We start from the raw sequence: 143,576 nt of genomic DNA, 5'->3' as shown, positions 1-143,576 counted from the left end.
GAAATGACATTCAACCTATCATAGTACAGATTGTCGTGTGTGACAATTTCCACAATTCTGCTTGCATGGAGAGAAGGGTGTGAAAATTTTTTCAGAAGGCTTTGGTTTTATCTCTCTCTGCTTCTCCCTGCTTCTTGGAAGAACTATATGCAGGGATAAAATACAATACAAGATCTCAAAGTAGCTGTCTTATTACAAAAGAATTTCAGAAATAGACTGGAAAGAGAAGTTGCTGAATTGCAACTTATTACCAAACTTAATAGGGACGCGGGTGGCGCTTTGGGTTAAACCACTGAGCCTAGGGCTTGCTGATCAGAAGGTCGGCGGTTCGAATCCTCGTGACAGGGTGAGCTCCTGTTGCTCGGTCCCAGCTCCTGCCAACCTAGCAGTTCGAAAGCATGTTAAAGTGCAAGTAGATAATTAGGTACTGCTCTGGTGGGAAGGTAAACAGCGTTTCCATGTGCTGCTCTGGTTCGCCAGAAGTGGCTTAGTCATGCTGGCCACATGACCTGGAAGCTGTACGCTGGCTCCCTCGGCCAATAAAGCGAGATGAGCACCGCAGCCCCAGAGTCGGTCACGACTGGACCTAATGGTCAGGGGTCCCTTTACCTTTACCAAACTTAAAACCATGGAGAGACCTTGTCTGAATAGAGACATTGGATTCTTATCTCATTATACATGATAAAGCTCTTTTTAGCCATCTCACCCCTTGCTTATTCCTGTAAGACCAATTGCAGTCGTTAACAGTCGTCAACAGGTTTACCACACATATCAGCCAATCACCCATTCCCACCACCCTTCTGAGTAATACCCCTCCCCACCAACTCACTATATATAAGGGTCTGGTGACTTCTGTTTCAGTGTATCTGAAGAAGTGTGCATACCAATGACAAACTTAGTTGGTCTCTAAGGTGCTACTGGAATGATTTTTTTTTTTATTTTGTGTCATATACGCAGGGAGTTTGATATTGTGAAGCCATCTTTCTCAAACTTTTAAAACCTGTTCTGCCTTCTCCCCACCTCCTGCTCATTCAGCACCAACTATTTAGTCCACAACAGAGCAGACAGAAATTATTGTATACAGTCATGTGTATATAAGTTGCTGTATTAATGTGAATTGAGGCACTAACTCAACAGAGGCATTAGAAAGACCTAGTAGATGCAGTAGAAAAAACTAGTACAGTGGTACCTTGGTTTACGAATTTAATCCATTCCGGAAGTCTGTTCTTAAACCAAAGCGTTCTTAAACCAAGGCGTGCTTTCCCATAGCAGCAGGGGACTCAATTTACAAATGGAACGCACTCAAGAGGAAGCAAAACATGTTCTTATTCCAAGGCAAAGTTCACAAACCAAAACACCTACTTCCAGGTTTGCAGCGTTCTTAATCCAAGTTGTTCATAAACTAAGCTGTTCTTAAACCAAGGTACCGCTGTAATACAGTATTTAGAGTTTATGACTTGGATCAGCGAGGCCTGAATTCAAATCCCCACTCAGCTGTGAAACTCACTTGGGCTGGCCACTGTTTTTCACCTTGAATTTGCTGTGAAAGGGAGCACGATGTATGTAGCATTGAGCTATCCTGAGGAAAGGCAAGATTTTAAACATAGATAAATACCTGACCTATTTAAACCACACTCTAGAAAGCATTACTAGAACACAGCAGTATGGATGGGATGATAAAATAAACTGTACATATTCAATGCTAAAGGACTTTCAACCCATTTCTGTCTTGGCCGGTAAATATTTTTCTAATGTGGGAAGTGACACAATACACTATGGAGTGAAAATTCAGTGTTCACAGAATCAGTTATCTGGCATGAAATAGTAAAATGCATCTGACGTGAGGCAGATTATTTTCCTGTCAGTCCCATAAAGATTTAAAAAAAAAAAACCACACACACACCAGCCTGCAGTGTGGGGCTCATTTATGCTGCAGCGAGCTGTTTGCAAAGCAAATATCCTCGAGATGGCTCAAGAGAACATGCTTAGCAATTTTCTGCAGTTAGGCCAACACACTCACCCTTCCCTCAAAGTCACTTGTCATAAAATTGTAGAATTGTAGAGTTGGAAGGAACCCCAAGGGTCATCTAGTCCAACCCTTGCAATGTAGGAATCTCATCTAGGCTGTATTCACGCTATATCTTGAAGGCACGTTTGAATCACATGCTTTCCCTAAAATAATTCTGGGAACCGTAGTTTGTTAAGATTTGCTAGGAATTTTAACTCTGTAAAAGATAAACTAGAGTGCCCAGAATTCATTGAGGGAATTCTTCATTTGATGAGTCAGCCCCTGGGCATGAACCAAGCCCCTCCAGTAGGTCTTCTTGGATGGATTTTTTTCATACTTTTGCAGTCTGTGAAATTGTAACAGTGTGAATTGTCCTTTGCCACCTTGCAGGTGTGTGGTCAGTAGGTTTTCATTGTTGTTTATGTGTTAAAATGTATCCCAATAAACATTTAGCCATTGCAAATTCAAAATGAGAAAGCAACGTATGTTCTTTAAAATTTCCCAATAATATTTTGATTAGAAGGGCAATAGTAGATCTGATGTACAGAGCAATCATTTAAGACAACACCATTAACAAAGGGGTTGCCTATGGAGGGCTACCTAGCAGTTCGAAAGCACGTCAAAATGCAAGTAGATAAATAGGAACCGCTACAGCAGGAAGGTAAATGGCGTTTCCATGTGCTGCTCTGGTTTACCAGAAGCGGCTTTGTCATGCTAGCCACATGACCTGGAAGCGATACGCTGGCTCCCTCGGCCAATAATGCGAGATGAGCGCGCAACCCCAGAGTCGGTCATGACTGGACCTAATGGTCAGGGGTCCCTTTACCTTTACCTTTTATGTAGGGCTACTATCCCCCCACCCCACATTTTATTCCTATCTGGCATGAAATAGTAAAATGCATCTGACGTGAGGCAGATTATTTTCCTGTCAGTCCCATAAAGATTTTTTTAAAAAAAATAAAAAACCACACACACACCAGCCTGCAGTGTGGGGCTCATTTATGCTGCAGCGAGCTGTTTGCAAAGCAAATATCCTCGAGATGGCTCAAGAGAACATGCTTAGCAATTTTCTGCAGTTAGGCCAACACACTCACCCTTCCCTCAAAGTCACTTGTCATAAAATTGTAGAATTGTAGAGTTGGAAGGAACCCCAAGGGTCATCTAGTCCAACCCTTGCAATGTAGGAATCTCATCTAGGCTGTATTCACGCTATATCTTGAAGGCACGTTTGAATCACATGCTTTCCCTAAAATAATTCTGGGAACCGTAGTTTGTTAAGATTTGCTAGGAATTTTAACTCTGTAAAAGATAAACTAGAGTGCCCAGAATTCATTGAGGGAATTCTTCATTTGATGAGTCAGCCCCTGGGCATGAACCAAGCCCCTCCAGTAGGTCTTCTTGGATGGATTTTTTTCATACTTTTGCAGTCTGTGAAATTGTAACAGTGTGAATTGTCCTTTGCCACCTTGCAGGTGTGTGGTCAATAGGTTTTCATTGTTGTTTATGTGTTAAAATGTATCCCAATAAACATTTAGCCATTGCAAATTCAAAATGAGAAAGCAACGTATGTTCTTTAAAATTTCCCAATAATATTTTGATTAGAAGGGCAATAGTAGATCTGATGTACAGAGCAATCATTTAAGACAACACCATTAACAAAGGGGTTGCCTATGGAGGGCTACCTAGCAGTTCGAAAGCACGTCAAAATGCAAGTAGATAAATAGGAACCGCTACAGCAGGAAGGTAAATGGCGTTTCCATGTGCTGCTCTGGTTTACCAGAAGCGGCTTTGTCATGCTAGCCACATGACCTGGAAGCGATACGCTGGCTCCCTCGGCCAATAATGCGAGATGAGCGCGCAACCCCAGAGTCGGTCATGACTGGACCTAATGGTCAGGGGTCCCTTTACCTTTACCTTTTATGTAGGGCTACTATCCCCCCACCCCACATTTTATTCCTCTCTCCTCTCCCCCCCCCACTTCTCTCTCCCCCCAACCTCACCACCATGCATATGACAACAATGTCTCACATCAAATGTTACTGACACATAGAAAGGACTCTATGAACTGAAAACAGAGACGTTATATTTACCTTTCTTATCCATGAAAATCTTTTAATAGCAACACTTTTTTAAAAAAGTGTTGTCCATGTGGTTTGATGTTTTCATGCCATCACATTATAAGCTGGTAATGTGCATGTAATAATGTGCAGAACTCTGGAACCAATGGCGCACTAGATGATTACGTTAAAAGCAACAACAATCACAAAAACCCCAACTGTGATTATAGGACAAAAATAATGTGTGTTTTGTAAGGAGTCATATAAGCTTTTATATTCAGCTTGATCTAGGCTGGTACACACACCATACATTTAAAGTGCATTTTCCCTCCCAAAGAATCATGGGAACTATAGTTTGTTAAGAGTGCTGGGAATTGTAGCTCTGTCAGGGGTAAACAACAGTTCTTGGGATTCTCAGGAGGGATGTGTGAATCCTGCGTGCTTTAATGTGCTTTAAATGTGCCCCCTAATCCTGTAAGAGGTGGGGCATCCTCAGCATCTTGCAAAATTGAGCATTTAAGTGGAATAAAAAAAAAATAGTTCACATCCCCAACATACATTTAAAGGACATTTAAAGGTCATGACTTCCCCCCAATAATCCTGGGAATGGCAAAGTTGTTTGGAACTGTAGCTTGGTGAGGGGTAAACAACAGTTCCTAATATTCTTTTGGGGGAGCTATGTGCCTTAATTGTATGGTGTGGGTGTTAGAGAGACAGGAGGGGAGGAATTGATTGAATAGTGACTTTTGCAGCATACTAATTTACACAATGTTATGACACAAAACTATAATAGGACATTATGACACCAGATTCAAGAAAGGCGAAGGAGCCTCTCTGAACAGCTATTGTGTTTAGTTCCAGCCCTTTGCTACCTGGGGAGATATTGACAAATCAGAGAGCTCAAAGTCTGGACAACGCTGCTGAAATGCTGATGTGAGTGATTTATAGCAAAAGATTGAATTAGTTTATTCAGCCTATCTGTGTCTAAATGATGACTGAAAGGGAAGGAAAAGAGAGTTTCTGGAAGGTGTAAATCTTTAAAGCGGCTAGGAGAATTTATTACGAGTGAGCAACATATACCATAGTTCATGGAGTATATAACAAAGAAACCAAACAAAAGAAAGAAAGAAACCAGTGGCTGAATTTCAGAATAACGACAGCGTGAGTTGGGAAATCAGATATCCCAAGGAAAACAGCAAGGCAGAACAAAGGAGCAAAAACTCATTTTTACAGTAAAAAAAGGATTGATTTTGCAGCCTTCAAAGCACTTTTTAAAGATCCAATTGATTATTTTTAAAGCAGGGGTAAATTACTAGTCCTCGCACTGCAGAGAACTGTTTGAAAGTGATTTGCTGATATTCACTAATATTTTATTCTATGAAAGCCTCTATTTACATTTTTGCATCTGATAATATCTTACGTGATATTAGCTCTACTTCCCAGGTTTCGTTCCCCACAGAACAGGTACCAAACACTAGTACAGTGGTACGTCGGGTTACAGGCGCTTCAGGTTACAGACGCTTCAGGTTACAGACTCCGCTAACCCAGAAATAGTACCATGGGTTAAGAACTTTGCTTCAGGATGAGAACAGAAATCGTGCTCCGATTATAGAGCGTACAGTATTCTTGTTCAATCTGTGCATCACTTTGACAGTATTAAACAAAGTCATTTTAAAAAACACTTTTCCTCCCTTCTCTCAGATTTTGCACACTCTCGCACAATTAACAATGTAAAAATAATAAAAAGCACATATTTAGCATTATTTTTGGGTTTTTTTTAAAAAAAATAAGGTGCTCTTCCCATGGGGAAAGCAATTTCTTATTGGGGGTGTAACTGCCTTGCCTGGTTTCAGGGTGCGAAGGTTCTGAACATCAGCTTTTTCTACTGTGAGATGGGTATCTTGTAGTGCCCACAACAACTTTCCAAATGTGCTCCTAGGCTCAAAAAGGTTGGACAGAGAGGAAAGGTGCTTCCAGACAACCTGTTTATTGAGCATTCATCCTGGTTTGTTTGCAGAGAGATAAGATGACATTAGCTATTTGCTGAGCATTCATTTTTCGCAATACGTCTAATCTTTTGGGGAAGCTGGTTTGTTGCACAAGAGTTGCCAATCAACTATAATTGTGCCCCCTGAAATTGTTGGTATGTGATTGAATCCCACCCCAAAATAGCTATAGTCTGGACGCACTGCAGTCAGAGAATGAGAAGAAAGAAAGAAAATCCAAGAAAGAAACTTTTCCCCCTTTCCTTTGATGAGATTCTTATCTCATTTTTAAAGTGGTAACAGTTCATCACAAGATTGTATAATTGATCAATACAGCTGCCTGCAGTTTTGTACTGTCATGGCGATTGTCACGATAATAGAATTGGAGAGTTGGATGGGACTCCAAGGGTCATCTAGTCCAACCCCCTGCAGTGCAGGAACAATGAGCTCCTGCACTTCAAATTTCACCACTGCACCACTAATGCCAATGCAGGAATAATGTACATTACCAGAACTCTTGCATTACATTGTATGGGGTTCCTGTTTTGGAAGAAAAGTGGAATATAAATTTAAAAGTAAATAAAATATTTATTTGTTTTATTTAAAATATGTTAACCTGCCCTACCATGCAAGGCAAAATAAAAACTAACAGAACGCAAACAGAAAGCATAAATGAGAGCAGATGGAATTGACATGAGTCAACAGTGTGATGCAGCAGCTAAAAAAGCCAATGCAATTCTGGGCTGCATCAATAGGAGTACAGCATCTATATCAAGGGAAGTAATAGTACCACTGTATTCTGCTCTGGTCAGACCTCACCTGGAGTACTATGTCCAGTTCTGGGCACCACAGTTCAAGAAGGATACTGACAAGCTGGAACGTGTCCAGAGGAGGGCAACCAAAATGGTCAAAGGCCTGGAAACGATGCCTTATGAGGAACGGCTTAGGGAGCTGGGTATGTTTAGCCTGGAGAAGAGAAGGTTAAGGGGTGATATGATAGCCATGCTCAAATATATAAAAGGATATCATATAGAGGAGGGAGAAAGGTTGTTTTCTGCTGCTTCAGAGAAGTGGACACGGAGCAATGGATTCAAACTACAAGAAAGAAGATTCCACCTAAACATTAGGAAAAACTTCCTGACAGTAAGAGCTGTTCGACGGTGGAATTTGCTGCCAAGGACTCCTTCTTTGGAGGTCTTTAAGCAGAGGCTTGACAGGAATGCTTTGATGGTGTTTCCTGCTTGGCAGGGGGTTGGACTGGATGGCCCTTGTGGTCTCTTCCAGCTCTATGATTCTATGATTCTATGACACAGAATCAGTAACAAAACAAGATGGCAACAGCGACAATGGCACAGCAGTGAAAGCGTTTCCTTGCTCAAGTGGAATCTTACCCTCTCCTTTTTCTTTGACTCTAAGCTTTGGCAAAATCCTTGCAGCATGTGAGAGGCAAGAACTATTGCTGGGAATTGTCAGGGGTTCAAAGTCAAATCAAAGTGCTTCCCCTCTGAATTGCTCCAGCTGTTTTGCCCTCCTACCTGCCCATAAAAGCTGAGAGTGCTCAGCAGGATCACAGCTCTGCATGGGGTAGGCCACTTCTTTTCCCCCTTTGCCTTTCCTGTGCTATCAGCAGCTCCATCCAAAAGTGCTGTGGAAACCTGGGAACACACTCCTTTCACATCTCCCACTGTTCAAAGGGCGGGGCATGAATTTATCAGATGGGTTCCAAAACAATACAGATTGTTCTGTTTGCTAGACCAATAGCCTATTTTGCTGGACCAAGCTGATGAAATTACCTTGCTTCCCTAAAAATACCTATGCTATTGGGATAGTTTAGGTGGTAGAGCAGGAGACTCTTAATCTCAGGGTCGTGGGTTCAAGCCATCAAGCCCCTTCCTGCATTACAGAAAGCTGGACCCTCGTGGTCCTTCCAACTCTGCAAGTCTGTGATTCTGTTTTGTTTTTTTTAATTTATTGAACCAATTTAAAATAATACATTATCTTTCACATTGTCAATAACATTGTCCCCCCCTTTCCCCCTCCCCTCCCTCCCCCCCCTTTCCAAGACTTCCCTCAGCTTCCCCCCTGTTTTATTCCCACATTCTTTTCTCTGCATGTTATCAAATTGTACATATCTTCACCTTATCTACCTTATGTTCTACTAACAAATTGTGGATGTTTATTCAAAACCTGCCAAGGAGTCCAGTTCATTTTGTTGTCTCTTCAAGTAATTTGTGAAAAGTTCCCATTCTTCTTTAAATTCACGATTGTCCTTCTCTCGCAGTTTATATGTTAACTTTGCCAGTTCCGCATAGCTCATCACTTTCTCTTGCCATTGTTCTTTCGTAGGGATTTCCTCAGTCTTCCATACCTGTGCCAACAAGACTCTCGTCGCTGTTGTAGCATACATAAATAAGTTCCTTTTTGGTCATCTGCCTGCCTTTGTGTCTTTTTTCCTAGCTGACCTGTCCCTTTCTAGGGACGGTAAGTCTGTAATTCTGTAAAGAAGTCGTGTATATCACTGCATTCAAAACAATCTACTGAGAAGACAGAGAAATCTTGAAAAACAGGTCCACTAGTTGAAAGACAGGGATACTTTTGTGTTTTCTAGGGACAAAAGAACCAAAGCATAATGCATCTGCCCTGCCCTATCTCTTCACAGAATCATAGCATGTAGAATTCAAGGGACTCTGAGGGGCATCTAGCCCAACCCCCTGCAATGCAGGAACTCACCAATCTTCTGGTTAACAGCCAGGCGCACAGACCCATTGCTCAACAAGACGTGCAGCACTAACTGGAGATCCAGAGTGGTCTATTGAGATGGGACAGCTTGATGAGGACTGGGAAGACCTAAGTTGAAATCACCACTCAGCCATTAAGCTTGTTGGTGGTTGACCTTGCGTTCGACACTCTCAACCTAATCTACCTCCCAGGTTGTTGGGATGATAAAATGAGCATATACTTTGCTTTGAGCTTCTTTGAGGAAAAAGGTAGGATATAAATGAGCAGGGACACTGAATAGGTGAAGAACAATAAATGCATTTTTTAGCATTTCGTTCCAGACAATTCATTTCATTGCAATAAACACACAGTTCTTGTCCATTTAACTTGCAAGCAATTAAAATGCCTTCTGAAATGTGCTTCTTCTGCAGCGATATTGCATTATTTAAGTACTCAAGCTAGTGTTTTGTCGGTGTAAAAATGAGGTTTTTCTCCACAGGTAGTGGATCCATTGCTGCCGCAATTTCTCTGTACAGCTTGACTGCTAGTTTTGTTAGCTATTGTCTAAGAGGCGTCCTTTGTGTTATTGTCTACATATAGACAGCCACATAACTCCTACCCACCGTACTCCTACACACATCCATTCTATTTGTCACTCAATTTGAAAATATATATATATTCACCAATTTTAGTGCTTGTGTTTTCCTCAGAGTGCTATAATGTACTTTTCTACATGGTGGCAGCACCACATAGAGAAGAAAAATAGCAACTATGCTGTGTGAAAGAGACATATGATATCATCCAAACCGTGAGCTTATGCAGCCATGTTCTGGTACTGTGAAGTTATGAAAAAAAATCCTTTTGTCATTTATTTCTTTGCATATTGAGCTAGTCTTCTGAATGCTCCAGTACGCTATCCAAGATTACCTCTCGACAAAGTTCCCAATTTTTGGCAGATGGAGGCAAATCAGAATCTAGCATTCACGAGGCTTATTCAACATGACAAAAACCAACAGGAAATCCAACTCATATCAACTTCCTGCGCAAAAAACACTTGCCCTTTCTGTTAACTACATAGAGAGCACTCTTGGAATAGAGTCAACTGACTTGGTTAAGTTCTGTCCCCCTGACACTGTGGGAAGGTAACAGCCCTGCAAACAGAACGCAAGCCATTGTGATGTAGCAAACTCTTCCGCAAACTGACACCCTCCCATCATCCCTGACCTCTGGATCTGCTGGCTGGGGTTGATGGGCTCTGGAGTCCAACAACAAAATATGAAGGGTAACCAGGGCAATGAGTCCCAGACTGGGGAGACTTGGGTTTCCCAAATGCCAGATTCATTGAGCTCTTTTGGGATAAAATTCAGGGATTGGCAAGGCTTCAGACCTGCAAGATCTACTTTATGGTTTCTTTCCCCCTAAACCCTGATACTCACCCTGCAACCCAGGTGCAGAAAGCATGTATTTAAATGTAAAGAATTCTGAGCGCGGAATTTAGTTTTGAGTACAAGAACTGAACTGTCATTCCAGATGTATATCTGCTCTTGCCTCCCCACACCCCCCACATCCCACCAGTGGCAGAGGATCCCTCTCTGGCACCCGGGGCGGCGCAGTCCGTATGGACTGCGCATGTGTGGCATCACGCGCATGCGCACTCCGTATGGAATGCCACACATGCACATTCCGTACAGAATGCCACACATGCGCACTCTGTACGGGCTGCCACTCGTGCACAGCGGCTGTACGGGCTGCCCCACTTGCACGGTGGCCGTACGGACTGTGCACGCCCAGCAGTCAATCCAGTCGCCATGCGAGAGGCAGCCCGTACAGGCGCCATAGCTGCCAAGTTATCCCTTTTTTAAAGGGATTTTCCCTTATGCTGAATAGGCTTCCTCGCGAGAAAAGGGAAAACTTGGCAGCTATGACAGGCGCCCATATGGATGGCACGCGAGAGCAGCGGCCCCCATACGGACTGTGTGCGCCCTTGGCCACTCTACACCTGGGGGGAGTCAGGGGCCATCTTGTCAACCCTCCCAGAGTGGAACCCGGGGCAGACCACCACCCCGCTCCCCCCTTCCTACACCCCTGCCCACCACTCGTGCAAGGGAGGGGAGACATTTTGTTGTTGCCGTTGTTTCAGCAGTTATGACTTAGAAATCCTTGTTGATCTGTTTCAAATCATCCAGTGGATCAAAATTATTATTCAAATGGATATGGTTAATTTGACTCAACAACCCCTCTCATGCACAAACAAAACCAATCGAATTCAGCCAACCATGCTTGGGCTCCCCAATCTCTCTCACTTCCGACGAAAACTAATAGATGAAGAACCTAGCCACATGATGCTGACACAAAACCCCGCCACATACACTATGAAAAAAGGAAGGACCACTACTCCCTTCTTTCTCCTACCTCTCTTTTCCCATCTCTCTCCCCCACCCGCACCCAACCTCGCAATACCTCTGATAGCAATGTTTCACACCAAATGTAACTTACCTACAGATAGGACTCTATGAACTGAAAACAGAGACGTTATATATACCTTTGTTATCCATTGAAATATTTCAATAAAAACAATTTTCAGATTTACTATTATTATTATTATTATTATTATTATTATTATATTATACTATTATGTATTTATTCATACTTTCTTCCCTGATGAAACTCAAGGCAGCTTACAGATAAAAACGAGTATGCCCCCGCACCCTGTTAACTTCTGCAGCCACCCCAGACAGGCCCCCCATTATACCTACCTTATGCTCTCTCATTTGTTTAATATATAACCCCCATTCACACCACCTTTGAGCTTCTTACAGCATAAGTAGAATCAGCCCAAGGAACAGTATCATAATGTCTTTATTAGGGGCAACTCCAGATATTTTGGGGTTACAACTCCCATCATCTTAAGCCTAAACCATTGGCTACGCTGCCTGGAGCTGATGGAAGCTGGAGCCCAAAAACAGCTAGATGGGTCAGTGTATCTGGCTGTTAACCAGAAGGTTGGCGGTTCGACGACACCACCCAGAGATGGCTGTGGGCAGGATTCCACCACTGAAGGGAGTTGGACAAGACAACCCTGGGGTTGCCTTCCAGCTCTGCAATTCTATGGCTGCAGGTTCCTTACCCCTGCTTTAGAGTAGTATTTCCCAAACATGGGTCTCCAGCTGTTTTTGGACTACAACTCCCATCATCCCTAGCTAGCAAGACCAGCGGTCAGGGATGATGGGAACTGTAGTCCAAAAGCAGCGGGAGACCCAAGTTTGGGAAACACTGCTTTTAAAGCTTCATGACTACTCTTCCTCAGACATGATCCTAAAACAGAAAAGGGTGGGGGGAATGAAAAAAAGATGCTGCTTTTGAATGGCCTTTTAGAGCTGCAAAATGTTATGCTCCTGTTGGTGATTCAGGAAGCAGTGTAGCTTGTGCCCAGTGCAAAAAATCTCAGGTTGCACAAAAGCATACTGGATCAAAAGAAGCAATGGCCACTCTCCCTTTGAATATGTAAACCCCAGCAGTTTATTTACATATACATTAGTACATATATATAGGCCACTTTTATGCCCTAAAGCTCACCAATATATTTTAAAAAATTATCCAAGTAGCTGAGTCCGCCTCTGACACTAATCAGAACTCAATAAAAAAATCCTTCCAGCAGCACCTTAGAGACCAACTAAGTTTGTCATTGGTATGAGCTTTCGTGTGCATGCACACTTCTTCAGATACAGAACTCAGAACTCAGGCATCCCTTGTAACATGTTTAATGTATAAAACAATAAATTTAAAAAATAATTCCTATTTTACGTTCTACATTTTTTAAAAATGTAATGATACGTAAGTTGGTTGATGTGAACGTTTTGCTGGTCTGACCAGTAAACAAAGCGAAAGAGATAAAAGTTCCACTGATGCTCTCATTGCGAGAAGAAGATCGGATGCCTTATGGTGTGTCCTTTGGTGACGGAGGTGGGCAAGCAGGGGGAAGGGTGTTGTGTTGTAAAATTATGTAAACATTTCAGTACTGTGCCGGCTCCAAGGGTCTAGGACACCAGTTCTTGGGGGGGGGAGCTGAAAGAGAGGCTCAGAAAATGCGCTTGTCCTTTGTTCTTGGATTTGGATGTGTCAGGAGGGGCCATGGAAATTTTTGGAACTTAGACACTAAATGGAGCTCACAGCAGGTGCTTCATCTGGCATGAAGAGGACAAAAGGACTGGTGGGGAAGTGTTTGGAGTGGACAATTGCAGCTCAGCATGTCCCGAGTGTGTCAAATCCCTCAACTTCCATGGAGCTGGTGCCTCATCCAGAGTGGTCCAGTTTTTTCACATCCAGGCTGTGCATATCAAAGGGGCCTGATCTCCCAAAGGGATGAGGGAGTACAAAAGAGTTGGGTCAGAATGGCAGCTCAGATGGGAGGTGCTACAATTGCAGGAGGTGATAAGGACAAGGCAGGCCGCAACTCAAAATATGCCTTCAAATGGTCACAGAAAATCACGCACTGAGTTACCCCAGAGCTGTTATTGTACAATATGCACGTAGTAATACAAGGTAGAGACATGCGTGAAGGGTTGCCTGTGCATGTGAGAAATTCCTCCCAATATATACAGACCAGTTAACTCCACCTACTCACCAACTGATTGCCACTTTAACACGTTTGTTATGTGGTTATTGTATCCTCACAGAACCTTGTTGGTTCCTGAAGTGGACCTATATTGGGTTGGTGGTTGAAGACCAATTATATTTTTGTCAGTCTCCCCAGCATTTTGGGGTAGCCCTGGGCTCATGTTTCACATAAAATCCATAATTCTGTTGTTTTCCTCTGCTGTGTTTCAAGCCACATTTGCACATGGCTGTACACACCAGAGACGGGGTGGGGATGTTTTCACCCGATGCACATTATCAGTTTAGTTTCCCTGCCCCTCCAAACCACCACCCTCCAATTCATTTTCCTGAAGCGGTCATCTGCACAACGGCTGCCTCAAATGTACACGCCTCTGTTTAGCTGCAAAGGGAATGTGGATTAAAGGCTCACCCATACTTCCCGTGATTTCCAAGCACAGGTTCAATAGATTTTTCAACCCAGCAGGGATAGCAGCGGGACAAATGAAAAACCTCTCAGACCTGTGCCTGCAAATCATAGGGCAAACGGAAGTGTAAATGAGTCTCAAAAAACCACAATATAGTTTAGTGTATAGTGTGAAACGTTCTGTGTATGCGGATTCAAAGGACATCGGTGGGAACGCCCTGGAGCCAGAGTAGATGGCAATGTGCACACAGCCATTGATTGGGAAATGAAATCACAACGGAACAAGACTGTGAGGGTGGGCCCACCTTTCTCCTGAAGTTTCCGCTAACTTATCTGTGCAAAAAGAAGCGGGGGTGGGGGTGGGGGTTATGTAGTTGCCGCCGGCTCCCTTGGCTGGGAAAGAAAGGCAACTCGCTGTTTATTGCTGGGATCTTATTATCAACCCAACCCCCATTGGTATCGTCCATTGTTTTTTGTACTGTACTTAAAACTATTTTTCGCTCTTTTATGGCATGTCTGTAAATCAACTTTTGTTGCTTGCCAGTGTAACGAGGGCCTAAAATATTACTGCCCAAAAAAAACACCATTCCCAGCGACAAAGCTGCTTTTCAGAGTCCACAAGCATGCATACGACAAAATTTAACAAATATATAGTGCTGTTAAATGGGAGCCTGGCTCAGCTTGGATAATTTATTTCTAGATACTGTACTAGAAATGTGTGACCAGAGTAGAACAGTATGCTGAGCTGTGACTTGCTCTGCAGTATTTTTGCTCTCTTTCAATGTTCCACTTCCCACATACTGAGTAAACTGGGAACAACAGCAAACATTTTTGCTTCAAAGGCAGCATTTTTCTCCTTGTGAAATGTGGCTTATCTAATGGGTTCAAGTGTGAAATACCTTAGGCTGCTGTTATCAAGCACAAATCTCACTCCCACTTCAAAGTGAGAGGACCAAAGTCTCCCCTGTGCAGCTTCTAAAACCCACAACTGGATTTTGCTGTGGGTTTTAGATGCTGCAGTACACAGCTAGAAGTGTACTCCATCTAATTAAAACTTTTACTAACGTGCCTTCAGGGCTTAATTTCAGCCAAAGCCCCTACGGAAAAGCTCCATTACCTCTTTTAGATTTTAGAGGTCAGCTGTAAATAGGTAGAGGCCTCTGCGCATGTACAAAGTGAATTATCCTCATCACAGATCTGGAATTAGGGAAAAGGGCTTTCAGGTCAGATAGTACACTTTCCAAGCAGCCTAGAGAAATTGAATATGCATTTGTCAATTGACTAAATGCATGTCAATTTGGTAGAAATGCCAAAACCAATAAAATATCTGGCATTTCTGAGGAATTGCAAGCAAGGGCGTCCACAGGAATTTTTACAGGGTGCAGGAGGGGATAAGCACTCCAAATAAATAAGGGGGGTTAACTAGAGTTAGAAATATCATACTCCTGTCTTTGTTTTTACCTTTTGTATTTGGGGGCATACTAATGCCTAATCACAGCTGCACTAAAATCCGGGATATCTGATTGTTTTCTCTGGGGCAGCAATTATTTATCTGCTAGGGAAAAGCAAACTGAAATACAAATGAACCAATAAGTTCTTTATCCAGACAATGGGTGTGCCATTCCAACTCCTCTTTGTCTAACTTCTCATCTCCTTTCCTAAATGTCAATCATTGCTACGACTTCATTCATTGGCCAAAAAAACTGAAGTGAAGCAGGCCAGGTTTTTTTAAAAAAACAAATGAACAGAATAGTACCTGCATATGTGGACCTCATCATCTGGCTTCTACAAGGGCTAGATATTTGCATTTTATTCATTTATTTGTAATAAAAGGGAGGTAGAACCCATGGATTAGGGTCCATCAAGGCAGAGGGCCTTCCCCCTTGTAGGTGAAAATTACTGGAAGCTGTAATGACAAAATGAAATATGTATAACGAAGCAGCACTTTTATATGTCCTTCGGTGTTTTAGAGAAACAGAGTCCAAAGGTATTCACACCAGCAAACTGCTTTGCATCAGTGACTAATGGGATCAAGAAATGCTATGAAAGAGATTGGGGTTGCGATAAAAAGCTAACTTTAAGAATATTAAGAACATAGGAACAGCCTGCTAGATAAGTCTAGTGCAGTATCTTGTTCTTACAATGGCCAAATAGACACCTGTGGGAAACCTGCAAGCAGGAGGACCCAGGCACAAGTGCCTTCTGCCCTCCTGTGGTCTCCAGCAACTAGTATTCAGACACTACTGCCTCTGACTGTTGAGGCACAGCCATCATGGCCATTGATAGCCTTTCCCATGAATTTGTTCATTCCTCTTTTAGGCCATCTTAAGTTTGTGGCCATCACTGCCTCCTGCAGAGTTCCATAGTTTAATTATGCACTATGCAAGGAAGCAATATATTTCATCTGCCCTGAAACTTAAAACAGGATGTCCTGTAGCACTAATTAAAACTAGAACACAGAAAACTATCTCATACCAAGATACTACTGAGCCGCTCAGTTCAGTATTGTTGACACCGATTGGCACTCTCTTCTGCTGTAGGAGAGTTGCAATAAAATGCTGGTTTATGTTTATCCCCTAACATTTAACTACAAGTAAGAACGCTCTCTGCGCCCAAAGGATGCATGCTGATAACAACTCCTTGCGTTTGAAGAAAAGAGAACCCTTCCATTTCGATAAAATAAAAGGAAAGGAAAGGAAAACAACACACATTTCATTCCGGGCTTGTATCCTAGATTTTGAATGTTCTGCTGTCTGTGTACATTTAGGACGGTGGAAGGCGCTCTACTTTTTCTCTCTCCCAACAGGCAGCCAAGCAAGAATGCCACACGGGGCTCCCTTTTCCTGTTCCCAATGTCAGTTCGTGGAATCTTCCATGTGCGGAGCAAGAGCGGCGAGAGCACATTGCAATCAATGTAAATAAAGTTCATATAAATCAGCACTAGCTCTCCGTGTACATATTTATACGTGCATACTTGGATAATAAAAAACAGTGTTAGAGACTTCTTTCCGTTGCAGTGCTTTGAAATAAACACGCTTTTCTATGCTGTATATAAAAAAGGGAATTCTGTTGCTGACGGAAGATACTCCGTCACTGGCTTGAAGGTCTGGGATGGGGGGGGCACTTGGGTTGCTTGCTCTTGCAGTTTTTAAAAGTTATTTTAGCAGTCGGTGAGGGCAAAAAGGGAGATGAAGTTTAAAGGAAGAATCTAGTGAAAGTTTTTAAGCAGCGAAAGTTCGTTTTGGAAACTCGGCAATCCTATCTCTTCCTAATCCACATCATAAGGCTGTTCTATGTACTTCCACCACTTCTGCCCCGCACATGGAGAATCCTAAAAACGTGCAACCGTCCGGGAACCGGACGTATAGCTTCAATTCTGCAGCGAGGTCTCCCTCTAGCCTCCGCTACCTGTTTCGTTTCTAATGAAACCATCAGCAGAGACCGCGGTAAACAGGCTTTGCCGTAGAGATAGGGAAAAAAACATGCGCGCCTACACACAGGAACCTGTTTGACTTGTTGCTCGCTTGCGCTCTCTCTCTCGCTCTCTTGGGTTGAGGAGGAGCCATATTTTGAGCTCCTCCCATGTCTCCAGCCACGCTCCGCCTTCCCGTTTTCCGAGCCGCTCTAGCCACTCTGGCCCCACCTCTATCTCACTGAGGGGGACCGATGCTCCGTCTTGGTTTTAGCGACCTTTGTCGCTGCTGTCGGCGGGTCGCGCGCGCGCGCAGTCATGAATAGTCAAGAAGGGTAATGAATATTCATCAGGTCTTCGACCCCCGGCGCCGGGCCAGAGCATAGCGGAGCACGCGGGTGGGTGGGTGCTCGGACGTGGCTGGCCGGGACTTTGCCCCTGGGGAGACACTCCTGGTCCGGGCGCAGCTCGCTCATGGCTCCCAGGGCAGCAGCGTCGGGAAGCGCCCGGTGAGCGCGGCTTCGGGTTGCGCGGGGCGGGGCGCGGTGAGGGTTTGGGGTGCTGGACGGAGGTGTGAGGGGATCGTGACCCCCATTTACAGTATTAGGAATCAGGCTGCAGAAAAGGAGCGGAGGCTGCAGAGGGGCGGAAAAAAACCCCATAAACTGCAGGGTCCTCACGCCCAGGTACTCTGGCTTTGTTTGTTTTTGTTTGCTGTACAGTGCCACCAAAATATTTTTGGGGTGTGTGTGTGTATATATATATATACGTACAGTATAATATGCGCATGCATATATGTGTGTGCGCGTGTGTATTTTTTTTGGCCAGCAGCTACACTTCGGAACTCCCTGCCTATTGACATCAGGCAGATGCTTTTACTGCTATTTTTGGGGTCTGCTTAAAACATTTTTTTAATGTTGGATGTAGGGCGTTGGATGTGTGTTTTAGTTCATTTTAATTTAGTTTTGAAAGTTGTAAATTGTTGCTTTTAACTGTTTTTACCAACAATTTTATTGTTTAGTTCTTTTTCGTAAATGCTTTGAGAGCTCTTTTTTTCTTTTGCAGTTTAGCAGTGTTTAGATTTTTTGATGCAAAGAAATAAATAGTGCACAATAAACAAAATCGTTAAAAGAATCCACACCAAGTTATGTAAACAGGATAATTAAAAACACCATAAAGGTGACGCAACCCGTTTTTAAGTAAGAGCCCAGGAAAAGAGCTGGGTTTTCATCTGGTGTCTGAAATAATGCAAAGGGCAGTTGCAGGCTGTCCCCCTTTTGGGGTGGGATTGAGTCGCATACCAGTAAATTCAGGTTGCACAATTGTAACTGATTGGGGGGTCTTGCAGACCAAATCCGCTTCCTCAGAAGACTTTTTGTGATAAAGACAGTAAATGAGGAAAATAGACTAGGAAGTTCGAGATACTGTAACTTGCTTTAATGCTACGCCCAGGTACGTTCTTTTTTTGTAATGTTTAAAACAGCCCTGTAAGGTAGGTCAGTGCTATTATCTCAATGTTGTTGCATATGGAGCTGCAGAGGCTGAGAGTTTATTGCATAGTAAATTTGTGACCGATGTCTACTGAGACTTCCTGGTTCATAGCTCAGTCTGTTAGCTGCCACACTACATTGCACTGCACCTGTCAGTATGCATTGAAAAATGTGATATGGTACCAACATGTTTGAGATTACCAAAGGGTAGCATGAGGGTGTTAAGGGGTGCATTAAGTGTTTTCAAATCTAGGTGAGGAATTATGGGGCACCTCTGGGATGAAGGGCATCCAGGAGGTTCAAATAGTATAATGGTAAATGCTAATAATGCACACGGTACCCAAGACAGCTTAATGTAGAATATTTGCCCATTAAGCATGCTTTATAACCACTCAGGTGTGCTCATAATTAAGTATAAAAGAAGTAAGTAGTAGCTTTCACTGGAGTCTTTCTTACAGGTGAAATAGATATTCTGTTTGTGAGCACTGAACTGTGAATGATGGTGGTAATCATTCCAGATAAATATATAGGACAGGCATCCCCAAACTTCGGCCCTCCAGATGTTTTGGACTACAATTCCCATCATCCCTGACCACTGATCCTGTTAGCTAGGGATCATGGGAGTTGTAGGCCAAAACATCTGGAGGGCCGCAGTTTGGAGATGCCTGATATAGGACCTGATTCAATTACCAGCAGGAGCCAACACAACAAGGCCCATTAGTGCAATCGGACCTCTCCCTCTCCCCCCTCCCAAATTGACTCTGCAGGGCCAGAAGAACCCCCAGAACAGCAGCAGACAGCAGGAGAGGAAACATGGTTCTGCCTGACAAGCTGAAATGTTTTCCCAGACAGAATGATTGCAATAGTGCAATGTTGAATTGTACCCACAGACTCCAAGGATATCATCGGCCTCATTCAAATTCAATACCTGCTCTTTACCAGCAGGTCCCAGCATGTCTTACAGCAATTTAAAATTCAGAATTAAACAGCTAAAATAGGGTGGGACCTGAAAATACACATCTCAGATGTCAAAGACCAAGGCAAAGAGGATACATCTTCAGCATTTGCCGAAAGCTGTATAGTGAAGAAGCAGGAAGAGGATACAAGAGTTAGGGGGGGAAAGATGGAAAGAAAATCAGGAAAGAGATAAGCTTTGGGGTTGGGGGGGGGTAATGTGAGTTCTGGGGCTATTGTATGACTGCTATGAAACCTAATCATGCCAGGGTTTAGAAGACTTGTAGATGAGATGCCCAATGGAACATCAGACTAATGCAAGTCGAGAATGAGATCCCTCAGTAAGGCCATAGGGCAACCACTGAAAATAACGAAACAGAAACAAGAACTCTGGAAACAATGGTGGTATTCACAGGACAGTCACTTCCATGTGCTTAGGAAAGAGGAGCTGAAAATAATATTTAAAAAGCAAAGGAATCAAGCTTAGGTATTCATCCTTTGATTTCTCCCATGAAGAGTTTTACATCTCTCAGCAAAACCCTCCCAGTGAACTATCAGAAAGTAACAATGGCATTTTAACTTACAGCTCAAGCACAGTTTGGCCTATCTATTTATTTCAGCTACTTGAAAGAAAGCTGAAGTTCTTCCCGTTTCAGTAGTGTAAGTAGAATAAAACTGGTAAAGGGGGCAAATCTGTTCGGAACATTTCCTTAGATGCTGATGCTGCAGGTTTCTTGCAGTCGGAAGTAGGAAAAGAGTGTGATGCAGGGAGGGAGTTGCAGCAAAGAAGTTTAATTTATGGAAAGCTTAATTTAAGCTTCAACAAATCAGTTGAAATATCAAGTCACGCAACAGGTTATATTCTCCCAAGGAGAAACAAATAATCCCCCCGTTGATCCCCGCATTTGCTTAGGAAGACGGCTGTGTGGGGCTCTCTTTGTTACTGTGCAGAATTATAGCTTTTTCACATATTTTATTTTTCATTTATTTATTGCATTTTTATCCCACCTTTTTATTCATGGGGTTCCAGGTGGCATACACGGTTTTCCTCGTCATCATTTGTTCCCCACAGCAACACTGTGAGAGGTAGTGACTGGCCCAAGGTCACCCAGTGAGAGCTTCATGACTGAGTGAGGATTCGAACCCTGCTCTCCCAAGTCCTAGTCCAACACTCTAACCACTACACCACACTGTCTCTTCCCAACATACTATGCACTAAGCTCCTGAAGGAAGGGTAGCATACATATCAGATGGTTAAAATTCCACATGGCTCTTCCTTGTCTGAATCTACCCTTAGATTCCTTCCTGATATGGAATCAGGACTCACACAATGAGCTCTGGATTTCTTTTCTAGAGCACTTTAGTACATTTCCAACTGAAGATACACCTCTGGTCTTCAAAGAAAAGATCCATGCTAACAGAGAGGATTCTTCATTATTGCCGTAGGGTAGGTTACTATTGGAGTATCAGGGTGAAATCGCTCCCATTCCTGTTTTCAGAGGGAGATTCCAGAATTTCATTTGGTTACAGCCAGTCTGAACTGAGCAGACCATTGTGTATGGCTTGCATGCTAGCTCGATAACCTGGCTGTTCTTGAATCTGTTCCTTCCAGGCCTCGGCCCCAGCTGGACCGGCAGTTTCTCCAGCGTTTTCTGAAGATCCAAGAAATTTTATTTCCTGCATGCTGCTCCAAGAATGTACTGATGTTCCTAACCTTGCTCATGGTTGCTCTGTTGGGTAAGTGAGTCGATGGCTAAGAAGAATGATATCAAGCAAGTCCTTTCCAGGACTCTTGTCAATGTATACGGGAGCACCCTTGGAGTTCATCCTTTTTCTCTTCCCCGCCCTTTACCTCCCCTAGAGCAGCTGGTCATTTACCAGGTGGGATTGATTCCCAGCCAGTATTACGGAGTTCTGGGGAACAAAGACTTCCATGGATTCCAGCAAGTCACGGCAGTTGCACTGATTCTTATTCTACTGAACTCTATGGTACGTGAAACCTCTTCTTCTACAAGGAGACGAGAGCACATGTAATGCAATTTGTCATGGATGCTTTAGTGGAGATTCCTGCATTGTACAGGGTTGGACTAGATGACCCTTGAGGTCCCTCCCATCTCTACAATTGTGTGACTCTGTGATACTGCCTTGCTCTGCACATGTGTATCCTGAGGGCCAAACAACATGTTAAAAAGGTAAAGGGACCCCTGACCATTAGGTCCAGTCGTGACCGACTCTGGGGTTGCGCGCTCATCTCGCATTATTGGCCGAGGGAGCCGGCGTACAGCTTCCTGGTCATGTGGCCAGCATGACAAAGCCGCTTCTGGTGAACCAGAGCAGCACACGGAAACGCCGTTTACCTTCCCGCTGTAGCGGTTCCTATTTATCTACTTGCATTTTTGACGTGCTTTCGAACTGCTAGGTTGGCAGGAGCTGGGACCGAGCAATGGGAGCTCACCCTGCCACAGGGATTCAAACAACATGTTAGCTAGTGACTAATCACACTTTTTAAAGGCACGCTTAATGCTGTCACTTTTATTTTGTTCATTTATTATATTTCAACTGTTAAAGGTCTTCATTTTACAAGTAACACTGTTTGTAATGTTTCCATTGTGTGATACTTTCGGCTACTTTATTACCTCACAAAAGTGGCTATCCCCAGGGATGGTGCAGTTAAGCCAGGACAATTCCAGCCACAGCAATTCAAAAGTTTCTAAGGCACATCTTCATCTTGCAAACTGCCCTAAGATCTTGTGATAAAGGGTGACATAAAAAAAAAAAAACAACCAACAAGAGTAACTTTCTAACTCTTCCCTCGCAGTTTCTAAACTGCAATGGAAAAAGCTAATCTGGATTGGGCCGCTCAGCACTGCTTTCCGACCACGCTCTGTTCTGGAAGGTGCTGTTTACTGTAAACCCGTCTGGACTGTTAGCTCTTGTGGGGAAAAGACTTTTTATGTCAGCAGTCGGACAAGGGGGGGTGCATCTAATGCTTTAAATCATTTGCTTTGAGCAGAGGATGCCTTCAGCTCAGAAGACTTTATTCGGGTCAATGTGTTCATGCAATCCATGGCTGGGGAATCGCTGGGCTGTGAGCTAGATTAGCCCCACCAATTTTGCATGCCCAGAACTGTGTTTCCATTGGTTAGCGGTGGGGCTTATATCTTACGCTGTTTAAATTTGGTGCAAGCCTGCTGCGATTGTCTCTGCTCAGGAATGCGGGAACATATCCACGTGATGTCATATGACATTGTAAGTGCAGTTGTTGGACCACAAGAGTAGCCATAAATGCTTTTCTTGCCTTATTCTCATCTTCTCTCCCCATTGTTCTCTCTCTTCTCAGCTGAAGAGCTTTGACCAGTTCATCCGCAACCTGATGTATGTGAGCTGGAGGAAGACTCTCACAGAATACCTCCATGGCTACTACTTTCAGGGCCAGGTGTATTATACCTTGAATATTCTGCATGAGGAAATCGATAATCCGTAAGTGGCTGGACATGATTCAGGCTCCTCCTGGCACTTTCTGGCATGTTTTGCATGCCCCTCTGCCTTGATGAGGACTGATTTTGTTGTTCCCCTTATATGTTGACCTGCTTTGTTTTTCTCTCCCTAGGGCAGAGCTTTCCAAACTGTGTTGTGACACGTTAGTGTGTCTGCTGCAGTGTGTAGGTGTGTCACGCGAATGCTCTCCATGCTCCTCCCAGGGCTTGAAAGGGGTTAGTTTAACCTCCCGTTTGCTAGTAAAATTGAATTACTGAGTCGCAAAATGATACATGTCTAAAAAGTGTGTCACCAACACGAAAAGTTTGGAAAACTCTGTTCTAGGGAGCCATGGGCTTTTCCTAAGACACACAGGGAAGTTATTTGAATAACCAGCCAGATGGGCAGGGCATAAATAATAAAATAATTAAAATTATTATTATGATTATTGCCTTTTGAACATATGCTCTGTGCTCCAGGCACTGGGTTTTAGCCAGTGTTAGTCCTGCTAAGGGAATGCGGGTGGCACTGTGGTCTAAACCACAGAGCCCTAGGGCTTGCCGATCAGAAGCTCAGCGGTTTGAATCCCCGCGATGGGGTGAGCTCCCGGTTGCTCGCTCCCAGCTCCTGCCCACCTAGCAGTTCGAAAGCATGTCAAAGTGCAAGTAGATAAATAGGGACTGCTCCGGCGGGAAGGTAAACAGCGTTTCCATGCACTGCTCTGGTTCGCCAGAAGCGGCTTAGTCATGCTGGCCACATGACCCGGAAGCTGTCTGCGGACAAACATCAGCTCCCTTGGCCTATAGAGCGAGATGGGCACGCAACCCCAGAGTCGTCCACGAGTGGACCTAACGGTCAGGGGTACTTTTACCTTTAGTCCTGCTCAGAGTAGACCAACTGAAATTCATGGGCGGGACTAACAATGGCCCATTAATTGTAAAGGGTCTTCTCTAAGTAGGGCTTGTTGTTGTTGTTTAGTCGTTTAGTCGTGTCCGACTCTTCGTGACCCCATGGACCATAGCACGCCAGGCCCTCCTGTCTTCCACTGCCTCCCGCAGTTTGGTCAAACTCATGTTGGTAGCTTCAAGAACACTGTCCAACCATCTTGTCCTCTGTCGTCCCTTTCTCCTTGTGCCCTCCATCTTTCCCAACATCAGGGTCTTTTCCAGGGAGTCGAGTCTTCTCATGAGGTGGCCAAAGTATTGGAGCCTCAGCTTCAAGATCTGTCATTCCGGTGAGCACTCAGGGCTGATTTCCTTCAGAATGGATAGGTTTGATCTTCTTTAGTTGGCTGCAACCCTCTAGGCAGGACTCGAAGCAATAGTTGTGTTAGCAGAAGCCAGTGCAGTGTATCCCACTCGTGCTACAGGGCTCCTCCCTCTGAATATCCCAACCATTGGCTTGAGTGGGGGGGGGGGAGAATCAGTCTGGCAAGTGGAAATGCTGAATTCCACCCACTATATTTAAAACTAAAATGCAAACTGCAACAAACAAATGTGGGGTGGTGTTTTTTTGTCCATATCTAATTGGAGATGTGTAAAGAGGCTAACAATAGCAAGATGTGAAAGGGCTCCAGTTATTTAAACAATTTAAATTTAAACTGCTTTAGAGGACAGTTTCCCTGTATTGCTTTAGTTTGCTGTTTTTGGAACACTAGAATCACATTAGGATGCTAATCCCTCGAGATTCTAGTGCCCTTGAGAAGTTTTGGACTACATCTCCCATCAGGCCAGGCCAATGTTGATGATGGGATTTGTGACTCTGCAACAACTGGACAGCACAAGGTATGGGGAAGCTGTTGTTTTATAAGACAAAATGGACCTGCTTGTGAGAAGAAAATTGAAGAATATTGGTAACTGGATTGAAGTACAATCTGATTAAAGTGCAGGCTATTTGATATTGTGGTGTGATCCTTGGGTTGCAGCACAATTAGCATTTACTTTGTTCATAGTGTGGAACAACTATAGATGCAATTGTAAGAGATGGTTAAGGTTGGAGTTGCAAAGGGGAAGCTACAAACATAACGATGACTTTATTTGACTTAAAGTTGTGCAACTGGAATTCTATTTTTTTTTCCCCAAAAAAATTTATTCATTTTAACCAAAACACAACAAAGCAACAAAATAACAACACAACAATACAATACAATACACAAAAATGAAGAAAAATAAAAAAAGATAAAAATAAAAATACACCGAACTTTCTAAAGCCTTGTTCTAGTCTTTTTACTTCGACTTCCTCTGCTCTCTGCTCGCTGCGATTCACTGTCAATCACAGATAGCAATTCTACCTCATTATCCATTTCCAAAATTGCTACAACTCACTCCTCATTTCTGTTAATCTATAATTACATTCATCGTCTTATCTATTCACTTTACATTCATCCTACGCTGCAATTCCTAATAACATTCAAAATCCCTGTCTTTTTAATCAGTCCAAATACTATATTTCCTCAAATAGGTTTTAAAGCTTGACCATTCTTCTTCTGCCGCTTTCTCCCCCTGGTCACGGAGTCTTCCGGTCAAATCAGCCAGTTCCATATAGTCCAACATTTTCATTTGCCAATCTTCCACTGAAGGTATATCCTGGGTCTTCCACTTCTGTGCTATCAACATTCTCGCTGCTGTTGTGGCATACAAGAAAACAGTAACCTCTTTCTTTGGTATCTCCTCCCCCACAATCCCCAACAAAAAGGCCTCTGGTTTTTTAATAAACGTGTTTTTAAACACTTTCTTTAATTCATTATAAATCTTATCCCAGAAGTCTTTTACCTTGGGGCAAGTCCACCACATATGGTAAAACGTTCCTTCTATTTCTTTACATTTCCAACATTTGTTATCATGTGTGTGGTACATTTTTGCTAACTTAACTGGAGTCAGATACCATCTATACATCATCTTCAACATGTTTTCTTTTAGGGCATTGCATGCTGTAAATTTTATAGACTTTTTCCACATTTTTCCCCAGTCCTGTATCATTATATTATGCCCAACATCTTTAGCCCATTCTATCATTACCGATTTTGTTTGTTCATCCTTTGTTTGCCACTCCAGCAATAGGTTATACATCTTAGATAAATTCTTGGTTTTTGAATTTAATAACAATGTTTCCAACTTGGATTCTTCTTTTTGGAAACCTACTTTTTGGTCCATTTTAAACACTTCATTGATTTGGTGATATTGTAACCAATCGGACAATACATCTTTCAACTGGTCATATGGTTTTAATTTGTATTGATTTCCTTCCTGTACTAAAATATCCTTATATTTTGGCCATCTGGCTTCCATATTACGCCTTTTAAAGGCTTTAGCCTCCAATGGTGAGACCCACCTGGGTGTTTTACTCTCTAGCAAATCCTTATACCTCAACCATACATTTAACAATGATTTCCTAATTATATGGGTTTTGAAACCTTTATACACCTTTGCTTTATCATACCATAAATATGCATGCCATCCATAAACATTATCAAAACCTTCTAAGTCTAATACATCAGTATTTTCTAACAAGAACCATTCCTTCATCCAGCATAGAGCCGCAGCTTCAAAGTATAATTTCAAATCTGGCAGGGAGAAGCCCCCCCTTTCTTTAGTATCTGTTAAAATCTTAAACTTAATTCTGGGTTTTTTCCCCTGCCAGATAAACTTCGATAATATCTTTTGCCATTCTTTGAAGCATTTTGTCTTGTCAATTATAGGTAGGACTTGGAATAAAAATAGCATCCTTGGCAATACATTCATCTTAATAACTGATATTCTACCTAACAATGACAATTTTAAACTAGACCATGTTTCTAAATCCCTTTTTATCTCGTTCCACATCTTCTCATAATTATCTTTATACAAACTCAAATTTTTTGCTGTCATATTTACCCCCAGGTACTTCACCTTTTTTACAAACATCAAGCCTGTGGCCTCTTGTATCTTATTTCTTTCCTCTAGCGTCAAGTTTTTCTCTAAAACCTTCGTTTTGGTCTTATTCAACTTAAACCCCGCAACACGCCCAAACTCCTGAATTATTTCCAGCGCTTTAACTACGCTGGTTTCCGGGTCCTCTAAAGTTAGCACTAAGTCATCCGCGAAGGCTTTTAATTTGTATTGCTTTGACCCCACCACTACTCCTCTGATCTCTTCTTCCCTTCTAATCATGTTCAGCAAAACCTCCAAGACCGTTATAAATAGCAATGGGGAGAGCGGGCACCCTTGTCTAGTTCCTTTCTCAAGTCTAATTTCATCAGTCACCACATTGTTGACTATAATTTTCGCTTTTTGCTCATAATATAATGCATTAAGGCCATTCATAAAGTTTGAACCCGCTCCCATACTTTCCATATTTTTCTTCATAAAACCCCAAGAAATATTGTCGAAGGCCTTCTCTGCATCTATAAACATCAGGATCGCATGTGTATTCTTCTTAGCCTGTAAAAACTCTAGTATATCCACAATGTTCCGTATATTATCCTTCATATGCCTTGTTGGCAAAAAACCAGCTTGGTCATGGTGTATCAAGTCCTTGAGGATTTTTTTCAGTCTCAATGCCATAATACTTGCAAAAATTTTGTAATCCACATTTAATAAGGATATGGGGCGGTAATTCTTTACTTGAGTTCTATCTGCCCCTTCTTTCGGCAACAGTGTGATGAATGCATCTTTCCACGACTCTGGTGCCCGATCCCCTTCCAATATTTTGTTGCATACTTCCATTAATGGCTGTATTAGCCAGTCCTTTAAAGTCTTATAATATTTTGCAGTCAGTCCGTCTGGTCCTGGTGCTTTGCCCAGTGTGCAACTGGAATTCTAAAAATGCAACTTTTGGTTCCTGAAAGTAACCAGCAGTTGAATTATTCCAATTCTTGAGTAATGTAAACTCAGCAGTGATTGCAGCAAACTGATACAAAAAAGTGAGTGCTTATATAGAGCAGTGGAATCAGTGCTCTGCTGGAGGGGGTAGAACTCTAATATTTGAGGAAGGAGAAGATGGAGTGTCCCACCAAGAAGGATTATAAGATAAGGCTGGAAGGCTCCCCATTGTGGGTGTTGTAACAGCTGATTTATTGCATGCAGGAGGAGGTTGCACTGACTGACTTTGAGATCCCTTCTGACTCTGTGATTCTGTGCCAGTAACCAAGCCATTATTTTTGCCAACTGTTGTTTAGCATTGATTTGCAAGCTAATAATTAAAAAAGTAAATACTTCACCAGCCTTAAAACTGCATAACCACCCAGCTCTGATTCTGTGTAGACAAACTGTTCTGTTCCTAACATGTTAACTTTTCTTATGCTTTGCTCTTTCTGTCATAGCAGTCGACGCAAATTTAAATATCCTTTTTATTGTGCAGAGATCAAAGAATCAGCCAGGATGTGGAGAGGTTCTGCAAGCAGCTGAGCTCCATGGCCAGTAAGCTCATCATCTCTCCCTTCACGCTTGCCTACTACACCTATCAGTGCTTTTACAGGTAGGACCAGTCTTCACCTAGGGAGAGGGATAACCACATACTTAGGGGCAGCCCTAACTTTTGTCCCAAGTGGAGTACAGCATAGACGAGCCTCTAATATATTAGAAGGCAGCCTTCCACTGACAGTTTTGCTAATCTCTCTCCATTTCTCTTGCCTAGCACTGGCTGGATGGGCCCAGTGAGTATTTTTGGATATTTTATCATGGGCACAATTGTTAACAAGATTCTAATGAGCCCCATTGTATCAAAGCTGGTGCAGCAGGAGAAGCTGGAAGGTGATTTCAGGTGAGTCTATTCAGCAGGTCTCATGATCAGTTTGACCCTGAAAATAGCTATACAGTAGGCTGAAATGATGTGTGTGCCACTGTTCTTTTCTTGTTTGCTGGTTGTGATTTGTGTTAAGAGAATCCTTTATATAAGGATATGAACTTCCTGATAGCTTACAAATGGAATGCACATTGCAAACCCGATAGACTGCTGCTGCTGAGGATGTTCATACACAGAGGATGTTCATACACATAAACCTGGCTGATGTGTCATTTGCTGTCTCTTGTTATAGTAGAGTTCTGTGTCTGCCATCCAGCCTAAGTGATGTGTATCATTTGGGGAAGGGGCCATGGCTCAGCGGTAGAGCATCTGATTTATATGCAGAAGGTCCCAGGTTCAATCCCTGGCATCTCCAGGTAGAGCCAGGAAAGATCCTGTGTCTGAAACCCTGGAGAGCTGCTACCAGTCAGTGGTGATAATATTGAGCTCAGTGGACCAGTAGCCTGAGTCATTCTAAGGCAGCTTCCTATGGCAGAAATAAGAATGGGTTTTGCAGAGACGCTGATTACTCGGTCCCAAAAAATGATAATTGAAGCAAGTGTTTTCTGGATTTAACAGGTTTAAGCATATGCAGCTACGGGTGAATGCCGAATCTGCTGCTTTTTACAGGTAAGAGGACACTTCACTTTTTATTATCTCTTTTCTGTGACCCCTTTGGTTCCTGCGAGTATTGCACGGTTTGTGTTGAAATGTATCTCACAAACATCTTGGATAATTAGCATTTCTTCCCATCTCCTGTTCCCAGTTGGGCTCCACCTTGGTGGTGTTCAGGTTTGTTTGTTTTGTTTGTTTTTTAAGTGTAAGATTAGGTAAAGGTTAAGGGACCCCTGACCATTAGGTCCAGTTGTGACCGACTCTGGGGTTGCGGCATTCATCTTGCTTTATTGGCCAAGGGAGCTGGCGTACAGCTTCCAGGTCATGAGGCCAGCATGACTAAGCCACTTCTGGCAAACCAGAGCAGCACATGGAAACGCCGTTTACCTTCCCGCTGTAGCGGTTCCTATTTATCTACTTGCATTTTGACGTGCTTTCCAACTGCTAGGTTGGCAGGAGCTGGGACCAAGCAATGGGAGCTCACCCCATCATGGGGATTCAAACCGCCGACCTTCTGATCGGCAAGCCCTAGGCTCTGTGGTTTAACCCACAGCGCCACTCACTGTGTAAGATCAGTATTCATCATTACATAGTTCACTTTGATAATTTGGCTAGATAGCAGGATGTCTATCCATTCTGTTCTCTATTCTCCACCCACACACCAGTTCACCCATTGCTCACAGAACATCCCACAGTTATGAAAGCAAGAAGAGGAGGAATAACGCCAGCAGAACAGGGTGGGGTGGGAGAGAAAGGCAAGCAGGAAAAAACAGAAGGAAAACAACACACGTTATGACTGCTTTTTGCCACATGAGGTCACTGTTGTCGTTGGAAATCTCACCAGAGTTCAGAAAGTGTGGATTAGCTGTATCAGTTGGTTGTCTCATCTTCACACACTTTCCTGGGAGAAATTGTACTCACGCAGCAACCAATCGCCACCACCCGTTTGTCATCCTCTATATGTGCATACATGCATCTTACCCCAGTGAACTCTAGGTCCGTGGGAATGATCACTGTCCAGACTGACTGTGCGCTACTTTCCTGCTTTTCAGAGCTGGGGAAGTTGAGCACATGCGAACCAACCGCAGGCTGCAAACCCTCCTGCAGACTCAGAGGGAGCTGATAGGCAAGGAGCTGTGGTTGTACAGTAAGCAGAACTGGTTTCCTTCATTCCCTCCTTCACTCGTTACACAGGGAAGGAAGCTTCTAGATTTCTGCCGTGGGAAGTGACTATCGAAATGGGAACAGAGAACAAGTTGATGAACCGATGAGAGAGAAAATGGGTTCTTCTGGAAACCAGACCCAAATGGGGTCATTCCGGGGCTTCACAGGAGTGCCTGAAAAGCCGAAACAACAAGGCCTTGAGACTGAACTCTGGGAAAGAATAGTAGCAGCAAGGAAGTAGGCCAAGCAGCTCTTGGGCCTTGTGGATTTTGCTATCTCAGGCTCTATCTACCAGAGGAGCTGTCTAAACATTTTGTTATTAAGTACTGAGTGCTGAACTGAAATAGACTGACCTTCTAATTGACAGTTACTATCCTGAGTAGCACTGTTAACTGGCTTTGTTTCCAGAGCATATGTTCCTGATAAACTTTTAAAACACAACACAAAAAACTGTGTAGATGTAATAATGGAATACTGAATGGTTTAGTTTATGTAAAATATGTAGGGATTTATGATATGCAAAATGAACCATGGAAAGAGAAGGGAAGTTATTGATATTTTAAGGATGTTTAAATGAGTATTCTAAATTGTAAAACAAAAAATTTAATAAGATTTTTTCACACACACACACACACATACCGGTATATATATATATATATATGTGTGTGTGTGTGTGTGTGTGTGTGTAACAAAAACTGAGTAGATGGAAGTCCTAGATTAACTAATTTGCCAGCATTACCACTGTATTGTCTTTTTTCTGCTTAGTTGGAATCAACACTTTTGACTATCTGGGCAGTATCCTGAGTTATGTGGTGATTGCCATTCCCATTTTCAATGGAGTTTATGCTGATCTGGATCCAGCAGAATTGAGCTCTTTGGTTAGCAAGGTAAGCTTTTTGCAGCATCTTAGCTTGGTGCTAGAGCACAAAATGTTTTGCATGCAGAAGGTCCCAGGTCTGATATTCCTACACACTGACCTGTGATGTCCTGTAGGCTGTAGTAACATTTCCTCAGTGATCTTACTGGTCTAAAGGTAAAGGGACCCCTGACCATCAGATCCAGTTGCGGACGACTCTGGGGTTGCGGTGCTCATTTCACGTTATTGGTCGAGGGAGCCAGTGTACAGCTTCCAGGTCATGTGGCCAGCATGACTAAGCTGCTTCTGGCGAACCAGAGCAGCGCACGGAAACACCGTTTACCTTCCCGCTGGAGCGGTACCTATTTATCTACTTGCACTTTGAAGTGCTTTCAAACTGCTAGGTTGGTAGAAGCAGGGACCAAGCAATGGAAGCTCACACCATTGCGGGGATTCGAACCGCCAACCTTCTGATCGGCAAGCCCTGGACTCTGTGGTTTAACCCACAGCACCACCCATGTCCCTGGTCTACAGCACCACCCACATTACCTGGTCTACAGGGAAGTAATTGGTCCTTCATTTAACCTGGCCCTGAGTTGTTCAGAGCTTTAAACGTTAGTAACAAGAGCTTGAGCGTAGCCTGATAGCTGATCGGCAGCCAGTGATGTTCCCTCAGCCCAGGTGTAATATGTGGGAGCTCAAGTATTCCAGCCAGCCCTGTGTTGTTGCTGCCTTGCCTAATTGTGCAAACTGTTATGCTTTCCTGGCATGGGGCTTTTGACCACATAATAGTCTTAAACAGCTCAGGACCGCAATACCTCAAGAACCGCCTCTCCTCGTATGAAGCAACCCAGACCCTGCAATCATCATCTGAGGCCCTTCTTTGTGTGTCCAGAGGAGGGCAACCAAAATGGTCAAAGGCCTGGAAACGATGCCTTATGAGGAACGGCTTAGGGAGCTGGGTATGTTTAGCCTGGAGAAGAGAAGGTTAAGGGGTGATATGATAGCCATGTTCAAATATATGAAAGGATGTCATATGGAGGAGGGAGAAAGGTTGTTTTCTGCTGCTCCAGAGAAGCGGACACGGAGCAGTGGATTCAAACTACAAGAAAGAAGATTCCACCTAAACATTAGAAAGAACTTCCTGACAGTAAGAGCTGTTCGGCAGTGGAATTTGCTACCAAGGAGTGTGGTGGAGTCTCCTTCTTTGGAGGTCTTTAAGCAGAGGCTTGACAGGCATATGTCAAGAATGCTTTGATGGTGTTTCCTGCTCGGCAGGGGGTTGGACTGGATGGCCCTTGTGGTCTCTTCCAAATCTACGATTCTACGATTCTATGTGTGCCTTCTTTGTGAGAGGTCCGGAGGATGGCAACACAAGAACAGGCCTTTGCAATGGTGGCTCCCTACTTGTGGAATGCTCTCCCCCCCCCCCCAGGGAAGCTCACCTGGAGCCTTTGTTACATATCTTTTGGCCCCAGGCAAAACTATGGTTTTCGCTTGTTGCTGTGTTATGTATTGTTGTGTTTTTTATATTGTAAAGGGCCCTATGATCCTCGGATGAATGGCGGCATAGAAATTTAACAAATAGTAAATAATAAGTAGGAATTGGAAGCGATGAGGAGCAAGTCAGTCCAAAGGCAGCTCCAGACCACCACAAAGAGAGAACTAATGTGATGCCTCAAGCGCTACTGGTGGCAGTTTTATTGGTCTTTTTGGGAGATGGCACTGCTTTTTAGGGATGCTGTCCCTTGATATCCCAAGTAGAAGCTGGGAAGGAGATCAGCAAGAGCACGCAATTCCGCCGTAGGGTTTGTGTTGCTCCAGCATCCTAAAACACTGCACACCACCATACATAGGCATTTAGTCCACATGTTGAATTTTAAATTCACCATGCAATACAGTCATTCGCATAGATGCCTGCACCTGTGTACAGCATAATGTGTGAATAGCCTTCCTGCTGGGAGTTTGCAGCGAGCTTGTCGTGCAGAGAGTTAAGGCAGCAAATGTATTGCTTCATCTGTCGTGGCATGAGATCCTTCCCTCTGTAAACAAGATGTGGCCTAATTCAGTCCTGGGAGTGAGCCTCCCATAACATAATCCATGTAGCCCAACCAAACAGTCAGGAACTAATTGCAGAGGGATAAAAATAGTTGAGCCTGGCATTCCTCGCTGTGCAGCAAGAGGCTTCTTTAGAATAGGTCTGGCAGCCTTGTGGGTGGATGGGTGGTTGTCATTACCCCCATTGTGTGGGTGTGGATCCCAGGGCTGCTGGGAATTGCTGTGCACCTTGGCAAGATGCTGAAGCTAGATTGGAAAAGCTGTAGGCTGCTGGGTAGTGTGTATATATATACACACACACACACACACACACACTATTGCAATCCCTGGTCCTCTAACCATGTTAGGGCTTATTGCTTTGAAGCTCTTAATTGCACTGAAATATCAAAGCCAGTTTGGTCCATATATATATATATATATATATATATATATATATATATATATATATGTATATATGTATATATGTATATATATACACACACACTGTATATATATATATATATATATATACACTGTGTGTATGTATATATATATATATATATATATATATATATATATATATATATATATACTGTATATATAAATGTAGAGGGTCCAAGTTTGTTAAAATGTGGCATTCTCCCAAACCGCTTGCCCAATCGCGGTCAAATTTGGCCACAACGTCACATGGGTATAGGCAAGTGTTTCCATGCACATAGATTGACCACATGTCACACCTGTGCCATGAAAGCGAGGTAAAACCCACTGGTTTGGAACCCTAAACTCAGAGGGCCGGGGAAGGTGGGAAATAGAAGGCAGAAGAGGTTGCAACACAGCGCCCTCTAGCAGCGGCTACACTGGTACTACAGCTAGAAAACCTTGGCCCTCTATCGGAGGCTACACTGGTACTGCAGCTACCGGTACTAGGCCGAATGGAGGCTCGCCATTACAGACTAGGAAAAATGGAGGTGGGGACTCGCCTGGCTGTGGGTTGGGGGCAGGAGGGGACGGGATAGATCATGGATCGGGACAGGGTGGGGGGGGAATCACAGGGATGAGCCACAGCAACGCGTGGCATCGCCAGCTAGTAATCTATATATATTGAAGTACAGAGGCTAACGAGCCTTCTGTTTCAGAGTAGCTTTCTGTTAGGCAGCGGTACCTGTGTAAAGTGTGTCTTGCCTCCTATAATGTGCCAATAATCCAAGCACTATAGTTACCAAATAGTGTATTGGAGGAGGGATGCCTCATTTCCCCCTGCAGCCTTGAAATGTGAGGAAGGAGTGTGATAAGTCATCGGTCACTCCCTAACCCTGCGGTCTTATTCCTCGTTTCTTCAGTCTAGCCCTCTGTTTGCTTCTTCCTTGCTGACTTACTCAGCGAGCCCTTTGTAGCTGAGCTCATGCATACATACTTGCTGGTAAGTGGGCCAGATACTTTAAACTGGGGCAGCTGTGTTTCCATGTTATACATTTCCAATCAATCAATCAACCAGCCTGAGAATCTCAGTGCTTCTCTTTTTGCCTTTGCCCTCCTAACTGTGGTCAGTGTGCACTGAAAGTTTAGAAATCAGCAGGAGACTTTTGCGGGGTGTGTGAACAGATTCCTGCCATTACCCGCACCACCCACCCACCCACCCCAAGTTTTATTTTCCTTTACCAAAAATGGCAATCAGTCTGCTAAGGTTTTGCATAAATTTTGACCCACGTCATTGCTGTTGCATAATGATCAGTCCACCTCAGGGATCAGATAACGGTCAATTCTGCTACCAGCTGGGGAGACAAACCACTCCTACAGCTGATTTTGAGGCATGAAGATGTGGGAGCTGCTTCTTGTACGTTTTTGCTTCCCAGCCCCTGCTAACGCTTGGTTTGTGTGTGATTTGTCTTGCAGAATGCCTTTGTCTCTCTTTACCTCATTGGCTGCTTTAGCCAGCTCATTGACCTCTCCACCACCGTGTCTGACGTAGCTGGCTATACACACAGGTAAGTCCTCTTGCCAGCTTGAGGGACAGCTTGCCAGCCTGTGTGTGTTTAAAAAAAAGCATCTGCTTCTTATGTATCCATCAAAGGTAATAAACAATGCAGAGTGTATGGGTGCACTAAGTCGGTCTCTCTTCAGAGGCATCCTTTCAAAAGAAACAAACAAGGAATCCCTCCTTTTCGCATGAGGCATAGAATGTCAAATATATTTTGTTATAATCTTTGTGGCTGCTGCAGTGGAGAGAATCTGAATTTTTCCTCTTAGATCAATTAGCAGGCTGGTATTTCTGCCCATGTGACATTTGTGTTCAGACTATGCCCATTAGGTGACAATTACTAGCCTGCAAACAATATTCAATACTTACCAGGTTTTAGAAATATATTAATAAAGCTTTTTCTTTTCCCTTTTGGAAATTAGGTTTCTGGGTCTTGTCATTCAGGCTGGTTTGCTGCTTTGGGGCGTCACTGCTTCTTCTTGATTAGCAACTTTCTTGTGGTTTTTTTTTTTGGTTTTTTTTTGTTTTGTAGAATTGGGGAGTTGCTAGAGATGCTGCTGAAACTTTCCAGGAAGCAAAACGACTGTGACTCACCAGGCAAATGGGAATTCAACAGGTGAATATCTCTAGCTAACATCAAGCATGGGACGCCAGTTTTCCTGTTTTTGCTATGGTATTTCTTGTACCACCGAGTGGTGGACCCAAAAGGCAGCCAAACACCTTGGTGTCTGAGCTGTGATGTCTCCTTCTACTTACCTTTCCTCCTTTCTTGTGGTGGGGCACTGATGCCATCAGCGTTTCCAAAGAGGAGGTGGTCTCAAGCGACACAGCTTTCCTCCTGGAGAAAATCTCTCTCTCTGCTCCCTCTGAAAAGCTGCTCATCAAGGATCTAAACCTGAGAGTCACACAAGGGAACAATCTCCTGATCACCGGGAACACAGGGACAGGGAAGACATCTTTGCTGCGTGTCCTCGGTGGCCTCTGGGAGAGCAAGCAGGGTGAGTTCGTCAGCCTCCCTGAAACATCCCTTTGGTGAAAGGGGGCCCTTGCAGCAGATTAGAGGGTGGAACACTTTCCCCATAGATTTGTGGGGCAAATGCTGGATTTGGACTGTTCGGGAACCCAGATGTAGTCTCTTTCGTGCTTGAGTTCTTAGTGATATTGCCCTCCCCAGTGCAGACTTAATGGTGGCCTCGGCCCAGTTTACCTGAAGGAGCGTTTCCACTCCCATCGGCCAACCCGGACACTGAGGTCCACCTCCGAGGGCCTTCTGGCGGTTCCCTCACTGTGAGAAGCAAAGTTACAGGGAACCAGGCAGAGGGCCTTCTCAGTTGTGGCCCCCTCCCTGTGGAACACCCTCCCATCAGATGTCAAAGAAATAAACAAACAACTATTTGATGTTTAGAAGACATCTGAAGGCAGCCCTGTTTAGGGAAGTTTTTAATGACTGATGTTTTCATGTATTTTTAATCTTTTGTTGGAAACTGCCCAGAGTGGCTGGGGAAACCCACCCAGATGGGCGGGGTATGAATAATTAATTAATTATTCATTCATTCATTCATGGCCATTGCCATAGACGTTGCATGGCACTGCAGAACTAGGCAAACCACAGCCCCTTAGCCCCAATCTCTCTCTTCCCCTCTGCCACCCCAATATTACTAGCCTGCTGTACAAGGTTGTTGTAGTGAGATAGCGGCCTCGGCACAATCAAATTGTGGCTTATTAAGCGAGGTTGTGCATGAGTTCCATGCACCCGCCCACCACAGCTCCTTTACTCCTTCCTTCATGCAAGTGGCAATATGAGCCAGGAAGACGGCTGGACATGGGTTCATATTGCAGGCAGACTGGGAGCTACAATTAATAACTTTCAAGCGAACCAAGCTATGAAGCCATGGTTTAAAGTTAGTTTACAAATCCTACCTGGTTTGAAAGCTATTAACCATAGTTCCTGGTTTGCGTATAATGGGAGGTTCTGGTTTCCTGTTGTTTCTTGGCTTGCTTCACCACTTGCACGAAGGGAGGAGCAAAGCAACAGCAAAGGGGCTTGCATGCAGGTGCACAGAGCTGGTTTATATTCTGGTTTATTAGGCCAGGATATGATTGCGCAGACTAGATCAAATCCAAGTGTTAAGTTCAGTTTGTTACCGAAGTGTTGGATCATAGACTTATGTCTCTGTGATTCCTTCTGCTGGGTCTTTGCAGGGAACGTCCACATGCTGACTTGCTTTGGCCCCCATGGGGTGATTATCCTGCCACAGCGGCCATTCTTCACAGACGGGACCCTGCGGGAACAGGTAAGTAACCTTGGTGCCAGATTCCCAGGGGTGTGTGGTCCTTTGCTCACCCACAGACTAGTTTGGTAGCAGTGGCAATTCTAAAAAACAACATACCTGTTAAAATTGCTGCAAGCTGAGTTGCCAGAAAATGGCCTGCCTTAATTCAATACATCGGGCCAGAGGCCTATTAATGGTTATTAGAAAGCTCTTAGCAGAGATGGCATTGTGGCTGCTTCCATCTTTGTACGACTGTGGTGGAGACTCTCATTTGGGGTATGTGTCTGGTTTATTTGATTTAGGTGATTTACCCTCTGAAGGAAATCTATCCAGTTTCGGGTGAGTGGAAATGCACTGGAACTCTTACGCCCAAATGGGCTCAAATTGCTTCGGCTTATCCTGCGCTTCCGCTCTTCTCTGCAGTGTGTGTGTGTGTGTGTGTGTCCACACTGCATGAATTAGCATTGCACTTGCCTGGGTCGTCTCTCAGTAGCTTTATCTGTTTTCCTGCAAAACATAGCTGAACCAGGATATTAATCGCAGGGGAGTGTTCGGTATGTGGAGTGGTGCAAAATGTCCATTCTTGTGCATGGAGGCTGTGAAGCGAAAGGCACCATTCAGTTCGTTATGTGCGCCCGTTAGGTCTTGTCCAAACTTCAGCTTGATCCGGGCAGTTTTCTGCTTGTCCCATGCTTTCTGGGCACAGATCCCAGAGGCTTTCTATTTGCCCTGCTGTGCTTGCTTTCCCCAAGAACACACACACACACACACACACACACACACCGTTACCAGTGGCGGAGCTTCATGCTCCGGCACCAGGGGGGGCAGGGCTGGCGCGCGTCCTGGGGACAGGGCGAGCCGTCTGTGGGGCACCCAGCACGGGTGGGGGGCAGCCGCAATGGCAACCTACTGGGATCGCGCTACTGGGGGCGGTGTGCTTCCTCCGCCAGTGCTCTTTACTATTGAATCAGAGAAAACGTTTGCTCCAACTCGGTGGTAAAAATCAGGTTTTCCCAGGGGAAAGCAGCAGGACAAGCAGAAGCCTGGATGAGCCCCTAATGTAGCAGGATCAAATGAGTACTTTGCATGTGTGAAGCAGTCCTGGCGATGATCAAATGATGCCCCTGTTGTGGAGAAAGCTAACTTTGTTTAGGCTGTCTGAAAGTAAAACTAGCCTTTATTAGTGAAAATGAAGTTCTCAAACCAACTGGAGCCCCTAGGGAGACATGTCCTCTAAATAAAGCAATGCTTGATTAAAGAGGCAGCTGTTCTCTGCTTCCAGATAGTCTGGAAGATCATCTGAATATAAACCAAATTAATAATATGGTGAAGCCCGCAGCTACTTTGTAGGTTGTCAGGCCTTCTGCTTTGCTTCTGTCTCAGTGATTACTAACTCCCCGATTTGGATTAAGTTGTTCCTCCAACAGATGCATGTTTGATTTCTCTAATTTCTAAGATCATTCCTGTTCTCCCATTGCCTTCGTCTTCTGTGGATTAAGAAGGGACTACTTCTAAAGACAGGAAAGGGCCCCAGGAATCCCTGGCAGAAAACAGGTTTATCAGCTTTTCAAAGACAAGCAGGAAAGGAAGAAGATTAACAGATGCCCTTTTACCCAGATCTATTGAACCAAATGTTTCACAGCCAGGCAAGAACAAATGGCAACAAATGCCTGTTCCTTGCAACCCAGTCCGAAAAGTGCTTGAAAAGTAGAAAGCAATGGAGTCAGTAACCATCCCAGAAACCTATGTCCAAGACCAGGAATTTCATAATTCAGGCAGCAGAAGTCTATCAAGGGAGCCACAAAGCTCAGACATCCTCCCACAGCGCACATAATTATGAATACCTGATTCCCTTCAATAGATCCCTAGAAAGTTACCCCCACAGTCTTCATACTTGGGATACCTAAATTAAAGGGTTGGTGTAATAGAAATGCAATGCTATGAAATGTTTTAACCATGTTTTAGATACCAGCTTAAAGTGGAATGCTGATTAAACCTGTTTGGTTTATGTTCATGAAAAAAATTTAAGCAGATACTGAATCCCTGTCAGGGATGTTGTAGTAGAAAATTTCCTGCCTTGGCAGGGGGTTGGATTAGGTGATCTTCCTCCTCTCTGATTCTTTGGTTGTGTTGACCATAGCTGCCAAGTTTTCCCTTTTCTCGCGAGGAAGCCTATTCAGCATAAGGGAAAATCCCTTTAAAAAAGGGATAACTTGGCAGCTATGGTGTTGACACTCAATAATAATATCCATCTCAGTTTCCCTTGGAGTTTCCCTCTCCATGATGACATCTTCCTGCTCCCAGTCTCAGTTTACCTTAGGACTGCTACTCATCCCTGCCTTAGTTTCCCTCCCTCATAATTTCCCTCTTTGTAACCCAACATCTCCAAGACCACAATGTGTTCTTCCTAAGCTTCCAAACCTGCAAAATAGTCATAGTCTCTCTCCCCCCCAATATCTCCCACCTACTGCTTCCTACCCAAAAAAACTACAATATTTCTTCCCCACCTCCTTCCTTCTGTCACCTGATGTCAGGAAAAAGAAGGAGGATGAAAGGATTATTCCTAAAAGCTCTTCCCACAGGAGATAGACTTCTAGAGTAAGCTCAGAAGATGTCCACACGAGCTGAAAGTCCACCTGTTAATTAGCTTCCTTCCATTGTTATATACATTATGTGGTGCTGCACCCTATTAAAACCTTGGGATGGGCTTCCACATGATATGTTTAGGTTTGAGCTATTAGCTTTTCAGATCTTCTAACGCAGGCATCCCCAAACTTTGGCCCTCCAGATGTTTTGGACTACAATTCCCATCTTCCCCAACCACTGGTCCTGTTAGCTAGGGATCATGGGAGTTGTAGGCCAAAACATCTGGAGGGCCGCAGTTTGGGGATGCCTGTTCTAACTCATGATCAAAGCAGCCAAAACCAAGTGCAAAGAGGTCCCTGTCCCCTGATGACCCAACTTCAGAGTGACCCTTCCCCCCACAGTCCTGTCATCATGAATGTAATTCCTTGCACAATAGGGTCTTCGGATGATGAAAGGATTCTGAGATTCCTGGAACTGACTGGGTTGGTGAGTTACCGAGGGAATAAATGATGCACTTTGATTTCTGTCCCGATTTGGGGAATAGAAAATGGCTATAAAAGCTCAGCAAGGTGCACTGTAAATGTCTTTGGATCATTCCTAAAAAGGAGGGTGCTGGGATTGCCAGGAAGCCCCACTGTTTGACCATGGAAGTTTGGATCAGTTCAAAAAAGTAGTGTGGGCTCCATGAATTCTGAGATGAATGTAGCTCTGCTATCTTGTATTCCAAAGCCTGGGCAATGATATTAAAAACTGCTTCCAAAGGTGAGCTCTGGCTCAAATTAAGCCCTGGTTTATGTACATTGTATGAGCAAAAACAACAGAAGCCCTGATGACAATGATGATTATATAGAAGGCACGGGAACAAACAAACAAAATATATGACAAGATGACACTAATTACCAGCTGGCAATGGGTGGGCAGGATTAAGACAGAAAATGTCCTTATGGCTGTGTTCACCTGTTGACCAAGCCTGGAATAATTTGTTTTTCATCTTTCTTTTTAATGCAGTCTGATTTGCTAGCAAGGACAGGTGGTTTGGACCAACCAGTGGACTGGAACTGGTAAGGCTGCTTAGTGGGACAGTGGGGCTCCTGTTGTTTGCTGTGGGTAGGTCTTGAGCTGCGAGGCTGTTCTAATCACAGATTGTTTTGCCTTTGCTGCAGGTATGATATTCTGTCTCCAGGGGAGATGCAGCGGCTCTCCTTTGCCCGACTTTTCTATCTCCAGCCCCAGTATGCAGGTGAGGAAGGTGTTCCTTTCTGAGTTCCTTAATTATGGGACTCCCTGATTTGCTTGACCACAGACAATCCCTGGATAGCCAGTGTTATGAGATGGAATGTTGTGCAGAAGAAGGTAGCACAAGGGCCATTGGCCACCTGTTGGTTACTGCCTGTGATCTTACTGATGGCAGGCACCACAACTTCTAATCTAACCATCCCAATCTGCCTCTTTTTCTCAGCTTTGTAACTGGGTTATATTTTCTTGCTGGTTTAGAGGGTCAGAACTCCCCATTGTACCAGCCCAGTATGTAAAGTGTGCTCAGGTTGCCTTTTGTAATGGAAAACTGGTGAACAGCTGTTGTTGTTGTTGTTTAGTCGTGTCCAACTCTTCGTGACCCCATGGACCATAGCACACCAGGCACACCTGTCTTCCACTGCCTTCCGCAGTTTGGTCAAACTCATGTTGGTAGCTTCGAGAACACTGTCCAACCATCTCGTCCTCTGTCGTCCCCTTCTCCTAGTGCCCTCCATCTTTCCCAACATCAGGGTCTTTTCCAGGGAGTCTTCTCTTCTCATGAGGTGGCCAAAGTATTGGAGCCTCAGCTTCAGGATCTGTCCTTCCAGGGAGCACTCAGGGCTGATTTCCTTCAGAATGGATAGGTTTGATCTTCTAGCAGTCCATGGGACTCTCAAGAGTCTCCTCCAGCACCATAATTCAAAAGCATCAATTCTTCGGCGATCAGCCTTCTTTATGGTCCAGCTCTCACTTCCCTACATCACTACTGGGAAAACCATAGCTTGAACCATACGGACCTTTGTCAGCAAGGTGCTGTCTAGGTTTGCCATTGCTTTTCTCCCAAGAAGCAGGCATCTTTTAATTTCGTGGCTGCTGTCACCATCAGTTTGCAAATTTGTCCTGCTTTATTCAAGAGGAAGAGACTTGGATGGTGCCATATTGAGGGGATTTCCGTATGGGGGGTATTGTTGTTTTCTGCTTGCAGTGCTAGATGAAGCTACCAGCGCACTCACAGAGGATGCAGAGGATGAGCTGTACAGGCTCTGTGCACACCTGGGAATGACTCTGGTCAGCGTGGGACATCGCAAGAGCCTGGAAAAGGTAGGGTGGTGTGGAGTCAATCTGTCTGAGCAGAACTGCTGGGACAGGTAAGGTTTTATTTTCACGGGGCCAGTGGTGTGTGTGGATGGGAAAGTCCCTCTTAAAGCCATAGCTCTCAGTTTCTGTACTTACTCTTTAATTTCAGTTTCACAGTTGGCGTCTGAACCTGTACGGAGGAGGTAAATGGGAGCTCAGCAGAATAAAGAAAGACTGAGCCACTCCCTGACTTGTCGTGGACAACAACAAAAAAGAATGTAACCAAAGCCTCAGCTGGGTCACATACCAAAGTGCCTTGAAATGAACACACCTTTTACAGGAAGCATGGATCTGAAATATTTCGGGACTTCAAAGCCAGCAGGTGCATTAAGGCTTCTTTGACCCAAAGGTCTCCAGCTTATACTGTGAAAGAGCAGGGGGGTTTAAATTCCTCCCTGCCCCCAACTTGCCTTTCTGTATAAATGGCTACCAGTCCATTGTTCAGACTGCTGTGTCTCCCACTCAAGATCTCTCCCAGAAGGAAGGAAGGGGCCTTTGCTGCTTCCATCCTTGCAACTTGCTTAAGTGAAAACAACTTCGAACAACATTGAAGCAGGGCTGGCAGTGAATGGAGCAGGAGTCTTCTCACCTGAGACTGAGAAGGGTGTATTTGTTTCAGTATTAGAGTTTCTGCCTCGTTGCCATAGCCAGGACCCTCCATGTGAGAAGATCTCTATCTCTGCCGTGCTCAGGGGACTGCCTTGCTCTTGGTTGCCCACAAGTGCGAAAATACATGTCTCTTGTTTTGGAAGTTTTCCAGAAGCGTGTATTATACACAGATTCCCCCTTCACCCGATGAACCTATTTTTGTTTAAATAAGCGTTCATTAAGGAGCCTGAGAGTGCTGGGGATCTCAGCCCTTTATACCACAACAGTGTACTTCAGGCTTCCTCAACCTCAGCCCTCCAGATGTTTTTGGCCTACAACTCCCATGATCCCTAGCTAGCAGGACCAGTGGTCAGGGATGATGGGAATTATAGTCCCAAAACACCTGGAGGGCTGAGGTTGAGGAAGCCTGGTGTACTTCCTCCACATCTTTAGTTTCCATGGAGGGTCAGCATTTGAACCAGCAGAGCAGGCATGTAATTGACAAGGCTGCAATACATTCAGCAATATTACATGCAGTAATTAATATCTGCAGCTGAGGCAGGTGTCCAGACGGACCTCACTGAAGTGTCTCACTGAGACAGGTGGAAATGCACATGTGTAGTTTCAGCCACTGATTAAAGACCAGAGCTGCTCTGGATACAGCTGTCTAGCAGGGAATCTGTGGGCTAATGCCAACTGCAAGGGCTACTTTCTTTGGATTGATTTGGATTTTTTATTGGATTAGAATAATAAAAGGGAAGAGTGACATGAAAGACAAAGCTTGAAAACGTGTGTGTTTGTCCTATATTGTTTTGAAGTCCAGAATCTGGAATAAGTCACGGTAAGGCCCCGGATCTGCACAGAATCCAATTATTATGTATAAAGGTAAAGGGTAAAGGGGTCCCTGACCATCAGGTCCAGTCGTGTCCGACTCTGGGGTTGCGGCGGTGATCTTGCTCTATAGGCCGAGGGTGCCAACGTTTGTCCGCAGACAGCTTCCGGGTCATGTGGCTAGCATGACAAAGCTGCTTCTGGCGAACCAGAGCAGCGCACGGAAACGCCGTTTACCTTCCCGCCGGAGCGGTCCCTCTTTATCTACTTGCACTTTGATGTGCTTTCGAACTGCTAGGTTGGCAGGAGCTGGGACCGAGCAACAGGAGCTCACCCCGTTGCAGGGATTCGAACTGCCAACCTTCTGATCAGCAAGCCCTAGACTCTGTGGTTTAACTCTGCACAGAATCCAATTATTCTGTATACTTTTCTCTATTCATACATCCGTACTGCCTCCTCCCCTCTCCTTTTAACTACCTGCCCAATAAATGCTTCAAGTGGCGAAAGCCGAGAGTTTCCCCCCTCTCAGAATCTGGAGTAAAGTAGACTTGCAGGTCTGTTCCAGTGTGAATTTTCTTTATAACTTGAAGTTTATTTAGTTTGGAGATTCTTCACTGCAGACTTTCACTGCAAAAAAAGTAAATTCCCAACTTTCTTCTACAATACATAAGCCTTGGAACCCATACACAGCTGGGAGTCTGAGGGAGGGAGGGAAGAGACTTTGTATCCAGCCTTAATCAGCACAATCTTTCCCAGTCTTGGAAAATGATGTTTTTTCTGATGGCTGCTTTGGAATTATTTCATTCACAGTGGAATCGCTGCTGCTTGCAAAATATTCTCTTTCTGAGGCTTCTTGAGAGAGCATTTGAGCTACCGCCCCTGCTGTTGCTTCTGAATCTGCTTGTGTCCCTCAATGATGTCTTTCACCACCTCATGATCATCCAAGGTTGTCAGATCTCCCAGCTCATCTGCTTTGTTTTCTACAATCTTCTTCAAAACTCGCCTCATAATCTTCCCTGAGCGAGTCTTGGGCAGACGTTGAGTGACCTGAACCAGAAAACGAGGGTTAGAGCAAGGCTAGGAAGTGTAAATTGCTGACATTAACCTGAGAAAGTGAAATATACTCATATATCACACACACACACACGTACACATTGCGTCTGGAACTCTGCTGCAGCCATGCTCCTCCCACTATGAATTGTTCCTCAAGGAAATCCCTCAACCCTCATTGCCCTTAGGAAGGAATCCAGCGATTTGGCCAGCTCATAGAAGGCAGTACAGTCGTAACTTGGATCCCAACGCCCTGGAACTCGGACGTTTTGGTTCCCAAACGCTGCAAACCCGGAAGTGATTGTTCTGGTTTACATCTGATGGGGCTTCCATGGCTTCTGATTGGCTGCAGGAGCTTCCTGCAGCCAATCAGAAGCCACAGTTCGGTTTTCGAACATTTTGGAAGTCGAACGGACTTCCAGAACGGATTCTGTTTGACTTCTAAGGTACAGTGGTCCCTCAACTTACGAATTACTCGACATCTGAAGTTTTTGACTTATGAACGGGACAAATGGCCGCATGCTTACGAATTTTTCTACATCTGAACGGAAACCGTTGGCGGTTTTAAATGCGGTTTCCTCGACTTACAAATTTTTCTGAATATTTTTTTTTCCTATGGGAATCCGCTTTTCGACCTACGAATGTGCATTCGGAACGGATTAAGTTCGTAAGTCGAGGGACCACTGTACGACTATTTGGAACTGAGGCAAATTAGGCTTTTAGAAGCTATCATGCTATGTGTCAGAGTGAGCCCAGGCTAGTGCAGTGCCAGGCTTAAGACTGGAAAGATCCAGAGTCAAATCTCCACTCACCCATGAACCATCCTTGGCCAGCCACTATCTCCAAGCATAAACATAGCACAAGGTGGTTGTGAGAATTAAAGGGGATGGGGAGAGAGAATTCAATAAATATCCATGTCACCCTAAGGTCCTAAGAGGAAGGGTGTGATATAAATTCAAGTATATGTAGTAAAACGTGCTCAAGGCAGTCTACACACATGTATTTGTTCTCATAAAATGAACAAATGAAGGGAACAGATGCACCCTAAAGGCACTCTTGGAACCCACAAGATCCTTAATATGGTTATTGCTGCTGTGCTACAATGTTCTAAGGAAACCAACAGTGAGAATAGAAGGATCTGAATACTTTAGCCCATTAAAAAAATTTAGAAATATTACTGCAGTGGTTATACAGCTAGTTTGTATGCTTTTTACCTTAGATCCTGCCCCAACCTGGATTCAACTAACTCGTCCCGCTAGTGGAAGCCTGCACAACGGCTTCTGTTAGTGCAACAGGGCTCACCCCCTCCTCCCCACTGCACATGCACACCCAAATTGGCTCGGGTGGTCGGGGCAGCCCCAATAACTGCACAGGGGGCTGAGAAGTGGGGGGTTGTTCCTCCTGGGAAGCTGAAATGTGTGCGCTGATTGAATAATCACCTTAAATCCCTCCCTGAACATGCAGCACTATGTAGCACAAAGTGATGGAAATGTGCAGAAGAGGAAAATAGCTCAGATTGTTACCTGAATATATTCCGGTGCTGCATACTTTGCAATTTCTTTTGAGATGAGCCCTCGAAGCTCAGAGGCCAGGCTCTCTTGAGAGAGATTAGAGACCTCCTTCAGCACAATGAATGCATAGGCACCTGTGGAAAGAGGAAGCCAGGAGCAGGATGCACCATCAGCAAGCGTAGAGGTGCCTGCCAAAGCAGACTGCCGCTTCTACTCCTGTCATAACCCTCTGCCATCTCTTGGTGTCAGTAAAATGGAAACGAAGAGCCCCTTCGGGTGTTACTTTTTGCGGCATGGCACCTGCCAAGCAGCTGCTGCTCATGTAGTGAAGGTAATGTCATAAACTCTACACTCCAATTTCCGGGGGGAGAAGTTTCAATGTGGATTCACGTGGCCGGGAGCTTCAGCAATTACTTACATGCCAAAGTAAGAAGCATGCTGCAAGGAGGCTTCAATATGCAATCCCATGCACCCTTTTATTTGGTTTTGTGACACTTTTAATTGCTGACCCAGTCTCTTTTGTTGATTTGTCTCATGTGATTTAAAATACACACACACACACATTTATATATATATATATATATATATATATATATATATATATATATATATATGCACTGTGAGTGATGCATTTGCATTTTGTCTTGTGAACCACGCTGAGATCTTCAGATGAAGGGCAGTTTATAAAGTTAATACAGGGGAATTCCCACTTATGCAAGGTTTCTGTTCCAGGCCACTTGTGTGCATCACCAGGACGCATGCAAGCAGAGATTGCTGCCTCATTCCTACTCTGCCCCATTCCACCCCCTTTCAGTGCCGTTTTGAGCATGTATGTTAGCAGGAGCACGTGTGCTGATCGTGCACAAGAGGGCAGATGCTTGTAATAATAAAAATAAATAAATAAATACATAGATGAATAATAAAAAGAAGAGTGGGGTATAATTATCTTCCTTATTTATTTTTATTTATTATTTTGTGCTGTAAAAAAAAAGTTTAGGCTTGTGCTACAAGATCAATTTGACGGTCTTATGTGCTCCGTATAATAAAATAGACCTCTGTGGATATGCAGGTGAAAGTCTGGGAACTTTGGGCTACATTCTTTTCCTCTGTTCTCGCCATCCTTCCCTAGCCCACAGCATGTCTTTTCAACAGCTGGCCTCTGTCACTTCTCCCTGTCAAGGCTTGAATAAACTGGATCAGTGGTTCCCAAACTCCCCCCCCCATGGACCACTTGAAAATTACGTAGGGCTTTGGCAGATCACTCCCCCCCCCTTTTTCCCCCTGCCTGTTGCAGCCATTGTAACGTGCGGTGCTAGAAGCTGTGTGATTTTTAATTGCTTTTATTTATTATATGTTGTCTTGTTTTGCAACTTGAATTCCAAATAGAATTCAAGCTGCAGTACAGTAAAATACAGTATAAGAAATAAAAAAGGCCATATAAATTGCAACAAGAGCCGTATGAATTTTTAATACAATGGTGTGTAGTCGCCCATCTTCCACCACAAATCCACAGCCATGCCACGGAATGCTTGAATGTTCACAGACCACTGGTGGCCCCCTGTGCCCACAGGCTTGGAACCCCAGGAATAGATATAAGCAGGCACTCACTCCAGCTACCATTAGAAGTTCCCGTGTGGATGCTGTGAGTGAGATCCTTCTCGTTGCTCCTGTTTACCCTTCCCATTAATGCAGTAAACGTGCAAAGAAAAATCCCACTGGAGATCCACTCAAGGGGGTGCAAGCATTAGCAGCTAGACTTGAATTACTCACCTTCTCCTTTGATCTTGTGAGGAAATCCAATCACAGCTGATTCTGCCACTGCCCCGTGCTTATTCTGAAACACAGGCAGGTCTGAAGGTAAGATTCACTTAAAGGCTCCTGACAGGGTAAAAGGCTGTGATAAGCCCAGTTCCCACTTTACTATTTATCACTGTTAATACAGATAAGATACACCAGTTGTAAAAAGGGACCAAGTACCACCTCTGAATGTTTACGCTATAGGACAAAAATATAGGGTAAGTCAGAAAGAATATTAAGCTGAAGATGCTCTCAAGTAAAGAATGCTACCAGGGAATGATGTACTGGGTGAGATGACATCTTCAGAAAATAAATGTGGTCCGAGAGAAGCAATCATGGGTATACTTTGGTAACTAACAATGCTGTGGCATCTCTTCTGAAGTCTTGTAGTTCAGGACCTTTTCTTCTAATCCCATTTTAGCAGAACACTAAAGTCTCCCTGAGGTGACTTCAGTAAATTATTAGTTGAGCCATTTGAGATTCCAGCACCTGCTGAATTCTGTGAGTAGAAATCACAAATTCTGCAACTGGGATTCGCTGTTTAGTTTACCAAATAAATAAAAATGGAGACATTCATTTACATCCTTCTGGTTACCAAATTTGTTTTGCCTTCTCAATTATTGTCATCCCCTCCCTGCCTTGCTCAGAATCAGTGCTGGAGGAGTACTGGCGAAGTAAAAGGATTGGCAAGTCATCATACGACTTGCATGTGTCAGTCCTGCAGCAGCTAGTGGCAGGTGCCGGCTCATAGCACATGCCCATTTCCTTAGGCTGCTGCTAAGACATGGCAGAGACAACTGTGACAACTGCGAGACCTTGAAAACTCTATAGACGTGACACAATTTCTTACCACAACGTCTTCTATCTCAGCCGTGCCCAGCCTGTGACCACTGATGTTGATGACATCATCCAGGCGGCCTGTCAACTGGTAGTATCCCTTGCTTGTCCGATACGCTCCATCCCCAGTGAAAAAATATCCTAGGAGGATTAAAACAAGACAACATTTTCACTTCTAACGTGCTGAAGGCAATAGATTTTAAAGTAGCTTGGGGGATCCTGGGGTTCTTCCATGGGGAGAGAAGCTTCACGGAAAGACAGCTTGTTCTTCATGACAGAGCTTCTATTGCAATGTGCAGCTAGAGGTACATGTTCAGTGTGTTCTCTAATCGCTTTCACAAGGGGACAGCGAGAGGCCCTCTACCCCTGCCAGGATCCAGATCAGGCCCCAAGTACCTGCTATTCACTTCTAAAAACTTGTTCAGGCAATTGCTGTTTGGGTGAATGGTGCCGTGTCCTTAGTTTGACTAAGAAGTTGTACCCCAGCTGTCAGGGGATTGTTGCGGCTACTCTCAAGTAAGGACGCTCCAGGCTGCTCTGTCTTTAAGAGCTTTATTGTGCATATTATTTACAGTGCAGAGACATCAGAAAACATGACTGCCTAGTCTGATTCAGAACCCGGCAATGGCGCTTGTCTGCTCTTGCACCAGCATAATAGTCTGGGAACCCCAAAACGCCGCCCCCTTGCCCTACGTTTGGGTGCATGACCTTACGTGGGCGCCGGAAGGGGCTGCGTGCCTTCTCCCGTCCTTTGGCTGGAGCATTGCAGAGGCTCCAACACCTCGCTGCGCTGTCCTTCCTCCTCTGGCCAGCTGGGTTGGTGCCGAGGCTCTGACATGTCTTGGAGCCCCCTCTCCATTCCTCATTCCCTCCTCCTGACCCGCTGCTCGCGCTGTCGCTGGGCGAAGTGCTGGTCAGGATGACTGGGGGAGGGTCCCTGTAGGGAGTCCCCCTGAGACCAGCTTTCTCTGGTTCCACAAACCTCTTGAATACATATGCTCTAAATCTAATGAATCCCTTCTTTTAACCCGTGGCAATAACCCTTCACTGCTCTGCTTTCCTCTTTCCCTCTCTACAATTCTGTACCTGGGTAAGGCGTCAGGTAGGTCTCCACGAACCTCTGGTGGTCATTGAAAATGGTCCTGGCAATGCCTGGCCATGCCTGAGAAATGCAAAGAGCTCCAGAGACATCATTCTGTGTTAAGACTTTCCCCTTAAAAACAAGAAATATGGGGTTCTCTTAAAAAAATGAATTAATTAATTACAATGTGATGTATTCTGCACATCTAGCTCATGCTGTGCAACCAAGGAAGTAGCTTGTAATTCAGCATTCCAGGGGTTTTGTTTTAAAAGCAAACCTCTATGTCTGTGGACAAAACATCTAGAGACACCTCCACAAAAATATACTTCTTATAACAAGATTTGGGTTTTCTCGTTGCAGAGTGTGAATCTTCTTTGGCACTGGAGCCTAGTTATCAATTTCGCTTATTCCATGGTAATTCTCTAATATTTTAAAATTATTGGGCCTTTGCTAGTTCATTGATTCAAATTAGCCACATGTGTTTCCTCTTCAGTTCAACCCTAGCTTCTATTCAGTGGCCATGATTGTAACAAATAATACAGAAACTGCCTTGGCATAAATGATCAGAGAGTAGCCCATCCTAAATCCCCAAAAGGATGCAAGAAATCGGGAGGAGAGATTGTGCAGAGCATCTCTCAAAGGAGGAAAATCTGTAGGTAAGAAAAGCTTGACGGTAGATTCCTGATCTCAAATTCTGCGTGATCCTTCCAAAAATCTTGACCTACAAGCCACATTAGACTGAGATTCTTGCTAATGTGTGTGTGTTAGTTTTTAATATCGACTGCTGTTTACATGATTGAGAATTTATATAAAAGTGGATGATAGATAGATAGATAGATAGATAGATAGATGATAGATAGATAGATAGATAGATAGATAGATAGATAGATAGATAGACAGACAGGATTAAAATTTACTTTGTCATCCAAAAGGGAAGGTTTGATGCCAAAGAATGGTCTCATGGCCATGGCTGGAAGGATCTCATCACCTGGATTTGAAGGTCGAGGAGTAATACAGATGCCTCCTGTTTCTAAACAAAACAAAACAAAACTTCAACACCCTTGAAATCTGGTCAGCAAGAGAATGCTAACAAGAAAACATTTCTACTTTGTATGATCTCCAGTTCTTTGTATGTAAAAGGCAAATATGCTTTTCCTGTGTTAAGAATGTCAAGAAAGGCCTGAGCCACTGGTCTTCATAAGGAGCATGGAGAGAAGACAAGTTTCTTTCATTCATTTTATTTATTTATTTATTCATTCATTCATTCATTCATTCATTATGAATGAATGAATGAATGATTTTCAGGTTTATACATTTCAATAATTTTACAGTCATTTTAACATTTTGAAACTTGACTTCCTTCCCCCTCTTTCTGCAGTTCCTTAAATTTATTTTTAATATTTTCTGCATATCCAAATTAACTTAATTTGTTCATTTATTCATCTACTTTAAATATATACTCCTATGAAACTGCAGGCTATTACTGTACAACAATCCTGCCACTGTTCATATCTGTTTACAATTTGTAAATATTCAATAAACCATTTCCATCCTTTTAAAACATGTTTGCTATCTTGATTTTGTATTTTTCCAGTAAGTTTTGCTATTTCTGCATATTCCATAAGTTTTTGTATCCATTCTTCTTTTACTGGGACAAGTTTATTGATTGATTGAATGCATCCTTTTGTGCAAATAACTGAAACTGCATGGGTTCTCTTCAGATCCTACTTAACAAGTTGTGTAAAATGATAGTCTTCCTACCTGTCTGCCACCAGGTATCAACCACAGGGCACCGTCCATCTCCAACCACTTTGAAGTACCACTCCCATGCTTCTGTGTTGATAGGTTCTCCCACTGCAAGAGGAAGAAAAGAAACAAACAGCTTGTAAGAAAGAAGCGCCTGCAAGCTTTAGACCTCACAACACCCTGTCCAATGGAATAAATTAAATCTCTTGTCAGCCAGCCCTTTTTGCATTCCCTTATATATTCTCTGTGAAGCAGCAGTAGTATATAAATATATTTGGATCTGTCTGATCATTTCCACATTCCACCCAGCGGAGCTGTTGTGTAATTTTAGGCTCTGGCCTTGAAGAGTCTTGGGTGAGGAGCTCTTTTGATGGCCATGTGGATTACTGCAGGTACTTCAAAGTGTGATAAGCCAGCTCCGACGTGTTTGGGGGCCCTCCTACTCAAGTCTGCCTTGGACTTCTGCCCCAAAGTCCTGACCTGATGACACCACAGATTCCATCAATCCACCTCCTGCGAAATATTGGACCAAATTTGTAAACTCGGTTATTCTTTTATGTGGCTTTGCCATGAATAGGAGTGCAAAGATCCAGTGCAATAGCTACCTGATCCAAGGGTTTTGAGCGAAGATCTGTCATATTTCTTTACCCAATCATCCCCGTATCTAAGCAGTAGGCGAATAGCTGTAGGGGCTCCATAGAACTGATTTATCTTTAACCTCTCCACAGTTTCCCAATAACGTCCTGAAATAAAAATATGAAACCAGTTACCTCAGGAAGTCATCGTTATCCCCTGTGTTTGAATTAGCTATGCTTTGTTGTATTTTTCAAGCACATGAAGCCAAACTTGACATGAACGAGCATCATTCTAAATGGGCCAATTGGCCTCCCTTTAACTTGACAACCTCTTCTTTATTTAATCCATGATCCTTGGGCTGCATGCAGCCCCCACTATCTAGTTCTCCCTATCTAAGTCCCTCACTGTGATACCAAATGGCTTTTTTGGTCCTCCATGCCCCTCCATTAATTAAAATAAATAAATTGTTCAGTTTTTGTTTTACTGACAGCTCCAACTGTTCACTGTGACCCACCTAAAAATAATTCCTAAAAAAAATACCACAGAAGCTTTTATTCATTTAATTTAAAAATTGACCACTCCCATGGTTTGGGGACACATGGGCAAGTGAGCAGACAGGCTGTTGGGAAATTCCATTCCACCTTTAGTGCAGACATGGAACTGTTGCGTGTCACATGTCTGTTTACATACCAGCACAGATTGCTGGGAACTTCCGTTGTGTATAGCTTTTGCTTTCGTGACTCTCTCTGAGGAGACGAAGGAGAGACATGTTTTCTTTGTCCTGATTAATGCTTAATAAATCTGCTTGTTATTGTGCTTTCACAAGCTTCCTCACGCCGCTTCTGTTCGCACAGCGCACTCTGCTAATATAGTGTATTCAGATTTTTGAAGTCTGGGTCGCTGGTTTACATCGCACCAGAGATCGGGGGAATCGTCCAGCATGTTGGCTGGAAGGGCATGATCCAGCTGGGGGCTAGCCAGCTGGCCTCTTGACCCCCTTTGGATGCTGACACAGGCTACTCAGGTGAGGCAGAGGCAAGGAGGAATCTGGTGAAGAAGAGGGAACAGGAGGACAGAGATGCAGGTGGATTGCCCAGGCAAGTGGCCCAGGTGAGCCACAGAGGGCTTTTTTGGAGTGTTGTTGTAAAGGGAGCAGATTGTCCAAATGTAAAGGGTGGGGGAAGTGTTGGCAACGGGGTGAGGCTTGGCAGGGCAAGGAGGGCAAGCAAGGTTGGTGAGGGAAGGAAGCTAGGATGCAACCTTTGGTAGTATATGTATGCAGAGTGACTCATGACTCCTTTTTCTCACGAATGAAACGGAGCAAAAAAATTCACAACACCTTGATTAATGTATTTATTGCCAAGGGTAGAGCTAAGAAGTGGGGTTTTACAAAGGCAACTTCACTTTAAGGCAACAGCTGGCCATCCCTTCCATACATTAACAGCCTTGTCCATAGGCATTAATTGTGCCTACTGTTTAGTTTAGTTTTTTACCTGGATTAGGGTACACTGGAGTGCTCTCAAAAAGGACTGTAGTTCCTCCGTTGCACAAAGGGCCATATACCACATAGCTGTGCCCTGTGATCCAGCCAATGTCTGCCATGCAGCCAAAGACATCTCCATCATGGTAGTCAAACACATACTGCAGGAAAGCAAGCGATGTAAGAAATGAGAACAACTTCCTCTCCACCCAGCAAGTTTACATAACATCTATTGGGTAGAAGTTATCTATAGTTGGGTGAAATATACTCGGAGTCAAGAGTGAATTTCATGCTCTTTATTCAGCTCATAGTCATCAAGGAGGAGAAGAGAAGACGAATGGCTCTTTTCCCCAAACCATCTGCTTATATACATTATTTACACAATGGGCCTTGCGTGATTGGCTACTTCAGGGCTACACCTGTGGGCCAATTATATTATGGATTGACTTCTGCCTGCAGCCTGATTGGCTGCTCCTACAGGCCAATCAGGTAGCAGATTCACTTCTGCCAGCCGCCTGATTGGCTGCTCCAGCAGACCAATCAGGTTGCGGATTCACTTCCACCTGGAGTTGGATTGGGTAGCTCCCGCTGATTCTGAATCCTATTGTTCTAGGATTCAGCTCAGTACATAACACCCCTCCCCTCTAAGTTCCAGTCCTGCCCGGGAAGTTGCATTCGTAGTCCCCAAGGTCTGCTGGCCGCCTCCGTGTGCGTTGTGGCCTGGGGTGTTCCTTGGTCAGGGGTTCTGGTTCTGGCTCGTGTTCCGAGGCTGCTGGCTGTGCCAGGGCTGTCTGGTCTGGCGCCACTGAACCACTAGGTTGTAGCTCTGGTTCCGGTGTCCTTCCAGCCTCGGGGCGCCCCTCTGTGCCTACTGCTTCTGCTTCCCCTGCCCACCCCTCTCGCTCTACAGGCCTCACTGCCCTGCTGTCCCCTTGGGACCCCTCTGTCCCGCTCTCCTCCCGGGTTCCTCCTGGGAATCGTCGTCGTAGCTGGTCGCAGTGGCGGCGCCAACATTGCCCCCCTTCCGTTAGTACCTCGTACGACACGGGACCGGTCACCTTGGTGACTGTGGCGGGTACCCATGCTGGGCCTGCCCCAAAATTCTTTGCATACACTGGGTCCTGGGCCACAAATGTCCGGGGGTTCCTGCCTTTCCCCACCACTACCTCATCCTGAGCTCTGTCGGGGTGAAGTCGGTCCAGTCTAGTTGCAAGGCGCCGGCCCATTAGTAATTCAGCTGGGCTCCGGCCCGTCGTTGTGCTTGGGGTGCTGTGCTGTGCTAGAAGAAATGCGGCAAGGCGGTATTCCCAGTCCCCTTGTGTCATGCGGCGGAGGCTGTCCTTGGTGGTCCGCACCATGCGCTCCGCTTGGCCATTGGTGGCAGGGTGGAATGGTGCTGAGCGGATGTGGCGGATGGCGTTCTGCGCTGTGAAGGTCTGGAACTCCTCTGACGTGAATGCGGTTCCATTGTCCGAGACGAGGGTGTCAGGGAGCCCGTGGGTCGCAAACAGCTTACGTAGTACCCGGATGGCTGCCGCCGTAGAAGTGGATGGTACCAGTGCGACCTCCAGCCATTTGGTGTAGGAATCCACCACTATGAAGAATGTTTTTCCCTGGAAGGGGCCAGCGAAGTCCACGTGCAAGCGTGACCATGGATGTCGGGCGGACTCCCAGGGCTGGACTGGGGCCCTTGGGGGATCCGGGCGGGATTCTTGGCAGGTCTGGCAGTGTTGGACCCAGGCCTCTATCTCTCTGTCAATCCCCGGCCACCACACATAACTCCTGGCAAGGGCCTTCATCCTCACTACCCCTGGGTGTGTCTCGTGTAGGGCTGTGAGGACCCTTTTGCGGAGGGGCTGGGGAACAACAACCCTGCTTCCCCATAACAGGCACCCCTTGTGGGCCGACAGTTCATGTTTGCGGTTTGTGTAGCCAGCGAATTCTGGCCCGGGGCTGCTGCTGGGCCATCCTCGCCACACCCAGTCCAGGACCCGGGAGATGACCCTATCTTTTGTGGAATGGTGCGCAACTTCTTGTGCCTGAATGGGTCGGTCGGGAAGCAGCTCCAGGGTCATAACCTCTTGCGCAGGCGCTGGGTCGGGGCCTGTTTCTGGTAGTGGTAGCCTGCTGAGGGCGTCTGCGTGGCCCATCGCCTTCCCAGGGCGGTGGATTAGTGCATACTGGTAGCCGGCAAGGAAAATTGACCACCTGAGGACACGTGGAGACAACACTTGGGGGGTCTGCTTCTCAGGGGCAAACAGGCCAAGCAACGGCTTGTGGTCAGTCACTATGGTAAAGGGCCGCCCGTACAAGAAATCATGGAATTTTTTTACGCCCTTCACGATTGCCAGACCCTCCTTGTCAATCTGTGAGTAGTTTCGTTCGGCTGCAGCAAGCGTCTGGGAGAAGTATGCCACCGGCACCTCTCTTCCATCCGGGAGTTGGTGTCCCAGGACAGCGCCGATGCCATAGGGAGAGGCGTCGCATGCCAGCACCACTGGCAGCCTCTCGTCGAAGTGTGCTAAGACCGAGTTCGAGACGAGCAAGTCCTTGACTGCCTGGAATGCGGCCCTTTGTCGCTGGCCCCACGCCCAAGGGGCCCTTTTATCTAGGAGTCTGTGTAGGGGCTCCGCTACCGCTGCCTTATGGGGAAGGAAGGCATGGTAAAAGTTCAATAGTCCCAAGAATGACTGAAGTTCGGGCTTGCTCTTGGGCGCTGGGGCCTCACAGATGGCCCGTACCTTGTCACCGGTTGGATGGACCCCTTCTGCGTCCACCTTAAATCCCAGAAAGTCCACCTGCGGCACTCCCAGTAAACACTTTTCCCGCTTCACCTTGAGGCCCGCCGTCTGGAAACGGTGCAGGACGGAGCGGAGGCGGTCCTCAAATTCCTCTGGTGTGGGCCCGGCGATCAGTACATCATCGAAGAAGGGGGTGACGCCAGGAATCCCTTTAAGGAGAGAGTCCATTAGATTCTGGAATATGCCTGGTGCCACGCTAACGCCAAATTGCAGCCGCTTAACTCTGAATGCCCCTCTGTGCGTCACAATCGTCTGAGCCTCTGCTGTGGCTTCGTCCACAGGCAACTGTTGATACGCTTGGGCCAAGTCCAGTTTGCCAAAGATTTTTGACCCAGCCAGGGTGGCGAGGACATGGCTGACCACTGGCACTGGGTATGCATGGGCCGTGAGAGCCTTGTTTATGGTGCATTTGTAGTCTGCACAGATGCGGACCGAACCGTTAGGCTTGACGGGTGTGACAATTGGAGTTTCCCAGGGGGCGTTGGGCACCGGCTCCAGCACTCCTTGCTCCACGAGCCGGTCCAATTCCTCGTCTATGCGGGGTTTCAGGGCGAACGGGACCCGGCGGGCCTTGTGCCTGATGGGTCGTACAGCGGGGTCCAGCTGTAGGGCAATGGGGGGTCCTGTATATCGTCCCAATGCCCCATCGAAAACCCCTGGAAACTCTTTGCATATGGCGTCCACGTCCACTTGTAAGCTAGTGCGGTTCACCCCGGTAACGGCTAGCCCCAGAGGTCCAAACCATGCCAGTCCCAGTAAGCTAACGTAGGGGCCCTTAACTACCAGCAAGTCCAATTGTTGCTTTCGCCCTCGATATTGCACCCTGAAGGTCCCCACCCCCATAGTAGGGACCTTACGTTTCTGGAAGTCCCGGAGGGTGAATGGGGCCGGCCTTAGTTTGGGACCCCCATTAGGGCACAGTTCCCTTAATGTTCGGGCCGAGATTATGGATAGAGTTGAACCCGTGTCCAGCTCCATGCGGCATGGGGCTCCCTCTATCTGTACCTCTATATAAATTTTCTCTGTGCTGGGATGGGGCAACTGGAATACCTGGTAGTCCGTGATCTCCGTCGAGTTGCCTTGGTGCATGGTGCCGTGTGACCTGGGGCTCCTGGGTCGGTCATCTGATGCTTGTCGACGGGTGAGTCGAGCCCGACACACCCGGGCGATGTGTCCCAATTTTCTGCACTGCCTGCACTCTGCGTTGCGGAAACGACAGGTCCTCCTCTCGTGGTTCTCCCCGCAGCTTGCACAGTTCCCTCCTTCTCGTCGAGGCTGCTGTGGTGTGTGTGCTGCTTGAGTGCGCCGCTGTACTCGGTGTACTTCCTCCCTGTCAGATTCGGATTCGTCGGTGAGGTCTTCGTGGTAGACCCTCGGTTGGGATGGCGGGGCCGGTCGTGCCTCTTGCGTTGACCTCTCGGCGGCTTCGGTTGCCAGGGCTTCCTCCAGAGCAATCTGGAACGTGAGGTCTTTTTTGGCGTAGAGGCGTCGTTGCAACATCTCGTCCCTCAGGCCACCGACGAGGCGGTCACGAAGCATGTTCTCCAATTCTGAGAAGTTGCATAACCGGGCGGCTTGGCGGAGGGAGGTCACAAACCCAGTTATGGTTTCCCCCGGGGCTTGCCGCTTTGCGTAGAAGGCATTTCGGCAAGCTACCACCGAGGGCTGTGGTGAGAAGTGCTCCTTCAGCCGTTCCATTATTGTTTTGTAAGAGACGGTAGCAACATCTCTAGGTGCAAGGAGAGCCCGGGCGATTTCAAACGTCTCCTCTCCACAGACGCTGAAGAATGTCGCCCTCTTCATGGCATCGTTGGTGACTTCTTTCGCTTGCAGGAGGAAGTTGAAACGGGCGGCGTACCCTTCCCAGTCTCCTGATGCTGGTTTGAATGGCGAGAAGCTGCTGTCGGTTGCCATTCTGGGTTCCTTGGGTCCTGGAGCTGAAGCCTGGATGCACGGTGCGATGCAGCGGTGCAGCAGGTGGCGGTGCTGCGGTGCAGTGCGTGGTGGCGGTCAGCTCAGCAGAATCCCACCTTCGTCGCCAGTGAAATATACTCGGAGTCAAGAGTGAATTTCATGCTCTTTATTCAGCTCATAGTCATCAAGGAGGAGAAGAGAAGACGAATGGCTCTTTTCCCCAAACCATCTGCTTATATACATTATTTACACAATGGGCCTTGCGTGATTGGCTACTTCAGGGCTACACCTGTGGGCCAATTATATTATGGATTGACTTCTGCCTGCAGCCTGATTGGCTGCTCCTACAGGCCAATCAGGTAGCAGATTCACTTCTGCCAGCCGCCTGATTGGCTGCTCCAGCAGACCAATCAGGTTGCGGATTCACTTCCACCTGGAGTTGGATTGGGTAGCTCCCGCTGATTCTGAATCCTATTGTTCTAGGATTCAGCTCAGTACATAACACCGGGGTACTGTTTTCGTGCTGGAAAACTTGCCAACATTCATACTTCCTGTTTTTCTTCCCTTTAATATCTCTGGCCAGACATGTTTAGAGTAAAACAAACTTTTCTAATACGGTGTCAAGAGACAGATACTTCTATTTAAAAAGCATTGTGTGAACAAGTCCAATGGGAAACAATGTCATGGAACAACAAAATGGAAAGACCAAATGTTTGGGTGCAGTGGTGTTCATAGCAATGATCAATCTCAGTAGTGGTAAAAGTGGCATAGCCTGCTGGCCATGCTTGTTTTATCCAGAGTTGTAACACCCTCACTGCTTTAAAATGATCCGACCCAGTGCCGGATTTACGTATAAGCTAAACAAGCTTAGGGCCTCACTTTCTTGGGGGCTCCCCCCAAAAATAAAGAAAAAACAACTAGATGTACATTTCCAAAATATAAGATAAAAGCAAATAAAATAAAACCTACATACAGCAACAGTGTTTTGTGTTTTCTAGGTTCCTTTGATGTAAGTCATGGGCCCCGCCTGCTAGCCTGCTCCCTAAAATATCACTGGTTTGCTCATTTCTATATATAGGGTGCCTGCAGTCTAAATCAACTAACCCCTGTGTTGCAAACTGCAGACTAAAGACAACAGCGGCAACACGTAGACCGAAGAACGATAAATAATAAGGGCATAAATCTATATCTTTGTGTATATCTTTATAAGTTGCAGCAAAGCGATATTCAAGAGTACAGCCCATATAGTATCAAAATGAAATTCATCCAGTGATATAATCATTTGAATAGCTTAGCGATATCTGTCGATGCAAATCATAGCAAATAATAAGACCGTGATCTGGATAATGACACTGTTTCGACGTGGTCTTCTTCAGTGTTCAACTCAGAAATGTATACAGTCAACTTCTAAGGAGCAGTGGTCATAAAACTGTGTAACCACAGCAAACTGGCTCTATCAACAGCAGGGTTGGACAACACTGTCTTCGAGCCTAATTAGGCCTGACATAGGTCCCAAACTGGCTCATGAGGCCATTTGCATGGGGCCTCTATAAAGGTGACTGCAACCTTAACGTCACATTCCGGATTGTTCCTTGGCAAGGGAGGTTTGCTGTAACCAACAATCATCATTTCAGAGCTTGTTGCAATTTCTGTTGCTCAGTCCCCTGGCTATAAATGTGGCTGACTTTTTAATACTGCCCTGGAGCAAAATAGAGCTATAGCATATTCAGCAACAACTGGGCTGCATGGCTGATGATCCACTTGGCAAAACTTATTTTTACTGGGTCCATTTCTTGTTGTTTCACTTCCTGCCTTCTTTTAAACCAGATCATTATCAAATGCATCCTCTCTGGGTTTTTTTTTGTTTGTTTTTTGGCTGTTGTTTCTGCAGCTGTTATGCAAAACAATACCCTGTGCCCTCTCCCCTCCCCACTCTCTGAGCTTATTGTTTTGGGGTTGCTGTAGCAATGTCATCCTCCTGGTGACAGATGAGGATTCCAAAAGAGCAGATTTGAGGAGTGTGGGTCAGCATGTTTGCAATGAAAACGTGCCATTCTCTGGGTTGCTTCATTATGAAGACACCACCGAGAAAGAAGCAGAAATCCACTGCAATCCGATCTTGTGGTTTTCAAAGGCATTTGGAAGCTCTGTGACCAATATTCCACCTTTTTTTGTTTTTCCTTTCCAGGAAAATGTAGGTTTGGGCACCACACATTTGAACACTGGATGAATGCTTAATCCTTTCCCTGTGAGCCATTTTTCTGAGCAAAACTATTCCCCTCTGATTTATGAGAACCTGCCAGTGCAGAAGCAGCTGGGGAGGGGGGATTTTCTTTGCAATAAAAGGTAAAGGGACCCCTGACCATTAGGTCCAGTCGTGACCGACTCTGGGGTTGCAGCGCTCATCTCGCTTTATTGGCTGAGGGATCCGGCATACAGCTTCCGGGTCATGTGGCCAGCATGACAAAGCCGCTTCTGGCAAACAAGAGCAGCACACGGAAACACCGTTTACCTTCCCGCTGTACCTATTTATCTACTTGCACTTTGATGTGCTTTTGAACGGCTAGGTTGGCAGGAACTGGGACCGAGCAATGGGAGCTCACCCCGTGACAGGGATTCGAACTGCCAAGCTTCTGATCAGCAAGCCCTAGGCTCTGTGGTTTAACCTACAGCGCCACCCGCATCCCAACTTCTTTGCAATAGTAGCCTATGAAAAAAGGGTTAAGTATTTCTTCCCCAGCACAGCTCCTGAAATCAAATTTATAGCCGCTAATGTCTGCATTTCCTTTTAAAAATAATACATTAGGAGATGGATAAAACAAATCACAGAGTAGCCTCAAAGTGACATATTGCACAGATGCCTTCTCCTATGTCCTGTGCCAAAGAATTGCCGCTAGAAGTGGGAAAATGTAACTTCTGATGATGAATTCACTTGATTCTTAATCTGAACTGACCATATTTACTCAGAATTAAATCCCATTATCGGTTATATTAATCTGTAAACCTGGGATCAGGCTTCCAGAGAAAGGCTAGACTCCTATGCACACTTACTTTGGAATAGGCCCCACTGAATACAGTGAGAATGACTTTTGATAGAGATGTCTAGGTCTGGTCTATACTTTTGCAATTCTCTAACACTGACCTGACAGTAGGCTCCCATTGCAGTGGGATTTAGAGTGCATCTGTAATGGGGGCTTAATACTGCAAACAGGCCGTTGTTTAGAGTGTGGTGCTGATAATGCCAAGGTTGCAGGTTTGATCCCCAAATTGGACAGCTGCATATTCCTGCATTGCTGGTAGTTGGACTAGATGATCCTTGGGGTCCCTTCCAACTCTGCAATTCTATGATGCTATGATTCTAATTGCAAACAAGTCATTGGCAACCTTTATAAAAACTTACTAGATTTTCCCTAGAAAGGGTAACTCTACAATCTGGATAATTGTTCAATTGTTTGCTTTAGGTGGGGTTGTACTGCCCCTGAAAGAGCACATTTGTAGCCTGAGGATGCTCCTGACTCCATCTTTGTCCCTGGAGGCCCAGGTGACCTCAGTGGCTAGGAGTGCCTTTTACCAGCTTTCACTGGTAAAACAGATATGGCTGTTTCTGGACCATGAAATCCTGACCACTGACATTGGTAATCTCCAGGCAGGATTACTGCAATGCACTCCTTGTGGGGCTCTCCCTTGAGGTTGGTCCAGAAGCTGTAGCTGGTGGAAAATGCAAGAGCTTAACTGCTCTTTGGGCAGGATATCACCAACACGTTACCCTACTGTTGAAATAAATCAGGCGTCCCCAAACTGCGGCCCTCCAGATGTTTTGGCCTACAACTCCCACGATCCCTAGCTAACAGGACCAGTGGTTGGGGAAGGTGGGAATTGTAGTCCAAAACATCTGGAGGGCCGAAGTTTGGGGATGCCTGAAATAAATGCATTGGCTGACCGGGCTACTGTAAGCTCAAGGTGTATAAAGTCCTATACAGATACATGAAATGTTGCCTCAATCCTTATATACCTGAGTCAATCATTGTGAGGGCTGCCTATATACCAACTTCTTAGGAGGTCCACACCACACCATATAAGAACGGAGTCTTTAGTGTTATGGCACCTACCCTTTGGAAATCCATCCCCTTCAACATTAGACAGGTAATGTCTGTTGCCTTTTTGGCACCTACTGAAGACTTTCATCATCCAAGAAGCCTTTTAAGCATAGCTCTTTCCCAGCCTGCATCTGTACCGAAATTGGTTTGAGCTCTGTAAGCCAAATAAACACATCCCCCAAAGCGTCTACACAGCTTTCATTGTGGTGAGACACCAGTTTTAATTAAGGCTGCTCGCTGTGCCTGGCTTTGGGTCTGCTGTCACCTTAGTTGCTGACGAGCCTGTGACCAGCCCAGAACCTCCCTTAGTGAGGAGTAAATTATAGCCGGCAGCTCCTGCACGGCTCTCTGGTAGCAGATGCATTGAATGAAATCTGACATGGCAGGTTAGCAGGGTTTAATTGTCCTCTGTGAAGTTGCGGGATCTCTCTGCCCTGTACATTTGTGCGTACTTACCTTGTGCGTGACGGCAGCGTACAGCAAATAACCTGCCTGGGTGTGGACCAGTCCTTTGGGTTTCCCAGTACTTCCTGAAGTGTAGAGAAGGAACAGCAAATCTTCACTCTCCAAGGCAGCAGGCTCACAGGTCACGTCCTCCTTCATCATCTCCTGTCACAGGAAGCAGAGAAGCTCTCTCAGTAGGCTCTCTTCACAGCCCCCAGGCCTCCTTCACTTCCCCCTGCGCCAAGGGCCAAATTAATAAGGAAGTTTAGTGGGACTGGGCCCACCTTTTCCACACACACATCCCCACTGCCCCAAGCTTTCTGGGGTTTTTTTAAGCACATCTCAAATTCTCATGAATGAAGAAAGAAGCTTGACAGTATATTAGCTCCACAAGTATAGCCTCCATCGCTCCTACTGATATGGGTAGGAACATAGGAAGCTGCCTCATGTAGTCAGACCATTGGGCCATTGTCTACACACTAACTGGCCGGATGCTCTGCCACTAAGCTATGGCGCATCCCCATAAAAATGATGAAAATAGACCCCATGTCTTCTATATGTGTTATGTACTGAGCTGAATCATAGAACAATAGGATCCAGAATCAGCAGTCTGATTGGTCCGCAGGAGCCACCCAATCCAACTCCAGGTGGAAGTGAATCCGCAACCTGATTGGCCTGCAGGATCAGCCAATCAGGCTGCTGGCAGAAGTCAACCCACAAACTGATTGGCCCACAGGTGTAGCCCTGAAGTAGCCAATCACGCAAAGCCCATTGTGTAAATAATGTATATAAGCAGATGGTTTGGGGAAAAGGGCATTCTTCTCTTCTTCTCCTTGATGACTACGAGCTGAATAAAGAGCATGAAATTCACTCTCGACTCCGAGTATATTTCAATATGCTTTTTGAAAGCAGATGTTATTGCAACTTACATACTGTATTTAGCATCTTGTCTAGTTTGACACTACCACACAATTTCTACCTTATTGTTCTATTTCTGAAAAAACAAATGGAGCTTCTCTTGGGGGGGGCGGGGAATTTTAATCAGGTAACTGTGCAAGCAGGATTAAATACCCCTCCCCTATTGCTAAAATCTCACTCCAAAGGGTGAAGCTGCTATTGGCACCCTTTTTTAAAAAAAAGTTGATTATCCTAATGCAGATTCCTACAGATTCCTCTTCCTCTTCCTCAATAACATCTCAGTAATGGATATGAAAAGGCTTAAATAGTGGGTCCCCCCCCCAGATGTTTGACAGCAGCTTTAGAAATGTATTATATGTAGGAACCATCAGTCATGGAGCCCCTGCTCACATGTCTGCCAGTAAGATATATGAGCTCATGAGAGGCAGGGCCTTTTGTGTGCTGGTCCCATCCTCACAGAATGCTCTTCCATAGCAGGTTTACCGGGCTCCCTTCCTTACTATACTTAAATGGGCCTTAAATATTTCAGTCTGGTTTTCTATTACATATTCTACCGTTTTAGTTTTCACTGTTACTGATATCCTAATATGTATTTCATTTTAATGTTGATGTTTCAGCTAATTGAATCTTAGAAATATACCTTACTTTTTATTTTATTTTTTTGTAAACTGCTTTGAGAAGGTTGAGAATATTTTCAGGGCAGCATTAAAACATTTTAAATAAACGAATGTATGAAATTGCAGGTGAGCACTGCGAATGGCCACTCCCACCATGCTGTTATGTGCTGGCGGGAGGGAGGAGAAGAAGAAGAGAGGCATGAGAGGAGCACGTGGCCCGAGTGCTTATGTATGGCTTATGCCATGGCATACATAAACTATGGCTTATGGAGCCAACAATGTTGTTCAAATACAGCCTATGAGTGGGGTATTGGTTCTCACCTCCTCCAGCAGTAGATCCAGGCCTGACATGGGCACCTTCTTATCAGTCCTCCTTGAAACAAAAACACGCTTCACATTTGGACACAATTCGACAGCCTGGTCCACTGTCTGCTTTAGCTCAACCAACTTGCCCCCTCGCAAGCCTTGGTTGACTGTGATCACAGTTTCAGACTGAGCTGGAGAAGGTGAAAGAAAACAATACAGATGCAACATACTGTACCCTTTCCCCCTGCATGGGACACGGGTAGCGCTGTGGTATAAACCACGGAGCCTCTTGGGCTTGCCAATCAGAAGGTTGGCAGTTCGAATCCCTGCGACGGGGTGAGCTCCTGTTGCTCTGTCCCAGTTCCTGCCAATCTAGCAGTTCGAAAGCATGCCAGTGCAAGGAGATAAATAGGTACCACTGCGGCAGGAAGGTAAATGGCGTTTACATGGACTCTAGTTTCCGTCATTGCGCCAGAAGTGGTTTAACCCTGCTGGTCACATGACCCAGAATGAAAGTAAGATAAGCACCACAACCCCATAGTTGCCTTTGATTGGACTTAATTGTCCAGGGGTCCTTTACCCTTTTTTTAACCCTTTCCCCCCAGCTCAAGCACTTCATATACAGGGGGTGAATTCCTTCTTCTAGAAAATCCCTTCCTGATGCAGGTAGGGATTTCTTCACAAATGTGCTTTGTTATAAAATAATTCCACAGCCTGCCATGAGCTCTGCAGTGCTGTTGGGATCAGGCTTGGGTTGGGAGATTCCAATGCAGGAGAAGGGAGGGAAAGAGTGTCATGATTAAAATGATTATTTATTTTTTTAAGACACCCGTTACCATACTTTTTTTTCCATCAAGACTGGAGGATGCACCACTCTAATAAATAAGGACTTTTGGTAGGAGAACATTTACGGCATAAATATTTGCGTATAAATCACTATTTCTGCATGCTCAGTTGGTCCCTGAGGCTGTACATATAGTAAAAGAAAAATGAAGAAAAGGACATGTACAGTCCTCAGCGAGGGAGACTCTTACCATCATGGATCCTGTCAGCCAATGCAACGGAACTGAATCCAGCAAATACCACTGTGTGTATTGCTCCAATTCGGGCACAGGCTAACATACTTGCCACAGCCATCGGACACGGGGGCATGTAAATGGTGACTCGGTCACCTTTCTTCACACCATGTCGCTTCAAGGTGTTCCCAAGGCGGCATGTCATCTCTAGCAATTCTCTGTCCAAAGAAAACACCTGGCTGTTTAGATACCCTCTTTAAAAAAAACACAAAAACAAACCCACCAGTCTCTTCTGAATCATGTTAAGGACAATAACTATAGAGCACCCCATTGATGACCTTTAGCACTGACTCCCTTGTATCTTCCATCAAAAGTAAGAGGAATAAGAAAGATCTGGAAGGCTAATGCCATACTGGGCTAGAGGAAATTTTTTCTTCTTGGTATAAAACAGGAGTAGCCCTGCTCTGATGGCAGCTGGAGTCCAGCAACATCTGGAGGGCCACAGGTTGCCCATCTCTTTATATACTGAAATTTGAGGTCTGATATTAAGACACAGAAGGGGACGCGGGTGGCGCTGTGGGTTAAACCACAGAGCCTAGGGCTTGCTGATCTGAAGGTCGGCGGTTCGAATCCCTGTGACGGGGTGAGCTCCCGTTGCTTGGTCCCAGCTCCTGCCAACCTAGCAGTTCGAAAGCATGTCAAAATGCAAGTAGATAAATAGGAACCGCTACAGCGGGAAGGTAAACGGCGTTTCCGTGTGCTGCTCTGGTTTGCCAGAAGTGGCTTTGTCATGCTGGCCACATGACCTGGAAGCTGTACTCCGGCTCCCTCGGCCAATAATGCGAGATGAGCGCACAACCCCAGAGTCGGTCACGACTGGACCTAATGGTCAGGGGTCCCTTTACCTTTATTAAGACACAGAACAGCATTGCAACTTGCAGGCTGAGCTTAACGGTTTGGAATGGGAACTATGAACTGACTGCATTGTGGCATTTTCTCCAGGTGAATGATGTCCACACATATTAGAAAACCGAATAGTTTTTAAATGCAGCTCCACCCACCCCACCCCCCGCCTGGGTGCGCAAAAAGGCAAGCAATTACCTGTATGTAATCCGTTCCTCTTGCCCAGGCTCATCTTTCTCCCAGATCAGGGCAACTTTATTGGGGGCTTTGTGGACATGCCTATCCAAACAGTTGACTAAAAGAGAAGATGCTCATTATGGCATGCTCAGGTGCCTGCAGTTTATCCAATGTTATGGAGAAATTGGATAGTAAATAATAATAATAATAATAATAATAATAATAATAATAATAATAATAATAGTGTCATTATTGCCCCAGGCACTCTGAGTGGTTTCCTTCATACACAAAAGCATAATAAATATTATTAACACCTAAAAGTACTGGAATTATCAATATTAAGTATTCGCATAAATGTACAAGAACAGACTGGCCACCATCAGATTGCTGAGTGATAATTTTGCAGCTGATTTGTAACAATTTGTACAGTAGATTGTGCAGGTAGCACTTGCCTGCTGTCAACTACGCTGCCTAAGGTCAATTGCACAACCTATTATCAATATGCAGAAGTCAAAGCTGTACATCCCAAGTTAATTATTTGCACAGCCCAAAACACATCAGTTGCACAAGCTTTGTAGATTGTACATCCTGTAATAGATTAGCTGTACAGCTTGTATTATTTCGTTTCACAACTCATACTACATTAGTTGCTCATTTTGCCCATCTGAAATTGTAGTGGAAAGTAAGGTTCAGTGCCACCAGGCCATTACATTTCAAATATGTTTCTGTTTACTAGACACTTGGATTCATTTCTTAATCCCCAGTCTCTCTATAGCAGTTATTAAGACAATGAACACAGCTGAATAATCAGCTATTTGGTACAACGTGAGACACTTTGGCGCTCAGCAAATCATAGATAGCGTTCCACAGTTTATGTTAATCGTGGTGTGGGTCACTGCTCACCAAGTCTCCATTTCTGCCACTTTACAACCTCCTTTTTCTTAGTTATTTTAAACATATATATTCTACCCTTCAACAGAGCCAGTGTGGTATAATGTTTAGAGTGTTGGACTAGGACGTGGGAGACGATTGTCAGTCAGGATATAGAATCGCACCTGGGTACTTGATATGGGACCAGGCTAGACTCTTTTTGTAAGCTGCTTTGAGGGTTTTATTCTTTAAAAAAAACAATTAAGCGGAATATAAATTTAATGAAATAAATAAATAATAGATTGTGTGGCAACTCAAAGGAACAGAAAGATGGCGGCGGCAATATCTTGTCCCAGAAGAATTCTTAATCAAAGATGTGGCCAATGGTTGCACCCTAAATCTTTGAACGCTAAAATGGAAAATATTTGGTGTATATCAATAGGCAAAAGAAGAGGCACATACTTGAACAAATAAACAATTTTATCCATTAGTGCACTTTGGGAAGCCAGATATTTCCCACCACACATTTCGCACAGTGTGTTCCACATGTTTGCATGCTGCTTCCACTCATTATTTGATTATATTGTGGTTCTCTTCTAGTCAGTCTGAGCCCCCCTGGAGTCAAATTTGGTGTGACCGGAATGTGGAAGTTCAAACCCCAGCATGTTAAACTTGCAGGGTGCAAAAACCAGGCACACTGCAAGAAGTTTTGGACAGAACTTTTATCCCAAAGTCAGTAGATTATGATCTAATCTATAAGAAATAAAATAATTCCCAGATCTGGCACAAAGCAACAAGGCAATGAATCTCACCTTAAGGCCTGCCATTGTTTTTCTGTACATCATATTATTATTGCCACATTTATTTTTATCCTATTCTTTCCCCAAAGAGGCCAGGACAGCATGGGTAGCTTCTCCCATTTTCTTCTCACGGCAACCCTGCGGGGTAAGCCAGTCTGATAAATGGTAGCTAGTCCATGGCTACCCAACGTGAGCTTCACGGTTGAGGAGGGATTCGAACGCACATCACAGCTCCATGCAATGCCCCCGGCCCCACCAGCTTCCTTCGAGTGTTTTGCCACCTTGAACGGAATGTTTATACTGGATAATGAAAAAGGATCAAGTCTATGGAAGTTAGAATTTTCCCCCCTACAGGCAGGGGGGGGGAGAACAGCAGGTTTTCTCCTTACCTGCTACATTCAGCTGCCCTCCAAGGAACCAGGACAGGTGGCCCTGCTGCAGGTTACAGTTACTGACAGAATGAAAAGGATTGATCCACAGAAGCCGGCTTCTACCTAGTGCTCCCCAGAATGCATCTGTTTGTTCCACAGACACCTGGTACAACCCGTGGTGGTCCCTTGGTCCAGGAAAAGAGGTGGCCTCCGGCATGTATGCAGTGAGAGCCCCTTTGCTCCATGCTCTGAATTTGTAAGAGGACAATTTGCCTCCTGGGGCAATTTCTGCGAAACAATTTCTAGCAAACAGCCAGGCCATGATCCTGGGGTGCAAGAGAAACTGCCCCTGCCCCTAAGCCAAGGCAAGCTTCTTCTTCTCTAAGCATAAATCCTAGTTTGGAAAAATGTGGCGTCTTTCACCCCCTGCCACCGAGAGATGTAGGCTCATTCGCTCCTCTTCGACCACCAAACTGTAAATCCACATTGAGAAAGAGAGCTCAACAGAGTGCTCCGCTCTCTTCCTGAAAAAGAACCAACCAACCACACATCTACTGCTCCTCTTCCAAAGAAAAATATGCAAAGGAAATTCAATCTCTTTTAAGGGAGGAGTAGGGGGTGGGCTTTAGGAATGTCCAACTGGAATAACCCTCATGCTAATCTGAATCTCCAACTACGGTACTGTACTCTGCAATAGATACGGGGTCATGGGTGTGTGTGTGTGGATAATCTGCTTGTGAAATACAGCATGCACTGGGGTATGTAACATGTAGATTGCAGTGTGCCAGTTCATGATAAAAGAAAGAGGAGGCCCCTAGCCCAGTATATTCCTTACACTCCTGCACTTGCTTTTCCAGCACAAACATTAAAGACACCGGCAGATGTAGTTCCTCTGCTGCAATAGCTTTTGTGCTGTGTTCTTCCAGGAAATCCAGGGGTTTATTGGAAATTTGTCACAGTTTTCTCAGTGACAAGACCAATAACAGCAGGCATGTTTCCCTGAATGATAGTTTGCCTACAACCACCGAACATCCCCTGCAATGTGTTGGATGTTCTTTCTGGGGCAAGTGGCACAACAGTGAACAGGCCCACTGCTCCGATATGAACAATCATGTGACCTACGACAGTTCCTACGATCCCTTGTGCAGGAGATCCACAGAAGATGGGCAGGGATTCCTTGCCAGATGTAGAAAAGGGTTCCCTGGCTCTAGAAAGTATGAAAGTCACCACTCTTAACTGTTGCCATTCCAGCAGTTATATTTGTATCTTTGCTACAGGCTTCTTCTTTTTCCTCATGTACAGGCAACAACCGATTTACACTCAGGTTATGTTCCTGGACCCTGCACCCGTTCCACCTCCACCCCATTATGCCCCCTTTCCCTGCCATTTCCAGGTTGCCGTGATGCGCGCATGTGCGGTTGCGCTTAAATCAGATGTGCATACTCTTTTTTTTCTCATGTGCTTTTTTTTTTTGCCCCATTCTGCTTTCTCCATATCCTGTAGTAAACTGCTGATAATTTTAGAGTTATTCTGCAGGCATATTAGAGTTATTTTCCAGGAGGGCATACAACTTTGTGTGACATGCAACTTTGTGTGGCATGTTGTTTCGAATGGCACTTGTATAGAATGACAAATTTTGACAAGAATGAGCAATATTTGAAAGCCTCTTAAAAACAATTCTAATGATTGTTCTCTATTGTTTTTAAAGGCTTTTTATGTTGCCCTACACCTCCCTGTTAAATAAATAAATAGTGACACATATGGGCTACCCCAATATGTGGTTTTGCAAAGCGTAATCCTCCCGCAGAGGCCACCTCTTTCTGTTTTTTCCATTATTTCTGCTGCAGTCTTCTCTGCTCACTTATACAGGACAAATAAGTCCCTCTGAATTCAATAGTGCTTTCTTCTGAATAGTCACGTATAGGATTGTGCTGTACACTGATGTATTGCCTTTATTTTTAATCACATTATTTTTATTGAATTTTTGTGTTCTTGATCTGGAAGCTGCCTTGGGGGCCCTGACTCTTCACTTTCTATTCCAGTCCCTCTGTGCTTAATTTAATGTTATTCTTTTAAAACAAAAACAAGACAATAGGTTTACATTATGGTTTTCAACATTCTCATTCTCAGGATGTAAACTTAGTAGTTTCAAGCGTAAGACAAGGTGCCTTGCAGTCCCATCCCAACTCCAGCATCTGCTGCCTATTCCCAGATGGCCTTAGGCAGCTTCTTGTTTTCCTCAGCTTCAATTTGTTCTGCAAGTGCCAAGCCAGCTAAACCAGTTTCTCTCTGCTACTGTACCAGTCACATATGCTATGCAAAGTTACAGTACAACCCTTTCTTGCAGCAGGACAAATGAATAAACACTGGACAACATTGTACATCTAGTAGATGCATTTTGGCACCTGTTGTGAACCGCAAAACAGCACCCAACTCCCCACCAGGGAAGAAGGAGTGAAGATCTACATCAGGAATGGGGAGGGGGAGACATCAGGACCTGCCACCCCTATGGATCCTACCACCTGAAGCAGTCGCCTCACTTTGCCTCATGGGCGGGCCAGGCCTGAACAGATATAAAAAGCTTTGGAAAGCAGGTTCTTCACAGGACTTGAAGGACAGGAGAAATTACTTCCGTTAAACATTTCTTTGTGGGGCACTAGATTTTGGCATCACACGGGGTGCCACTGTCCTCGGGGTTCAATTTTATCCCCCATGCTGTTTGACATCCACATGAAACCACTGAATGGGGTCATTCAGAGTTTGGGAGTACATTGTCAGCAATATCCTGACGACACAGAGCTCTGCTTTTCCTTTACATCTGCAGGTGTGGCAGCGGGTATTCTGGACCGTTCTCATGCCTTGGTAATGGACTGGATGAGAGCCAATAAACTGAAGCTCAACCCAGATGAGACTGAGGCACTGTTAGTGGGTGGTTCCCTAGACTGGATGGACAGGAGGTTACCTGCTTCTGATGGGGTTACATTCCCTCTGAAGGAGTGGGGATACAGCTGGGGGGGATTTGTGGGTCCTTCGCTGTTTCTTGAGTCTCAGGTGGCCTCAGTGGCATGGAAGGCCTTCCATCAGCTTCAGCTGGTGGCCCAGCATGTTATACTTGGAGCTACCTCTGAAAATGTTTCGGACAAACTTCAACTGCTGCAGAATTCAGCAGCTGGGTTGCTCACCTGCGCAAGATAGTTTACCGGTAAGTATATAACTCCCATCTTGGCCTGACTGCACTGGCTGACAACTAGTTACCAGGCCCGATTCAAAGTGCTGGCTTTGACCTATAAAGCCTGAAACGGCTCAGGACCACAATATCTCAATCCCTCAAGGACTGCCTCTCTCCATATGAACCAACCTGCACCCTGCAATTATCATCAGAGGCCCTTCTTCATGTGCCTCGTTCACAAGAGGTCCAAGGGGCAGCAACAAGAGAACAGGCCTTTTCTATAGCTCCCTAGGGAGGCTCAACTGGCAAAAACAATTTATTACCCCAGGACTTTGGCTAATTAAACAATTTATTACCTTTTTAAACTGGGAGGGGGTATATGTGTTTGTTATTATGTAAACCTCCCTGTGATCTTTGGGTGAAGAGCAATATACAAATAATAATAATCATAATAACAAATTCTGTTCTGCTAAAAGTTATCTTAAGTGGCTACAACAAAGCAGGCAATTCCAACTTTTGCACATAAACAACCCTTTTTTCATGCCATCCATTGTAGTGTTTGGATGTAGTTACAGGTAGGTAGCCGTGTTGGTCATACCAATTACAAACTTAGTTGGTCTCTAAGGTGCTACTGGAAGGAATTTTCTTATTTTGTTTCAACTCAGACCAACACGGCTACCTACCTGTAACTGGATGGAAACCCTTTGCGAACTCATGCAAGAGAAAGTGTTGCCCTCTGGTGGATATCTGACGAAGTGTGCATGCACACGAAAGCTCATACCAAAATAAAAACTTAGTTGGTCTTTAAGGTGCTACTGAAGGAATTTTTTTATTTTGCTTCGACTCAGACCAACACGGCTACCTACCTGTAACTGGATGGAAACCCTTTGCGAACTCATGCAAGAGAAAGTGTTGCCCTCTGGTGGATATCTGACGAAGTGTGCATGCACACGAAAGCTCATACCAAAATAAAAACTTAGTTGGTCTTTAAGGTGCTACTGAAGGAATTTTTTTATTTTGCTTCGACTCAGACCAACACGGCTACCTACCTGTAACTGGATGGAAACCCTTTGCGAACTCATGCAAGAGAAAGTGTTGCCCTCTGGTGGACACATGCAAGGAAGCTTTTTTTGGTTTGGGGTTTACATTCCAAGAGGAGAAGCTGGCCTAGTGCTGCCATGAGCCCCTCTGAGGCAGCCTTCTGTCATACTGCCTCTGACAGTGGAGGTAAAACATAGCCTCATGTTGCAGTATATGTTAAAAAATGATATTGTGGCTAGCGGTTCTGATATTTTTATCACTTATTGAAAGTGCATACCGCCTTATAACCACAGGTCTGAAGGGGTTTACAACATAAAAGCACAATATAAAACCACAAAATACATAATAAAAACAAAAAACCCCTCCCCAACACATTTTCAAAGGGCATTGGATGTCAATCAGCCAGAGGCCTGGTTAAAGAGGAACATTTTTGCATGGCACCTAAGGTGTATCATGAAGGCGCCAGGTGAACCTGGTCCTTTTTTTTACATATAAATCTTATAAAAAGAAGGTGCATATTCTTCTAAATGCAAGGCAGGAGATGTTAAAAAGAACACTTGATGCCAGGTCAGAAATGTAGTTCAGATCAATAGTGAAGAGCAGAAGGTTAATTGGTGCTGTATTCATTCTTTCTTGTACTTTATTTGGCTCTTACTTACCTGCATTTGCACCTCTAACCACTCTTTGATTTATAATTATGATGTTAATTTGTTTGTCTATATGCTTGACTGTTATATGCACAGAAGTTAAAATAAGGAGCTGAAAGATGGAGGGGTTAGGATGGAGTAGTTCAGGAACCAGAAAGTCTGTTGCTCAGATTTTGTTTCTTCAATTAATCACTCAAAAAGATGCCTTTATTAAGCTACTCTCTTTCCAGCCCTTGGTATTTTTCCTTTGCAAGAGGAAAATAATCATTCAAACCCAGCTTAGAGAGATGTTACAAGGATTACTGAGATAATGTATTTGACCACTTGAGAATGTTCAAGGTGCTAAGCATTGCAGTGAGAATACTCCTGTGGGATGTCAAGTGAAGAAGCAATCTGTCCCCTTAGCCTTTGTCTGGGGGATGTATTTATAATATTTTATTTAACTGTTGCATGTATAGCCCCCACTTCTTCCCCTAGGGGTTCAGGGCAACATAATGGGCAGTCTACCTGTTGAGTGCAGTCTGAGACCAGAAAAAGCTATCAGTTTAAGTGTGAACATAGGTTGCTGTGACTTTTAGTTGCAGTTGTCTGAACATAAAGAATCCTTGGTACAGTTGATCTTTGGAGATCAGATGCAGGATTAGTAGTTATGCTGCCTGGTTTAGGGATCTAGTTGTTCCTAATATACCCTGCTTTATATATTTGTAAATAACATATATATTTTCAGCGCTTACCAACTCTCTCATTCCAAGGAAACTGGGTCATGTAATGCTGCTTCTTGATTTATCATGATTCTAGTACAGGGCACATCAATATTTTTAGGAGGAGGTATAGCAAAGTTAGGCAGGATTCATGGCTTCCCATAGTCTGCGTACTTGTCCCAATACAACACCAGGCAAAGGATACTTCAAATAATTGGGTTTAGTTGTTTGGTCTTTGTTAATTCTCTGTATCTCCACTGCCGCAGCCCAACATATCACACAAGGAATAGAACTAACATTGGTCCATAGTCTATTATGCTTAAATAGTTTACTACAAAGCTATATGAATATTGTTTATGTCTTCTACAGTGTTGATACTAATGAAAAAAGGTCACTCGGTGGCACAAAATATGTACAGGAAGTAAATGTGAAGGGTAACTATGAGTTTGACCAAACTGCGGGAGGCAGTAGAAGACAGGAGTGCCTGGCGTGCTCTGGTCCATGGGGTCCCAAAGAGTTGGACATGACTAAATGACTAAACAACAACAACAACTATGGGGTTCTGGCACAAAGTACCTTTGTGTTTTTATATTTATTATATTTCTCTGCTTGTCTTTCCAGTTTTTCCTGCCGTGTTTGCAGGCAGCCCCACATCAGAAGATCTAGTCTCTAAACAGTATGTATGCCAATACAGTAAAAGGTAAAGGACCCCTAGATGGTTAAGTCCAGTCAAAGGCGACTATGGGCTTTCAGGCTGAGGGAGCCGGCGTTTGTCCACAGACAGCTTTCCGGGTCATGTGGCCAGCATAACTAAACCACTTCTGGCACAACAGGACACCGTGATGAGTGCCACAGTGCATGAAAATGCTGTTTACCATCCCGCCACAGTGGTACCTATTTATCTACATGCACTGGCGTGCTTTCAAACTGCTAGGTTGGCAGAAGCTGGGACAGAGCAACAGGAGCTTACCCCGTCGTGGGGATTCGAACCGCCAACCTTCCAATTGGCAAGCCGAAGAGGCTCAGAGGTGTAGACCGCAGTGCCACCTGCGTCCCGCAGAACCCTCAGGACATGTGTACAACAACATTAGTTTTGCTCATCTTTAGTTCTGTTTTATTCTGATTTATATCTTTACAGAAAATGGCACAAAAAAATCACAGGTTTCAAATGACTAGTTGTTACAACTTTGTATCTTAAACACCTCAAATACCAACTTTTCTCACCATATTTACATTATTTACATACTGAGTGCTATAATCTAAGACGCCAAAGAACTGGGACATAGGCAGAATGGGGTTGTGTGGGGAGGAAAGAGCAATTATAACCAAAACAACAACTTCAGGTAAGAACAGCTCTTGCTGGAAACAAGGACAGGGAAAGGGAACGTGACATTTGCTGTCCAGGGGCCTTCACAGAAAAAAGGATAGGAGGGCAATGTTGTCATGGAATTGAGGCAATTTCTTATGGCATTGTGTACATGATTTCATCTCAGTGTCTGAGTCAATTGCCTTTGAAGGTAATGGGATATGTGAATGTTCTTTTTTTGGGGACACCAATATGTCCATTAGTGCTTTATTTCATGCTACTTACACCAGACAAATTGTTCAGCTAATATTTTCGCTGCACACGAGTAGCATTGGGGAACTGCACCCAAGCAGTCTGCCTCAGATAGGCTATTTCACACATCATTTGATGACTGCAGCATCAAGCGATGTGCATGTGTGAATGAGCAATCACCAATGAAGTCAGCTCTCACTTTCATCTGAGACCCAAGCATAGCTGCCAAGTCTCCCGTTTTCCCCGGGAAATCCCCGTTTTTGTAGCTGTTCCTAGCTGAAAAAATAGATTTTTTTGTTTTTTCCCGGTTTATTCTGGTGTGGCGGCCATTTTTGGAACTGGGCAGAGCATGCTCAGAAGCGACTTTTGATGCTGCTCTGCCCAGTTCCAAAATGGCTGCAGTGCGACTTCTGGCGCGGCGGCCATTTTGGAACTGGGCAAAGCAGCATCAAAAGTCACTTCTGAGCATGCTCCGCCCAGTTCCAAAATGGCGGCAGCGCTACTTCCGGTCTGCTATTTCCGGCCCTTATTTCTCTGACAGCAACTTGGCAGGTATGGACCCAAGCGCTGACCTAAGCACATCTCTCGGACTCTTAGTATTCTAAAACGCAGGTGAAAAACTTAATGTCCCTCCCCTATAAATTTGGCTACTGGTAGGATGGCTGTGACTCTCCATTTGTTATTGACTTCTATTGGAGAAACATGAACCAACTGTTTAGACTCCAGCCTTGACTTAAACTGAGCCAAGGTTCACAAGGGCAAAGCCCTGGCTGGTTTTAAATGCTACATGTAACTCCTAGAATATGTTATGTGACACGAGTGTATTCAAAGTGCATTTCTCTCAACATCACCTAACCCTATCAGATCTTACATCCCAAATTGGAACGAGGAGGCAAGGCTTCCACCTCAGACAATATAAAATACCCGAGCAACCATCGTACCTCTCGTTTCAGTAATTGATTGCTCCTTTTCCATTTCAGAACAAATGGGGCCTCCATTTAGGAAAGACTTTTATGGAAGAGTCAAACTACTGTAAGAATCAACTCAATGCCATATGTAATAGTTTTAATAGAATTTTCCTTGAACAATCTGAGCTAAAGCGGAAAACGGCATAGCCACCCAAGGAGAGCAGGTCAGGATTTTGGAATGTTGCGGTCTGGGTGCCATAAACAAGTCACAACAGGGGCGTATATTCTCCACAGAAAATTCACATTGCACTGGAAGGGTGCTTGGACCTCTTTCATCAACAACAATGTTGATACCGCAGTGAGAAAGAGACTTGATCTGAGGTAGGGTTGCCACCCGGCCAGTTTTAAATTTGGCCTGACTTTTGGAGAAAGGAGTGGCTGGCTTCCTTTTTTTAATAAAAAAAAAACCTTGGCCTCAATGTTAAGCAATGGGCAGTTTAAAACATGTATACATTAACATATAAAACGAAAAGGTAATTCTTCTGAAAAAGCTAACAACCTGACTTAGACAAGGAGAAAGAGACTGCCTGTAGTATACTGTAAAATGACAGAAAGACTTCTTTTTAAGATGAAGATGAGAATAGGACAACAGAGGTTGAATGAGGGGGGAAGACCCAACGTTGGTTTAATGGCTGGTGTTGAGGGGGAAAATCCTAGCTTGATTTACCTCTCCAACTAAGACGGTGCATGATTCCCACCTCCCTTTTCCTTGAGATGTGGGGACGTAGAGCGAGAGTGCGCCTGAGGACAGAGATTGCAGGGGCAATATGCTCCTGAGGGAAACCAGTCTCTATAGACACACCCGACGGAACGTGGCCTTAGCTGTGGATTCCTGGAATGTACAGAGACCAAGTGGGGCCTACCTCCATGTGTGTAGGGGCTGCAGGAGGGACCCTGTTAGTCTGAGAGGAGGTTGTAGCTCCTAGAGGAGTCAATCTTAGAGAGGAAGGCTGATTTCCTATCATCCCCTTCCTTCTAAATCAGCTGATCTTCCTCTTGTGATAAATCTGACTTTTCCATTTGCCGTTCATCCTCTGCTGTGGCTGCCTCTTCCTCTTTCTCTGGCTTCCTGATTGATGTAGGAGGATCTCCAGGGATGGTCCCCAGGACTTTGGTGCTGTGCTCCTGAGCTTTGGCCCTGAGGGCAGCAATGCTGTTCTCTCTCAGTTCCTCCTGGGAAATGGTGGTTTTGGAGTCAGGGCCCCTTTCTTCCTTGTCACTCTTGTCAAGCTTGGGCAGAGCCTGGCGTTCCACCTCTGGCTTCCTTCCTGCCTCAGCCGCTGCTTCCAGAGATTTTTTGTGCATCCCTAAAAAGAATTGTTGGTATTCGGGTTTAGAAAAGCGCCTGGGCATGGGAAAGCCATCTTGAACTGAAAACAGTAAAGATAAAGAGAGGCCAGAATTAAGGAAAAGCAGAAAGCCTTGCTTCAAACAGCAGTCACACAGAGAGCTCATTGCTCTGGGCCCTGCATGAGGGGGATCTCTGGCCAGTTCTCTGACAGAGACAAGCCAAACCTAGGTAAGAAACTGGGGCCAGTGCTGCAATGAGGCATGACTACAACTGAGTCGTAACCATAATGCCAAGTATGTTCATTTTCAATGGGATGGGGCATTGGGGCATCCTGTTTGGGACAAGTTGTCCACAAGCAGGGACAGCAGTAGAGGTGGGAAAGGAACTTGCACTTATTGAGAAATGCACAAAATGCTGTCACTACAGTAGACACATTCTAGGATGTCAAAGTGGCAGGAACTGTCCACTCCAGCCTAGTGGGTGGGCAAAGAAGAACCCAGAGATATAGGGCCACCTAACTCTATTGGACTGGGTAATTCTCCGCTAACAGAGATAAAATGGTAACAATGTGCTTCTCACAATAACTCTGTATGTGAAGAAGGCCCTGGGGGGGGGTGGCTCTGGTTATGCTATCACCTACAGGGCTGAGAAGTACCCTACTGATTTCTTCTCACACATCCTTTGCTGCCCTCCCCCCCCCTTTCCACTCTGGGTTCCATATAGTAGCCAGAAGTATGAAGCAGCATATTTGCAAGAAACCATAAGTTAACTTTATTTGTAGCATTAGTTTGAAAAAGCAGAAGAGAGGAGCCAAGCAAGGAGCAATAGTGCAAGAGGAAATTTGCTAAACTAGTCAGGGCTACTAGTTTAGATAGTTTCCAAAACATATTAGACAAATACCAAGGACATCTTCAAATGCATTTTATCTCTGAGTATCATAAACTAGGCAGCAAGAAGGGCTATTGACTTCAAGCAAACTTCCTAGAAGCAACTATTATAGGACAGAATGTTAGACTAGAAGTTTCTTTGATCTGATCCAGCAGAGCTCTTCATATCTGCATATATACAGCCCCTTTGCTCTAATTATTATGGTATGATCTGCTATAGGCAACTGCTCACTATGCTTCCTCTTTATGCATCTGATAGAACAGACTCTTGCATATGAAGGCTCATGTCACAATAAAAGTTGTGGGTTTTTGTTTAAGGAACCACAACCATTTTTGCCATCCTATCAAAAAGTCTACATCCTCAGCCAGCAGCCAGCATGAACATCTGGGAGGGGCATGAAGACTCCTGATACAACATCAGTTATACATGATAGGCTGCTCTAATTTTTACAGCATGGGCAAGGAGAACTCACCACAAAATAGCTGTTGGAGTGCGGCAAAAGCACCAGGCCTAAGAATAAGAAGAATGATGGGGTCTGAAGTCCATAAAGTATAATACTGTAGCGTAATTTCCCCTTGGAAATAATGCACTATTGGTAATTGGTAATCATACCTTAGAGCCTGGGGGTCAAATCCCTAGATGACCAAACTTTAGCCCGGAGGTTGGGGAACTTGTGGTTTCCAGATGTTGTTGGACTCTTAACTCCTATCAGCTCCAGCCAGCATGGCCAATGGTCAGGAATTATAAGAGCTGCAGTCCAGCAACATCTGGTGAGCAACAAGTTCTCCATCTCTGTATTAGACAAACTTGATACTTCTAGCAGTAATCTCTGTGTTCACCTATACACTTCCTTGGTCCAAATGCTATATTGCCTTCATCACTGACCCTACCACAAATGCTAGACAAAATAGATCCATTCCCAAGGTTAATCTCTTACCCAACAGCCAAGGAGCGCAGGATTCCATTATGCCATCCTTGGCAGATTTGAGAATGGATTCTGGCAGTGGGATGGAGTGACGTACCATTGCACCATACAGCCCATATTCTGCCATTACGCTGCTTCTGCCCCAGCATTTCTCCCTCTTCCGCCATTTGGCCCTTCGGTTCTGAAACCAAACCTGCAAAGAGGAGAATTTTTAAGTTAAAAAAGTTTCTATTATTTTCAGGTAAGTGTGTAGAGGGACTACAGTGCAATCCTAGACATGGGTACTTAGAAGACGAACTCCCAGTATGTATAGGACTGCAGCTGTAAGGCACAAACCACTCTTGGCACTGCCTATGCCAGAGTTCGGTGGAGCAGCAGAACCACTGCCACATTCACAGCCAAAAGTAGGGAGGGCAAGATTATTGGGCCATTGTGGGCCACTGATGGCTGATAAGCCCTAAGTGGGGTTTGAATTGCTCTGTTGGCCTAGTTTCAGAATACTGCAAATGCAATATAATATTTACCTTCACATACAAATATAAACACATGTTATGGTAGTGTGGGAATTTTTTTACTTCCAGATAGATAGCTCCTAGTGTGCTTCCTGACGATCGTCTTCCAAAGCAACTACTCTATTCTGAACTTAAAAATGGAAAGCGTAATGCTGGTGGTCAACAAAAGAGGTTTAAAGTCTGTCTCAAGGCAAATCTTTAAAAATGTAGTATAAACACTGACAACTGGGAAACCCTGGCCTGCGAGCGCTCCAGTTGGAGAACAGCCTTTACCAAAGGTCTCATGGGCTTTGAAGAAACTCGATCTCAGGACGCAAGGGAGAAACGTGCTAAGAGGAAGGCACGCTTGGCAAATCCACACCGTGATCAACTCCCGCCTGGAAACCAATGTCCCCACTGTGGAAGGATGTGTGGATCCAGAATTGGCCTCCACAGTCACTTACGGACCCATTGTTAAAACCGTGTATATGGAAGATAATCTTACTTGGCTACAAGCTAGAGAGTTCCAGAAAAACGTCTACTTCTGCTTCATTGACTATGCAAAAGCCTTTGACTGTGTCGACCACAGCAAACTATGGCAAGTTCTTAAAGAAATGGGAGTGCCTGATCACCTCATCTGTCTCCTGAGAAATCTCTATGTGGGACAAGAAGCTACAGTTAGAACTGGATATGGAACAACTGATTGGTTCAAAATTGGGAAAGGAGTACGACAAGGTTGTATATTGTCTCCCTGCTTATTTAACTTATATGCAGAATTCATCATGCGAAAGGCTGGACTAGATGAATCCCAAGCAGGAATTAAGATTGCCGGAAGAAATATCAACAACCTCAGATATGCAGATGACACAACCTTGATGGCAGAAAGTGAGGAGGAATTAAAGAACCTTTTAATGAGGGTGAAAGAGGAGAGCGCAAAATATGGTCTGAAGCTCAACATCAAAAAAACCAAGATCATGGCCACTGGTCCCATCACCTCCTGGCAAATAGAAGGGGAAGAAATGGAGGCAGTGAGAGATTTTATTTTCTTGGGCTCCTTGATCACTGCAGATGGTGACAGCAGTCACGAAATTAAAAGACGCCTGCTTCTTGGGAGAAAAGCAATGACAAACCTAGACAGCATCTTAAAAAGCAGAGACATCACCTTGCCGACAAAGGTCCGTATAGTTAAAGCTATGGTTTTCCCAGTAGTGATGTATGGAAGTGAGAGCTGGACCATAAAGAAGGCTGATCGCCGAAGAATTGATGCTTTTGAATTATGGTGCTGGAGGAGACTCTTGAGAGTCCCATGGACTGCTAGAAGATCAAACCTATCCATTCTTAAGGAAATCAGCCCTGAGTGCTCCCTGGAAGGACAGATCGTGAAGCTGAGGCTCCAATACTTTGGCCACCTCATGAGAAGAGAAGAATCCTTGGAAAAGACCTTGATGTTGGGAAAGATGGAGGGCACAAGGAGAAGGGGACGACAGAGGACAAGATGGTTGGACAGTGTTCTCGAAGCTACGAACATGAGTTTGACCAAACTACGGGAGGCAGTGCAAGACAGGAGTGCCTGGCGTGCTATGGTCCATGGGGTCACGAAGAGTCGGACACGACTAAACGACTAAACAACAACAACAATTAGGATATCATAGTTATCTGTTTGTTTGTTTTTGACTTATTGGATTTCCCAAAAAAGGGTAGACCCAGATTAAATGGGGAGGAGGAGGAGGAGGAGGAATGGGCTGGCATTTTGCTACCAATGACATCATGCGGGTGCTGTAAAAAAAAACTGCATGCATGAGAAACACTGATCCCACAGCTTTTTTTTGAAGCACACAAAATATTAATTAATCTTTGCTCTTCCACTGTAGCTTACAGAATTGCAATCGACTTTCCACACTACTGGAGCTCCTGCGCTTTCCCTGAATGCTCACCCCGCTATGTTCCATCTACACTAGCAGTATGATACAGAATGGGTCGAGATTCAAATCACTTGAGTTACTATTGGAGGGGAGGAGATTCCAAGTGGCCCTTTAAAAACAATAAACTAAAATTACTTAATTATTTAGCACTAAGCCCCTACTACTCCAGGCATGTCCAAATTCCGTTATGGAGGCCTAATCTGGTGGTTGGTTTAATCCGGCCCCTGTGGGAGTTTATTTCCTGGGGTAAAATCCTTTTTAAAAAAACCTCGACAACTTCAATCCTTAAAAAAAAGTCAATAACTTTGGTCAGCCCTTCGGTTGTCCCTCACAGCCCTTCACTTCATCAAATCTGGCCCTCTTTGAAAAAAGTTTGGACACCACTCTTTTAAGTGTGGGGTGTTTTTTTTAATAACTACCCATTAAATACCACAAAACAAAGCATAATGTTTACTTTGAATCAGGAGTATAGAATGGAAAAAATTAATTAGGGGGGAAAACACATTGCTAAAATGCCAGTGGCCAGAAAGCTTTTTTCTTTTTCTTTACATTACCTGTATCTTAATAGTGCTAATTCATTTACTCAGTACTTTGCAAATATTTTAGTATTGTTTTTAACAATCCAGCTAGAAAAGTGATGTAGGGGTAATTAAAAGACCAATTAAAATGTTAACTGTTTTATAAAATTGTGTCCACAACAAAGGTATGCTGAGCTGTGATAGGGTTTTACCTTCCCACACCAAGCGGGCAATTAACGCTACTCTTCCATCTTAGAAAAAGGAAAAGATAGAAGAGTAACATTAATGGTATCTATATCTTTGGAGAATGTATTGGTCTTCTGCACACAGACTTTCTGCAATAATAAAACAAATGGAAGATGCTCTGGGGGAAATGCAGGAGATTTACAAATTGAGGACGACATCACAGAGACACATCCGTGTTGTAAAATTTGAGTGAACAAGGTAAGGCAATTTTACCCTTAAAAAAAACCACCTAGTATGGAAGCAGCCCGAGTACCATATTTTTCTGTGTATAAGACTATGTTTTTACTGCTGCTTCTTTAGCCCAAAATAGGGGGTCGTATTATACAGGGTCGTATTATATCAGAGATCAAGCTAAGAGCAACCTTATACAATGTTAGGAAACCCAAGTTATTACATATAAAAGCCCTGTGTCTTAGTTACACATTTAAGCATGACCAAGCGATTGGCAGACTTGTATGAATAACTAGAGGCCTGTCTGCTTCCTCAGTCACTACTTGCTGACTTCCAATGGAAACGCAAGCAAGAGTGAAGGAGTTGCAACATACATGCCAAAGCTAAACCAAGACAGAAATCAGCTGAACTGCTGCTGGCATTGCAAGAACAGAGGTGGTGCATGTGGGTCCAACTCCTTTAACCTGCTGTTGCTCTGGCAGTAACAGGCACCTTTGCCTGCAATGCCTGTCACCCCGACCCTTAAGATCAGCTAATCTGGCTAGTGTAAAATGTCAGGTCTAAACTGGGCCATGATGAGGACAACTTTCCTATTGGTACAACTAACTAACTGTTCTCACATCAGGAACGTGTGCCAGGAAGAGGAGTCCTCATCAGTGGCAGACTTTGGGCTTTAAAGCAGCACCTTGGATTCAGTTATACAGGTGCAGGTATGATGTTTTAAGTGCGTCATTATACAAATGTGACACTAATGGTAAATTCAATATATATACCGTATATATTAAAATGTTTTTTTTAAAGCATTTTCACAACATTTTTAATATGTGTGTATATTCCACCCTTGTGGAAAATTTGGCATATACCCCTGCCTCTCACCTTCTGTTCTTTGTCATTGTTGCAGCACCCTCTCAGCTCGGCAGCCAGTGCGGGCGAACTGGTCGCACTCCCCTAAATCCACCTCTGTCCTCACCATAAGATTAACGCTGCTGGATCAAACCAACAAAGGCCTATGTAATAGAGTATCCTGCTTCCTACAGTGGCCAACCTGATGCCTCTTGATAAGTCTATAAGCAGAACTTGAGGATAGTATTCTCTTCTTAAAGGTAAAGGGACCTCTGACCATTAGGTCCAGTCGTGACTGACTCTGGGGTTGCGCGCTCATCTCGCATTATTGGCCGAGGGAGCCGGCGTATAGCTTCCAGGTCATGTGGCCAGCATGACAAAGCTGCTTCTGGCAAACCAGAGCAGCACATGGAAACGCCGTTTACCTTCCCGCTGTAGCGGTTCCTATTTATCTACTTGCATTTTGACATGCTTTCGAACTGCTACCGGTAGGTTGGCAGGAGCTGGGACCAAGCAACGGGAGCTCACCCCGTCACAGGGATTCGAACCGCTGACCTTCTGATCAGCAAGCCCTAGGCTCAGTGGTTTAACCACAGCGCCACCTGGGTCCCTAATTACTCTTCTCTTCTTACTCACTGTGAAATACATTACTAGTATTCAGAGGCATGGCATCTCTGATCCTGGAGGTAATATAGAGACATCTTTACTATTGGCCACTGATAGCCTCGTGTGGTTGTACACCATGTAGGTTTGTGCCCATTTGGCTATTAATGGATGTAACCAGCAGAAGAAGGGGGCATGGTCCCCTTTCCCCAGCCCAGAGCATGCAAGCGCACACCCAAAATAGTCCAGTTCGCACACAGGAAGCAAAGTATGAACGCATGAATGTGCAATTGCATGGAGTGAAAATTGTGGCCACTTTGTTCCCCACCGCCTGGCCATGCTGCTGCTGCGCACTACCTGAATGCTACATCATAGTTTGACTTAGCACTACTTATGAACCAGGTCTTGTAGTTGCCTTCCCCAGACAAACCATGAGCAGTAAATTAAGAAGAAACTTTAGTTACAGCTTGTGGTTTATTTGGAGTGAGTAAAACCACAGACCTGGATTTGGGCATAATCTGGTAGGACCAGAAGAGGAGTGGTTTTATCTCTGGGCAGCAGACCAATGTCTTTCCAGGGCCATTTCACAAACCCAGTGATAAGAGGTAGGGGCAAGGCTCCTTGCCTCCACTGTGTTGTTGAACATAATCACATATTTTCTGGGATAGGAGGGAATGGAAGAAAGTAAAAGTGGCACAAGGGGACATCATTTGAGTGGGGAGGTCAATGTCCCCACTACAGCAAACACTGGACTGCCCAGCCAGATGATCACAATGCACCTCTGTGACCCTGCACACAGGGATATGTGTTCTCCCTAGGAACCCCCGTTTGCTGTACTGTACTCCATGGGTCATCCTCAACCTCATACAAAGTCTCAAAACAACTGCTCCCCAAATTAGACAGGGGAACGGGCCCAGAGATACTTCTACCCACTGCTTCCCGGGATACCCTTCAGTTCAACTCATAAGCACCCATGCTGCGACATCACCTGACGTCTTTGCCATTCGCGGGCAACTACTGCCTCGTAAATTATAGTGATCACTTGATGCTACGCCGGTTGACACTTATTTGAATGGCCTCCTTTCCACACACTCACTCCCAAACATCACCCCAGGCCCAGGCAGAGATTGGGTCAAGCTGCACATCTCAACCCTTTTTCTCCTTCTGGCTGGGCCTGCGCTTTCACTTTTTCTTTGCAGCGGCAGAAACCAGTGCCTGATGGCTCAGGGGCAGGGCTATAATTGATTCCCCATTATTCTTTTTCTGTGATATTGGCTTTTCACTGTCGTGCTTGGGCTTTTCATTATTTAAGGGGCACCACGGGAAGTGTGTGTGTGTGTGTGTGTGTGTGTGTGTGTGTGTGTGTGTGTGAGAGAGAGAGAGAGAGAGAGAGAGAGAGAGAGAGAGAGAGAGAGAGAGAGAGAGAGAGAGAGAGAGAGAGAGAGAGAGAGAGAGAGAGAGAGAGAGAGAGAGCGCTCCTTTGGTCTTTTTGGTATGTCTTGTCTAAGCCAGAGCGCGCTATAGAGAGACTAATGGGCGTAGCCTGCCTTGAATTCCCAGTCCGAGGCGCACAAGCAGGCCCCGAAATTGGCAGCCGAAAGTGTCTCCTCGCAGCGGCGGCGTGACCCGTGAGGCTGGTGGCAGAAATCTATTAGCGCTTGCCTGCTTGCTCGCTTGTGTCTCCCATTTCTCATTCCTCTTCTCTTCCCCTCCTTTCCCGCCAGAGAGAGAGAGAGAGAGAGAGAGAGAAGCATCAGCTTCGAGATGAAAAATTGCTCGCGGTCTATTCAGGAGGAGGCAAAGGAAGAGTCAGCCCCAGGGGCAGCCCGGGCCTGATTGAAAAATAAGTTAATTTCAGTTTGAATCGATGGGCCTCAGGCACTGAAATATCACGGGAAATTAAAGCGGCTGCTCCCCGGGGATCGGCGCCATTGACCCGCGCTAATTAATGCCGTGGCGGTGAAGTTCCCGCTCGCTTCTCCACGGCGCAGGCGCCCCCTCCCTGCAGTGACACAGCCCCGCGCGCACTCACGCCACCAGCTTTTTCTCATTTAACTAATTAGGCTAGAAAATTGGGTGTTAATTTGTTTAGGAATCTTTCTCTCTCTCTCTTTTACTTTTTTCCCCCCTCCCCAATAGCTCTTCTTTTCTCTCTTTCCCTTGCCTCCCTCCCCTTTCCCTTTCCAGGGAAAGCAGACTCTGCCCCCGGCGGAATGGAAATGAATGGGGGGGGGGTCTCGCTGGCAGATGGATGCTCGGGGGTCACTCCGCAATCTTCTCCGACTTGATTGCTTGATTAGGTCGTTAGCACATTAGAAAAAAAATTGCTCGCCGTCTGGCGCTGGCCTGATGAGTGGGACGAGGCGGGAATCGCCTGGGTAATTTATCTTTTTATACGGCAAAGAATTTGATTTCAATCTGCAGATATATGGAGGCGCCTTTTGACACCTGTTTAACATTATAGAGCTGACAGCTTAACCCTTTGATGACTCCGCTGGGCGGACAGCAGAAGCCAGCCAGAATAGAGCAGGGGGTCTCCTCTCCACTACCATTCATATTGGGACCAATTTTATTTGTTACTATTTTTTTGTGGGGAGGGGGTGGCTCCAGAAGATCCCCTGTCAGGAAGGGGATGGTGCCAGAGGAGCTTTATAAGCTGAGAGGTGGGGAGCTGCGTGACGGCTGCTGCCAACAAATACCTCCCCCCTCCTTCATTGGTGGACCCCCTATGATTAGTTGCAGAAAAGACATTTTTCATGTACAAATTTTAACTGCATCGTAAACTGGGAATTAATAAGGCTGCAGTCCCAAGCACGTTTTGTACTTGGGAGTTAAAACCCCCATCCCATACCCAGTATTTTCTCCCCCAGGGCAGCTACATGTAATGCTTTCTCGCCCGTAGCAATGCCGTTGTGCTTTGGAGTCTGGACCTGCTTTAGGTAAATATAGGACAAGCACGATGCGATCCAGAAGTAACTGCCGCTGAATTCAATGGGACTTTCTCCCTAATACTTATGAAACCAGCCTCAGACTGCACAAGCAATCGAGGAAGAAGTCACATGGGGTACAGCTATTTAAAGGATGCCGATGGAGAGATGAACCCCAGGATACTGGGTGCAACTCTTAGATCATGCGCAGAGGCAGCTTAAACTTGGAGGTGGCCGTGGAGGAAAAACCTGTATTAATGAACCGGCAATTTGCTGCCCCTTAATAACATCCAAAAATGTGCCAGCAGAGAGGTCAACTGCCTCATTCAATCTAATGGTGAGGTGGGAAACTGACAGGGGTTTGCCGTGGTGGATCTATTTTATAAAGTGGAGCCTCTCTGGTGTGGAGGAAGATGTCAGTTATTTAAAGCTTCTCTGATATATGCCGTTGGACAGAGGGTTGGTGCTTGCTTTTAGGGATTGCTGCTGCGGAAGTTGTTTTGTTTTTTGTTTCGTCTTTGGAAAGGCGGCATATCCATTAAAGTCTAATTGAACCTTAAACTGGTTAGGCTTTCTAGGAAGGTTTAAGCAGCCATCAAAGGAAATGCTGGAGAGGATATAGGATCTCAGGCAACCGTTTTCAGAGAGTTGAAACTGGTTTGAGACATACGTCTTTTGCTCCGTTCTCACCTCTGTCAAACAGGTTTTGCAGGTTTGGGGAGCAATGCAAGACCCTCCAAAATGGGTTTGCCAGAGGCAAAAGTGAACATGCACGTTGTTGTTGTTGTTGTGGTGGTGGTGGTGGTTGTTGCAGCATCTCTCTACATTGCACTTTACAAAGAACTGGTATAACAGATCCCTACATCAAGGGGCTTACAATTTAAAGTAGGCACAGGAAAATAACAGAGGAAGCGGGAAATGGAGGCATGGGTAGAATACTGTGATTACAGTACTTTAATTACACTTACTTTGGCTTAATTATAATAGCAGTCAGAGGAATGCTGCAAAGGAGGTATACACACTTTGAGCAGGGCCCCTCTTTCAAACTGTCATGGGGGGGGGAGAGAAGGGGAGTGATCTGTCTTCAGCCCTACCTAGTCTTGTCTGCCCATTTCATTCTTCTCTTTCATGTTCAGAGAATATTTTCACTCCAAGGTACTAACACAGCAAGATTATCATTTATCAGGAGTCTGCTTATAATTTCATGGTGGTAAATCAGTTGCCTGCCAAGTGATTTTTTTTTAGAATCATATATCTGCACTAGAAAATCAAGAAAATCAGGGAACATCCACTTTTTACAGGTTGCCAAGATGTTAACAGTTGACCATCTTATCAAGGGGTTACATGCATAACTAAATTTTCATTTAGCAAATGTCATTTGCAGCCTTGTACACAGGGACGCGGGTGGCGCTGTGGTCGGCAGAAGGTCGGCAGTTCGAATCCCCGCAAAGGGGTGAGCTCCCATTGCTCGGTCCCAGCTCCTGCGCACCTAGCAGTTCGAAAGCACATCAAAGTGCAAGTAGATAAATAGGTACCGCTCCAGTGGGAAGGTAAACGGAGTTTCCATGCACCACTCTGGTTCGCCAGAAGCGGCTTAGCCATGCCAGCCACATGACCCGGAAGCTGTATGCCGGCTCCCTCAGTCAGTAAAGCAAGATGAGCACCGCGACTCCAGGGTCGTCCGCGACTGGACTTAATGGTCAAGGGTCCTTACACAGAGTTTAGGGACATACACAGTATTTTTAATGCAAGTGTCCTGTTCCAATGAGGGAAGTCTGAGTATGTAAGGAGGCTTCCATGAGCACAGCCACAGTACAGATGTTCATTTGGGGGTGCATTTGCACCCGAATTTTGATGCCTCCCACTGAATTGGCTGGATGTGTCTTTGGGGGTGCAGTTGTGAATGCCCATCCAACGCCACTACAGTAGTTGTTGCATGTGACTAGAGAGGGATTGTAGCCATGAGGCTTAAAACTCCATTAAATCTCTACAGTACAATGGGAATGTGTGGTCAAAGTTAATGTATTGTAGAGAAACATTTCTGAAAAACAGTTAGGGCAAAGATGCTTTAATGCAGGCATCCCCAAACTGCGGCCATCCAGATGTTTTGGCCTACAACTCCCATGATCCCTAGCTAACAGGACCAGTGGTCAGGGGTGATGGGAATTGTAGTCCAAAACATCTGGAGGGCCGAAGTTTGGGGATGCCTGCTTTAAAGTGTGAAAATGCCTCCTCATCCACCCTCCCTTAGCAGTCTTGCTACTTCTACTCCAGGGGTCCCCAAACTACGGCCCCCGGGCCGGATGCGGCCCAATCGGCCTTCCAATCCGGCCCGCGACGACTCCCGCCGCCCGCTGCCGCCGCCCGCTCTCACGGCGCGCGGCGCAGCGACGATCTAAAAAATCGGCAAAAAATCGCCGAAAATCCTTTGTGCGCATGCGTATGGGCCTCTCCCGACCCGGAAGAGGTCATTTCTGGTGCACTTCCGGGTCGGGGGAGGCCCATACGCATGCGCACAAGCGATTTTTGGCGATTTTTCCCCGCCCGTGTGCGTGTGCGCATGCGCACGGGCGCGCACTCCCCCGCCCTCCGGCCCGCTGCGCGCGCACTCCCCTGCCCTCCGGCCCACCGCGCGGTCGGCGCGGCGGGCACCGGCCCGCCGCGCAGAAAGTCTGGGGACCCCTGTTCTACTCATTTTATCTTGTCTTCCATGTAATTTATTTCCTTGTCCACCAGGTGGCTCTTGTGCAGTGAGATTTCACACATTATATTTCCTTCCTTCCTTTGATGTACAAATCCAAACCACTGCAGCTCTCTCTCTCTCTTTGCATACAACAAATGGTACATTGACAGAATGGGCCAGATATGCCATGATACTTAATTTTGGATAGTGTCTGCTGCCTCTATAGCACATAAGGACTACAGATTTTCAGATTCGCCGTTTGAGGCCATTTCCTATTTGAAAGTTACCATTTATCTGAGAGTGTACATTAGGCATGGTGAACATCTGGCCCTCCAGATGTTGCTGACATCTGACTCCCATCAGCCCCAGCAAGTATAACCAACGATCAGGGGAGATGGGAGTTGTAGTTCAGGAACAGCTGGAGGACCAAAGGTCGCCCACATCTGGCTTACACTGTGTGAAGGGAAATCAACCTATTTATGTACGGTATTTTTTCCCATCCCTGAGACTCTCAGAGTGTGTGAAAATAAACTGGGGGTTATTATCTGGTTTAAAATACCACCCACACATAATAGGTTGCTACAGAGCAACATGACCTAAACTACAGTTGTGCTGCAATAAAAAAGCAAGAGATAACTCACCTCCAGACTGTCAGCACATACCTGAACTTTATATTTTTGCTGTGACTCTGTCACCCTACCACAACAAATACACTTTAAAAAGCAGGGGTTTTGTGCATCTTGGAAAGCGATGGAGAAATGCACTGAAAAGAGTGGAGCGAACAAATGGCTAACAGGGAGATGTTTAAGCATTGTACAAGGATACAGTGGACCCTCGGGTTACGTTACCTTCGGGTAACGTAACTTTCAGGTTGCGAACGCGGCAAACCCAGAAGTGTATACTTCCGAGTTTGCTGTGCACGCATGCGCAGAAGCGCTTTATCACGCCGTGCACGTGCGCAGAAGCGGCACCTCATGTTGCAGACTTTTTGGGGTACGAAAGGACCCCCCAGAACAAATTAAGTTCATATCCGGAGAGTCCACTGTATTGGGATGGATGCAGGATGAACATTCTTTGTTGTATAACCTCCCTATAAACAAATCAGAGCAAATGCTCAAAAAGTCTGGATATAATCTAACCTCTGCATAAGCATTATGCAATGAAACAGGGTGGAGTGTTCAATAAATAAGTTGCGTATTCAACAGAGTTTTACTCAGAGTAGCCCCATTGAAATTATTGAGCATGGCTATGTTAGGTCGATTGATTTCAATAGGTCTGGTCTGAATAAAATTTCTGTTCAATACTACCCTGTGCCTCCTTCCCAATCCAAAATTGACTTTATATAGACACATCACTTCCCCTGACCTGTTCCTTGATTGTGACCAACAACATGATCCTGTTCACGTCTACTCAGAAGTAATACCAGTGAGTTCCATGGGACTTACTTTAGTGGTTTACAAGTAAGAAAGTTTCTGTCAAGATTATTCTGTTAGGAATTATCTGCTGAAAAGTTGTAACAAGCAACAAACTTCATATGTATGTATGCTTGCCTTTCAGCTGTAAAATGTCCACTAGAGGGCAACATGTGCACATAGTCATAGATGAAAGAGGTTGCTGCTTCATAAACAACAGCTGGAATATGCAACATCAGCTCAGTAGGGAGAAGGGAGATAACTTAGAAAACTCATCCTTTAGCACACAGCTTCCAAAAGAGGAAGAAAAATAAAACAGAATAAGAACTTCAACTCCCAGTACAATTTGTGGACTGAGCTGCTGGCTTACTAGATTCTTTAAGGGCTCCCAGAATCTCTCTCTCTCTCTCTCTCTCTCTCCCCAGAACAGGACTCTCGGGAATCTTTGCCTGCCCCACCAAAGTGCAGCCCTTTAAACCAGCTCATTTATTTTTTAAAAAATGAAGTACTGTGACTTGGTGATTAAAAACCTTTATCAAGCCCCTCTTCAGTACAACTTGAAAGTGCAAAAGCTATATATATCAAGATCTGGTCCATTTTCAAAATCCAAAAAGTCTATTCTCCTGGGGTTGCAAATTCTGCCTTTTGCAACTGGGAAACTTTGGGTTTTGTTTGTTTTTTAACAGCTCCCAGCAACCTTTCACAATTATGTTAAAAGATGCTTGGAAAAAAAGAAAAAAATCTCATCTCATCTCAAGCAACTTAAAAACTTTTGCAAGAGTGTAAAAAGGAACTACTGTAGTAAAAATCCTGGAGCGTAAAATGTGAAATCTGATTTTGTTTAAATGAATAACACTCGCTGAACAATCGGTTCATTCCACAGAGGTTTAAATGAATGGAACGGAAACACACTATAAGACAACTGCAAAACAACAACAACAACAACAACAACAACACCCCACAATTACACCTGCATTATTGCCATCAGTACTGCAAGGCAGGTAAAAACTGGTGAAGGTGAAGGCATCTTCATTAAACAAATGTTCTCACCAGCAAGAAGGAACCAACATCTGGGAACTACAGGATTGTTTGATGGGCCCTCCAGTCTGAACTGCCCCATAACACGCCCCCCCCCCTCCAATCACTGTGCAGGAACAAATAAAGACCATTAAGTGCAAACATGAAGGCAAGATTCCCCATTATGTCCTTCAGAGGGGCATCCCCAGCCTGGGTGTGGCACCAGTAGGCACCAGTGGTAGGTAAACAGGAGGACTTCCTTCTGCAGGAACTGCAGCAGTTCCTGGTGCCCCCACCGCTGCTCTAGATAGAGTCTCTATTCTTCTGGTTGTTCATCAGTGGGCGGTAGTGATAAAAGATCTCCATGGAATGTTTCCAATGCCCGTAGGAGCAACAGAAGTGCTTGAAGCAGAGCTGGCCTCTGTAGAAGAAGGGACTTGATTAAGACTGCAGACCTGACACACCCTGGTATCTTCCACGTACGGATTAGTTGGAACTTGTACTGGAAACTTGGTTGTTTTGATCTCCACAAACCCAGCACTCACTGCTTTCAGATGGCTGGTTGGTTGTTGAAGGACACAGATAGATCCAATATGGTACTTGTGCTTGCCGACCTGCCTGCACCACACCACTAAACAGGCCACTGAAGACAAGCCTTGGCATTCGACATCCCATCAATGGCTAGCATGAGGACCGTTTTGTCAAGCCTTTGGGTTGGGCTGCACATGAAATTGCTGCGTGCTAGGACCAAAGGAATCTCCTGCACTTCTTTGCAGCACATCCTGTGGCTGGACATCTTGATACAGTACTCACTCAGCCCACAGGACTCGGCACAACAATACTGGAGCAGAGCATTCACAGATGTCTCCAATTCAAACACTGGATAGGCATGGCATAGCCTTTCAGCACATTACCTTTGGGAGAGTAGCAGGGGTGCTTGTTACCTTACCAGGCCATTCCACTCTCACCAGCCAAGTGCACAGAAGGTGATGATCAGACCTTCCAAAGAGCACTTTACAAGAGTACATTGGATTCTTGTAGATTCAGGGTGGGAGCTGCTCGCTCCTCGTGCAGGATGCCTTGTTCACCTCCGCTGTCTGCTCATTGAAGCCTGGCTTCTCTTTCAGTACTGAACAGCAGGTCCTCTGTGGAGCCTAGCAGGCTCCAGGAAGGGTAAGTAGATGCTCCAGGCCTCTGCTTGGGTATGCTGGTTTTGGTGGAGGTGACTGTAGCAAGAGTAGCTTGATCTTGATCCAGGTTGGATCCTGCTCCGTTTAAGGAATCCCTGGTAATGCCATCAAGCAGGCAGGAATAGTAGAGGTGGGAAGACTTTAAATCAAACCTGAGCCAGAGCTGAATCCAGAGTCAGAGGGACTGCTGGAGCATTAATACGCGAGTGAATGTCTTCTGTCCAGGTGGGAACCCCTCAAAGGGGGTTGGAAGCATGCTCAGAATAGGCTAGGCTGCAGCATCTGAAACTTGGGTGCTCCATGATCTGCATAAGACCCTGCAAAGCCAGCCTCTAAAGATGTTTCTTTGTGAATCCTGTACTGGCTTTTTATTGTGGAACATAAATGTCAAAAATAGATTTTACACATTACAGGAAACTGTATGTGTTGAAGTTAATTTGAAGCATAAGAGGCTGCAGCAGCCTATTGCTCAACCTATCTGGAAGTAAGTTGCTTGAGATGACTCTGAGTACTTCCTTGTCCTCAATGCAAGACATGAAGAACTATTTTCTTCTGTCAGTTACGGAAAAAAATATGAGCTCAGCTTGGACTGTTGTCTTCAGAAAGGTGGTTCCTAAACCTTCCTATGAGCACACACCTGAACTGGTTTAGAAATTTCCAGTTCTAAGTTTTGTTGCAGAAAGCTGCTATGCTCTTATAAACCAGGAACTGTTTTATGGCTACCTATTCAAATGCAATGTCAAGATTATTGGCACTGTTTATGGCAGCATCACTTTCTATGACTCTATTAAAAGGGATATGAAGTTAAATGAGCACAGTAAAGGTGGCACACACCTTGCATACCTGATCACAAGATGGATAGCTGGCACTGCCCCTGCTGCCTTCCAGAAACTTGCAGAGGAATGCTACTACAAGGAAAGAGGGTTGTTCTGCAATGTATGGGGACTTTTCTTGCCAGTGACCTCACTAATTGCTAAGCGATCTGTTAACTTATTTCTGAAAATATTTATTGATACCACTGCTGTAGGCTAGATACACCTAAATCTGCCCTGTTCCACTTCTAGCTGACAAAAAGCACAAACAGAATTGATAATATCAATGTGGCACATATGTGAAGTCATTAGAATGTTTAAAAACAACCATATTCATTTCATTTTAACAATATTCATTTCAACTGGGGAAGTTGTGATAAGCCAGTATGGGGGGGGGGGGAATCTGTTATCTGTACTCAGTTCCTAGAGCAAACAGTTCTGGGAATGAGAGCTTTGAGTATGAAGGAACTTTAGGTGTGCAAATGAGAAAACTTTAGGTGTGCAAATGGGAAAACTCTGGGCAACAGTGAGGAGTAGTCTACTCAGTTAGGCAGGCTACAATGATGTTGCTACCAAATCATCCAGACAGTACTGTGAATTTCAACCACTGGGGTAGAGCATGGTGGAGACGCCAGGCCTCACTAGTATCCTGAGTTCTCAAACACCATTAGCGTGGGGAAACAGAAGCTGTTTCCTCAGTCCCTTCTCTCATATCATTGGAGGATAGTGGCAGATAGATTTCTCCACTTTCCGCTCCAAATAATTGAGGCTGCTAGCTTGACAGCATGAAAAGGAGGCTTGACCAGCTGATTATTCAGAATTCTGGGAAAGCAAGAAACTGTTCCATGACACAGTGCTGAGCTGGCCGTTCTGTGACTTCTGCTAAGATGAGACCTAGCAGGACAAGACTGCATGATCCTATCAGGGATAGCGGGCTGGGAAGAATGGGCATCACTCACAATGAGAAAGTGCCGTTTTCACAGAGCAGAATCATTTTCACTGAGCCGAGTCTATCCAAAAACATGTGCATTAATTTAATATGCCAACATTAAAAAAAAAACACCACTGCATCTTCTACACATTCAGTATGCATTATCCAATCATGTGTATCAGCTATTTAAAAACACATGATATCAAATATCAAGCACGAAATAGTACCTTTATCAAGCCGGAATCGAATGTCTGGAGACTCATGTGGCTCAAACACTACAAGTTTTAGGGGAGCTGCGAAGACTGTTTTATTTTGCCAGGTCTTGTGCCTGTTAAAAAGGTAAAGGGACCCCTGATCATTAGGTCCAGTCGTGACTAACTCTGGGGTTGCGGTGCTCATCTCGTGTTATTGGCCAAGGGAGCCAGCGTACAGCTTCCAGGTCATGTGGCCAGCATGACAAAGCTGCTTCTGGCGAACCAGAGCAGCACATGGAAATGCTGTTTACCTTCCCACTGTAGCAGTACCTATTTATCTACTTGCACTTTGACATGCTTTCAAACTGCTAGGTTGGCAGGAGCTAGGACTGAGCAATGGGAGCTCACCTCGTCGTGGGGATTTGAACTGCCAATCTTCTGATCAGCAAGCCCTAGGCTCTGTGGTTTAACCCACAGCGCCACCTGCGTCCCTCTTGTGCCTGTTAGTTTTATTTAGTTGCTTCACTGTTGTTTTGTATTTTATTGGTTTTTTAAAATGCAAACCACTTTGAAGGCCTTTTAGGTCGGAAAACAAATATTAAATATTAATAAAAAGGGGAAAAAGGAAATGCTGAAAGCAGAATGTGGGGTTTATATATTATATATTGAACTGCAAATAGCCATTGGATACCTGACAAAAGGATTCACAAGAACATATTTGCATGGAAATGGAGTGGCCATCAACTGCTTTATTTAATATATGAAGAATGCACACTATGATCACATGGAATAGGTATCATGATAAGTAGCATGAGAAGAGAGACTTTTCTGTGCTGTACAACCATATGCTAGATAACTTCTAAGAAATATGGCACTATATTTGCATTTCCTGGAATCATCCTTCCTTCTGCCACATTGGGCATCTTCCAACTTACATCCTTTACACCTATTTTATAGTTACAGGTAAGTGTGTTGGTCTGCCGTAGTCGAAACAAAATAATTTTTTAAATTTTGTTTCAACCTATTTTATAAACCTTATGTTTTCAATCATTTGTTCAGTGCCTTTACAACACAGCCAGTGTAATTCACTGAGAGAATGCAGTTCATTTAAGAACTCGCTATTGAGAGTTGCATTTCTTTCCTCTCCTAACTCTCACTTTCATTCTGTATTTCCTGCTGCAATTCTTTCCCCACTTCTCTCTATATTTTCCCCTGTTCATATCCTGAAAAACAATGAAATACTTAACATTCACAAGAAAGTACCATGATCGGATGTTAGATATCCATGTTACAATAATAGACCAGGGAAGATAACTATAATTTTGCTTGGAAATGTTTTCAAAGTGTCTCCAGCCAACATCACTTTATAGCTCTACGTTCATATTTTTGACCAGGACCATTAAAGAGGATATAACTACAGTAATGAAGACTTAATGTCTCGAGAATCTACTCTCATCCCTTCCTCTGATGTGGTCTAAGGTGAGATCTAGGGAAGCAAAATGCTTCTGACAAATAGAAGATTGCTCTGTTTTCTCCTCCTCATCGGTCAGTGATAGAGTATCACAAAGCACTGGGTTGCAAGGGATGGGGAAATGGTCAGCATCCTCTCTTGCCAATAAAGAGACTCACATTAATTGAACTGAAGCTGAAATGATGGGAAAGATGCTTGCATCTCCTTTGCCAATGTCCACCCACCCCGGTCTTCCAGAATCCTTAATTTATTCTTTTCCTCACTATAAGGAGAATTAATGAGGCTTGATTTACAATTAATTCTCTGAACTGATTCTCAATGTAAAACTTATTTGGAAGTGACATAAACTGCAGACATAAACAACTAACTACTCTCAAACTTGCCCCCTTTTTTGGTGGGGGGGGGGAATGACAGAATGCATGAAGTTGAAACAGAATCTTAAATTTGAATAGAGTACAGTATAATACATTTCACAATGCATTCCTTCTCATTGGATAAGCCTTTACCGCATTGATTGTGTCTTCTCGGTCTCTTATTCTTTGGTTCATTCCCTGGACCCCGACCATCCTATAAAAGGCACTGGGTATATTAGTTTCATGTGTGTGAATCTCGGATAATACATTCCTACCATATCTTCTGACTTTTAAAAGTTCCATAGCCACAAAGTATCTGTCCTTCACACCTCTGCAATATGAGGATACCACGTGTTGGCCCTTATTCCATGGTGGGTACCATTGTCTCCTATGCAAGGGTCATGAGATAAGTACAGTACTCAGGGTTCAGAAAGGGGGCTCCCTATTGGCCACAACACTGTAAGTTCTGGCACACGGGCACCAATACAGCTTCATTGCTTGGAGTATTCTGATGGTGCCTATTCGCATACTTTCGCTTAAGCTTGTGTGCATTTGTCTGGTCACCCAGTTAAACTGGAATCTCCTGCCCTCAATATGATACCTGCTGTTATCCTAGAACCTACCCTTCTTCTCAGATTCCTTGCTAACTCAGTGGTGTAGCATCTGCTATAGATGCACACACAAGGTCCCAAGTTCAAAACCAGGCATCTCCAGGTAGAAATGGTGAAGTCCCCACATGAAATTCTGAAGAGCTGCTCCCAGTCATTGTAGACCAAGGAAAGAGAACTTGTGGTCCCTTGTTGGGCTACCCATAGCTGCCAAGTTTTCCCTTTTCTCACGAGGAAGCCTATTCAGCATAAGGGAATTTCCCTTAAAAAAGGGAGAACTTAGCAGCTATGTGGGCTACCATTCCCATCATCTCTGACCCTTGATCATGCTGGGTGGGGCTGATGGGAGTTGGAGTCCAACTATGTCAAGCAGGATAGAAAGGCCCCATCTCTGGCACTGTGCTCGATGGACCAGTGGTCGGACTCAGTATAAGATGAATGCCTAATTCGCGCTGCCGTGCTTTTTTATGCATGAGCACATGTGGTCAAGCTTGTGTGCAAGCAGCAAAAACGTCTTTGCAAAAGAAAAGTAATAAAATTCAACTAATACTTTTTTAAAAGCTTACAAAACGGTGTGGTCAGTGGTAAGGGACGGGAGTGATGGCCAATACAGGCTAGCTGCAATTTCATGGGAGCACTAGTCAATGGGCCCTTATGATATTCCTATAACCACAGTCCCAGAAGTATATATCTGTCTATATCTCTAGCTTATTTGCTTGCTTGCTTGCTTGCTTGCTTGTTCATTTTACTATCTTAACTGACATTCCAGCCATACAACACCCAAAGCAGCTAACATCGACCATAGTACTGCAATATTTAAAAGAATGTATTACATAAAACTCATAAGTCAATTAAAATATTATCTAAAAATGGTAAAACACAAATACCCTGCACAGCATTATTTAGCATTTTCAGCTTCCAAACTGACCTAGTCTCATTAAGAAGATCTTCACCTGTCATCTCAAGCCTCATGAAAGTTGAGCTTAGACAAGTTTCGCAATGGAGGAGGGTGCCACCACCAAGAAGGCCTGACCCTGTCTCCTGGGCAGCCCATTGTCTTTTGATCAGCAAGTAGGTGTGCATGTCACCCCATGTGGATGTCAAACCAGTATACATAAGGAAGGAGTTCTGAAGAACACTGGAAGTGCTAGCTGGGGTAAAATGTGCTTTCCCCAGCAACACAATTTTCCCATTTTAAAGCTAGGAACAAGCAGTTTCTCCCCAGTAACTGTGCTAGCTTGAAGGAGCAACAAATGAATAACTGCAAGGCACTCTTAGCACTAAGTAAAACATGCAGTGGAAAGGCTCTTGGAAATGTGGGTGTTTGCAGAATTTTTCACGTGGTCTGCTGGGTCACAGTCACAGGTTAGAGACGAAAGGGGAGGGGAAACAATAGGTTTTAGAAATTTAAGCAATATCCCTGAGTAAAGGAAGTGCACAAGGCACAATGTGATCTCAGATATAAGCCAATATTAGTTGAATGTCACCTATGACCCTCAAGGACAGGAGTCTCCAGTCCCATTTAAAGCCACAAGAAGACCCAACCTGGCACACTGCAATCAAACACACTTTATGTCTTGTTACCACGAAGATTGACAAATTGGAAAGAGTTCAGCAGAGAGCAACCAAATGATTAAGGAGCTGGAGAGAAGGTGATTTATGGTGCATAATTTAAGTAAACAGTTTGAGTCGACGGGGGAGGGGGTGCTATAGGAAGGTGAAAGCCCAAGGGATGTTGGGGGGGATTAGAAGAAGAGTACAGTATGCAAATATCCGAAGCAAGGAAACCCAATGAAGTCGCAATTAATGTGACAAAATATTAAAAGATGGTAGGTAAGGGCTGATGCTGTGCTAGTATCCAAGGGCGGGTGGGGGGGGGGGTGTGACTCATGAAATAATGAGTGGTTTTCAGCAGGAACTCTCAACAGGATTCTGCCAGCTTTGGCTCAGATTATTAACCTGCACCATGTTTTATGAATGCCACATTAGTTCATAATTTCCTGATGCTGTCACCACTCATTTGCAAGTGAACAAGTGAGAGGCGGCCAAAGTTCAGTAGCGGCACACATGCATTGCACACAGGTCACGGGCTCAGTCTCTTGCATTTCCAGTTAAAAAGTAGATCGGGTAGCAAGGTAACAGGAAAAGCCCTCTACCTGAGACAGACAGATAACACTGGACTAGATGGACAAAGTGCCTGGCCTGCTATAAGGCAGTTTCCTATGTTTCGGCACTATTGATGCTTGAGACCTCTGATCTGTGGTAAGACATGAAGTGCTGTATACTGTCATCGGTACAACCGTTTCCTGTACAAAGGAAGTAGCACAAGGTGCATTCTGTTTTGCTACCTACATCGGTCGCAACCTCAACGAAAGCCCCTCCACCATATCTCAAGCATAGAGAGCAGTACACCCGTGAAAGGTGACCGAGCAAGTGAAATGCTTTTTAGCTTGCAGCAAACATTAGCTGCCCCACTCTTGCCATGTAAGAGTTGTGCATCACATGACACCTCAGGGCAAGACCACTCTGCCACACACCACACTGTACTGGCATAACACCCGGGATCAGCTGAGGCAGTCAGCAGCACAGCACAGGTCATGACTTTGCAATGAGAGGGGCTCATCATAGGATTAAGCTTTAAGGCTGCAATTTTTAGAAGGGTAGGTCCACAGTTAAGCACTAGCAGAATGCACAACTTAAAGAAATCACTACAAATCAAGCAATAGATTTGTTAGCAGAAACAAAACAAAAAACTCATGCCAAAACCCGTGGTGGGCAGTTTTCACAGTGTTACAAATTTTAGTTTCCTTAAGACTACTGCCGTTGGCAGTCACTGATAGGGACTTTTGCTAATAAACCATTATTTGGTTCAGCTTTAGGGAGCAATCCTCAGCCGTGGGGCACAATCTACACACCATTACGGTGAATAATAAAACACTTCTTGATTTTACTAGGGATTAATTTAACTCATAACGTTATTTTCCGAATAATAAATACGTGGCATGTTCAGTTCAGGTCCAGGTTTCTGTTAGATAGTAAATTTATGTTGGGCTCTACTATTTCAGATTGTTTCTTAATATACAAAACCTTCTACTTTAAAAAAGAATGTGAGGGAAAGAGTTCTACCCTAACCTTCTCCACAACCGTGCATTTTTTAAAAAAACTATGGGATTTTTAAAAAAATATTATTGTATGGAGAAGCATTCACTCACGTGAGCTTCCACTTACCAAGTTTCCAGCAATCCTTTGCTTGGGACACAATTCTGCCTGGATTCCCTTTTTTTTAACCATTTCCATCCTCACAGATAGATCCTTAGCCCTCTGTACTCATTCCACTTCAACAAGGATCCTTTTAGCCTTCTTCCTACATTACACTTCCCTTCTCAGGAATTTTCTAGCTTACATGTCTCCCTGTATAACACATCTTGCTAAAAACTTGGGAGCAAACAATGCAACCTGAGACACAAAAAGACCAAACCAATTGAGGATTATTTTCTCATGCACAGTTGATAATTAGGTTTTGAGGGTCTGGGTTGCAAGAAAACTGTTTAGCGTTGACACTCTATTTCTGTCTAAAACGATACATTGTCCTTTCTGAAGAAACTAAAGAACATGAAAAGGAAAATTAGTATCATGGTGCTTTGGGGGGTCTCATAGCAGTACAATTACCTGTATCCTGTCTTCAGGAAGTTCTGTTTTCATTGCCAGCATCTCCCTCGCATAGACATCAGGATAATGGGCCTCGTTGAATGCTTTTTCCAGCTCCTCCAGTTGATAGGATGTGAAAATTGTCCTGAAGGAAACAAAACTAGCTGATGAAAAAGTAAAAATGAAACTAAATGTTGGACTATCCTAAAAGGGCAAAGGACCAAAGGGAAAGCTTAGAGAGTGGTTAAAATATATTTGATTATTGATTTATTGCATTTACATCCCATCTTGTTCCCCCACCTAGCTCAAGGTGGCAAACATGGTTCTCCCTCTCCCACAACAACTCTGGGAGCTAAGTTAGGTGAGAGGTGGGCTGGCCCAAGGTTACCCAGTGAGCTACATGGTCAAGTCGGGACTTGAACCTTGGTTCCCCAGGTTGGGTCCCAACACTCTATCCACTACACCATGTTGCCTCCTATATGTACCTACAGATGGATAGCCAAAAGCCATAGGAAGTAAAGGTACATAGAGAGTTCACTGTGGTTATGACAAGCAAAGATAAGCACTTTGCTGTTTGAATCCTACCCACATTTTGTCTTTTGCATCCCTCTTCACTCAGTGGGGTACTCTCAAGTAAGTGTGCATAAAATGGCTAACTTCAAGTCCAATTTATTGAAATGGAAGAATTAACTATGTCTCCAAAGCCCTCTAGCTGAATTGAAAGCGGAGGCCTATCCATAAAGTATTTTAACAAATCAAAGTTGGAGACAAAAGCAAATCTCTCAACACATGGAGAATTATTCAGAAGGAGGCAACGGGTGAGGGTAGTTAAACAAAAATAAGTGTGGCACTTGATTTTTTAAAAACTTTAATAAATGGGTAGTCTTAGATTCCTGCTTCTGTTCATTGTCAAGGAAGCCATCAAAAAAAACAAACCCATTTGTAGCAGAAGCTACTCAAAAGATTTAAATTAGGGGAAAGCACTACCTCATAGAAAACCACAGGAGGGGGGGCAAGAAGTAGCATTCCCAAACACCTGTTCAGCTTCTACAGTCCCTATAATTTTATTTTTCATATCAGTATCCCCACCAAGAATTCAGAGTGGCATACATGATTATCATCTATCCCATCGCACTGTATATATACTATGGCTTTTTATTGTAAATAGAATGCTATTGCAGATAGAATCTGTCTTTGCTTCTCTGGGTTGTGAGCCTAAGCACCCTCACTAGGATGTAAGCTGATTTGCAGTCAATAGTGCTTGCTATCAAATAAATGTATTTTAGACTGGATTTAGTTTCTCACATATATATCTTAACTATAGAGTGTCCAAATATATGTACATCTCTATTGGAAATTACACATGTTAAGAATTAAACTACTTGTTGTTATGTTCTTCAGGCTATCATTTTGCCTTTCTTTTTTTAAAAAAAAGAAAAAGAAAGGTACCGTAATCTTTTGCTATATGTTAGCAAAATAACAATAAGGATGCTGGCTTGCTGATTTGGTTAGTTGTTATTACAATAACAACTAAACTGCTAAGAGTTATGGATCTTTTAAAAAATTGCTTCCATATTATTATTAGCAGTACTTCTGTGAAATGTAACACCACTGAATATATGTCACACAGCACTAAAGCAGAACCCTAACAAAATCTGGCAAATTCACTACATTCAAACCCAACAGTGTGACTCTTAATTCTGTAAGATGTAGTTTTCAGTGTCAGAAGACATGCTTTAAGTTGAAAAGACTTTGTTTTGCTTGTCAATACCTATAGGGAGTGGCTTCATGTGGAAGGTTGGACTTCATGGCAAAATGCAAGTTTTAAAGAATAAAAACCATTATTTGCTTTTCTTTCTTTCTTTCTTTCTTTCTTTCTTTCTTTCTTTCTTTCTTTCTTTCTTTCTTTCTTTCTTTGCAATGCAGCATTAATATCAGCATTTTCAGGTGCAAATATAGCAGTGCACAGGATGCTATGTTTGGCATTTAAATTGATGGGTAAACAACACAGTCATCGCCTTCTCTTTTAAAATGTTGAAAGTGACCAGCCTTTCTCACATCTGCCCGTCTTCCTTTTTTATAAAAGACCTGAGCACCAAATAGATTCCCTAACACTTTGCAACCTAAGTAAGTACCACCAGTGCAGTCAGCAATTCAGCTGTGCTGTGAACAGCATAGTAAGTATGACTTCAGCTCTTCAAAACAACGAATTTCATACAAAGGACACACTTCTCCCACGTTTATCTATTCCAAAGTCCTCCTCACAGACAGGCACACTCCCAAAACGATCGTCTGGGACTGGAAACAAACGGAAGCACAACTGGAGTTGAAGAAAGATGCCTGCAGAGCAGACAGGTTCCTTTCATGCTCCTGTTGCGCCGGAAATCTGAATGAGCATTAGGCGATCCGCACCAATTTCTGATGCATGGCAGCCCGCTGGTTCTGTGATTTATCTACCTAGGAAGCAGTCTGCATTACAATATTGTAGTTCATCTAACTGTGTGTGTGTGTGTGTACACACGAATGCAAGCAAGCCCAAATAAATATGAAATCAACACCTGCACTCCTGAAGAAATGTAGCCTCCAGAGGAGAAAGAAATCCAAGTCACTTAGTAAAAATAAAAGAAAATGTAGTGTGCGAATTTCCAATAAAGCAGCCAATATGCTCTCAAATCACCTCCAAGCATTTAAAATCTAACGCACTGTATCAGATCAGTAACAGTGTTAACAAAGGATATTAACAGTGGATATTAACAAGGGATATTAACAGTGGATATTAACAAAGGATATTAACAGTGTATTAACAGTGTTAATACAAAGGATATATTCTACGATCAAGCGTTTGTATTAGTTCTTTAACTGGTAGAGTTTGGGGTGTTTCCCCCCCCCTCCAAACGGAATAACAGCCAATGCGAATACAGCAAACTCGTTTAACCATTCGATATCCTTCTCTCGAGGCAATTTGCTGACTATTTATTCTGTATCGTCATTTGGAAAAATTGCTTGGGGGGGGGGAGGACAACACAACTCTCCCACCTCTCTCGCAGGATACTTTCCCTGTCAAAAATAAATGGCAGAATGCGTCTTTCTGAAATACATACTTAAATTTCGTTTTTTTAAAATCACCTTAGTCCACTTTGTACCAACAACCGCTCAAAAACCGTTGTTTACAAACCTCAGTAACAAGAGACATTTCTAGTGTCTCTCCATTTTGCAACTACTTGTTGGAGAAGTATCTAATTATAAGTGAATTAATTGTTTAAAAAACACACACACAAAAAACACAAATATACTGGACAAGGTAAATAATGTACACCTATTGGAAGAAGAAAAAAACCACTCCTGAAATCACTAAGAAATTCAGCACTTGATTCCAGCTCTTTTTTGGATCCGGAAAGGAAACGTGCTTCGATTTTAACCTGGATCTAAACGGCGAATCAGCCCACTCCCTTGTATCAGTCCAGTTCATCTGGGAAGTTCTTGTCACCCATCTGCTTTGACCTCATCAGTGAAACGGAAGCCTCCGCTTTGCCACGGCAATTGCACTGCTTAAGGAAATATTGAACCCTTAATTTGCCCTTTTCCTCATTCAAGCCAACCTTTCACGGGAAAGTTCTCGTAATCCACAGGCACTCTGCCGCTTAGCAAAATTGATCTAATTATTTCCCCAAACCGGGTCCGAACAGATGCATTGCTGTCCCATTGTCCTGAATTTCAGGAATAACGGGATTGCCAATGGCTCGCTTGGGAATATTTCCCTGGCCACCCCTGCAGTCCTACAGAGACGAACGCAGCTACTTTTGGAAAGAGGACCGCGTCCCCCTTTCCTGGGGGCAAAATGACAGGGCCAAGTTGCCCCTCTGAGACTGACAGATATGGGAAGGGAGGTTAGACCTCCACAGAAGACCTCTTCACTTTCCTTTCCTCTCTCCCACATCTCATGTTTGCAAACTGTCCTGTCAGCTTGCGGAACATTTCGAATACTTTATTGCTAGTCACGGAAATTGCAGCAGCATTCTTGCCGAGAGGGGAGGAATATAAATTCATCGCACAAACCACCCTTGATCTCCCGTCCCGTGGTGTTGTTGTTGTTTTCCTGAGCAGATGCCAGCCATATAATTTTATAGGATGTATTTCATAAAAACATCTCTCTCACACACACAAACAACCACCCGGAGATTCCGGTTGGGTCAAAACACTGCCTTGCTTTTTAAAGGGTCCCAACACAGGCAAAAAAAAAATTCCCTAATCTATTTCATTTTTTAAAAAGAGAGAAAGAAACAACCCAAAAGATCCCTGGAGAATGAGGAATGCAGAGAGAAGTCCCCGAGGACAGCTTCCCCACCCCACCCCGGCGCTGCATCTTTTATGACAATGGACCACTAGGCAGGGAAGCCGGATTACAACATCCCCCTGGGAAGGAGAACTGCGGCTCACGGGGAGAAGGGAGAGTGCCACCGTGCCGTGCAGCCGGTCGGATCAGCCAGGGCGAAGGTCAAGAAGAACCCCCTGGCCTCTCTTGGGTAGGAGGTTTCAAGACAAAACAGCACCCAAAGGCAGAACAAATGCATTGAGAAACGCGGCCTGTGGAGGAGACAGAGCACTCCGTTGGGATGGAGGACCCAGAGAAGGGCGCAACTCTCCTTGGCGCATCTCTGCAGCTCCCCCCTCTGTCGTCGTCGTCCCCGCCCCACACCCACCCGCGTGCACAAGGGGATGGGGGGCTCGATCCTGACTCCCTGGATCCTGAGGCCCAAATGTAGAGATTGGGAGGGCAGGCCAGGCAATTGGGGTGGGAGGTCTCTGCCTCGCGGGGCTCCAGAACAGCGTCCGCCTTACCTGTGCCGCCTCTTCTTCCTCTTCTTGCTCTGGCTTAACGAGGATTTGGACATCTTTCTGTCGCTGGACGAAACATCCTCGGAATCTGGGGACACAGAAAGGCGGCAGCGATGGGGACCAGAGCTCCTGGAGGGGGGGTGTTCGGGTGAGTCTCCCCTCCCGGCTCCCCGAGACGCTCCGGGGTGCGAGGCGAGGGAGTCTCACACTCAGACCTCGCTTCGGATTTCCCCGGATCGGGGAATCGGGGCGCTGGTCTCGTGCGATCGACTCAGGTTTCGTTCCCTGGCTGGTTCCCCTGGCAGCGCTTTGCATCCAAAGGACGCCTCGCTCTCTGTGCGCTCTTGGCTCCTGTTTCTATTTTCTCCCTTCCACACTTGGAGGCCAGTTTCGTTTCCAAGCCTTGCGCGACATTTCTCCCCCTTCGAAATGTCAAAAAATTTTTTTTAGAAAAAAAGTATTTATGAATGTAAAAGAAAGTCGATGGCGCATCGCCCCAAAGCTTGCAATTCTGGGGGTCCTAGTAAATCTTATTGCCCCTATATTTAAAGGACAGGGCCTGGAAAAAATGGACTTTGAACCAAGGGAGCTGGAACACAAGGACGAGTATTTATAGTATTAGAAACTCTAAAATAACAACTTTTGCCGTTTCTCCTAATTTTTACCCGTTTAAAATTATTCTGAATTATTATTATTCGTTTGGGAACCGGCCATTGCTTTTCATATTATTTCCTTTTATTCCCTTGGCGCTTATGGTAACAAATCGAGACCTTGAGCCCCGACCACGCTACCTTCAACAGCGCCGAGCCCCGCGTTTCGGTCTCATCCCTTCAGAAGGATGAAAACCAGCGGCCGGTCCTGTGTTCGAACGTCGCCCCCTCTTCCTGCCCCCAGAGGCCCCCGCCCCATTCTCCTTTGCCCCCGTCGATTATCTTTCGTTATGGCTTTATAATGACCGCAATCTGGGGAAGGAGCTGCTCGGCCACTTTCTCAAAAAGCCGCGGTCTGGAAGAAGCGGAGATCGTTGACAATGGGAAGGCAAGAAGAGCCTGTGCTTGCCCGAAGGTGTGGGGGGGGGCACCCCTTCAGACCTGGGAGTCTCCCTCCTGGGTCGGCTGTGTGGGGCTGCCCAGCCTGGAGGGCTGCCTCACGGGGTTGCCTGGCAAGGCAGCCGCGGCCTCCCGCTTTCCTGAGCCTGGATCTCGGTCTCTCTCTTTCTCTCCCGGTTGCCCCCTTCCTCTCCCTCCCCACGGCTCTGCCTCTACCTGAGCTGGCCGTCTGGCTGGTGTCGAGCTGCGCGGGGCCTCGGCCCAGCGGCTGTAGGTGGACGCCGGGCGGGTCGGCCAGCACCTCCAGGAACGTGGGCTGCGCGTAGAAGCCGGGCAGGCTGCCGGCGCTGAGCAAGCCCATGCCCATGCCGCCCACCCCGGCGGGGCTGAGCACGGAGCGGGCCGCCAGCAGGTGGCCGGCGGGCAACGAGTCCAGGGCCGCGCGAGGGTGCGAAGGCGGCTCCTTGTTCAAGCCCAGGATCTCCTGGATGCCGAAGCCGGTGCAGCGAGGCGCCGCGGGGCCCGAGACGGGCTTGGCCCCCGCGGCTACGGAGCCCACCGGGGCCCCTGCCGCCCCTGGGGGGCCCGATGCTGTGGGCGGCGGCTGAGGAGGAGCAGGCGCGCCGTCGGGGGCTTTGAGTTTGGCGGGCAGGCTGTGGGCGAGCGCGTCGCCCGCTTTGCCCGTCATGCTGCGGCTGGTCCCTGGTGCCCGCTCCGGGGAATGCTCGGGAGCCCCCGCCTCAGGCCCCTTTTATACGCCCAGCCTGGAGCCCGAGCGGGGTCAGAGCCGAGCAGCCAATCACAGGGACCAGCCGCGATTAGGAATTCCAAAAAGCCAAATATGGGGGGGGCGGGGAGGTGAGGAGACAGAGAGGAGGGGGGGAGACCCGTCGCGGGGGGGGGGAGAGGGAGGGCGGCCTGGGGCGCGCGGGCAGCTGCGCGCAGAGATAGAGCCTGAGCGGCAGGTAAGACGCCCGCATGGCTGCCTGAGGGCAGCAGCAGCAGCAGCAGGCGGGCCACGGAGGGCAGTTTGTTGGGTGTCGCTCTGGACTCGGGTCTAAAGGGGAAAGAGAAACCCGCCGCGGCAGCTTAAAGAAGCCCTGGATGTGACAGGTGGGTGACTCTGAGGCAAACGAGAGAGGAGCGGAAAGGGGTTTGGCTGCCTGTCCAGACCGCGAGCTGGGCCCTTGCGCGCGCGCCAAAGGTGAGAGGAGAAAGGGCGGGAAGGAGGGAGGCGGGCTGGCAGCCCCGCGTAGTGCTGACAGGAGGGCGGGCGGGCGCTGAGGGGCATTTTCCTGGAGCATGGTCAGCAGACTCTGAAGGCTGCAGCCCTCGCGTAAAAAGTGGGGTGGAGGCCGCGGGGAGCGTCGCTTCCCTGGCTGAGCGGGAGGAGGAGAAGGGAAAGGGCAGGGAGAGGAGACGAAGCATGGGAAGCGTTTCGTTGCCTTCGTTTGACCGTGCGAATAGAGGCGAGCGAGGCGCGTCTTATAGAAGTCACGGCGACAGTTCCCTCACCCAGTTCACCAATGAAATCATCCCAGTTCCTTAGAGGGTTATTCAAATCCGAATTCACACCTCTTATTCTTCTTGTTGTTGCCTTTAAAAAAAAACATGAATCGCCGCGTAGGCAGGCAGGTGGGCTGATCGGAGACTTTGCAGTTTGTTGTACAAACTTTGCAGCAAGGGGTGCCTTTTTCCAATTATCAGTTTCGCAATTTGGATCATTTGGAGAAAATAACTGGGGAAAACATATCGAAATATGGAAAGAATCTTGTGGTGTGTTTAATTATACGTCGAAGAGTGGCAGATCATAATAAATAAACACTTTGGAAATTCGTTCACAGGAATCACTGCAGCAAACTGGATTTGTGGTGGCATGTAAAATGTGCATACTTCGCGCTCTGTTTTCTGCTGCAACTATAATGTAAGGTGAAATGTTCAGGTGCCATTTTGAATGAATACGAATGAGAAGCCAATGTGGAACAGAGGGCGAAAGCAATTCAGTACTAGCGTCCATCTAAAAAATAACGGCTGCTTCTTGTCTTGCAGTAATTAGCCGTCCATAATGCAAATTTAATGCTATCCTTTTAATACTAACCTTGTTAAAGGTGGATTCTTGGAAGCAAAACGAATAACCTAAGTTGAAAAGAAATCATATGAACCAAACTAAAAGCAAACTATGCACTCCAGTTTACTCTTATCGACTATAGATCAAAGGTCTTCATTAAACTTTTGAAGTAAAAGCTTTGTACATTCAAAATTTATTGCACCCAGAAAATTTTACTAAATCATTGTTTAGCCAAAAAGTAAGGTTTTCAACTGACATGTTAAAGTTTTGTCCCCGTTTCCAAGGATGTGATATTTCGTATTGTGAAAACTAAAGTTCATTTACACTTCATCTCCTGTGCTGAATCAAATCTTATTTAGAATTGCATAGTTTTTAAAATAACTGACCTATATACTTCTTTTAAAAATACATTTATATTGATATCCATTCATTTTATATTAGTGGAGGAGGTGAAAATGTGTGTTCAAATATTCAGCCAAGTAAATTAATAATGAGATTTGATTTGGAAACAAACACATCTTGTTTGCTTCTGCCCTAAAAATAAAGTTTAGTTGAAAGTTATCCATGAGCACAGGAGATATTCATATTTGAATTGAAATTATATAGTCCTGTTAAACACCTCACCCATTCTTCAGCTATATTAAACCCCTACATATAGTAAAGGAAAGAATGCTCAGGGGACAGGGGACATTGCAGAATATAAAGGATCTTTTTTATTTTCTAGCTTCTCTGATGAAGCTCCTGATTTTCTGCTATATCCAGCTGCTGCCTTTTGTTTTATGCTTAAATTATATAAACTGCTCAGGAAATGAGGTTTTGTTTGTTTGTTTACATTTCCCAAAGTTTTCCTCAAAAAAACTTCAAGCAGCACAACATTCCTGTGTTGATAGAATCTTTGGCGATCTCATAGCCAAGTAAGATTGTCTTCCATGAACATGGTCTTATCAGTGAGTCTGTAAGTACCTAACTGTGGAGGCCAATTCTGAATCCACATGTCCTTCCCACAGTGGGGACATAGGTTTCTAGGTTGGACCTGAACATGGTGAGGGTTTGCCAAACATGCCTTCCTCTTAGCATGTTTCTCCTTTTTGTCCTGAGTTTGAGTGTCTTCAAAGTCCATCACACCTTTGGTAAAGGCTGTTCTCCAATTGGAACGCTTGCAGGGCAGTGTTTCCCAATTGTTGGTCTTTATACAACATTTTTAAAGATTTGCCCTGAGTGAGTCTTTAAACCTCTTTTGTTGACAGCTAGCATTATGCTTTCCATTTTTAAGTTTGAAATAGAGTAGTTGCTTTGGAAGATGATAATCAGGCATCTGAACAACATGACCAGTCCAACAAAGTTGATTTTGAAGAATCATTGCTTCAACACTGGTGATCTTTGCTTCTTCTTCTACTACTACTACACTAACACAAATGTGCCATAAGATAGATAGATCAATCAATCCTAGGACTTGATGTGAGAGCATGTGATACAGCCACCTGACGGAAATGAGTGCCTGCTTAGTACCTGGGTGGGAGATTGCTTAGGAATTCCATGATGTGGGAAATAAATGTTCTGAATAAATAAATTTAAGAAACCACACATGTGAGCATGAGATGAGACAAAAGAATCACTATTGGAATTCCTACATAGTTTCTGCTAGTCTAACATTTACCAGGCATCGCTCACATGTTTTCATGTTTGGATCTACAACCATGAGATCTAGATATGCATTTTTTTAAAAAAAATTATGGAAACTAAGATTCCCAGGATTATAAATAGGGTGTCACATTTTGTTAGAACACTAAATAAGAGTTTTCTAGATAGATGACAGAATCCTCTCAATAGCTTGGTATTTTCCTTGATTCATATGCTTGATCTGTTGCAAAAAAAATATTATTGTTTTGCTAACGAAAGTGTTTTGACATATAATAAGTCACAAAAGTTTGATGTGTGGCTTTCCTCATAAGAGATCTCAGATAAGACTGGAAATGGGGGGGGGGATCTCTGCCTGAGAGCTGAATCTGGAATCCTACTGTCAAACAGCAATCCAGAATAACAATAAAGTGTATCTTGGCAACTGCTTTACACATGTGCCATTTCAGGTATGTTCAGCAAGGCCACCTGTTAAAAACAATATTTAAAAAATCCTTCAGTAGCACCTTAAAGATCCACTCTAAGTTTTTATTTGGGTATGAGCTTTCGTGTGCATGCACACTTCTTCAGATACCATTGTTAAAAACAATGTTATTTATAAAAACAGATTTAAGTGACAGTGCCATCTACTGGCAGCTAAATAAATAATCACACCATGCACCCCTAAGCACTTTATTGTTGCCCAGCTAACTTTGAATGAATTCACCAAGACAGCTGGGTGTTGTTGTATTAATGCCATAGCTAGTTTATATATCACTGCTAAGAAGGGCCTTAATGAAAGTACTTTGTAAGAATTATTTTGTAGGGGTAGAATAAATACAATGGCCAGAATCTAACACAATGGGCTTTCCATGAGCTTAAGAACATTTCACTCTGTGTTGGAATGGGTTGTGAACAGTAGAATAGAAATTTTTGGTTCTTCTTATCACCCACTATATATCTAATTTAGGAAGAGAACTGTTGTTTCTTTGGAATCTAAAAAGCAAAAAGTATCGTTTCTATCTAGGAAGCCATTGCTTTCCAAGCTTTAAAAGGCATTTAAAAAACAACCATATATGATATCTAGCCATGCTTTGGATGCCTGCATTCTCAACAGAGACACATGGCCACATTGGCCACTCACTTTCTTTTGGCACTTAATAGCAACATGAATTTGTTAATTCGTTCACTCTGATTCAGATGAGAACCTGTGCATTATCCTGAGCCAGGTGACACCTAAGATTTTTTTTATAGCATTTGTTTCCACTACGAAGTACGGTATAATGGTATTCTGATGGAAGTACTGTGGGGGGAGAGTGAAAGGGAGAAGGCTCTAATATGGCACAATACAACCAACCTTCTTAACAGTAGTAAACTTTGGGCTTAAACTAGAACTCTGGTTTCTCACTGAAGGAGACAAATATTTCATAATGCTTTAGTAGTCAGACTCCAGGTAGGGAAAGTATATGGATCCTTTAATTCCTGAATGGTTATGGAGACTGGCTTATCTGTGGCATTTGTATGCTGCCCCGTGACATAAAGTTATCTGGACGGCTTATAATAAATAAGTAAGAATACAACTGAATACAAAATGAGACCTAACACCATAAAATCAGAAGCAACATAAATACAGCAGACAAAACTCACCACATCCCCAAAGTTAAATAATAGTTTTGAAAACCAAACTATGCAAGTTATTTATAAGGCCTTGGTAAACAGAAAAGTCTTAAGCTGTTATCAAAGTTACCCCAAAAATGGCGCCAGGTAAAGCTCGTTGAGAAGGCTGCTCCATAACCAGGTTGCCACTGCCTAAAAGGCCCTTTCTCTGATAGCCATCTATTTCACTTCATTTGTCAGGGACACTTAGCATGACCACTGAAGGGAATCTTAAGATTCAGTGAGTACATATGGGAGTGGGAGAAGGTAGTCTTTTAGAAATCCTGGTCTCAAGTCCTTCAGAACCTTAAAGTTAAAACAAGCACTTTAAATTGAACCTGGATACTTCATTACAACCACCCTGTCCTAAGAGGATAAGAAGAGCTTGCTGGATCAGGCGAATGGCCCTTCCTGTCCAGCATCCTGCTCTCACAGTGGCCAACCAGATGCCTGTGGGAAACCCACGAGCATGGCCCAAGCACAAGAGCACCCTCCCCTCCTGTGGTTTCCAGCAACCGGTATTCAGAAGCATTGCTGCCTCCAACTGTGGAGGCAGAGCAGAGCCATGATTGCCTGTAGCCTTCAATATTCTTTTCCTCCATGAATTTGTCTAATCCTGTTTTAAAGCCATCTAGGTTGGTGGCCCACACTGCCTCCTGTGGAAGCGAGTTCCATAGTCTTGTGCGAAGAAGTAGTACTTTCTTTTACCTTCCCTGAATCTACCAACATTGGATGTCCATGAGTTCTAGTATGGTAAGCTGGCGTGTGAAATCGGCCACATTGCAAATCTTATAATAAATTGTGTGAGATACTTGTTGGTACACTGGTGATTTGTGCTTTTGCCACCTGACTTTGTGCATACAGTATTTGTTTGTATTTCTATAAACATTTGAATTAGGTTTTTAAAATAATTTATTTCATTCATTATGGAGAATCATCCCAGATATGCTTGTTGTTTCATTTTCTTAGTTTCCATATACAAAAAACACACCCTCACACAACTCTCTTGTAGAATGTCTTCATATTCACTAGGTGGCACTGTCTCTGTGTGGTGTGGGACCCACCTGAATATTAAGGCAAAATGCTCTATGTACCTGGGGTATCAGAGGACCTCAGCCTGGAAACAGAAACTAGTTTTATAACAGGACACCTTGTAGACCAGATAACTGAAGTCTCTTCTCTGATGGTGAATTTGAGAAGCATATGTACCTGCACACATGTTTTGTTAGAAGAACTGGGCATCACCACCATTTATGTCCCTTAAACCTGTGGATATTTTAATATAATCTGTTTTCAGCTATCATTATAACAGATATAAAATGACTTGACACTGTGACTTAATTAGAATGTGCTGCAACATTGCCAGAGCAACATTCATCTAAGCCAAATATTCTGTCTCAGATGCTTGGAAGGTGAAAGAAGGTGGGGGGGGGGACCTATTACCTGCCAAGAGGAAATATCTCTTTGGGATCTCATTAGCTGCAACCCAGGCCATAATAAGAAATTAACTGAATATTTTTTAAAGTATTTCATCTCAACCAACAAGAATAGAGTTCCAGCTGCTTTCATAGTATTTGGCCAATATCAAAGTGTCAAGGAAGAACACATTCTAAAATACAGATTATTGAACAATTTATACAATCATCATATCCATGTGTAAAATTATTTTTAAAACAACCACACAGTTTTCCTGGATGTAAACACTAAGTACATGATCCAGTGAAAATTAAGCACTCCTTTGATTTCAATGGGAAAGGGATAAGTATATGGGCAACTCTTCCACTAAACTCTCTGGGAAGTAAACAGGCTTAATTCTGGCTGGATGACTAGAGGGTTGGAGGGGGGCATGACTGACCTATTGCCCTAATGCCAATGAACAGAAGCCTGCATAGATCTATGTTCTCCCCAATATAAATGTGTAAAGCAAATGGTTAGGGCATTTTCACTAGTGTCTTTAAACTCACTTAAATTATTACTCACAAATACTTCACAATATAAAAGATAATTATTCAAGTGTCTCCTTTGAGCAGCACATTCCCATGCTTGTCTAGCCATTGTTACTCTCCTGCTCAGCATATAATGAATACAGAAGTATTTATTATAATGGTAGAGGCAAAATGTAAAAATAGCCTTATCCCAAAATATGGCTCAATAGCAGTTGATAGAAGAACAGTTGTAGCACCGAATGTTTTAAAATTCTCACCTTCTGTGACCACAAAACTAATTTAGATCCTTAGTTAAATCCTAAACATGTTCCCCACCCCCACCCCCAAACACCCACTCTCCTCAATTGGATTTATTCCCAGGTAAGTGTGTTTCTGATTGCACCCTTAAACTACCACCTATTACTATGCAGCTGTAATACCCAGTGTCACATAAATGTTAATTTGGAAATCTGTTAATTTGATTAGATTATATACAGTAATTTCTATACCGCTTAATATTTTTAAAATATGTCTAAGTGGTGTACAAAAAAACTGAAGCAACAACAGGCAACTTAAAGAAAATATTACAAAAATACACAGCTACATATAAAAATGTTGCATTAATACAAAGTTACTAATACTCTGTTTCTCCGAAAATAAGACGTAGCCATAGCAGGATTTTTAAGCATTCAAGGAATATAAGCCATACCCCGAAAATAAGACATAGTGATAGGCACATCAGCAATGCCAGCCGCCGCAGCAGGAGGAAGAGGGGGGAAAAATAAGACATCCCCTGAAAATAAGCCATAGTGGGGTTTTTTAAAAGAAAAAATAAACATAAGACGGTGCCTTATTTTCGGAGAAACACGGTATATAGAGATCAACACATTTTCCTTCTGGCACACCCTCTCTCTTAGCCTCCAAGTTTTATGGACCTAAGATCATATTCTATCTACTGGTTTCCTTTGTTTCTCCGCTGCATATTAAGGCTACATATTATTTTTCAGCACCTGAAGTTCTCTGAATTTGGTTTATAGATGGAGTATCAAAGTATAATTATTTTTGTTTTAAATTGCACATTTCGTTTCTGTATAACTGTATGTGTCATCAGGCTTAATGTTGCAGAGCTAGAGGATGTCTACCACGGTCTTCAAATTCCTCAGAAATTGGTAGCTTCAGTGTTTGGGCCTATAGATGGTACTTTTAATCACCCTTTGAACTGGTGCCTGCAATAACAAATCAAATAAGTCAATGAATAACATATGACTTTGTGGAAGACACCCAAGCTTGGTACTCAGATGACACAAAGGGGTTCTGTCTCGTTTCCACAAGATCGTCCCGTTTTCTTCTGAATGATATGAAACTAACTATATCATTGGCTCCCATCATTCTTGATGAAGAGATCTGAACTTTTAAAAGGAGAATCAACCTTTCATATGGAGCAAGTACCTGCAGACTTTGCTATGGTCAATGTGGCTATGTGCATACCCTGTTTCAACGAGCTTGTGTGAGATATGTGCTTGTGTAAGTTATTTGCTTGATGGCACACAACTTGGCATTTTATTTGAGATTTCACCTCAATGGTGCTTTAAAAAATAATCTTAAGAAATTGTTAAGAAAATATTTGGAATTAGCTAATTAACAAACATTATACATAAACAAAAGGAGGAAAACGTGTCACTAGCCTTAGCAGAAATGTATTAATTGCTATAGTGATAAATGCATTAATTACCAGAAAACGTATTTTAGACAACAGCCACTGAAACATCCTATTTTTGTTACTTAACCATTTGCAGTATATCTATTTCTTTGAACATATTTGATATACTGTATATACTTACTCTCTCTTTTTGAAAATAAAAATTATTACAAAAATAAAAATAGTTTCTATTCTATTTCGTAGTGCATAATGTTTAAGTTGGAAATGAGATTGGGGGTTGTTAAGGAATCTGGTAAGAATTTCAATTGAACAAAGTATCAGGATTCATGCCATACTCACCTGTTATCTCTCCATACCCACTATATTTCCTCTCACTGAAACTGTTTATATCCAAATTCCATGCTCTTCCTCCTCCTCCTCCTCCTCCTCTTCTTTATCTTCTTCTTCTTCCTTCACTAGCCACTACCATCCCATTCCTAACTAGAAAACTCTAAAACTCTGGACTCTTATTAGGCTCTGACTAAAATGTTCTTCTAGTAAAGGCTTACATGCATGACTCAAAACAAATGCTCTCCCCACCCTAGGAACCACTGCATTTCCCTTTTTAGTACTTCAGAAGCAAACACTTCCTCCTATATGTTGTTCCATATAATGCAAGGTTTTGAAGGGCAGAAACTGCTGAAGTGCACAGCACAGTTAATAGTTATTGACTGTGCAAGGAAACAAGAACATTTCCCATCCTGCAGAAACTTGAGCTGTAACAGAGAATACTACTTATTTGTTCATTCTCAGCTCTTATCTTCGTTATGGAATTTTAGGGGCCGATCTAGCTGAATCCTTATGCTTTCCTGATGCTTTATCCAAAGGTCCATCTGGGTCATATTAATTACTATCCTTCTCCTCCCAATACTATCCATCTCAAGTAGCTTCTAAAAAGGTTCTTAAAGACAGGTTCAAACTATAAAATGTAAGTGCACCTATCTTGAATTCTGATTTCCAAACTACTTTCTGATTATATTTTTTGCTTATGTTCTCTTTAATAATGGCTAGAAACACAATGGCAATTGAAATCACACTGAAACTGTATGCTTTCAGAAGCATATCCTTCAACAATGAGATCAAATAGTATAGCAAAATGTCCAGTGACAACAATGCCTTCTTATTAGGCATCCACAATTCAGCAAAGAAACAGAAGAATTATAATCCAAAATTATACTACTCTTCTCTACAGTGCTGCTAAGGAGCTCCGGGTGTAAAGGTGATTCTTTAAAATAAATGGTTACACATCCCAAAGGGCTATTGAGCTAGAAAAGGGTTTACCTAGCAAGTAAGAGTCCAGACTGAAAAGAGCTTAGGATGGCTTGAGTAAGTGTGCTACAACAAACAACAACAACAACAACCAAGAGCAAAGTAGTACTATGTCTTCTATAGCAAAGGTTGCTAACAGAAGAACCCAAACTGCAGATACTCTCAGTTTACTGAAAAATTCGGTTCTCTACATACAGAATGCTGACACTAAAGAGATGGGAAATGGGAAATGGTTCATATTAGTCATTAACATTCCTGTTACTTTATAGGTGAGGAATTGAGATGGAGGGGTAGGGAGCATGGCTCAGCAGCAGAGTGGATGTTCTGCAAGAAAGGTCTTAGGTTCAATTCCTGCCACTTCCCTCTTGGGAAATGGGAAACACTTCTGCCTGAAATCCAGGAGGGCAACTATCACTCAGAGCAACAGGGGCTAGATCAGGGGTAGGCAACCTAAGGCCCGTGGGCCGGATGTGGCCCAAGTGCCTTCTCAATCCGGCCCACCGACGGTCTGGGAATCAGCATGTTTTTACATGAGTAGAATGTGTCCTTAGTCCTTTTATTTAAAATGCATCTCTGGGTTATTTGTGGGGCATAGGAATTTGTTCATTATCTTTTTCAAAATATAGTCCAGCCCACCACATGGTCTGAGGAATGGTGGACCGACCCATGGCTGAAAAAGGTTGCTGACCCCTGGGGCTAGATGGACAAATAAACCTGATGTGGCATAAGGTAGGCTCCCTGTTTTCCATGGTTACCCAGCTAATTCAGTGCTGAACGAGGATGGAACCTGAAGACCAGCTGTAGACTCTAGCCACAGAGGGTCATAAAAACTCAATGTACCCATTCCTTTGGATTTTCCTGGCTCCTGGATAACAAGAACTCACAAGGCAAACATGACACAGGTGAGAGAAGTAATTGGAAGGAATACATGTGAAGAGATGTCATGAGAAAAGAATGATCTTTGGGTTTGGGTTTCTCTCTTTGGCATAATATCCAATCATCACCTTTAGAAGTCTCAGTCTTAGTTGGGTTATACCACATTCGCACAAGGAGGGAACAGGAGTCCAGTGGAGTCCCATTTCAACAGTATACTTTCTTTAGGGAGATTTTAATTTGTGTAAATGAGTGTTTTTTAATTTGGCATACTATGCTTTATCTCTATTATCATCTCATTTGATTTTAAACCCAGTTTCACCCTCCTGACTGAATTCCATTTGATACATTAGGAGTAATTCTCTTCCCAAAGGGTTAGACATTTTCTCTCAACATAAAAGTCGCTTATTTTGGATAAAGAGACGATTAGATTTATCTTTAATATTTTAATGGCAGTCGGGATTATTGGGTGGGCAGCCACGGGTTCGTTTGTTGGTGAGGGATTAGACTCTAATAAACTATTCAGATTGAGATTTTCTCCCTGTTCCCCCCCCCCCAGAAAGTACTTGTATTTATGTTTTTTTTTAAAAACACTTATTTTTAAGTCATAAATTCCATTTGCTGGTTCCTATTAGTATTAAATCAAGTTGATTACATTCGTAGTGACTATCTGCACATATATCTTTTTAATTTTAACATGCACAGCATAAAATCTTTAATGATGCCATTGCAGAGCCCTACAACATGCATTCCTGTTAAAACAGATGAAAACTACGATCTACTCTAGAACCACAGGGATAAAGTGTAGAATCGTGGAGACGAGCCAGAAGTGAACAGTTTCCCAAACTGCCTACCCAAGCTTTAGGCTGAATTCTTACATAACTTTTTTTCTGACATGAGAAGTAATATGCATGTGTGTAGCAGGGGAACGGTTATGTTTCTAATTTGCGTCTGATAGCTATGTCATGAAGCCACAACTAGGACAGGTCGTAGAACAACTAGTCTTCAGCTTGCTGGAGACAAACAACAGCCTCTAAAAGAGCTGGAGTTGTGTTGCTTGCTCTGAACACACACATTTCTTTTCTTTTTGGAAGTATCATCTCTCTGGTCAAACGATTTTTTTCAGGTTTTTGAAGCACTGAAAGAACCAGTGGTGATTATGGGGTAAATATACATAACAGAGCTGCATACCTCTGAATAAGAAAAGCATATATTCTGCCTGCAGCCTAGAGGAAAAGACTAGTTCTATCAACATATAAAGACTATTGCAAAACTTCATGGCACGTCCACAAGGTGTGTTCTCAAACTCATGTTTACCGAGGTAACATACCGGGTACATGTGGGGAGGAGGTACAGGGGGGTTAGAGGAGAACCAACAGGCAGGAGTTAACTCATCATTTAACACATACACAAACACTCCCAGGAACACATTTCCTCTTCTGTAGGTCTTATTCCCTGCATATCAGGGCAAAAATTGTACAAAAGTGGGGGTGGGGAGGTGTCGGTGTCTGTTCAGGGGGTCTCTTTGGTGAAGTGCCAACAGGTCTGAGGTGTTCTGACACACCAGAGTGTCAAATATGTTCTAGTTCACATTCCCTTAAAAAACTGCACAATCTGGCAAATCGAAAGGGATCTCTTCTCTAAAACCGGTACGAGATGAAAGCCAGTGCCCTGAGGTCAAAACCCAACATGCCTTCTCTGCCTTTCTCGGATTGGTTTTTTTTTTTTAAAGGCTAATCGGAAACTTGGTAATAGAATAAAATGTCAGTAAAGTAGAAATCAATAAAGTGCTAATACTCCGGGACTTTCACTGCTAGGCCAACCCTCCTCCCTCCTCCCTCTTCCCTTCCCTTCCTCCCTCTCCCCCCATCCCCTCGCCAGCCACTCGCCTCATCTTGCCCCTTTGATTTCAGTCCCTTCTCTAATCCCCACCTCATCAGCTCTCGGGAAGGGTTGATCTGCAGCAGAAAATCCCTCATTCGGGGCAAAATCAGCTTAATTTGCAGCAATTTGTAGCAGGTCTTTGCTGGGATTTGAGTCTCAAATTATCCTGGCGGGTGGGGGCGGCAGGCCGCGCAATATGGGCCGCGATTTCTCTAGTCCTCCCGGTTTGCAGAGATTTGTCTGGGGAATAATTACAGCTGCTACGCCGGCCCGGGGTCCCCTCCCTGGGCTCAGAGATTTCCAACCCTAACCCCAACGGCAGGGCCTGGCACCAGGATAGCAGCCAAACACGGCGCCCTCGGATTAGCAGCTTGAATGGCAAATGCAAAGCAACAATTAATAATAATAATAAATGGGCGCCTCCCTCCTGCCTCAGCCTTGGAGGGAAGGGGCAGGCAGGCAAGCAGGCAGGCTGGTCTTGCTTCTGGGCTTATAATGGAGACTCAAGGAAAGGGAAGGAGAAGAGCAGGGGACCTTGTGGTCTCAGGCCTAGAGATGAGAGAGGGGGACTTTCTTCTAATGCAGCTAATTACAGCCAAAGCATTGCTACTTTGCCTGGCAACTCTTCATGGGACCCCCCACAGCACCCCTACAATAGGGCACCCCGAACAAGTATACTGTAGCCTTGGTTCTCACAAGTGGTATCTTGGTTCTCAAACTCCTTGGTACTCAAACAACTTGTAACCCAAACGGTGCAAACCCGGAAGTGTTCCGGTTTACGAACATTTTTCGGAAGCTGAAAGTGCTTCCCTTTTGAGGTCTGTCTGTTTTTGCTATTTGTTTTGTGTTTTTATTTCTGCGGCTCTTTTTTGTTTTGTTTTTGTGACTGTGTGGAGCCAAGTTCAGCTACTGATTGATTGGCTGATTGTGTGACTGCATTACATTATTTATTGCTTTCATTTTATGGGTCAGTGGTCTCATTAGATAGTAAAAGATTAGATAGTAAAATTCATGTTAAATTGCTGCTTTTGGGGTTGTTTTTAAAAGTCTGGAACGGATTCATCCATTTTGCATTACTTTCTAAGGGAAAGTGTGCCTTGGTTTTGGAACGTTTTGGAATGGACTTCTGGAATGGAAGGTACCATTGTTTAGCCTCAAATTGAAAAGTTCCCACAACTTGGCAACTCGTCATGGGACCCCCACAGCACCCCTACAATAAGGCACCCCAAACAACTATAGCCTGCAAGCATAGCCTCAAACAGAAAAGTTCCCACATCTTAAACCCCCACCCCACCGGGCCATGTCACCTCACCTGTAGCAGAATAGTCTCATAGTGCCAAAGGAGCTTTTTAATAGAAAGGGATGGACATGAACAAGACAGATTGTTTTGAGAAGTTTCCTCCAAGTCACTGATCTAGGGGCTTGCAATCCATGCTCTTTGTGCCATGAGACTTGCCTTGGGCAAGTCACTACAGGTATCTCCGAGCCTAACCTACTTCACAGGGTGGCTGTGAAGATAAAAGGGGAAGGAGAGCCGTATATGCCACCTTGAGATCCTAGGGGAGGGGGGGAAAGGGGGGCTATAAATTAAATAAAGAAACCTCCACAAAACCCCTGACCAGCTACTGAAGTATCCCAAACGCCCAATTTGGAAACGATTGAAGAAGGTGCACTAAGTCAAGTCAGTTCAAACATGCCTGTGCCAATAGCATGACCTTTTCACACAATTGCAGGCAGTGTGTCCCAAGTAGCTGTTCATTAAAGCATCACTTCTCTATTTGCTTTCCTTTAAATGTCCTGGAACTTTGTGGTGCCTGGCAGTAACTGTGAAGCATACACAGAAAATGTCCAGGTACAATGCGATAGCTTCACCTTGCCATAAAAGCACACCCACATATTTATTGTAAGGCGGCATGAGGATGATGTTGGACTACAGCTCCCAGAAACTGACTATGGGGTGTGCTACCTGGGGCTGAAAGGAATGGAGTCCCATACCACCTGGGGGGCCACAGAACTGCCATCCCTGTTACAAGCTTTTGCCTCTGTTATTCAGCAGCACAACATAACTGGAGGTGCACCATTTTTTTTAACTTCCCTTGTTTCAGTGGTCTGAAGAATGAGCCAAGCAGCAAAATCCATTGCCTCCCTCCGAGAGACGGAGCCCTGAACGGTTGCTTTTTGTATGTGGCTGGACGGCATAACTAGCTATTAACTAGACGTCCTATCCCCTGTTGCTTATTGACCCATTTTTCATGAGAGCAATACAGCAACTAAGAATTAAAACTGTGTAACAAGATAATGACTGGGTTGCCAGAGATTGTGGAGAAACCGCAGGTCCAACACAGGAACATTTGGGCAAACATATTCACCATATTAAAGGAATTGGGTATTTATGATAAATCCTCATCCCAGTCTTTATCTTATGCTTTCATTCATTCTATATTGCTGGGTGGGAGGGACTTAAAAAGTAGAGATTAAGTATAACCACCCTGCTGGAATTTGAACTCTTAAGTCCCCAGGTTCAAAACCAAGACTGAGAGAAGAACTACGTATTCTAGACCAAGAATTGGGAATCTGTGCCTTTCCCATGTTGTTGAGCTACAACTCCCATCATTTGAGACTATTGGCCATGCTGACTGGCGCTGATGGAAATTGGAGTGAAAAAGCATTCCGAGTGCCATAGGTATCATTTTAAGGAATGCTGTTATATGATCCCTCTTAGCTGCCCTGCTCAGCACCTGGGCAGTCACTTTCAGCATGAACAGCAGTTTACGGACTGTCTTCAAGGGAAGCCCCATGTAGAGCTCATTGCAGTAGTCCAATCATGAGGTCATCAGATTGGAATACTGAAGCCATCCTACCACAGTTCAAGAAGAGCCATAACCAGGAAGTCAGATATAGGCACTCTTTGTCACTGACAAATCTGCAGTTACCCAGCCACTCAGTTAGAAAGGTAAAGGGACCCCTGACCGTTAGGTCCAGTCGCGGACAACTCTGGGGTTGCGGCGCTCATCTCGCTTTATTGGCCAAGGGAGCCAATGTACAGCTTCCGGGTCATGTGGCCAGCAAGACTAAGCCGCTTCTGGCGAACCAGAGCAGCGCACGGAAACGCCGTTTACCTTCCCGCTGTAGCGGTACTTATTTATCTACTTGCACTTTGACATGCTTTCGAACTGCTAGGTTGGCAGAAGCAGGGCTGAGCAACAGGAGCTCACCCCATCATGAGGATTCGAACCACCGACCTTCTGATCGGCAAGCCCTAGGCTCTGTGGTTTAGACCACAGCACCACCCGCGTCCCAGCCACTCAGTTATCTTGCCCTAAATAGGGGACATTAGCAATTGGGCAGTAGTTGTCCAACACTGCTATATTTAGTGAGACCATCTCTTAAGGACGGGCCGCATCTTCACCTCTTTGAAGGTGACAGGCATTACTCCTTCCTGCATTGCAGCATTAATCAGTCATGGATCTGCCCAGCTAGCTCTTATAAGGCCATGATGGGCAAGGATCCAGAGGACACATGACTGGCTAATCTCTGTGCTTGTCCAGTCCACATCATCAGGACACAAATGCTAAAACTGCTGCCATAAAATGTGACCAGATGGCATTCTAGACACCTTGACAAGATCTGCAGTAACCGTGGCTTCAAATTCAGAGCAAATACCAGCAATTTTACCTTTGGAAAATTGTTACAGCAGGCTTCTGAACGGGTAGCTGTACCAAATCCTGGCCAGGCTTAATGGGCCTGGACACAACCCTAATAAACTCTGCTGGACATTTCACTGAGGATGCAATAGTGGAAGAGAAGTAAGCTTTCTTTACCACCACCATATGGTAGGTTCAATTAAACGCTCTAAGCTGTGTTTGGTCATATTCACTTGTGTCACTTGCACTCTAGCCATCTACCAGTCTGTTTATGTCCCAGAGCTCCTTGGAAAACCAGGGAGCTTTCCAGACTCCACTCCACTGGAGAAAGCCCTTGGGAACAAGCAGTACTGTTCACGGCCCTTTCCAGAGCAGAACCAAGGCGTCGGCAGGAGTTACACACACTCATGCCAACAGAACCCCCCCCCAAAAAAAGCATTCAGGAATCCCTTGGGAGTCCATACGCCTCAAGGGACAAACCATCTGAATTGGTCACTCCTGCAAAGATTAGTTGCTGCCAATCCAACCCTTTTATTGTATTTTAATATTCTGTTGGCAGCCACCCGGAGTGGCTGGGGAAGCCCAGCCAGATGGGCGGGGTATAAATAATATATTATTATTATTATTATTATTATTATTATTATTATTATTATTATTATTGATAGATGACAGGTATATGATGATAGACAGACAGATAGACAGACAGAGAGACAGATGAGATAGGTGATAGGTAGGTAGGTAGGTAGGTGATAGATAGATAGATAGATAGATAGATAGATAGATAGATAGATAGATAGATACCAGTAGGTAGATAGAGATAGATACGGTACTTCAGCTCCAGTTCCCTCAAATGAGTGGTCTCTAAACCCCCTGCATTTGCATTTTGTCTAAACTCCGGCATGCACATTTTCAGCATCTTGAGTCCAACTGAGCCCCTCACCCTTACTTCCCAAACCTGCACGAACGAGCGTATTTGCCCTCTTGGCCTCCCATAGCTGCCGCTTTTGCCCTAAACTGATCAGCTGCAACTAAGTTTGGGGTTGTCCCCTAACCTTTACTTTTATTTTCACATATTTTATTTATATCTCACACACCATGTGAGGGCAGGGCATGAAGGCGACATCCTTCCCTGTTTGCCCCCAGCATAGTGCCTCCGAAGTTCCATGGCTCATATAGCCATGAATTTGCCTGTCCTTTTTGCCCTAGTCCTCTGGGATTCTTGATTCTGTTGGGATCCCACATAGCTCTCTGAGGCCTCCTCCTCTCTCTTTCTCTCCTCCTCCTTCCTATGGCTATTTTCTCAGTTTTTGCTATCACTTTTATAGTCACAGGAAAAGTAGATTTTTTTTGGTCCAAGTCTCTATCCTTAGTTATCTTATTGACATTGTCTCCTGCCTGTTCCTCTGATTTTCACACAACAGCAGAACTTGTAATATTGTAATATCTTCATCTAAACCTCTAAACCTCTTCCTGAGCTACAACTCTCTCCTTTGCCTCCCAGGCGCGCAACTTTGGGATTGCATTTGACTCCTTCCTTTCTGTCTCCTCCGACATTTAAGCAGTCACCAAATCCTGTAGCTTCTTCATTTTCTTCATCTCTAAGATCTGCTCTTCTCTCCCAATGCTGTGGATAAAATGCTTATCCATGCTGTTGACATCTCTTGTCTAGACGATTGTCACCTCCTCCTTGTCAGCCTTCCCTTCTGCCGCATCTCCTTCTCCATTCAGTTCACAATGCCTCTGCTAAAATCATATTTCTTCCTTGTCACTTCTATGATCTCATCACCCCCTTCACACTCTCTGTCACTCTCTGCATCAACTTTAAGATCCTACTAGTTCTTACTTTTAAAGCCCTCCATTTTTCTTCTCACTGTACCTTTCCCCTGCCTTCTCTTTGCCCTTTATCACCATTTATTTCATAAGCACAAACTGGCATATATTATGGTTTCCCCCCTTCCACTTTATCCTCACAACAACCCTGTGAGGTAAGTTAGTCTGAGAGACAGTGACTGGTCCAAGGTCAACCCAGTGGGCATTATAGCTGAGCCGGGAATAGAAACTAGTCCTCTTGGGTCCTAGCCCAGTGCTCTAACCACTACACTGCGCTGCCTCTACTTGGCTAAATTCCTGGTTATTTAGTGCTACCTGACTCTCTCCTAGCTCATGTCCCAAGCTCCACTACCCATTTTTCAATCCCAGCACTCACTTCCCCAGCCAGTTTGTTCTGTCCAATACAGATTGTATGGCCTCTGGGCTCTGATTTGTATCATTTGGGCTGATGGGTGTCCCTAGCACACTGTGGGTGCAATTCCTAGTGAGCAAGAGAAGGAAGAGAGAATAATTGTTGACAAGAGGAAACCAGGGCAGCTGAAAGCTCTTATTGGATGCTCTTCAGAGATCTGTAATTAACATAGGTGCATCAAAAAGACCATCAAGGGTTTATGTCGCTTAATACAGGACTTGACTAATAAGCAAGAGAAAGTGGAGGGATGTATGTTTATAGGAGACGAAACTAAAAAGAAAATGAAAAAAGGAGAAGGGAAGAGAAAACAAGAGAACATCTAAGGGAGAAGGAAAATGGAGCGGGGAGATGGAGGGAGGGAGAGATTGAAGGGGGCCAGAGACTGTATTTCTATAATTATTGTGGATTGGCTCGGATTAAGGGCAACTAGCTATCTCTTGGTTTTTCCTTTTTATATAACAACTAATCTCCTTCTAATCAGTTATTATTAAATTATATTCCATTTTTAATTCATTCACAGATCACTGGTGGCACAATTCGGACATCTGGACAGATAATTGAATAGAGATAATTTATGTAAATGAGGAACAGTTGTGTACAGAGGTGGGGGAGGGGAGAGCCCAGCTTTTACAAGGCCACTGACCTAATCAGAAATCTCTGGGAGCTGTCCCTGTTCTCGGTTAGGACACTGCAGGTTCAAGGTCAAGGTGGTCTTTGTACTAAGTTACTGGCAGGAAAAGAAGCACAGGTGTGGTGATAAAGGTCACTCCATCTTGGTTCCACACAGGCTGAGAAGTTTTGGATGCCACCCTGCTATAAACGGCAAATTACCCCTAAAATTTTATATATTCTCCCTGTATATTGAGCAGGGGAAAGTATCTGGCAGTTATCACTACAAATAAAAGATACAGCACTTATAATGAATAATTAAAAGGGGTTTTTTAACCTGCCTTTTGAAACTACTGCAAATAAATAGGGCTTTACTATTCTGAACTGAAATATGTGTATTTTTACTTGTTTATATTGTATAAAGCTCAGTTGGTAGAGCATGAGAATCTTAATCTCAGAGTTGTGGCTTCGAGCCCCAAGTAGGGCAAAAGATTCCTGCATTGCAGGGGGTTGGACTAGATGACCCTCGTGGTTCCTTCCAATTCTACAGTTCTTTGATTCTATATCTTACTTATGTGTCTGGCAAGGGGATGCATATTTTCTGTGTGGAGCATAAAGTTAACTTGAAGTCTTAGCGAGTGCCCCAAGGCATAGGCATCCATTATTGCATGTGTACAGGAAGCCACATCTCTCTCTAAGACACATTTGTGTGTGCAATTTTGCCAAACATTTTTGCCAAACGTCCATAGTATATTGAAGCATTTTGTGTGTTAGTTTCACTATTATATGCATTTTTATGCACCCTTTACCGTGTGTGATGCGTTGGAGGGGGGGCATATATTACTGTACTTGCTTGGAGACCTGCATTGCAAAATTTGGGGAAATGTTAATTTTGAAGGATGGCTGCGTTTTGGTTTGTGTAATGTTTCAGAATAAGAAAGGGAGCGTGAATTAGGTAGCTCCACCTTTAAAGGTGAACTGACTCAAGTTTCAGCCCCATCCCTAGTGGATGGCTGAACCACAGTGAAGACTGGATCCTGGAAATGCCACATTCTGTTGGATCTTGCTGCTGGTGAATGGGGCAGGGAGAGTAAAAACACTGCCATTGCTTTTCTAGCTAGTTCCATTCACCATCATTCCATCCCGTAACCCTCAGAATTCAAGTTCACATTGCTTCTGCATGCAGAACTCAAGCCTTAGGAATTCTGCAGTGGTTTCCCTCTCTGATCACATATTATTTTGATAGTTTAGAATTGCAGTCATTACTTTGAATGGTTAGCCTTTGACCTTGGGGTCATCTAGAGTGTTTCCTGTTAACACGGAGGATACAAGGTTTGTGAAACTGTTCTGCCGCAAACCAATAATCTCTAATTGCAAGGCAACAATATCGTTGCATCAAATAGGATGCAAGATATGATAGGCATTTTTGAATGGTGGAAAGGGAAAATGCATTTCATCAGGCAAAAGAATTTCATTTGATAACTTTACAGAAGAAAAGAGAAGCAAGGGAAGATTTAGCATGCCTCTGAATGCCAGTAACTGGGAGAGGGTTATTGCCCTCATGCCTTGAATGTGGGCTTCTCATAGATATCTAGTTGGCCACCAAGACAAACAGGTTGCTGGACTAAATATGTCTTTGGTGCACAGGAATATAGCAACCTGTCTTACACTGAGTAAAACCACTGGTCCATTTAGCCCAGTATAGTCTACACTAGCTGGCAGCAGCTCTCTGGAATATCAGATGGGGACAATTCCCAGCACTCCCTGAGTATGCAGGGGATTGAACCTGTGCCCTTCTGCTTTCAAAGGAGATGCTCTGCTCCTGAGTTATGATGCCAGTGTGTGGTCTGATGACATATAAGAGACCACCACCTTGATGAAGCTAAGCAGGACTGGGGCTTGTGGTCTGGTTAGTGCATAGATGGGTGGCTGCTTAAAAACTGCCCATATGATCCCTTGAGCCTCACAATGGAAGAAAGGCCAAGTGGCGCTGTGGGTTAAACCACAGTGTCTAGGGCTTGCTGATCAGAAGGTCGGCAGTTCGAATCCCTGCAACGGGGTGAGCTCCTGTTGTTCAGTCCCAGCTCCTGCCCACCTAGCAGTTCAAAAGCACATCAAAGTGCAAGTAGATAAATAGGGAGCGCTCCGACGGGAAGGTAAATGGCGTTTCCGTGCGCTGCTCTGGTTCGCTAGAAGCAGCTTTGTCATGCTGGCCACATGACCCGGAAGCTGTCTGCAGACAAACGCTGGCTCCCTCAGCCTATAGAGCGAGATGAGCGCCGCAACCCCAGAGTCAGACACGACTGGACCTGATGGTCAGGGGTCCATTTTACATATGTGTGTGTGTGTGTGTGTGTGTGTGTGTGTGTAAAAGGGGGCGTGTGTGTTGGTCTCAACCTCTCACCAAAACCGCTTGACCAATGCCAATGAAATTTGGACACAACGTCACATGAGAATAACCGAGTGTCCACATACCATTTGCATACATACCATTTGCATACACAGATGACATCCCAGCGCAAGGTAAAACCCCGTTTTGTGGACCACAAAACTCAGACAGCAGACACTGCTGGGCATGCTGGGAAACAGAACCTGAAATAGAAGGCCAAACCTGCATCTCAGCAACCAATATGCTATAACTGCCAGAACGGCATATCCTCCACTAAGGGCCACGCTGGGATCCTGCCCCTAGCCACCCACGTCCCCAAACACCTCAGCTCAGGATTGCAGGGAACAGAGGTAGGGACTCGCCTGCGTTGTGGCTGGGGACAGGATGGGGACAGGATAGCTCAGGTTTGCAGGGAACGGAAGTAGGGACTCGCCTGCGTTGTGGCTGGGGGCAGGACGGGATAGCTCAGGTTTGTAGGGAACAGAACTGGGGACCCACAGCAATGCGTGGCAGGGCTAGCTAGTAATCCAATAAATTATGACCACAAAAGGACCTAGAACACCTCAACTGTTAAGGTTTCAATGTATGCACATCTATGGATTGGAAGAGGGCCACAGAAACATATAATTTCATTCTCAGGAGAGGAGGAAGACCATAAATACTTACACTCATGTCCAGAAGTGGTTAAGTACTCAGGGTTATGGCCCTGGGATAAGGCCACTGACTTGCATAGTAGTCAAAATCACTTTCCGTTTTTCAGCCTGACATATTTTGCAAGAGTTTGGACAATAATCACAGCATGCAGGCCAAATTTCACTTGCCAAATGTAATACGGAAATAGCACTTAAGAGGCTCTCTTTGCTGTCAGGATCATTGCGGATTTGTTACTGTGAATGGAAAGCAACAGGAAGTTACGAGTCCAATATATTTCTAGTGTATGTTTCACAGAATCTGGTCTGGAGGCTAGAAATTTATTGAAGACAGGCAGAGAGTGAATCTTTGCTGCCAAAATTAAATCAGGCATCATCTGCCCCCCCTGTGCAGCATCATCTGAAAACTGCAGAAGTATTTGTTACATTTCAGACAGGAAAGAAAATATTTATAGAAAGTCACATTGAGGCATTTCTTTTCTTTTAAAAATGTACATCTTTGAATTTGTGATTTTTTTATTTAAGATAGACACTTCAGGGGCAACTTATTGTGAACAAACTACCTCAGCCCTCTTCTCGGACTCCAGTGTAGGCCACAAACTTCATTTATGTTTCATTTGTTTAATGATTTCATTTTCTCCCGTTACAACCCTGTGGGTAGAAGAAAGCCAAGAGGGGCTTGCTTCTATGGCTGTGTACACACCATACATTTGAAGAACATTTAAAGTACATCCTCTCCCCAAAAAAGGAATCACAAGAACTGTAATTTGCTAAGGGCTCTGTGGGGGGTAAACTACAATTCCCATGATTCTTTGGGGGGATATTTAAATATGTGGTGTGCATGCAGCCTATGGCTTGGATCAATATGCCTAGGAGCTGTATCACAGTGGTAGAGCAACTTACAGTGGAACCTCGGTTTATGAACACCTCGGTTTACGAATTTTCGGTTTACGAACAGCGCGGAACCATCTGGAACGGATTAATTCACTTTCCATTACTTACAATGGGAAAGTTTGCTTCAGTTTATGAACGCTTCAGTTTATGAACAGACTTCTGGAACCAATTACACCCATGCTTCGGGTTAAGTACGCTTCAGGTTGAGTACTCCGCGGACCCGTCTGGAACGGATTAATCCACTTTCCATTACTTTCAATGGGAAAGTTCGCTTCAGTTTATGAACGCTTCAGTTTATGAACAGACTTCCAGAACCAATTGTGTTCATAAACCGAGGTACCACTGTATTTGCATGCATCTTCAGATAGGGTTGGGAGAAAACCCTGACTGAGCTGCTGCCAGCCAGTGTAGAGCAGGCTTCCTCAACCTTGGTGCTCCAGATGTTTTGAGACTACAATTCCCATCATCCCTGATCACTGGTCCTGCTAGCTAGGGATCATGGGAGTTGTAGGCCAAAAACATCTGGAGGGCCAGGTTGAGGAATACTGAGCCAAATGGACCAACTCTGCCTGATTCAGTATAAGGTAGCTTCCTATGGACTCGTGCGAGTTTTCAGGATCAATGGAGTTGGTGTGAATCACAGTTTTCTAACAATTGAGCTTATGTACAAATAATGACTGCTGCACTAAAAAAGGACAAAAACCACTCAATCTTCCAAAGTACCCAAGACAGTCGCACATTCTCGTAGCCTGGAACCCTCTATACCCCAAGACACAACAATGGTGTTCATCAACATGGTGTTTAAGCAATACCTAGAGCCAGTTCATTAAAACTGGTTGAATATTTACCAGGGGGCAATTTTAGCCTTCCACACAGAGGAAAAATCAGTTTCTCAAAAGCTGGGCAACCCAAGAGTCCAAAACTATGGTCTGAAAATTGGTTGCAACGGAAACAAAATATTTGTATTTCATCCAGGGGTGCTTGAAGATGAACAGCGATGCTCTGCTTGGTCACCTTGTTCAACAAGGATATATTTGAAACTTGTATATCATTTGAAGGATCCAATTGTACAGTTGTTACATTGAAGACCCTTCTATCTGAGACTTACTTGATGCCACATTAATCATTGTACCTTTCTTCGAAGTTTTCACTGCATCCACTTGCAGTACCAAAGACCCTATATATATATTTTTAAAAAAATCTGCACTGAAAACTGACTTGACTCTTCAGCACAAAGGGAAATTTCCAAGAAACTGTCAGCTGTTTTCTTTTATCATTTTCATTACGGTCTCAATAATCACTCTTCAGATTACCAATGAGCAGTGGTGGTTCTGGAACCATTTTATCACATGCTATAAAGTACTTCCTTAAACAGGTCAGTGCAATTTCAGTCTTGTCAAGAGTTTAGACTATGGCACTTCTATGGGTAGTATAATGGGGAAGCTGTACGATGGGGCAAGGGGCAAGGGGGGGGATGCCCCTACCCCAATTGCCATGCTAACACTGTTCACCCCCAATGTGCTGGCAGAAGACTATGGCACAGTGTGCTTCAAAACATGCTGTTGGTTAGGCTGCAAACCTAAACAAGCTTGTTGTTGTTTAGTCGTTTAGTCGTGTCCGACTCTTCGTGACCCCATCGACCAGAGCATGCCAGGCACTCCTGTCTTCCACTGCCTCCCGCAGTTTGGTCAAACTCATGTTGGTAGCTTCGAGAACACTGTCCAACCATCTCGTCCTCTGCCGTCCCCTTCTCCTTGTGCCCTCAATCTTTCCCAACATCAGGGTCTTTTCCAGGGAGTCTTCTCTTCTCATGAGGTGGCCAAGGTTACTCAGAGGCAAATAAAACTGAAACCTTTCTGAGCAAATATGCTTAGCACTGGAGCATTAATGTGAAATATAAATGTTTCCATTTAGGACAGTTTAATAGATTTAAGAGAGCATACACCTCAAGATTTACTTCATTCCTTCTTTGCTCACCTCTCTTCTTCTTTTTTACCAGCTTCTGCCACCTGCTGCCCCTCTAAACCCTGAGCAATTTGAAGAAGCATGGAAGTGTTATGGTGATGCTGGCCGTAATTGGTTTCTTCTTGCAGCTGAAAATGAAGAATGAGGATAATGATATTTCTGCACATGAACAGCACATTTTCAAAGGGTTCCATGAGTTAATGCAAAATATATTGCTAGGTATTTGTTATTGCAGGCAAGGTAGGAACACATTGTCCCTCTGAAGTTCTGGGCTGTACCTGTCCTACTTCCAAACACAGTAGCTGCCAGAAGCTCAGTAAATTTAATCATCAATTCCTTTAGTACACCAAGGATATGCAACAAATGAGCCTGCTGGTATGTTTACATTGCCCAGTTAGTCCCTTAGCAACTCTTCAACAGCTAAGTGTACAAACCTTTATTAAATCAGCATTCATTTTGTTTTCAGGTCCTTAGGTGTTTTGTTATCACACTCACATGAAAAACAGATGACATCTCCTTACTGCTTCTTCCTTTATTTTCCTTTGCATTGAATGTAAATATCTGCTAAACATCAAACTCAACTGGAATGCATGGTAAAGTGTATATCATACTTTATGCATGCCAATGTATACACATACATTTCAGAATTGAATGGCTACATTTGTTGTTGTTGTTCAGATATCACGCTGTCAGTAATTTCCCCCATGGTAACTACTTCACACAACCTAGTTTAGTTACTAGGTATAGTTCAGTCGGTACAGCATAAAACTCTTAATGTCAGGGTTGAGAGTTTGAGCCCCATGTTGGGCAAAAGATTCCTGCATTGCAGGGGGTTGGACTAGATGACCCTTTGGTCCCTTCCAATTCTACAGTTCTATGATTCTACTACGAAGGTCACAATGCATGGCTGCCCTGCCCACGAGTTGAGGCCTCTGGGTCATTGTATGCTCACCCTGAACTGCCAAGGCAACAGAAGTAGTTATTGCTCCGAGCTGGGCAGCAAGTGAGAATAAACTGCTACAGATAACATTGTAAAAGTCTCTTTTGGTCGACTTTATTATTGCTCTATTTTTGGTTATTGCAGCCTCTCTATCCCTTACCATTCAACAGCAGTATTTCTGCACAGCCCACTAAATGATAACAGGCCCCGCTCACTGTGCGACAAGATCTTATTTTTGAGATTGCAAATTCTTCCTGTTATTACACTGCACCAGTAGCATGCTCTATAGGGCTCCTTGCTACCTGCCTGTTCTGTATTCGTCTGTACTTCTTTCGGAAGGAGTCGCTCCCTGGTGCGCTCTGCAGTTTCATTGTTGTGGCTGCTTTAAACTTAATCCGGATAGTTAACTCTCATTTTATTTTGCAGTGTGCTCCCGCCCCCCTTTCTAACAAAGCTTGTCACGCTCTGTTTAATTGAATTGCATTATATATGCTTTGTTAAAGGCTCTTCTCTTTCTGAAGTGCTGCTCGCTTTATTGGCCCCCTCCGGTAGAGTGACAGAGGCCTCCCCCCTTAAGCTTCTCCCTCTTGGGCCATCAACAAGCCCTCCACTTTTCCTCCTGGTGGCTTTCCACAGACAGACCCCCCCCCTTTCCTCCCCACCAATCTCCTTATTACTACCCCCCCCTTTTAAGGCTCTGACTCACAGACACCATTAGTAGCTCCCCTTTTCCCCTCCCCTCCCATAATCTATCTACATATTAAAATGAGTTTGTCCCTGATTTACATGCGTAAGAAGGGATGTAATAATGAGGACGTAGATTAGAAGATTTAGCACAATCGTTTGTGTAGATTGTGTCCCATCAAAGGGCAGCCTCTGACGAGCCGAGATTAAGGAGCAAACAGCTGCCGCTGGAATTCAGTCCATTTGTTTGTTTGCTGTTTTCTCTCTTGACTCCAGCAAACAGTCTCATTAACATGCAAGTGATTTGCTCCTTAAGCCTCCCCCCACCACCCACCTCCTGTGTATTATTGGGGGAGTTGCTGACAAGAGCTTTGGAGAGACCAGGCATGGCCCACTTCTGAGAGATCGGCATGCAAATCAAGATTAAAATGGGCAGTAATTAAAACATAAAGAGAGGGGGCAGGACACCTTTGGGGAGGGGGAGGTCTTAAGGTTAGGGATCTCAAGGCAATGGAGGGCGGGGTGAGGAGGACCTAACAAGATCCGCTGCCCCCTTAGATTTATCTCACACGTGCCTAGAGCCTTCTCAGCTCTTGCCAGCAAAATGTATAGCTTCCTGTCAACATCATTTACCATATTTGTGGGTTTCAGTGGCCTTCCTGCAGACTTGGTCCATATGGCCTTTGACAGGGAGGGCTTCCGTGTCCAGTTCCCACTTGTTGAAATCTCTGCTTCCTCTGCAGTCCAGGCTGCCCTTTTAAACTGCACTCACATGCAAAGTGTGGGATTAGACCATATTCCTGGATGTTCCTTTGGGAAAGCGGCAGGGCTTAGTTTCTTTGGAAACTGTTTTCAGTGCCAGGGATCGGATGCTAAAGAGAGATTCTGGGCACATGCAAAGTACCTTTAAGGGGATGGGCGCATGGCTCAATGGTATGGCATTCAGAAGTTCGGGGGGGGGAGGGAGGCTCCCTGCTCAAAGCCCTGGAGAGCCACTGCCAGTCAGTGTAGGAAATTTTGAACTACATGGACCAATGGTCAGGCTCAGTATATGTTCCCAATGTCACTAGTACTGAGTGGCTGTAACTTGCACACCTGTGATTGGGGTCAAGTCAGAGGGTCTGGCTTCCAGGCATACTTGAGCCCTTGGTCTTATTGTTTTACAAATTAAACACTGAACTTATGTGGTATGAAACTGCAACATTACATATATCCACAAGGTGCTACTGGAAGGAATTTTTTTATTTTTTGTTTCGACTACGTCAGACCAACACGGCTACCTACCTGTAACTAATACATCCACATGACAGGGGTGAGAGAAGTAGAGAGATGATCATGGTATTTGTTTCAGATCCCAAGGATATTGGGCTCAGCATGCTTTCTGTTACTGAGAAAACTAAAGCCGGCTGATGAAAACCCAAGAGTGGCTTGCTAGATGCTCAAAAAGGCTGGAATATTTCTAATGCCCAGGTCCAGAAAAGGAAGACTTGTTCATGATCTGAGATGCCTCTCTTTTGTTTTCCTCCCTTGCTTGCCAATGGCTAGTTGATATTTTTAGGGCTAACTTAGGACCCTTACTCAGTTACCTTTGATAGATAAATCTTGACCCAGTAAACTGTCAATGGGAGCTGGTGGGCCACTGAGCTAGAACACACATGATGTGTTGGGCTGGGGGCTCAATGTGGATGCTATTTGGCAGGTGGAAAAAGCAATTGCCTGATGGATAGCAAGAGGTCTCTCTCCCCTCACGGTCAGGGTGACAGACGCATTTTGTGCCTAAATATTCTCCATTTGCGAGCATCTCCAAAAGTCTAGGTGCCATTTTTGGGGTTTTTTTTTGTTTTTAGTAGGTTTTTTTCCTAACAACAAATATCAATCTTTTCCAAACATACATTCTACACCCCCCCCTTCCAGTTGACTTCCTTCAGCTTCCCCTCTGGTTTGTTACATTAAATGATACAAGCTGCTATTTCTTATCTGTCAAAATGTTATTACAGTATTATCCTTCATGCATTTTGTTAAGTAAAGTTGTGAATGTTTATTCAAATCCTGCTACCGAGTTAGTTTCTTTCAGTTGTTTCTGCAGATAGATTATGAAAGGTTCCCATTATTTAAAAAAATCACTATTGTCTTTTTCATCTAGCTTATCCGTTAACTTTGCTAATTTCGCATAGTTCACCAACTTTTCCTGCCATTGTGCTTTCAAAGGTCTTCCAGTTTTGTGCTATTAGGATTCTTGCCACTGTTGTCGCATACATTAATATTTTCCATTTCTCTTTCGGCAGTCCTTGATCAGAAATACCTAGTAAAAACGCTTCTGGTTTTTTAACAAACGTCATTTTAAACATTTTTTTCCAGTTCATTATATATCATCTCCCATTTTTTTTGGATAATACTACATTCCCACTACATGTGATAAAAGGTACCCTCCTTATTTTTACATCTCCAACAGTTATTTGATTCTGTTCTATACATTTTGGGCAGCTTAATTCATATTTATCAAAATAATTAGTAAAGTGTTGTCACACACACACACCTTAAGTGGCAACTAGACATTCTGTTCTGGTGCCCACAACCCAGGTCCCAGAAGCCATTTGGCCGTTAGCTTTTCTATCCCAGTTCTGCTCACAGTTCTTCCCCTGGAAACAGTTTCCTTATGAAGGCTCCTTATGACAGTGAGTGGTGCCTGCTGCCTTGAAAGAAGTGGAAGCATGATTTCTCTTGAACAGGACCTTCCTAGACCCAAAGTTCTCTTAATCTATCCTTTGTTCTCTTAATGGCCCACAACCCAAACACAGGAAGCTAGGTGGGTTTAATTTGCTTCTAACACTTGCTGGGTCCATGGAATACAGGTGTCTGGCACCCACAAACTCATAATGGTACAATGGAGAAATTCTGCTCTGCCCCACAGCAATTAAGCTACGAGCTACTGGAAGGTTGCATCTTATATCCCAGACTATATGAAGCTGCTGGGAGAGGTCATCAGAGGTTTTGGAATTCTGTGCAATATGTATGCTGACGACACCAAGCACGAGGCTAATAAATTGAAGCTGAATCCTGATAAGATGAAAACACTGAGGAATGGCTGGTCAAGTTATTTTGGCCCCTGAGACAGAATATGGGAATTGACTGTGTTAAATGAAAGGGTGCTGCCGTGCAGTTTTTATTGCAATTATTTGTACGTCTTAAAGATATATTTATATTATATTATAAGTATTAGTTGATTATTAATAATAATATTCCACTGCACATTCACCTTCCCGGGTGAATTACAGCAGCAATAAATTTAAAAAATAACATTTTAATGATCATTCATGACACCCAAAATCAATTGCCCAAGGCAGCCACTTCAATGACAGGGCTGGTTGTAGGACATTACAAGCAGTTTCTTTCTGAGATCATTCTTGACCTAGGACTTCTTCAGTAAATGTGATGATTTTTACTACTATTGCTATGATGTCACAAATTGACATCCTGTATACTCCAGTCTGTTATCCGGGGATTCTGATCTAATCTTGATCATCACTAATGCAGTGCAAATCCAATGCACCGGGTGATAATCTGGCTACACAAAAATGGATTTTGAGACATAATCAAAGCCTTTCATTTAATTTTTTTTTGGCAATATATGTGATTCAAAGTGATTCTGTTTTCTCTCGAGCTGTTCTTCACTAGCTGCTTAAGAAGTTTACAAAAGCATTTAGGAAACACCTTATTTGGGGTTGTTCTCCTGGTTTTTCTACCCAGGGTGGGACTTGCTGCAAACCAATTATATAATGAGGAATTTGGATGCCTGGCAAGAAACAATTTCCAGTGCCTAGGAATGGTTTTTCTCTTTCTTTGAAATCCTGTATCCTTTTAAAAACAAAAACTGAGGCAACATGATTTTAATCTGAAGAAGTGTGCATGCACACGAAAGCTCATACCAAAATAAAAACTTAGTTGGTCTTTAAGGTGCTACTGAAGGAATTTTTTTATTTTACTTCGATCCAGACCAACACGGCTACCTACCTGTAACCATGATTTTAATTGTCTTTCAAAGAGTGTCCTTGACCTAAGTGAAAAGGAGAGGCAAAGATACCAAAAGAACAAGCTAAAAGGGAGCTTGTTGACTCGTTCCAGGTGGCACTGCAAACTGCCCTGTGATCCTCAGATGAAGGGCAGTATACAGATTAAATAAATAAGTAAACAAAACTCCCAAGTCCATAGATCGAATGCAAACCATTCATGACTCTGCTTATGACCCCCCCCCCAAGGTAGCATTTACTGCACTCATGAATGAAGGTTCCTTGTGTCTGCCTGAACTGCCTAAGTTCAGACTTTGAAAACGCAGTATGACGGTGTAGGGAGACATTGCTGGATGGGTGATGATAACCACAAGCATAAGAACATAGGACACTACCTTATACCAGGTCACACCACTGGTCCATCTAGCTCAGTTTTGTCAACACTGACTGGCAGTGGTTCTTCAAGCTTCCAGGCAGGAGTCTTTCTCACCCTGCCTGGGCACACCAGGGACTGAGCAAAACCACCCAAGCCAGATGAGACCCTGCACATCCAGTTGCCCAGACTGGGCAGACTGGACTTACAACTATAGGTCTGATATGCCTTATAGGTTCACCTTTTGGTGGCATCTCAGTGAAGGCACAAGAGGTCCTACCACAGCATCACTTCAGTAGGAATGATCAGAGAAGGACGACTCAGCCCATGCATCTTCTCCCAACTGCCTTATGTTGCATCCGGAGACTCCTGGGGGCTGGAGGAATAAAGTGTAGGGTGGTGGTGGCCGACTGAAGGGGTTTGTGTGCCTTTAAGAAGTTCCTGGCTGTCCTGGTGTCTGTGGTGCAGTGAGGCAGGGAATGCGCCGCTGATACTAACCAAGTTTGCCAGCCATGCTTTTCTCATGGCTCCCACACAATGGCCCGTTTTTTGCCCACCTGCCGATAATGCTTAATTAGGCGAGGAGTTGATTAATTTGAGGTAATTGACAGCTAATTACGGTCCTGAGGGCTCATTAATTTGACGTCTTGTCTCAGTGAATTGGCTGAAGGGGGTCAGGTGATGTGCGATCTCCCCCCACCCTTCCTTCTTGTGCTTGTGTCTACTTGTTCCTCTCAAGCACGGTGGAACTGCGGGAATTCACCTGCATGCATTGCTGGAGAACAGTTCCGGGGGGGGGGGCATAAAGCTTACTAGAGGGGAAAAATAAGTGTTGTGGGGCAGGAGGGACACAAATCGAGGGAAGCAGGAAGCAGTCCCCAAAGAGATTTTAACTTATTGGCCTTAGCTCATTGACTCGGTTCTTGCTTGCTTTGGAGATTACAAGAGAATTATGTGCTACTGGAAAGAAGGGATGTACCTGAGCTTGGAATGAAGGAGCACTGGAATGTCTACAAGGCACAGTCACAGCTGGATCAAGCTGGATCAAAACGGATGTTCTCCAAACTATGCCAAAGGGACACCGGTGAGGACATAAATCATGTTAATAGGGGAGTACATCTCATATAGGTACACTGAAGAGCAGCCTTGTATTCTCTTCTGCATCAAGATATACAAGTTGCAGGGATGATGCTCTTCATGTGAGGCTGGTAGGGATTCTACTGGTGCCTTCAAGATGTTTTGGATTACAATTCCCACCATTGACAACCAGCACAGCCATGCTAGCCTGGATTGATGGGAGTTGCAGGCCAAAATTTATGGAGGGCACCAGATTTGTAAAGCTGGACTATAGACTGTAGCCAATGAAAGCTTATGCCATAAAAAGTGTTAATCTTTAAGGTGCCTCAAGACCCTTGATGCTTTTTCTAAATATAGTGATACAAGAGAAACCATTAAGCCTGCCATTCTGACCTACTTATTTGGTGGCACAATCTCACAGAAGGGTTTCATATGCTTCTTATTCTCCAGGTTAGACTGCAACAGCCTTATGCTCAAGGCATATTTCATGACGACCCCCTCTAATCCTATTCTTGAACTCTTAAAGGGACTGATTTTAAAATGCTGCTACAACATTGGTTTCCGTGGTTCTGATTTTGAAGTGGTTTGCAAGGAAAACATGGGAAACATTACATCAGAATTGAGAGCTGGACCATAAAGAAGGCTGATTGCCAAATAATTGATGCTTTTGAATTATGGTGCTGGAGGAGACTCTTGAGAGTCCCATGAACTGCAAGAAGATCAAACTTATCCATTCTGAAGGAAATCAGCCCTGAGTGCTCACTGGAAGGACAGATCCTGAAGCTGAGGCTCCAATACTTTGGCCACCTCATGAGAAGAGAAGACTCCCTGGAAAAGACCCTGACGTTGGGGCTTCCGGGTTCAGCGCCAGCGTCGATCGGCGGGGCTTCGTCTCGTCTCCGAGACGGCCCGTCTCTGCTAGGAGTGGGGAGGGCAGCGAGAGCGACGCTGCGCCCCTTAGAACCTCGGGAAGGGCGTCCCGAGGGCAATTTGCTCGGCACAGACCCAATCCGGACTCCCCAACTCTTCGGCTAGCTCTAATAAGAGCTCCGGAGCGAGGAGGGTAGAAGTCGCGGGGGCCATTTTGAGCGGCAACGTTATTCTAGCAGGGAGAAGCTTCAAGCCGAAGGCGGAGAGCGCTGGATTCTTCCGAAAATAAAACGATTGGAAAAGACTGTAAGTAACCTCATGATTTGGATTATTATAAAACAATTTGGATCTGGGAGAGAGGGGAGAAAAGAGGAAGCCACCCCCCCCCCACGGCAACAAAAGAGACAGTAAATAGAAACCCGAAGCCATAAACAGAAGATTTACAATTCAAAGGATCCCTCAAAGGCATCAAAGAGAATCTCCCCTTTGATGCAGGGTGAAAAGGGGAGAGAGACTGCGGTTTATGACTGCCCTGCAATAAGAGGTACAGCTTAAGAAAAAACCTTTCCACTCGGGAGCCGGCAGCCCAGACAACCCAGTGAGTTGTCAGGATTTATAAGTCAAATTTTACTTCACTTTGTATTTCTGGACTTTGTGGAATTTCTTTTTTGGCTTAAGTGTTTGTGAAATGTGAGTTCGAACTTTATTGTCAATAAGACTTGAAGAATGCAGCCAGCTTGTTAAAATGGAGTCGAAAAATAAACTGTGATCATATTCCACCCCACGTGACAAGTTTTGACCTTGGCAGGACTGAAATATGTCAACAAAAAAGTGTTCCCCTGAGTTCCAGCGGTCTGTTTTGACCTTAATGTGGAAAACAAGAATAGAGTTATGTCAAGAGGAGACACGACGGCAAGAGTTACAGGAAAAATTCCAGGAGGTGATGGCGGAATATGATTTTTTAGGAGATGAAGCTTTTGACACTGAAAAAGATGAATGTGAGAATGACAATGATGGGGAAGGAAAAGAAGAAGATGAGGATTGTGATGATTCAACACAAAATGAAGCACACCACGAAAAAAATGATGACTCTACTCTACAAAAAGTTGGATGGAGTGCCCTGCTTTTGAGGGGGGCACGATTGGTATCATTGGAACTCCAGAACGCCCACAGGGAAGAAGGAAAAAATATGCAGAGAAGAGAAGAAATTCAGGGGTCCTGTATGGTGGCCTGGATGACAAAAGACTGTAAACAGGGGGTGGGGTGAAGGGAAAGTGATGTTGTGATTAAGGATGGATTAACAGGTTTATAACTGGTCTGCTGATTTTGGAATTTGCTGGATTGGGGGGGGAAGCCGGCAATCGGGGATGTAAGGTTAAATTGAGAATAGTTATAGTTTTAAAAGTGAATGGATTTTGGAAAATGTGAAAATATGGAGGCTTATAGAGGGAGAAAAAACAAAAAATTAGGCACGGGAAGAGAAAATGGGAGTTTGATTTCTCAGTGATTTGAATATTAGATGAAAATGTTAACAATTGATTTATAAGTTGTATAAGATGCAAAGGTGTATTTTTATAAAGTAAGAAACTGTTGCAGATGATAAAAAAGGGATGAAAACCGGGGAAGGGGGGGGA

At 44.4% G+C, this 143,576-nt stretch overlaps 3 protein-coding genes, 2 long non-coding RNA genes, 1 other non-coding gene and 1 pseudogene across 16 annotated transcripts in view; 3 read left to right on the top strand and 4 right to left on the bottom strand.

Annotated features, from left to right (window-relative positions):
- Positions 1-44,130, top strand: part of ABCD4 (ATP binding cassette subfamily D member 4) — a 352,667-nt gene extending 308,537 nt beyond the window's left edge. Inside the window, exons 1-19 of one of the 10 annotated variants that reach the window (XM_035108606.3) lie at positions 17,403-17,535; positions 21,257-21,381; positions 21,506-21,633; positions 22,985-23,124; positions 28,459-28,575; positions 28,735-28,860; positions 29,461-29,511; positions 30,549-30,643; positions 31,426-31,547; positions 35,447-35,538; positions 36,064-36,147; positions 36,327-36,529; positions 37,734-37,825; positions 38,107-38,143; positions 40,827-40,876; positions 41,399-41,451; positions 41,554-41,630; positions 42,612-42,727; positions 42,873-44,130. In XM_035108606.3, coding sequence (XP_034964497.2) covers positions 17,519-17,535; positions 21,257-21,381; positions 21,506-21,633; positions 22,985-23,124; positions 28,459-28,575; positions 28,735-28,860; positions 29,461-29,511; positions 30,549-30,643; positions 31,426-31,547; positions 35,447-35,538; positions 36,064-36,147; positions 36,327-36,529; positions 37,734-37,825; positions 38,107-38,143; positions 40,827-40,876; positions 41,399-41,451; positions 41,554-41,630; positions 42,612-42,727; positions 42,873-42,941 — 1,794 coding nt within the window. In that variant the 5' untranslated portion in view covers positions 17,403-17,518 and the 3' untranslated portion in view covers positions 42,942-44,130. Of the gene's footprint in view, positions 1-17,402; positions 17,887-21,002; positions 21,092-21,256; positions 21,382-21,505; positions 21,634-22,984; positions 23,125-24,334; positions 24,356-28,458; positions 28,576-28,734; positions 28,861-29,460; positions 29,512-30,548; positions 30,644-31,425; positions 31,548-35,446; positions 35,539-36,063; positions 36,148-36,326; positions 36,530-37,733; positions 37,826-38,106; positions 38,144-40,826; positions 40,877-41,398; positions 41,452-41,553; positions 41,631-42,611; positions 42,728-42,872 lie in introns of those variants that run through there. The other 9 variants (XM_088672172.1, XM_035108597.3, XM_088672168.1 and 6 more) reach the window with 9 other exon arrangements.
- TRNAI-UAU (transfer RNA isoleucine (anticodon UAU)) lies at positions 29,186-29,257 on the top strand. Its single transcript has one exon. It is a non-coding gene; the product is annotated as a tRNA-Ile (tRNA).
- Positions 44,131-44,741: 611 nt separating the features above from the next.
- On the bottom strand, positions 44,742-70,184 carry LOC118081979 (acetyl-coenzyme A synthetase 2-like, mitochondrial). The gene is made up of 14 exons (XM_035108663.3): positions 69,513-70,184; positions 67,475-67,571; positions 66,392-66,591; positions 65,373-65,548; positions 63,529-63,681; positions 54,274-54,421; positions 52,810-52,947; positions 52,220-52,312; positions 51,376-51,488; positions 50,464-50,590; positions 49,391-49,518; positions 48,514-48,577; positions 46,756-46,877; positions 44,742-45,229 (listed from the first exon to the last, which is right to left on the bottom strand). Exons 1-14 carry the CDS (start codon positions 69,814-69,816, stop codon positions 45,053-45,055), a joined length of 2,040 nt encoding a protein of 679 aa, XP_034964554.2. The 5' UTR covers positions 69,817-70,184; the 3' UTR covers positions 44,742-45,052.
- Positions 50,748-51,985, top strand: LOC148687696 (uncharacterized). The gene is made up of 3 exons (XR_015950573.1): positions 50,748-50,872; positions 50,952-51,114; positions 51,391-51,985. It is a non-coding gene; the product is annotated as an uncharacterized LOC148687696 (long non-coding RNA).
- A 6,945-nt stretch (positions 70,185-77,129) lies between the features above and the next one.
- VSX2 (visual system homeobox 2) lies at positions 77,130-109,295 on the bottom strand. Of its 2 annotated transcripts, none has more exons than XM_088672190.1 (5): positions 108,824-109,295; positions 107,562-107,646; positions 102,744-102,867; positions 80,695-80,875; positions 77,130-78,948 (listed from the first exon to the last, which is right to left on the bottom strand). In XM_088672190.1, the coding sequence occupies exons 1-5, from the start codon at positions 109,293-109,295 to the stop codon at positions 78,554-78,556; spliced, it is 1,257 nt and encodes a 418-aa protein (XP_088528316.1). In that variant the 3' UTR covers positions 77,130-78,553. The 2 variants fall into 2 exon arrangements, with proteins under 2 accessions (XP_088528316.1, XP_034974597.3); XM_035118706.3 differs by having other exon boundaries at positions 77,130-78,885.
- LOC118094450 (cytoplasmic polyadenylation element-binding protein 1-B pseudogene) lies at positions 93,819-98,679 on the bottom strand (annotated as a pseudogene).
- A 6,960-nt stretch (positions 109,296-116,255) lies between the features above and the next one.
- Positions 116,256-135,539, bottom strand: LOC132592562 (uncharacterized). Its single transcript, XR_009558068.2, has 4 exons — positions 134,004-135,539; positions 131,149-131,369; positions 130,584-130,685; positions 116,256-117,099 (listed from the first exon to the last, which is right to left on the bottom strand). It is a non-coding gene; the product is annotated as an uncharacterized LOC132592562 (long non-coding RNA).
- Positions 135,540-143,576: the final 8,037 nt, after the last annotated feature.

This window comes from Zootoca vivipara, chromosome 1 (genome assembly GCF_965207765.1).
Source record: "Zootoca vivipara chromosome 1, rZooViv2.hap1.1, whole genome shotgun sequence".
Lineage (NCBI taxonomy): Eukaryota > Metazoa > Chordata > Lepidosauria > Squamata > Lacertidae > Zootoca > Zootoca vivipara.
Note: the sequence above shows the minus strand (reverse complement) of the source record. Positions and strands in the feature narration are given on the sequence as shown.

Excerpts from the sequence above, each read along its gene's own strand:
- LOC118081979 (XM_035108663.3), bottom strand. The coding sequence starts at position 69,816 with ATGGCCTGGCTGTTTGCTAGAAATTGTTTCGCAGAAATTGCCCCAGGA. Across the intron at positions 63,682-65,372 it reads TGGATCTACTGCTGGAGGAG|GAGATGATGAAGGAGGACGT; the intron begins GTGAGAACCAAT and ends TTCCTGTGACAG. Across the intron at positions 49,519-50,463 it reads CTACCTGACGCCTTACCCAG|GATATTTTTTCACTGGGGAT; the intron begins GTACAGAATTGT and ends TAATCCTCCTAG.
- VSX2 (XM_088672190.1), bottom strand. The coding sequence starts at position 109,295 with ATGACGGGCAAAGCGGGCGACGCGCTCGCCCACAGCCTGCCCGCCAAA. Across the intron at positions 107,647-108,823 it reads CAGCCAGACGGCCAGCTCAG|ATTCCGAGGATGTTTCGTCC; the intron begins GTAGAGGCAGAG and ends CTGTGTCCCCAG. Across the intron at positions 102,868-107,561 it reads AGGAAGAAGAGGCGGCACAG|GACAATTTTCACATCCTATC; the intron begins GTAAGGCGGACG and ends TGTTTCCTTCAG.